Genomic DNA, 112,342 nt, shown 5'->3' on the forward strand with positions numbered 1-112,342 from the left:
AGAGGATTGTCCAAAAAGCCAAATAAATGAATTGTGATAAATTATATGTTGGACATTAGCAGTTTTCATAACTAGAATGATGAATGACCAAATGATTTATCATCCAAAGGGATGCTTCTGAGAAGGAAAGGGCACACTGCCCACAATTAACAAAAACCAGGATAAGCCAGGATATTTGGTCATCCTCCTCATGGGGACATCTAATGACAAAACTACTTTGGGGTTGTTTTTTTTTTTTTTTCAAAAGGCAAGACAAAACAAACTAGCTTGCTCAATATGCTGAACACTGGTCCTTTTTTGATTAACTGCTTTGGTACAGTAAAATTAAGGAGAAGGCAATGGCAACCCACTCCAGTACCCTTGCCTGGAAAATCCCATGGATGGAGGAGCCTCGTAGGCTATAGTCCATGGAGTCCACAAGAGTCGGACACAACTGAGAGACTTCACTTTCACTTTTCACTTTCATGCATTGGAGAAGGAAATGGCAACCCACTCCAGTGTTCTTGCCTGGAGAATCCCAGGGACGGGGGAGCCTGGTGGGCTGCCGTCTATGGGGTCGCACAGGGTCGGACACGACTGAAGCGATTTAGCAGCAGCAGCAGCACAGTAAAATTAAACTATTTAATCTGAATATAAATTATCACTGACAACTGTTAGAAGAGGAAGAGAAATTCAGTCGGTAATTGCTCAATTTTCAAATGGCTCTGATCATTAGAAAAAATTTCCCCTTGATGTAAAAATTAATCATAATAGAAAAGTCTGCTGGTTACCATTTCTCAGCTTAAAAATATGCATTTTGTGTTTTTAAGATTACCCACTTCCAATATTGACCTGGTTGGCAGAGAGCTCACCTCCAACCCCAGCCCTTATTGGCTGTGGTCATCAGGAGTCCCTTTGTTGAGAGGATTCTGAGGTCACCTTAGGGCCAGCAGCAAGGCACATGGTGATGTGTTAATGGTGTTTATAGGACACATGGACTATGGGGCAGTGACAGGTGTGGCAAGTATTGCCATCCCAGATTTGGAAATACACCTGTTTTTACAATAATTTTCTGACAGACATCCAATACAAAAGAAATAATTACACCTTGTTGATCCTGCTTCTTCTACCTCAATAAGTCTGAAAGTGAAGTGATGTCGCTCAGTCGTGTCCGACTCTTTGCGACCCCATGGACTGTATGTAGCCTACCAGGATCCTCAGTCCTTGGGATTTTCCAGGCAAGAATACTGGAGTGGGTTGCCATTTCTGTAATTAACACATCAGCTACACCACAGAAGAACAACGTCGTCACTCTTAACTAGAATGAAGACAACCACCTCATGATTTCCACACATCACTGTTTACAACTCTCTCAGTCCAAAATCAAAACAAGGAAGGTCACATTCTTAATACCTGAATAGAAAGCAGTAGAAAAAAAAAAAACACAGTAAATATGTAATTAATTGTTCCTCTGTTTCCATCCCTTACTTGTTTGGTTGTTTGTGGGCTATATTTTTATCTACTAAGTAATAAAATGAAAATTAAACTTGTTTTTCCTCTTGTAAGCAAATACTAATAGCTCGATTTTAAAAAACTATTTTCTGCATTTATTTCATTACCATATATTTTGCATTATTTATCCTTCATACAGAGAGATCTCTTTAGTGTCTTGCAATGAGGAAAATTTTTAAAAGATATAGTTGAAACATTTTTTAAAATATAGAAGTCTTCTCTAATATTTCTGCTGCTTTTGTGGCCATGAAGTATGTTTCATCTTTGGATCTTAATTCTCTAATTTAAAAAAATTGGGCAGAATTAAATTTGTGTTGAGAGAGAGCCCTCTTCAGATTGCAAGGCAGCTTTTGACTACACAAATCTACTTTTCTAAGAGTGAAATCCGATTGAAGTGGCTTTCCAAAATATTTTGTGGAAAGTAAGAATTAATAGATGGCAACTCTTTGTTCATGCTCCCCAAACAGGAGACAAATTCATCAGGCAGCAGAGTTTGTTCTGGAATAGTTTCATTCAGTAATGCATCTTCCAGAAGCATGGCAGTTTCCCCCTCTATTGAGTTTTGCATGTCCGGAGGACTGCATTCTCCTTGATTTAAAATGAGGTTTAATTCTTCAAGAAATAGTGTGTTGCTTAGTGAATTTGTACTTGAGACAGAAAAAGCAAAATCAGGATATTTTTTAAACCTGGCATTGTTTCCCAAGTTTAAGGAATCAGCTGGTGGTTCCAGAATTGAGGAAGCTGTTTCATCATCATTGCTGAGATGGTTTCCCCCAGGGAGAAAACTTGAAATCTGGGGTTTATATCCAGTGTTGAGATCAGGAATATAAACAACTGTAGTGTCGGTGAGTAGTGATTTCTCCAGGCTCTCTTTTCTCTCCAGGCATCCTGTATTGTTTTCTTTCTTGTAGCCCATGGGTTTTTCTTCTGGGAGAATGATTTCTATCTCTGTAATCACCGGATCAACATATAGGACCTGTTCGCTGGAATTGTTATTCATAAACTCATTTCTTTCCTAGGAAGGAAAGACACTTTTATTTTACAAAAGACATTTAAAGGAGCAAACTGGGTAAATGAGGACTAGAATTTTGCTTTCCCTCGACTTTCCTTTCCCCCTTGCTTTTCTTCATAGTGTTTCTCTTCCCATATGATTTCCTACTTTTGTCTTGTTACTCTGCTCCTTTCCAAAGGTTTGTTAAATTCTCCCAGGAAGGGATTGAGGAAAGGAGTAATAAAAATAATCCATGCTGTAAGCACATGTCTTTATTCATGAATTTTAAAGAGAAAGAAGCCTTCTGCTTGTTAACTTACATATTATCTCAGTGCCTTTTAAAATTTTGGAATATTTTGTAATATTATAGAGCTTTACTAGAAGAAATACTTTGTTGCTTAAATAAAAGCCACCTGATGTGAAGAACTGACTCATTTGAAAGACCCTGATGCTGGGAAAGATTGAAGGCAGGAGGAGAAGGGGACAACAGAGGATGAAATGGTTGGATGGCATCATTGACTCAATGGACATGAGTTTGAGTAAACTCTGGGAGTTGGCAATGGACAGGGAGGCCTGGCGTGCTACAGTCCATGGGGTCGCAAAGTTTTGGACAGCCTGAGCGACTAAACTGAACTGAAAAGGGCACAGAAAATCCTGTTTTGCTTCCATTTGAGAATAAAGTTGTGGTAAATGCTTTGGGTTGTGCCTCCAAAGGTGGGCAGCTGCTCACAATTCAGACATGTCTGTGGTGATCAGTCAGGAGGGTGGATGAAGATAGTTTTTATTTGTATAAAAGCCTGATGACTTTTCTGGTAAGAGAAGGGCTCATGGCCTTCCACCTAATGGGTGGCTTCCTGGGGCAAGTAACTCCCACCCAACATAGTTATAAAATTATAGCTGCCCGCTATTGTGGAATGTTTGAGTCCTTCCAAAATTCATATGTTGAAGCCTTGTGATGATATTAGGAGGTCGGACCTTTGGGAGGTAATTAGGTCATGAGAATGGAGCCCTCATAAATAGGATTAGTGTTCTCATAAGAAAAGACACAAGAAAACTGATCTCTCAGTCTGCCATCTGAGGATATAGCAAGAAGACAGCCGTCTGTAAGAGAGCTCTCACTAGGAACCACATCTGCTTGTGTCTTGATCTTGGACTTCCCACTTAAGCTGCCCAGTCTGTGGTATTCTATTGAGCGTCCTGAACTGACTAGACTACCACCTCTTAGTCTTTTGGCAGAAAGCAAAACCTCATCTGAAGGAAACCCTAAGGTTCATTTCTAATTCCAAGAGCTCAGGATGGGAAGGAAGCTTGGCAAAAGGAAGACCTTGAATAAAGCAGGGTGAAATATCATTAAATTTTTTTCAACTCAGCCTCCCCAGGGCCTTTGCTAGGTTTGTGTTGGGAAGGGCAGACATATAGTCATGGATCAGATGTAGTCAAAGGAACCAGATTTGCTATTGTAAACCAAGAGGAAGGGGGTGTTTTTCCCCTCTTCAGGTTGGCAGCTGAATGGAGAAGTACATAGGGGTCAGACCACAGTGAAGGACACAAAGCAAGGACTAGTCCAGAGTGAGGACACTGAAGGAAGAGGAGAATCTGATCACAGCGAGGTCAGGGACAATTGTCTGAACCACAGAGTGTTCCCAGTTCCCCAGGATAACTAGTGGGGGAACAAGACAGAGTGACTAAGTGGAATGAATATCAAGACCACAGGATTTATCAGCTGTAGTTTACTGACTGTGTACTTGCCCTTCAGCCAGTTGTTAACTACTTTATTCTATGTATGGGTTCAGTTATTCCAGACCACCCCTTCACTATGTACAACATTACCTCCTTAGAGTCAACCACGTCCACACTCTTTCCTTTAAGTATCCAGTGACAAGGATCCCTCCTCCTGTTCATGGTAGGCCTTTCCTCCTCAACCCTTCATAGTCTTGCTTGCTCAATCCTTGCCCTACCTCTGCCACCCCATACTAGTCCTTTCAAGCCCACCCAATTTAGTACAAATACAATTCTGAGTCCACACTGCTCTGTAGCTATTGTTACACATAGGTTGCATCAGTACCATCAGTACTGAGAGCATTTGACCATGTGTCAGCATAGCCCCTTTCTTACTTCTCTTCTAGTCTACACTCATCAAAAGATGTCTCCACGTCCATCCCCACTTCTTTATCTTCTATTCACTTCTAACTGAACCCTTGGATGGACCACTGGTGACCTGCTCCTTGTAATATTCCATAGGCACATTACACTCCTTATAAGCCCTCTACAAAGTCAGCACTGAGGACTCTTGCTTCTTGACACTTTGCCCACCCCTCACAATGCTAATTTTTCACAGTGGTTTTCAAACCCTTAACAGTGTTCTCAACACTGGCTGTATAGTGGATTCACATGGGAAAATTTGAAGATGCTGACACCTGGGTCTCCCTACATCAGCCCTCCTCCCCAAAGATCCTGGTCTCCCTCAAAAGATTGTGGCCTGGGAATCAGGATTCTAAAATGCAATCATGGCTGAGAACTGTTGCCTTAAGGACTTATCTAGGGCTCTGAAAGGAGATGATTAGCGGGCTCACTAGATCTCCAGACAGAACCACTTTTACTTGTTTTGCAATACTTGTCTACTTCAACATCATTTGAACAGAGGGTCCCTAGGCTAAAAATAAATTTAAGCTTGAAAACTGTTGGTTGGTCAAATGAAGTCTGAGTTCCATAATAAGGCCTCCTGTGCCTTGATCCACTCTACATGCAGTGCTTAGTCACTTCAGTCATGTCTGACTCTGTGCAACCACTCTGCATTCCCCCATTATTCCAGCCACTCCTCACATCAAATGTTTCCACAAAGCCACACCCAGCAAGCTCTTCTCACCTCTGCACCTTTGCTCATGTAGCCTCCCTATTTTGAATGTTCTCTGTCTCTCCTGAGCAATTCCTTCCCATCTCTTAATATATTTCCTCTACATTCGCATCAAGTTTGGTCTCATTTCTTTCACTATACTACGTTGCTGCATTTCAATGCTTAGATGATGTGTCTGTCCAATCAACTGAGTTTTGAGCCCCTTGACAGCCAGGCCAGAGAGCCAGAAAGTTAAGAGCACACATAGCAGATTCTTCCCTCTCCTCCATAACCAGCAGCTGCTCCTTCAAAACCTGCAAGATCCCCAATTGCCTCAGGAGCTTCCCAGGACAACCTTCTATTCTTTGTTGAACTGGAGACCTGATCTACCCCTGGTGACACCATCTGCCACAGTCTCCTCACATCCATCTTCTCGAATTCCACTGGGTCTCAGGAGGAAAGTAGTATCTTCCTTGGGCTCCACCTGCTTCTCCAACTCGTGTAAAACAGAAGCCCCTTTGTGTCTCTGAGGCTCCTTCTATTTAGATTTTATTCCCTGTCCCTTCGATCTCTGGGGACACCTACAATTGCTTGGCCACCAAGTAGCTCTGGCACCTGGCTTACAATCTTGTTCTTCACTTTTCTCTTTTGAATAACATTGCTTCTCTCTTCCATCTCTCTTTTCTTCCCCTAACCCATTCTCCCATCTCTCTTAAGTATGATCTGAAATATGTACAGTTTTATTTCTGCATATGTTTATACAGTTGTGCAAATATGCACACACATTTATTTATTTTAATGGAAATTCTACTTTAACTATTGGACTGTGCTCTTGGTCTCAGCTGCCATTTAGTTTGTACTTAATGGTGTTTGATTACCTGAAGTATTTTCACAACTTTACTGTTTTCCATATTAGGAATATCTTCATAGAGCCATTTTGGTATTAGCAATAAGATTCTTCTTTTAATTCTAAAAAACAAAAAATGACACATTAAGATAAGTATCTTACTGGAGGACTGGTGCAGGCAATCATCTTGGAGATTAGGAAATAAACTAGAATAGAATACATAATAAAAGTTAAAATTTCCAATGCAGGAACTAAGATTTCCATCTCTTTAAAAGTTATATGGGAAATTGATTCAGGATCTTTTCAGATGTCCCTCTTCTCCATATTGCTCTGCCTCCAAGGAGTCGGAACATTCCAAAGCACTCATGCTAGATTCAAGATAAGTGGGAGAACCACCCAGGAAGTGAAACTATACATGCGTTAAATATGGCAAAGCATTATAAGTGGAGACGTTAGTGTGGAAAAGTTTGTAAAACTTTAGGGATAAATGTAAAACTTTCCAAGGGGAGCATAACCATAAAGAAATATTAAAGAAGAGAATGTCATATAGGAAAACTATAATATTTGTGCTCCTCTAATTGTAATGATTCTAAATAAGGTTGAGAGAGAGTGGTAGCCACAAACTTCCCTTATGGGGAAGTGGTCAGAGTAGGAGCCTGGAGAAATTGTCTTTCAGTTGTATGGCACAGAGAGAACACCAGTTTTTACTTCACTTGTGTACTTATTAAGGATCTCTGGGGTTGTGTGACAGAAAGAAGAGGGAGAAGCTATGAACATCCCACTTTTCCTCCGAAGCTACCCCTTGGCACTGCCACTGTGTTGAAAGCACTTTCTACATTTATGTAAACACTGATTTGAGAAAAGAGGTTGTCTTGGGAGTTTAGGTTGGGAGCTTAGAAAAGACTACAGTGAGCTCTGGCACATTATTACATGTTAACAATGCACCACACAATCAGGCTTGCTTATCTGCTTATGCAGCTTCTGTAAGAACTTCAGCTAATTAACAATCAAAATGGCTGCACAGACTTTGCTAGCTCAACTTGACCTTGAATTGTAGCATAAAACTAGTTTCTTTACATATATTTATACAATATTTTATGGTTCAGTTTCTTTTACTATTTCATATCCTTTAGCATACCTAAAATTAGAACAAATTGGTAAATTCATGATACTGTAGTAAAGTTTTTATACAGAATACTGATACAGTGAGAAAAAAATATTCATTCAATATCACGATAATCCAAGTCATGCCCCAACCAGTAACGCTGGAGAAGCTGAAGTTGAATGGTTCTATAAAGACCTACAAGACCTTCTAGAACTAATACCCCCAAAAGATGTCTTTTTCATTATAGGGGACTGGAATGCAAAAGTAAGAAGTCAAGAAACACCTGGAGTAACAGGCAAATTTGGCCTTGGAGTACAGAATGAAGCAGGGCAAAGGCTAATAGCATTCTGCCAAGAGAATGAACTGGTCCTAGCAAACACCCTCTTCCAACAACACAAGAGAAGACTCTACACATGGACATCATCAGATGGTCGACACCAAAATCAGATTGATTATATTCTTTGCAGCCAAAGATGGAGAAGCTCTATACAGTCAGCAAAAACAAGACTGGGAGGTGACTGTGGCTCAGATCATGAACTCCTTATTGCCAAATTCAGACTGAAATTGAAGAAAGTGGGGAAAACCACTAGACTGTTCAGGTATGACCTAAATCAAATCCCTTATGACTATACAGTGGAAATGAGAAATAGATTTAAGGGACTAGATCTGATGGACAGAGTGCCTGATGAACTATGGATGGAGGTTCATGACATTGTACAGGAGACAGGAATCAAGACCATCCCCAAGAAAAAGAAATGCAAAAAGGCAAAATGGCTGTCTGGGGAGGCCTTTCAAATAGCTGTGAAAAGAAGAGAAGTGAAAAGCAAAGGAGAAAAGGAAAGATATTCCCATTTGAATGCAGAGTTCAAAGAATAGCAAGGAGAGATAAGAAAGCCGTCCTCGGCAATCAATGCAAAGAAATAGAGGAAAACAATAGAACGGGAAAGACCAGAAATCTCTTCAAGAAAATTAAAGATACCAAGGGAACATTTCTTGCAAAGATGGGCTCAATAAAGGACAGAAATGGTATGGACCTAACAGAAGCAGAAGATATTAAGAAGAGGTGGCAAGAATACACAGAAGAACTGTACAAAAAAGATCTTCACGACCCAGATAATCATGATGGTGTGATCACTCACACTCACCTTCTAGTGGGCCTTAGGAAACATCACTATGAACAAAGCTAGTGGAGATGATGGAATTCCAGTTGAGCTATTTCAAATCCTGAAAGATGATGCTATGAAAGTGCTGCACTCAATATGTCAGCAAATTTGGAAACCTCACCAGTGGCCACAGGACTGGAAAAGGTTTTCATTCCAATCCCAAAGAAAGGCAATGCCAAAGAATATGCAAACTACTGCACAATTGCACTCATCTCACACGCTAGTAAAGTAATGCTCAAAATTCACCAAGCCAGGCTTCAGCGATATATGAACCATGAAGTTCCAGATGTTCAAGCTGGCTTTAGAAAAGGCAGAGGAACCAGAGATCAAATTGCCAACATCTGCTGGATCATCAAAAAAGCAAGAGAGTTCCAGAAAAACATCTATTTCTGCTTTATTGACTATGCCAAAGCCTTTGACTGTGTGGATCACAATAAACTGTGGAAAATTCTGAAAGAGATGGGAATCCCAGACCACCTGACCTGCCTCTTGAGAAATCTGTATGCAGGTCAGGAAGCAACAGTTAGAACTGGACATAGAACAATAGACTGGTTCCAAATAGGAAAAGGAGTATGTCAAGGCTGTATATTGTCACCCTGCTTATTTAACTTACATGCACAATACATCATGAGAAATGCTGAGCTGGAGAAAGCACCAGCTGGAATCAAGATTTCTGGGATAAATATCAATAACCTCAGATATGCAGATGACACCACCCTTATGGCAGAAAGTGAAGAGGAACTAAAGAGCCTCTTGATGAAAGAAAGTGAAAATGGAGAGTGAAAAAGTTGGCTTAAAGCTCAACATTCAGAAAACTAAGATCATGGCATCCGGTCCCATCACTTCATGGCAAATAGATGGGGAAACAATGGAAACAGTGGCTGACTTTATTTTTCTGGGCTCCAAAATCACTGCAGATGGTGATTGCAGCCATGAAATTAAAAGACACTTACTCCTTGGAAGAAAAGTTATGACCAACCTAGATGGCATATTAAAAAGCAGAGACATTACTTTGCCAACAAAGGTCTGTCTAGTCAAGGGTGTGGTTTTTCCAGTGGTCATATATGGATGTGAGAGTTGGACTATAAAGAAAGCTGAGCACCAAAAAATTGATGCTTTTGAACTGTGGTGTTGGAGTAGATTCTTGAAAGTCCCTTAGACTGCAAGGAGATCCAACCAGTCCATGCTAAAGGAAATCAGTCCTGAATGTTCATTGGAAGGTCTGATGTTGAAGCTGAAACTCCAGTACTTTGGCCACCTGATGCGAAGAGCTGACTTATTTGAAAAGACCATGATGCTGGGAAAGATTGAAGGCAGGAGGAGAAGGGGATGACAGAGGATGAGATGGCTGGATGGCATCACTGACTCAATGGACATGAGTTTGATAAACTCTGGAAGTTGATGATGGACAGGGAGGCCTGGCGTGCTGCAGTCCATGGGGTTGCAAATAGTTGGACACCACTGAGTGACTGAACTGAACTGAACTGAAGGATAATGGGCAAATGGGGCTGCTAAATGGGGCTGAACTGAAGGAGAATGTGCAATGAGGCTGCTAAAACACTAACAAAATTGGTTCAAAGTGATGAATTCAGACACTGCCACACTTTTCTTCAGACTGACTCAGGGGATTTATTTGGGTAGAACTTGAATCAGTTTACAGCTTAACTACTGTGAAGAATCCAGGCACAGTAGACAGACTTGAGGCACATTGAGAAGACTGCATAGGGACAGAAAGAACATGGGCTGAGATGTCAGCTGCCTTTGGACTCCTGGCTTAGTGTTTGGTGATCTTGGTTTGAGCACTTACCCTCTCTACACTTCATCTAAATCATCTGTAAAATAGGTCACTCAGCTTTTCTGGCAGGTTGTTGCAAGGATTAAATGAATGATATTTGTAAAGAGTTTGGCATGGATAGATTCCCTGACGCTCAGTTGGTAAAGAATCCACCTGCAATGCAGGAGACCCCAGTCTGATTCCTGGGTGGGGAAGATCCCCTGGAGAAGGGATAGGCTACCCACTCCAGTATTTTCGGGTTTCTTTTGTGGCTCAGCTGGTAAAGAACCTGCCTGCAATGCAGAAGACCTGTGTTTGATCTGTGGGTTGTGAAGATCCCCTAAAGAAGGGAAAGGCTACCCACTCCAATATTCTGGCCTGGAGAATTTCATGGACTGTATAGTCCATGGGGTCCCAAAGAGTTGGACACAACTGAGCGACTTTCACTTTCACTTTTTGGCATGGATGCATACTCATTAAATACTGTTCCTTTTATTTTGCCTTTTTCTCAGGAAAAGTGTTGATGAATTTTTAAAATAAATCACATAGTTGACTACATTTTGATGGTACAAATATATGGTCTAAATGAGAAAACAAATTCAACAAAAACCTACCCAGTTCGAAGCGATCTGTTAAATATCCCAATCAAAGATAGAACTGACAGCATAACAGCAAAGAAGACCATTCCCAATAAAAGTCCAATGTCTTGTTTCCTGTTGTCTGAAAGGAAAGAAAAATAATTTTAGCTATAATTTCCATCTTGGCTACGTGATGTGAAGAACTGACTCATTGGAAAAGACCCTGATGTTAGGCAAGATTGAAGGCAGGTGGAGAAGGGGGTGACAGAGGATAAGAAGGCTGGATGGCATCATTGACTTAATGGACATGAGTTTGAGTAGACTCCTGGAGATGGTGAGGGATAGGGAGGCCTGGAATGCTACAGTCCATGGGGTCACAAAGAGTTGGACACGACTGAACAACAACATGTGATACCAGAATCACTGTTCTCTCTATTCTGCTCCAAGTGAAGGTCATTAATCTCAAAGGAAACAGGAAGAAGAAATAAAGTTAACCTTTACCTCGGGCTGTAAAGTGACTGCCATTCCAAACTGCACAGCAGTATCTTTTGTTTGAGAAGATTGGGTTGCACGGATCTGAGGTCAGCGGGTTTCTGGAATTGAGTCTCTGGCAAATGTGGTCAGTGTTAGACATTTTTTATGAGCTTGTGCTTGCATATTTTATATTTAAAAAAGTGTAGTGATGAACCTCATTTGGTTCGTCTGACACAAGTGAGAATTCCCAATTGCTTGTGACAGAGGCTAAAGCTGGCCACAATCACAACTGAGGTTTTTTTTGGTTTGTTTAACCTTTTGTACAAGACAGAAGTTATGTACAGTTTGTCACCATTCTTCAAAGTTGACTGTTCATGAATTTCTTCCTGCTGAAAAAGGGCACTCTACTTAGAGCAATATACAAGAGAGAAATTCAAATTGTCATATATTTTGCACTGATATTTTATTTTAGAAACAAGGCTTATTTTGAATTTTGAAGTAGAATTAATCACCTGAAATCTTTAAATAAATCATATATTCAACATGTATTACCTGCCAGGCCCGTCACATTTTCTCGCTGCTGCTGCTGCTGCTAAGTCGCTTCAGTTGTGTCCGACCCTGTGCGACCCCATAGACGGCAGCCCACCAGGCTCCCCCGTCCCTGGAATTCCCCAGGCAGGAACACGGGAGTGGGTTGCCATTTCCTTCTCCAATGCATGAAAGTGAAAAGTGAAAGGGGAGTCGCTCAGTCATGTCCGACTTTTAGTGACTCCATGGACTGCAGCCTACCAGGCTCCTCTGTCCATGGGATTTTCCAGGCAAGAGTACTGGAGTGGGGTGCTATTGCCTTCTCCACATTTTCTCCCTAGTACATGAAAAACCTTATTTTCTGTTTTCAAAAGTAGACTATAATTGAGACATGATTTGTCACATGGGACATCTAAGCCATGCTGTGTATTGTCTCCTTCATCCTCCTTCCTCCCTTTGACAAACATTTATCAGATATTTACTACATGACAGGCACTGAATCAGCCCTACCCTAGTTATTTCCCAGCTGCACCTAACATACACTTGGGGGTCTCCAGGCTGTCCAGCCCCTCTCCTAAAGCCAGCTGGTGGGCTGGGGTCAATGTGGCTTAGTTCACTCCTAGTCCCTGTGGGGTATGGAGTTAGTGTTTTCCTAGGAATAAAATACTAGTGCTGAGAATTTCAAGCCACTAATGGGAGGACTGACTGCCAGACATTAGAGCCTAGAAGATGATGGAGAATCCTAAGTTAACATGGGATCAGGTAAAGGGGTGTGAGGAGTAGAGCAGAGTGACCAAAAGTACAAGCCGAGATACCTGGGTTCCAATTAGATACTGCCATTTATCAGCTCTGTAACCTCGGAGCATAATAATGAACTTGCCAAAGCTCAAGTTTCCTCCTCTGTAAAATGATGTCTACCTAATAGAGCAGCCATGAGTTCCTAGCCTCCACAGTTCCCACAGCAATACCAAGGTGCTGGTCTGTGTAAGCATCTGTAATTAGGGATCTTTACGGAACCTAAGCACTTGGCTCATAATTGATTCACATAATACAAAATTTAGAGTATCCTTACATTGCTTGGTCTTTATAACGCTTACTGCCACCTTACTTTTCTTGTTTTGTTTGTTGTTTACCTCCTCCCAACACACATTCATCTATCTAGAAAAGAAACTTCATGAAGACGGGCTTTGTTCATTTTTTTCGCTGCCTATTCCCCAGTACTCAAAATAGTGACTTAGAATATGTGCCTGGCAACACAGAATGTTTTTTAATAAATAAATAAAAATCCAAAGAACATCAATATTGTCTGCAAAAGTTTTTATACTGTTCCTGCCATATTTCTGTGCAAGGAAATAAATGTTCCACAACCTGATCTCATATCTTTTTATGCCTAAAACATTTTGATATGCTTATCAATGGAAAATATCTAGTCATACTAACAAATAAAATGGCAGCTGGTTTGTGTAAGAGAAGGAGCACAATAGACTTTAGGATTTGGAAAATCAGATTTGAATTTTAGTTCAAATAAGTTCCTCAATGTCTCTGAGTTCCAGTTTTCCCATCTGTAAAATAGACTCATAACACTTACCTCAAGAAGTTATTTTGAAGATTGAAAAAGATGAAGTACATGAAACTTTTAGCACAAGGTAAACACTTAAATAATGATATTTTTTAGGAAGAATTTTTGAGGTCTTGAGCCACAGCACCAACTGAAATGAACATGTTTTTAACCCAGAGCAAAAGCCGGCAGAATCTACTTAAAACACTCCTTAAAATCAATTTTAAGCAGATTTTTGTTGGTTATTTTCCAGTGTAAATCATGTGGCATATCTTACTATCAAGAACTTATGCGTAACGTGATTTTTCAGTATGGAGCATTTAAATGAATGATTGCTAAGACTACTCAACAAACCTAAGCAGTATTTTCTTACCAGAAGTAAGGTGTTTTTTAAAGATGGAAGCAATTAGAAGTCCAGAATTCTGAGTATCATGTTGGAATGATTTCATTGTGACCTGAGGAACTTAAACAAAAAGAAAATAGTATAAGCTTTTCATTCTTTGCACTCAGGTTACCCAGTTTCCTAAGAGAGTTTTTTTACTTGTTTGGAGATGAATAAAGTAAACCACTAACTTTAATAGACTGCAAAGATGGAGTAAAAGCCTTCTGTATGTGTGTCTTTTCCTCTTTTTATTAAATTGGATAAATCTCAAAGGAGGAAACATACAAAGGACGATACCTGGAGTTTGTAAGACTTCAAGATGTGTCCACTAATTTCATGAGACTTCTAGGCAACAAATACCAAGGAGCTTTATTTCATTCACTGAGCCAGAAGAAAATGCACAACCGGTCTCTACTTGATTCCTTCCAATAGGTGATGCAATAAGGTTTAGGTTTCCTTAAGCGCCTCCAAGATGTGACACTTTTGCCTTTGCATAATCTTCAAGATGCTGTTGGCAAACAGCATCTTGGCTCCATATAAGAAGCCCAGTTTTGATTAGCAGACACTTTGAAGTTATAACATAAGGGTGGAATGCCATTAATGACTTCCCTCTGCTCCTTCCCTGCTGGCAAGGATCCTGGCCAGCCCTGTCTACTCATAAAGGCTCTCAGAACACTGCTAATGAAAGCTTCTGACCAGGGTGGGGTCATCTAGCTTTCTTGATAGCTAACTCATTTTCAGTCTGAACTCAAGAGTTCTGGAGCTTCCTCACCCAACTCCTCCCTCTTGATAATTAAAAGCTTCCAGAGGTGATTTCAAGGACACGATTCTCCCAGTTGATGGAAGATGTTCCTTAAAGTGGTTCTAAGCTCTGGATCCCCAATAGGGCCACAAACCCTGTGTATTCAGTCATTCTGATTTTAGTGTTCAAATTCTTCTTTTAAAAGAATTACAGTGGGGGTCAGGGAGAGATCACAACTTGAGATGTCCTTAACTGCTACAGGGATATTACAGGCTTTTATAACAAGCTATGTGGCTGGGGCAACTCTTTTTGACAAAAATATCAGAGTTCCGATAAAAAAGGTCCCTATGGGTCTTTGGAAATGATTATAAAAGGCTGATCTGGTTGCAAACACAGGCTCAACTGTAGAGGAGTTTTCTGAGAACCATGGGTAGGGAATTCTAGGAGATGAAAACATCAGAAAAGCCAAAAGTTCTTTCTTGTGTTTTTATCTTGCTTCTCCACAGCAAGAGGGAAATGTTTCACTCTGAACTGTGCATGCTGCATGCTCAGTCGCTTCCGTCGTGTCTGACTCTGTGCGACCCTATGGACTGTAGTCCACCAGGCTCCTGTGTCCATGGGATTCTCCAGGCAAGAATACTGGAGTAGATTGAAGTGTCCTCCTCCAGGTGATCTTCCCGACCCAGGGATCAAACTATCGTCTTTTATGTCTCCTGGGTTCTTTACCACTAGTGCCACTTGGGAAGCCCTACTCTGAATTGTGACAAATCAGAAACTCTTTCTGGCTCCTTGGTGCTTCTGTAAATCTCTTTTTTCCCCTGAGTGTGTGGTTCCATCACCAGTGGCCAACAGCCAAGATTATTCATCTAATTTTAAGAAAAATATTACATTAAAATGTAATACAGGTTTATAGCATATGTTGCTGGATTATTTTGTTCTCACTTTTATTATTTTTGAATTAGCATTTTATTTAAAAATAATATACAGTGTTGCTAGCTTTTAAACACAGGTTAATATAATTCTGTTGCATAAACTGTAGGTGGTTATTTGGCAATGAAACATCAGTTATTAATTTGCATCACATAAAAATAATTTTCATATCAGACTAGGGTTTTATTAGCCCTAATAGAGAAGAAACATAATCTTCCTTTAGAGTCTTTTGTTATCATAATTTCAAATTGACCAGGTTAGAGTAATGAAGCCATTTAAAAAATGTGCTTAATTGTGAGAAGGTGATTTCATAAAGAATCATGTATCTGAAGTAAGACAATTTATAAGCAAAATTGTCAGAGAAGAAATCAAGTCAATGATAAATTTTTAAGCATGGGACTAAAATGAAGCCATGTAGACTATATATTCTTCACAGCATACTGCCACCAAGTGGCTAGGTCATTTTTTTTTAATCACACATAATATTTTTCATTATAAAATCAATAACTGTAAAAAGAGAAAATAATTTTAAAAGAAAAATAAAAGGGAAAAAAAGTCCTAACCCTTAATCCAGCTTCCATGACTAAAACATTGTTTATATCAACTCTGATGATCAGTTTATTGCCTAAAACGCTAGAAAAAAAATCTCACAGTATTTTTGTTATTTGTTTAATGTCTGTGGTATTGTCTGTAAAGAGACAATTCTGTCTCTGCAGCAGAATATTAAATTATGCTTATTACTCTCACAGTACATATTTGAGTATACTCAGAAACCCCAAATCATCTCTAATTTGGTAAAAATTTTTATATAATTTATACACACTGACATTGGACACTAGAGTTAGTCTTAACAGAAGGGAATGTGTTTATAGGGAGTTGAGAATTTTTTTAAAAAAAGATGTAGTTTCTTATTCTTGGACAAAACTGGAAGCAAAACTGCATTCTTTGGCCCGCTGAATACCAGCTTAATTTAATCAGATCTACTCAAAAGGAATTAACTTTTGCAATAATGTATTCCATCTGTGTCTTACGGATAATGTCAAACCAGTCTCCTCAGCCTTTGCCTCCACGTCTACCATGGGGCAAAATGTGTTTTGTTATTCTTTTAAAGTGATGATTTATTGAGTACTAATTATGTTCCAGATAATGCACTAGACTTTACATGCTTTCTCTCATTTAATCCTTACAACAACCCAATCAGGTAGATAATACTGTTGTTCTCATTTAAAGACGAAGCAACAAAGGCATAATAAGGATAAATGACATGTGCAAAGTCACCTAGGCAGAGATCCAAGAGTAAAAATTCCTACCTGGTTCTGGCATGTGATTTACGCTGGTCGCTGGCCCCATTAATTAACAATCTCACCTTCTATCAGGATGGCTGCAGGTGGGGCAGCTCAGCCAGCCCAGCAAGCAGAGCTCCCTGCTGAGACTTAGCCGTTGTCCCTGGGGGCTGGCCAGTGTGCTAGAGCTGCCTGGCCTTGTAGGGCTCAGGACCCACCTCAATGGCCTGTGTTTGGACTAACCCACTGAGCACTGATTCTTAGACTCTTCCAGCCTAGAGTTATTTTCTTCTGAACACCAACTATTTTATACAAGCTACGGTGGCTCACAAAGTAAAGAATCTGCCTGCAATGCAGGAGACCCAGGTTCAATTCCTGCGTCAGGAAGATCCCCTGGAGAAGGGAATGGCCTCCAGCATTCTTGCCTAGAAAATTCCATGGACTGGGGAGCCTGGAGACCTACAGTCTACATGGTTGCAAAGAGTCAGACACGACTGAACAAGTAACACACACACATGCTAACTACAAGATGCTTGAAAAACATAGAAGAGTATGAAAAAGAAAATACAATTTTGTATTTGTTCAAAAACTAGAAACAATCATTTTTTTTATATTTGTTAACAGTCTTTGGTGTATGTCTATGCCCTAGTGGAGATTATGCTCTTTACTAAATGTTGTGTCTAGGTTTTTTTATTCAATACTACATCATGAACATTTAAAAGTTTTATTAAAACTTGTTCACAGTCATCATAGTACTGGCAATTAAATATTTCATCATGTTTGTACTGTGTTGATTCTATCACTCTCCCATTGAGAAACTGTATAGCTTGGTGATTTCAAATAACAGCTTTGGATTTAGATGAAACTGTTCAAATCTTTGCCAACAAAGGTCCGTCTAGTCAAGGCTATGGTTTTTCCTGTGGTCATGTATGGATGTGAGAGTTGGACTGTGAAGAAGGCTGAGTACCAAAGAATTGATGCTTTTGAACTGTGGTGTTGGAGAAGACTCTTGAGAGTCCCTTGGACTGCAAGGAGATCCAACCAGTCCATTCTGAAGGAGGTCAGCCCTGGGATTTCTTTGGAAGGAATGATGCTAAAGCTGAAACTCCAATACTTTGGCCACCTCATGTGAAGAGTTGACTCATTGGAAAAGACTCTGATGCTGGGAGGGATTGGGGGCAGGAGGAGAAGGGGACGACAGAGGATGAGATGGCTGGATGGCATCACTGACTCGATGGACGTGAGTCTGGGTGAGCTCCGGGAGTTGGTGATGGACAGGGAGGCCTGGCGTGCTGCGATTCATGGGGTCACAAAGAGTCAGACACGACTGAGCGACTGAACTGACTGACTGACTGTTCAAATCCTGGCTCTATCACCTGGAGTTGCATGGCCCTGGGCAAATTACTTAACTGCTTTGTGACTCTGTTTCTTCATTTGTCATATTGGATAATAATAATAATGCTTCATTGTGAGGTTTGATGAGATAGTTCATACAAAGTGCTTAGTACCATGGCTTATACAAATTAAAAGCTTAGTAAGCATTAGCTATTGCTATTATTGGACTTTTAGATTGTTTCCAAATTCTTATTTTATAATTAGCTTTTAAATAAATTTTATGCATCAGACTTCTTTTCATATCTCTACTTATTTCCTAAGGCTAGATTTCTAAAAGTGGAATTGTTAGGCCAAAGGGCATAGATATTTTTAAGACACCTTTATTTTTGTCCTTGCCAGTCTTGGTGTTAGAGCCACACTAACCAAGACCTGCATCTTAGAGCTTTGACCAGAGCTGACACAGGGCCCTTTCTAGACCTTTCCTTCTGAAGTTTCTAGGTATTTTAGAAAGAGAAGTCATACTAAAGGTGTGTTTTTCAAGTTAGTGAAAGTTTTTTTCCTGTCTTGTCTGTCTTAAAACATAAGCATCTCCTTTTGATTTATTTCTTTTTATTCTCCTTATTCTAATAATCTCAACTGTTTCACAGCATTTACATGCTATCTTCCTAGGCTAGTTTAGTTTTATGGTTGGAATTCAACATTATTTGGGCCAAGGGTAAAGATCTGACTATAGTCCATGTCAGATGGCAAAGCAAAAGACAGTAGGCAGAACTATCAAATAGTCACCAGAAGCTCTGGGCAGAGAAAAGGATACGTCAGAATAAACTCTTTACCATGCCTTGAAAAACAAGTCGAACAATGAATCATTTCATGAGTTACCATGTCATCCTCGTATATTAAGGACAGGAGGTCGTGCCTAGACATATTCAAGGGATTATCGTCATGCTTATATTCCTTACAGTTGAGGGAGAAGAAGGTAAGAAATCTGGGTATGGCAGTCATATCACTAAAGAGAAAGAATAAGAGAAGGAAAAGGTTAAAAAAAAAAAAACGGCAGCCACCCAGACATTTTCTTGAGTGTCATGGATCTCACAGAGGTGAGGATCTGATATCAAAGTGTAGCAAACTCTAGGCACAAGCATGGGCAGCTTCCAATTTTACCTCGTGGTTCAGGATTTTTCAAAGGTGCAGCCTGGCTATCAAGCCCAGCATGTACCTGTTCCTTAGTCTGAACAGTCTAGTGGACATTTGCCATTTTTCAGTTGCCCAGCTGCAGGACCTACTTCTTTGTGGGCATCCTAGAGGAGGTAGGAGGCAGGTAGGGTTTCCTACTGTGGTAGCCTCAGTGGAGCAGAGAAACCCTCTCCCTACCCCATCCCACCCGCTCCCCAGCCAGCAAGTGGCTGCAAGCAGATGACCTAAGCCTCACTCATCAGATACCCTTCTCCCCAACTCACACGTGGCTCCAGGAAATCACTTAGAATCCGATACAGATGCAGCAGCTATATCCAGAGTCTGGTGACAGCAGCACCAGTGGAGTGTCTGGGGCTCAGGGAAGCAGTGGCAGGGAGCACAGTGCCCAGTGCAGAATCCTCACAGGAGTCTTCCCCGGCTGAGATTTTGGCTGGGCTTCTGGCTGCCCCCATCCCTTGGATCCTATCTGTGACCATTTTACCAGCCTTTCTACTACTTTCCAGCTGTCGTTCCAATAATTAATTCCTTTCTGCTTCAGAAAACCAGATTTTATTTCTTTTGCTTACACCCAATCACAATGAAAAATGCTATAGTGGGTAAACATTGCAATTTTTGGTAGTGGGTGGTTAGGTGAGGAGACATGGTAGGACAAATATCGACCCCACAAAGATGTCCATGCTCCAATCCCTGGAATTTGTGGATAGATTACTTTATATGGCAAAAGGGATTTGAGATGGGGAGATTATCCTATATTCAGGAGTGAAATTTCAAGGGTCTTTATAAGGAGACAGGAGGGTCAGAGTCCGAGAAAGAGATTGGCAGATGCTATGCCTCTGATTTTGAAGATGAAAAATGGGGCTGCAAGCCAAGAAATGCAGACAGCCTCTAGAATCTGGAAAAGGCACTGAAACTGACTCTGAGTGCCTTCAGAAGGAGCATAGTCCTGCCAATACCTTGGTTTTGGTGCAGTGATGCTTATTTTGGATTACTCACCTTCAAAACTACTAGAAAACACATTAGTATTGTTTTAAGTTACTGAGTTTATTCTAACTTCTAATAGAAGTGATAGGAAACTAACACAGGAGAGTAAGACTTCCTCATGGAGAAGCATAATCTTTATTCTCTATTATTTGATTGTAGACCTCAGAGAAATTGTGAAACTCTTATGGATTGTTCTTTATTCTACAAAACCTTTGTGGTTTACTAGGGACAGGATCCAAAGAAGATTAAATAAATCCAGATGAAGGATCTAAAATCATCAGTATTTCAAAAAACCCCACTCCAGTACTTTTGACTGGAAAATCCCATGGATGGAGGAGCCTGGTAGGCTGCAGTCTGTGGGGTTGCTAGAGTTGGACACGACTGAGTGACTTCACTTTCACTTTTCATTTTCATGCATTGGAGAAGGAAATGGCAACCCGCTCCAGTGGTCTTGCCTGGAGAATCCCAGGGACGGGGAAGCCTGGTGGGCTGCCGTCTATGGGGTCGCACAGAGTCAGACACGACTGAAGCGACTTAGCAGCAGCATACATATTTAACCCAGTTTAGTAACCACAAACCTACAAATTTATAATCCATCTTAATATGAATGAATCAGAAATCTCTTAATTACAAATAACAGAATTTTTGCAAAGTACACTCTGTGTGCCACTTCTAATTTGCATTATATTTATTATCACCTATATTTGGTTCCATTGGTATAACATTTGTTTTTTCTTTTTGAGCCACTAAAATCCTGAAAAATTAATGAGAATCTTTGAGTCACTGGTAATACAACCAATGGTATTTTGTGAGAACAAAGTACAATGTGGTTTAATATCTTGCTTATACTTGCCTTCCTCTGGAGAACCTCCAAAAAACAAACAAACAAAAAAGACTATGATTTCTCTGGGAATCTTTTCTACTGCCAAGTTGTAATTCAAGCAAGTTAATTAGTCATTGTGAAATGTAACTGCCCTTCCCTCAGGCCCCTAACTTGTCATTAAATGGATTAGAGGGCCTGTACCTTTTCTTCATGACAAAAGGATCTGTATTACAACACAACTGAAAAACATTCCTGCCTAGAAGTTCTCTTCTCACATTTTTTCACATCAGTAGGAGTGAAATTAGGAAATTCATGTTCAGATTTTCAGTGTCGGTTTTCTGTGCCCACAAACTATCTTTTCCTTTTTGTGCTATTTCTGCACTGCTTAATGACTCCAGGAATTGTTGCAGTGACTATCCAGGTTGGTTGGTCTAGAAGCTCCAGTTTCAGCAGCCTCTGGAAGTTTTCAGTGCCTCTGCTGAAACCTCATATCCAGAGGCAGAGAGCGTCTAGGCCGAGGGGGTAATTTGGAACATGATGGTTCACTGGAGCCATGGTCCTGCATCCTATACTTCTTGAGATCCTGGGGTGCTCAGGGACTGAGGAAGTGGTGGGCAGGAGGAAAAGGAGGCAGAGGTGGAACCATAATACTAGAGAGAATGGCCTGAGATTCTCATGTATCCACCCTTTTTTGCCCCCCAAAACCATGTTACTAAGGCAATGGCTTGGGCAAGTAGTTCTGACCCTTTTTGTCCACACACTTCTCCCTCTTACAGGGTGTATCCAACCTCCAGAACACTGGTTTTTACACTTGATAGATGCTGCAGAAATACCACTTGATAGATGCTGCAGATATACCACTTGATAGATGCTGCAGAAATACCACTTGATAGATGCTGAGGAATTGCATTTTTAACTGGTACCCAAGCATTTCTAATGCAGATGATGATCCTCAGAGAAGCACTGCTTTCAAGACATTTACTGAACCAAGTTCCAGCTGGAAAAACACACTGTGAATTTCCCTGTGGTGCCTTGTCTCGGGCAAGGTCACCTTTTCCTCCTGTACTTTGTCCTTGTCTCTAACTGCCCTATCCTATCCCAAGGTTCCTATGGATTCATTCTCATCACTCTAACACAAACCTGCTTCCACATCTGGTATTCATGCCAAAGTGGAAACAGTTGATAGCATCTTATGGCTCCCTCTTCTCTCATGTATTTGCATTTCATAACAAACATTAAAAGAATTAAAAGAAGCTCTGTTGGCATATTAGCTAAGGTATAGAGGAGGATTTGGTTAGGTGATCCAGAGGAGGCTGACAAGGGACCCTCTGAGGTCTCTTAGGAAGGAAACCAGCAGAACTACAGGGTGAGTGCTGGAATCCTGCAGCCTGCCTCATTCCCAGGATCTACCATTTACCAGCTTTATAATGTTCAGCAAACTTCTTAATCTCCTTGAGCCTCATCCTCCTCTGTACAATTGGAATAACAGTTTTATAGGGCTGCGGTGATGAGTAAAATTCTTATCACAGTGCCCGACACATAATAAGCATCCAATAAATGTTAGCTGTATTATGTATTATCCTGAAGTCACCTGGATTCAGCCACTGAATTAGCCTCTTGTTATTATACGAGGATAGAAACATAGTAGTCTCTAATACAGGGAAATTTGTCCCATAAAGTCTGAAAGTATATTCTGAGGTTGATTTATTTTTTTCTTTTTTAGTCCCCTCTTATGATTATCCATGGTTTTGCTTTTCTCAGTCTGTTACCCTGGTCAGCTGGATTCAAAACTATTAAATGGAAAATTCCGGAAATAAAGAATTCTTAAATCTTAAACTGTGCACCATTCTGAGTAGTGTGATGAAAGTTTGCATTGTCCAGCTCCATCCTACCCTGGATATGAATGATCCACGAATTGGGCCTGTCAGTCATTTAGTAGCCATCTTGGTTATCAAAACAACTTTTCTGTATTTTGGTGCTTATCTTCAGGTGACTCTTATCTTACATAATAAGGGCCCAAAGAACAAGCATAGTGATGCTGGAAATTTGGATATGCTGAAGAGAAGCTGTAAAGTGCTTCCTTTAAGTGAAAAGATAAAAGTTCTCAACTTATTAAGGAAAGAAAAATAGTTCTACGCCAGGCTGTATGGTAAGAATAAATCTTCTGTCCTTTAAATTATGAAGAAGTAAAAAGAAATTTGTGCTAGTTTTGCTATCATACCTCAAACTGCACAAGTTACAGCCAGAGTGTGTGATGAATGCTTAGTTAAGACTCAAAAGGCATTAAATTTGCACAATAAGGTATTTTGAAGTTGAGAAAGAAACTACATTCACACAATGTATATTATGTGTACATTGCTATAGTTCTATTTTATTACTAGTTATTGTTGTTAATCTCTTGCTGTGCCTAATTTATAAATTAAACTTTATGTTTTATTTACAGGAGAAAAACATAGTATATATAAAGCTCAGCACTATCCATGGATTCAGGCCTCCACTGGGGTCTTGGAATATACTCCCCATCCATATGTGGGGGGCTACTGTGTAAGGCTTTGTTTTCCATTGAAGTCTAAATACTCTAAGGATGAAAAAGCGAGTATGTCATTTAACCCTTATTATAATTTGGTTATACTATAAAATGATTTCATTTGGTTTCTTTTGGAGACCAGGTTTTTAAAAGCCAAGGAAAGGCGCTATCCAGAGGGAAAGTGATACAGAAGGATGCTAGGGTCTGCAGGAAAGCCATACCTACTTCACGATTTGTCCTGCCGTGCCATCTGGGCAAAATTTTGAAAACGCATTGTTACAAGGATGAATCTATTTAGTGGTACACAAATAAGAATTTTAGACCACAGAAACAGGAAATTCCTCCATGAAGGGAGGATTACTGCCTGGGCTGTGTTTCTTCATACTTGATCTTAGCCAAAAGGCCAAAAAGCGATGTTTCTCCATAAATAAATAAATTGCCAGGAAAGTTTGGCCCCAAACTCCACTACTAAACAAGGTAATTAAAGTATTAAGAAACTATCTTTTTATTTTTTCCATTATGAAGCAATTCAAACTTCTGTGGTGAGGTTTAATTCTTACTGCTTTGATTTATATGTTTGTTTATAATGCTGTGTGCTTTTGGTTAGATTTGTGCTTTGTCTGTCTTCTCTAGGATTAAGGGATCTTTGTCTCCTTCTCTGACTGAAGTTAGGCGAGTATCTAGCAAGTGCCTGATGTGCAGTATAGGATAAAGGAACATTTCATGAACAACTTAAATGAATGACTGTTTTCATGGATACCTTTTTTAAAAAGCAATTGATATTAAAGATTTACTGAAAAGCAATTTGGCAACTTGCATTAAGCATCTTAAAATATGCTCAACTCTTGATCCAATAAGACCTAAAGGCAGAAGGAGAATTTATATACAAAACTATTCAAAGATGTTTATTGATAATGGAAAAATGCAATAACCTAGATATTGTTTAAATAGAGAAATGATTAAATTATATTACATCCATAAACTGAAGTGCACCCATTAAATAGGTTTTTAAACTCAACAAAGTAGATTAAGTAAGAAAATCAGGATATAAAACAGTACTTACACCACAGCACCAACCATTTTAAAAATATGTGTACAGGAAAAAACTAGTATTAAATCCCTTAAAATGTAAACAATACTTATTTCTAGGTTGCATATTACAATAGATTTGCATTGCTTCTACAAATAGAAAAAAAGAGATAATTTTTCAAAATGATTTTATGCTAGCACTTTCCCTAACACATTTTTCCTGTATCTTGTTTAATGTGTCTTAGAAAGGAATTTGTACCAAGAGAATAGTTTACAGTTCCTCTTAGCTAACATGTTAGTCCTGGATAGATGCAAGTTTTCAGAGATATTTAATTTCAGCTGGCATTTTTGCCTCTTGAGTGATTATTTTTCCCTTAGGAAATAAAGACTTTAAATTTAGAATTGTAGGACTGGAAAAGGTCAGTTTTCATTCCAATCCCAAAGAAAGGCAATGCCAAAGAATGCTCAAACTACCGCACAATTGCACTCATCTCACACGCTAGTAAAGTAATGCTCAAAACTCTCCAAGCCAGGCTTCAGCAATATGTGAACCATGAACTTCCTGATTTTAGAAAAGGCAGAGGAACCAGAGATCAAATTGCCAACATCTGCTGGATCATCAAAAAAGCAAGAGAGTTCCAGAAAAACATCTATTTCTGCTTTATTGACTATGCCAAAGCCTTTGACTGTGTGGATCACAATAAACTGTGGAAAATTCTGAAAGAGATGGGAATCCCAGACCACCTGACCTGCCTCTTGAGAAATCTGTATGCAGGTCAGGAAGCAACAGTTAGAACTGGACATGGAACAACAGACTGGTTCCAAATAGGAAAAGGAGTTCGTCAAGGCTGTATATTGTCACCCTGTTTAACTTATATGCAGAGTACATCATGAGAAACGCTGGACTGGTAGAAACACAAGCTGGAATCAAGATTGCCAGGAGAAATATCAATAACCTCAGATATGCAGATGACACCACCCTTATGGCAGAAAGTGAAAAGGAACTAAAAAGCCTCTTGATAAAAGTGAAAGTGGAGAGTGAAAAAGTGGACTTAAAGCTCAACATTCAGAAAACGAAGATCATGGCATCTGGTCCCATCACTTCATGGGAAATAGATGGGGAAACAGTGGAAACAGTGTCAGACTTTATTTTGGGGGGCTCCAAAATGACAGCAGATGGTGACTGCAGCCATGAAATTAAAAGACGCTTACTCCTTGGAAGGAAAGTTATGACCAACCTAGATAGCATATTCAAAAGCAGAGACATTATTTTGCCAACAAAGGTTTGTCTAGTCAAGGCTATGGTTTTTCCTGTGGTCATGTATGGATGTGAGAGTTGGACTGTGAAGAAGGCTGAGCGCCAAAGAATTGATGCTTTTGAACTGTGGTGTTGGAGAAGACTCTTGAGAGTCCCTTGGACTGCAAGCAGATCCAACCAGTCCATTCTGAAGGAGATCAGCCCTGGGATTTCTTTGGAAGGAATGATGCTAAAGCTGAAACTCCAGTACTTTGGCCACCTCATGGGAAGAGTTGACTCACTGGAAAAGACTCTGATGCTGGGAGGGATTGGGGGCAAGAGGAGAAGGGGACGATAGAGGATGAGATGGCTGGATGGCATCACTGACTGGATGGACGTGAGTCTGAGTGAACTCTGGGAGTTGGTGATGGACAGGGAGGCCTGGTGTGCTGCGATTCATGGGGTCGCAAAGAGTCGGACATGACTGAGCGACTGAACTGATCTGATCTGATCTGTGATGTCCCCGTTCTTTCTGTGTGTAGCTTACAACCTTTACTTTTAAAGGAGAACATCTGTGGTTTGTGGTCCTATATAGTTGTCCATTGGTATCCATGGAGGATTAGTTCCAGGACCCTCTTTGGATACCACACTCGGAGAAAGCTTGAGTCCCTTAACTAAAATGGAGTTTGTATTTGCCCTTAACCCATGCACATCCTTCCATATACTTTAAATCATCTCTAGAGTACTTAAAAAACTCAATACAATAAAATGCTATGTAAATAGTTGTAAATACAATGTAAATGCTATGGAAGTAGTTGCTGCTGTTATCAGTTGCTCAGTCGTTGGGACCCCATGGACTGCAGCATGCCAGGCTTCCCTGTCCTTCACCATCTCCCAGAGTTTACTCAAACTCATGTCCACTGAGTCCGTGATGTCATCCAACCATCTCATCCTCTGTCGTCCCTTTCTCCTCCTGCCTTCAATCTTTCCTAGCATCAGAGTCTTTTCTAAGGAGTCAGCTCTTCGCATCAGATGGTCAAAATATTGGAGCTTCAGCATCAGTCCTTCCAATGAATATTCAGGATTGATTGCCTTTAGGATATCATGACTGTTTTGATCTCCTTGCAGTCCAAGGGACTCTCAAGAGTCTTCTCCAACACCACAGTTCAAAAGCATCAATTCTTCGGCATTCAGTCTTCTTTATGGCCCAAGTCTCACATCCATATGTGACTGCTGGAAAAACCGTAGCTTTGACTATATGGACCTTTGTTGGCAAAGTAATGTCTCTACTTTTTAATATGCTGCCTAGGTTTTTCATTCCTTTCTTCCAAGGAAGTAGTTTCTGGTGTGAGGCAAATTGGTTTTGCTTTTCAAATTTTCTGGAATTTTTTTTCCAAATATTTTCTACTCTTCATTGGTTAAATCCTTGAATGTGGAACCCATGAATGTGAAGAGCTGACTGTACTTGTAGGATATTTCTGTAAGTTGTTCCACTTCGAGGTACAATTGACCCTTAACACAAGGGTTGGGGTACTGACCTTCCACACAGCCAGAACTCCTCATGTAATTTATAGTTGACCCTCTAAATTTTTTGTTCCACTTTATCCTGTTCTGCACTGTGAGTTCAATCCACCACAGATTGTGTAGTGCTATATTATTTATTGAAAAATATCTATGTATAAGTGAATCAACACAGTTCAAACCCATGTTGTTAAAGAGTCAACTGTAATTGGTTAAAGAAAGAAATCAATGAGATTGCTGAGGGCTGCTGGTAAGAAAACTTGTGTTCTTCTTTAACTGCTCTTTACTCACTAGCAAGGAAACAAATCATGCTTCAGTTTCCTCATTTGTAAAATGATGCCAATTTCACTATTAAATTTGTCTGATGTAAAGGTCAAACACTTATGTATACTATAATAAATGGTAAGAAAATGTTAATCGTCAATTTGAATAATCTTGCTAAGCAATTCTAGATTTCATTAAAATAATTGGATTATCTACTAAATTCTGACTGTTCTAAAATGGCATCAAAAGTTCTAAGAATTTTAACAATATCAGTTTAAGTTGGAATACCTTAAATTAAAAACTTACTTAAAAAAAAGAGAGAGAGAACTGATAACCCGTATTGCAAATGATTCTCTTAATGTGTTTCTAAGATTTTGACATAGAGGGCACCAAAAGAATTTTTTAACCTTATCTTTGGCTCTATGGCTCCCTCTACTTACTTGGTGGCCATTAATATTTACAATGTATGTCAAAGTGCTTTGAAAACATAAAATAATTCCAAGATGTTATATTATGTAACGATGACATTAACAGTGCTATGATTACAAATAAGTCCTTCAGTTCTGAAAAGAACATTTTAAATCTAGTGTGTAAGCTACCCACAGTAGAGAGACATCTTCAGGATAAAGACTGGGACCAGCATGGAGTATTATGACAAGTACAATAGGTTCATTTTATTATTTACTTACAATTAAAAATAAAATCTTAGCCAAATAGACTTAATTTCTTAATTTAATTTTTTTTGGGGGGGTTGTGCTTGCAGCTTGCGGGATCTTAGTTCCCCAACCAGGTGAATTTATGCCCTTGGCAATGAAAGAGCAGAGTCCTAGCCACTGGACCGACAGGGAATTCCCTGGCTAAGCTTTTACAGAATAACGTTTAAATGACTAGAAAATTAACAGAATAATATTAAGAGCAGTAAAATATCTATAAATAAACAATTGCTCAGCTACGTTATACTGAGAAGAGAATTTAAAAATCTCATGTTGAAGTGTTTTAATTTTTTTATGTTTACTTTGCATATAGTAAGTAATCAATCTTTATTGAATAATTTTGTGTCTCCTAAGGAGAATATATGTTATCAGAATGGCCTAAATAGTGTACTGTAACTCTTACTAAACTCTTTTTTAAAACAAGGGTTAGGGGGATTATATGCCTGACAATTACCCAGGATATTTGACAACCCCCATCCCCTCTACCTCAGATCATGGACTCAGACACTCTGGGAGCAGCCATAGTGAACATGCATAGTAAACAAGCACCCCCAGCTGGTTGTTATATCTTGAAATTACATAAATTGTAGTCAGCCTTAACAAAATCAAAGCAAAATAACAATTTAAATGTTATCACCTGCCCCAGTCGGTTTTGGTGATGGATAGGGAAGCCTGGCGTGCTGCAGTCCATGGGGGTTGCAAAGAGTTGGACACGACTGAGCAACTGAACTTAACTGACTTGCCCTAGAATAGTTTTGTCAATTTTGATAGAAATCAGGGAGAAAAAGAGATAAACTTAGAAGAGAGACAAAAGTCAAAAGAAAAGCCAAAGAGATTAAATATAGAAATACACTCACCTATTTCAGGAGTTTTATGAAAAAAGGGTGAACTCCAGGGCTGCCAGTACTTTTTACCTGTTTCTTGACATCTCACTTGAAATACATACATAGCATTTGGCTGCAAGTAGAATTCTGACTGTTGCTCGTATGTAAAATTGGTATCAAATTCTTTAACCTAAAATAGATGAATAACCATAGTGAAGTACCATAAAGAAATAATGCAGTAGGCTTTTAAAACAAACAATTATTAGCGGAAACATATGGGGCACATATTATGTTCCAGACCCTTCTCAACCCTGGGAAAACAGAAATATAATACTTTGTATAGAAGATAGTCATAAATAATCAAATACATGTTATTTAACCTTAAAAGTCAAATACACATTGCTTAATGTTTGACAACTCTCTCAAGCTTTTAAATCTCAAGAAATTCCAACATGTAATATACTCTTAATTTTGACCTGGCTGATTTTAATAGGATAGGAGGAGGGGAGACCTGATAGCTACTGTTTGAATTCAGTCCTTCTTCCTGCCCCCATCTGTCTGTCCCTGTCTCTCTGCAGTTGGGTATTTAGATCAATAATTCTTTCTGAACGGTGAAATAATTTCACTTGCTAATGATGACTTATAGAAAAAAATTACCTACAAACTAAGCTGTTAAATTGGTGCTTATTGCAGATCTATGCATTCTATAAGGATATATATGAAAACAAAACAAAACATTTAAGATTGTTGAACTGTGAAAATCCAATGGAAGGTAAGCAAAAACAATAGCTGAGGGATTAATTTAAAAGTCATGATTCTGGGGCACTACAACCTGCCATAAAATATAATGAAAAAGGATCCCCAGACGAGCTGGTTCAGAAGGGAGAGAGAAACCAAGGTACTTACACAGCACATTAGTGTGCTGTAATAAGTGGATCTACAGAAAAAAAGTGAGGCACAATTGAAAGGTAAACATAAAAAAATTCTAGAAAAGCATTTATTTATTAACAGCAACTGGAAGAAAGCAGTGACCATAAAAGAGAAAGTTAAAACTATCACGATTAAAACACAAACACATACACACACACACACACACACACAAAACAGGGTATTCACATCATTTAGAGATTCTTCTGTTAAAACTCACTCTTAATATGTTTTAAAACTTGCAATACATTTAAATTGTAAAAATTATATAAAGGTCTGTTTTGGGACATGTTCCCTGAAAGATATCGTTCAGAGTTTCCATAAGCCACATTTTTACCCATGGCTCCTGAAATTTTCTGCTGTTTTATTTTATTTTATTTTTTTTGCATTAAACTATATTTTTAATACAATTAAGAGTATTTTTAACCTATTTGTAATCACAAACTGAAAACATGTCTTACGCTTACCTCAGATAAATTATGTACATGAATCTCAGTAACAGGAGGCTTGTTTTATGCATATGGTATTGAATATATTAGCTTACAAATCAGAGATTTTAAGTTGAACAGTCTCTAAAAAATTTTCGTATATTCTAATGAACTCCTACCAATTCTACTAAATATAAATGAAAATCTCTGTACTATTCTCACAAATCAATACCATAAGTACATGATAACAAACCACTGGATCAAGACAGCTTGCCTTTCAAGGTCAGAGTTAACAAGTCATTTAGCCTCACCTTTTTATAGATGAGGAAACAAGTTCTGACAAGCTCAGTAACCTGACTCTAAGGACATTCAGCAGTTACAGAGGATTACAGCATCTCTTTATGGAACTTAAACCAGGCTATCTGCTACAATGCTGGCTAGAACTACTTTTCTTCTCTCCTTTATCCTAGGCACCATTCATATATTTAATAAATCATCTTTTAAATGATCATATTGGGATCACTTAAAAAGCCCTGGGAACTTAACAGTCATCTTTCACTTGATTATTTAATCTTGTACAATTCTTACAAAAGTGCTTGAAGTAATCTGAACACCTGTTTCTCCTATACACCTCAAGCAAAGAGTGCCAAACTTGGTTGAGGAGGAAAAAAAAAAAAAGAGGACCTAGGCAAGAACATTAAGACTGAAAGCAAACTGGCAAGTATTTGGAAAACAGATGCCCAGCAAGTGTCGAAGGCTAGGTAGAGCACATGTCCTAAAAAACACACACCACTGAATACCCTGAAGCTCACTCCTACGTGGCAAAATAACAACTGCTAAAAGTGGTAGGGACAGATCTGCATGCTAGAGAGTTCCTCATACAGGAGACACACAGAAGAGTGCTCTCGGGAAGCATTCCCCTCCCGCTCCCTCGGTGATCACCACCAATGCCTTCAGAGGAGGACCTCACAGAATGTCAGCCTATTTCTAGGATAAACTAAGACCAGGCTGAGAGAGTCTACTTGGTTTAGATAGTTGATCCAAATAATTTAGGCTTGACAGACAACTTTTCTCAAGAGTTGAGTTGACTTCTGTCTTCAAATCTTGACTGTACCTTGCCTACAAAGGCATCAGTTAACACCTATGGACTTTTGAAGAGAATATTCCATTATTTCTTTTCTTTCTTGAGAGTCGTTTTTTTCCCTCCTCGTTTGGAAGGTTTGCAGTACTTTGCTTCCATCTGAGCCAGAAAATTGTCCATTTCCTTTTGCCGATCCTTTTGTCTGCTCTGAATGGCTACTTTCAAGTTATCCACTCCTTCATCAAGCCCCAACTCCTTCCTGCTCATTTCTGCTTCTTTAGCCTCTTCCTGAGCCCTCCTTTTCCTTGCATTCATCTTCTGCTTCGATTCTTTGACAAAGGCATTATAGGACGGGACCTCTCCAGCATCAATGGCTTGTTGAATAATGTGCCTTATCCTGGGTTCTTCTGTGTATTGCACACACAGCACAGACTCCATAATCTGATCCATGTCACCCTTGAAGTCCAGATAGGCCTGTTTAATATCAGTCAGCTCTTCTTCAGAACCTTTTTATGTCTTCTCAAAAGCCTGAATGTCTTCCAGAGATATCTTTTTGAAGAGTAATCTCCAATAGGCCTCCCAGTCCCGGTCTTGGCTGAGCACATCAGAATCCTCGTCCACTGTTCCCTGTTCATCGTATAATGTTCTCTGTTCTTTGTCACTCAGAACGGAGTAGACCTTTCCAAGGATCTGGAAGCGGCGGGTGGCGTCTTCTTTGTCGCCCTCGCCCACCCGATCCGGGTGCACCTGCAGGGACACCTTGTGATAGCCGCGTCGGACCTCGCCGTCTGAGGCCTCGCGCCGCACGCCCAATACTTGGTAAAGGTCGGCGGTGCCGAATAGTTCTTCGCACAGTTCCAGAAGCCCCATGGCCGGCAGCGGTGCGAAGGGGGCGGCGGGCTCAGCGAAAACACCTGACCCAGCTACACTAAGTACAGCTCAAGACCGCCTACCTTTTCCCGCGCAAACTCTGCTGTTTTAAATTTGAGTGGAGGCTCCTGGATTCGCCTGAGATACAGGAGAGATTTTACTAGTGCCAAAAGTTTAGCTTCCATATGCACTATTCTCCCGTATGTCTCTTGCCATTATATTTGTAGATAAGCCCTCTAAGAAGAGAAATACCCTAAAGTTACAGCTAGAATTCTGAAATAGAAAGAATTTTATGGAGTAAGTTGTTTCTACTAAGAAGCAAACCAGGTGACTCTTTAGGGCCTTGCAAGCTCAAGATGGTACTTCAAAATAATACTTTCAGAGGCTAAAACAGGCATTGAGAGAGAGAGTTGGACCTAATTGTGTTCCTATGGAGAGGGTATGATCTCAAGTGCCAGAAATATAACTTCATTTTTATAGCAGCTAATTTCTTTTTAGAGCCTCAGTTCTCAAGGTGGGAGACCTGGGAACTTAATCTCCATCATTTTGGGGTACTGCTTTTCTTAGGGTTACACCTAAGTTTCTGGGAGCATCCTTGGATGAAGGGAAGAATCTCACCCTATTCAGCGTTCTATAACCTAACTGCCTCTGACTCCCAACCTGGAGCATGGCACAGGATGAGGGGTCCTGATCATTAAACATCTGAGTCTAAACGTTTTTTGTTCTTCCCCCTTACCCACCCATTTCCTCCTCTTTCTGCCCAGAAGCCTCTTTTTTCCCATATTTATTTATGTTCTGTTGTGCTGGGTCTTTGTTCCTGTGCAGGCTTTTCTGTCGTTGGGGTGAGTGGGTGCGACTGTCCAGTTGCAGTGTGCAGGTTTCTCATTGCAGTGGTTTCTCTTGCTGCAAAGCATGGGCTCTCGGGCATGTGGGCTTCAGTAGTTGCGACATGTGGACTCAGTAGTTGCAGTTCCTGGGTTCTAGAGCACAGGATCAGTAGTTGCGGCACATGGGCTTAGTTGCTCTGAGGCATGTGGGATCTTCTTGGACCAGGGATTGAACCCAAGTCTCCTTCATTGGCAGGTGGATTCTTGACCACTGAGCCACCAGGGAAGCCCTTGGAGCCTTTAGCTAGTGTTTGGTATGAGAGAGAAAGGGGTTGGGGATTGGGAAATCTAGTTGTGACTAATTATACGTTCTTTTTTGTTTTGGTTTTTTGAACTTTTTATTTTGTGTTGGGGTATAACTGATTAAGAGTAGTTGTGATAGTTTCAGATGAACAGCGAAGGGACTCAGGCATGCATATACATGTATCCATTCTCCCCCAGATTCCCCTCCCATCCAGACTGCCACATAACATTGAGCAGGGTTCCACGTGCTATACAATAGGTACTTGTTGGTGGCAACTCACATGTTTTTACAAGTTTTCTGTCCTATAACAGCACTTACACTTTTGAAATGTGAAGGCCAAGGATTTGACCCTTTGCTATCTGCCCGTTGTTCTATTAGCCATTCCAAGAAAACAGTGGATGCTTGGTTTTGTGCAGCCTATGACTAAGAAGTGTTTTTACATTTTTTAAATGGTTGAAAGAAAGTCCAAAGAAGACTATTTCGATGATGCATGGAAATGATACAACATTCAGTGTGCATAAGTAAATTTTACTGGTATGCAACAATGTCCATTTATTTACACATTGTCTAGGCTGCTTTCATGCTATAAATACAGAGTTGAATATCTGAGAAAGAGATCTTATGGCCTGAAAAGACTAAATTGTTTACTATTTGGCCCTTGAATAAAAAGTTTGCCAATACCCTTATCTAGCTTCATCAGAGATTTGCTGCTTCTGCTGCTAAGTTGCTTCAGTCGTGTTCGACTCTGTGCGACCCCATAGACGGCAGCCCACCAGGCTCCCCCGTCCCTGGGATTCTCCAGGCAAGAACACTGGAATGGGTTGCCATTTCCTTCTCCAATGCATGAAAGTGAAAAGTGAAAGTGAAGTCGCTTAGTCGTGTCTGATTCCTAGTGACCCCATGGACTGCAGCCCATCAGGCTCCTCCGTCCACGGGATTTTCCAGGCAAGAGTACTGGAGTGGGGTGCCATTGCCTTCTCCGATCAGAGACTTGAGTCACCATTAAGTCATTTACTTAAACTTATAGTCAAGACTTCCCTACTTTACTGTCACTGCCCTTGGAACCATTAAAGGCAAATAATCATACTAATAGTTGATGTGTCCAAATATTATCCGTGTGAAGCAGACATTATAAATATCAATGTAAAAACAAAAATGATTATGGAATAGCCCTGTCTTCCAGGGGCTCACAGTTAAAAGATGAGGAAATACACATGTAAACTGAGCAAATGCTCCTGAGATAGGGCGCATAGGAGTGTGCAAGGATTGCCATTGAGAATTGTGAGCTCAAATTTTTATGCAAATTTAAGGTGTCAGGAAGACAGCTGATGAAGATAACCAAAGCAGATATTCTCCCCATGGCATCAGCCTTGCAGGTTCACCTGAAGGACTGGCTAATACCTTGTAATATGTATGCAGCTTAGCTAAAAACAGCTGAAAACACCCTCAATGCACTGATTTTGATTTTCAAGTGGGCATCCTTGGCTCAACCACACCTGCTATGTGGCTCTTCTGGAGGTTAAGATGAAGAATAGCAGTAACAATCAGCATTAACTATATTCCAGGTTGTGGGCTAGCTTCTCTCATCATTTGATCATTCCCACAACCACATGAAGAAAAGTATGGCAATCCACTCCAATATTCTTTCAGGAGAATCCCCCCATGGACAAAGGAGACTGGTGGGCTTTAGTCCATAGGGTTGCAAAGAGCTGGATATGACTAAAGCAACTCAGCATGCATGCTTGCATAGCATGCACAACCATATGAGGTGGGTGTTTATCTTATTCTTCTTTTAAGTATGGCAGTAATGAGACTCAGAAAAGCTAAGGAACTTGCCCAAGGTTGTACATTTAGAAAATGTCATAGCCAGGCTTTGAACTCTAGAGCCTGTGCACTTAGCCACAAGGCTTTCTGTGTAACTGCCCACCACTTTGAAGTAAAGAACTTCCTTCCAACAATTATCTGATGCAGGCAGAGCTGAGGTGGAAGGGCAAATCCGTAGTCCTTTGTATCTGCCTATTCTTCATGACTCTCATTTCCCGTCTCCTTACAAGGAGGTAACAATAACATTTTATGCATGATCCAGATGAAATTGATCGGTAACACATGTGGAAAACAAAGCTTCATTCTGGCTTTTACCAACTGGACTTGGGTCATCTCTGTGAGTAGTTACATTTGGAGGAATTATGGTAAAAGGGATAGGATACAGATTTTAGATTGAAACCGGTTCCTTCATTTTCCAAAAATTTTTTGTGCCCAAAGTAATATAGGGTCTATGAGAGGTACTTAGTTACTGTACTAACACTGTAAGCTTGGAGAACCTGGCTGAAGCTCTTTCAAGCCCTATGTCTTCATTTCTGTGATGGAGCTGAGACTACCTATCACTAAAGATTGTGACAGAGATTAAATGAGGTAACAAATATTCTTTCAGCTCCTTCATTTGCCTGTTTCTGATAAAAAGAACATTTTGAGGAGTTCAAATTTACCTCTAAGTTACCAAGTTTCACAGTGGCACATGTAGCACCACCAGGGGGAGCAGAGAACAAGAGTTTCAACCAAAAAATGGTTTCTGAAAATCTATTAGGAGATACTGATACTATAGCACCTTTCTATTTCCTAAGCATTCTTATAGCTTATTACTTCCTCCTACTTGTGCCAAATAAGGGAATTTCATATTCTTAATATCATCCTATGACCATGACACTACCCATGTGTGTGTACTAAGTCACTTCCGTCATGTCCTACTCTTTGTGACCCTATGGACTGGACTGTAGCCCACCAGGCTCCTCTGTCCATGGGGATTCTCAGGCAAGAATACTGAAGTGGGTTGCCATGCCCTCCTCCAGGGGATCTTCCCAACCCAGGGATCGAACCCAGGTGTCTTTTTAGAGTAAAGCCTCACTCACTCAAAGTCTAAGATGAGAATTTCATTTGGGCTGTTTTCTAATTTACCTAAATTCCACATAAGCAAAAGATTGGCTGTGAATTTTTTTATTTTGCTCATCCCAGGCTTTACGCTTGGAGTTACTGTGAACACAAATGCCATAATTATTTAGTCAAGGAGTCCAGCAGGATCTTTATTTGGGTATTTATCAAGTGATGCAGAACATGGACTTGCATCTAAGTGTAATCTAAACAACTAAAATGTCACATTTCTCATTTAAATGAACAAGGGTAAATAAGCAAGTTGGCATTGGGGATTTAAAGAGTAGTTGTTACAGTATGTGGTAAAGTTAGTATTTTGCCCTCATTTTTTTGACACTGCCTGAACATACTGCTTTCTATAGCAAAGCAAAATTCATTCACGTTCAGAATGATGAAGGCTTTGGAGTCATGCTAGTCATCAGAGAATAAATGTGTACCATTTCACTTAACTCCCTGAAAACTGACAAATTAATACATGACACATAACTCATAATTAAGCAAAGCCATAAACTCCATTCCCTAATTATTTTGACTAAACTAGCAGCTACAGTCCATGGGGTTGCAAAGAGTCTGACACGACTGAGCATGTGCGTGCACACACACACACACACACACACACACACACACAAATGGCAGTTTATTGTACTTGGAAGTAATAAAATGGCATTTCTTTTCAAATACACCAAAATTGGTACTTTTTCCTCAGATAGTTCTTTTTCCCCTATAGTTCAAAATAGTGAGCTTTTATTACAGTGTTCACAGGTGCTGCCATGTGATATGATTTCTATTAATGAACCTTGCACCTGTGCCTCTCCTAAGATACTAACTTGCTAAATTACTGCTGGTGTTTAAGGATGGTTGATTTGCCTAGACATTCACTTTTTTTTTACCTTATGCTCATTTAAAACTAATATAGTAATAAATCTTACATTTTGAATTGTGCATTTCTTCGTTTAAAAAGAGATACCCATAAATCTGAAGCTCTTTTTGAACAAATTTTATTTTCCTGAATGCCTGGTAAATTTCAGGATAGAATACTTACGTTTATATTCATAATTACTGATATAAATTTCAACCTGAGACACTGAATTATAAGGAGCTAACTAGATGAATCCCTCCTAGTTGGACATTTGTCTATTTACTGGTTTACAAAAGGCAAGGGACCTTTTCAGGAAATTCACCTCTTTATTTGGAAGCATCATTATTACAACTAGAGTAGTTTGAATATCACACAAACAGTCAGATAAAAACATGTAAAATAGATCATTATACATCCACTGTGGTCATTGACTTGGCTGGCTTTTCTTTTACTCATTTACATGTAAAAGGAAAGTAAATTTAGCTTACGTTCCAAGTTTGGTTTGTTGTATCTTTGTATCTCATTTCACAGGAAACTTTTTCAATTGATGTTTGACTATCCCAGTGGATTACAGTCTTGGACACTGTAGTATTTATATCCTCAGCCCTGGAAATAATGGATGCAGAAGGTATCACTAGAAAAAAACATAAACAGAAATCCAGTAACTTAAAACTGCCTAGGAAGAAATTGGTATTTTTTCATCAATATTTAGACATGTTAAAACTCAAAGTGCTAAACAAAAAAACTCACGATCTAATTAATGATTAATGAAATTTTTCTTGTTTTCTAATTTATTATGTAGGAGAAAACTGCTGTTATTAATTAAAATTCCATTCCACCCATTCTCCATTTCTTTTATTTATTTATTTTTAAAATTTTATTTTATTTTTAAACTTTACATAATTGTATTAGTTTTGCCAAATATCAAAATGAATCCGCCACAGGTATACACGTGCTCCCCATCCTGAACCCTCCTCCCTCCTCCCTCCCCACACCATCCCTCTGGGTCGTCCCAGTGCACCAGCCCCAAGCATCCAGCATCGTGCATCGAACCTGGACTGGCATCTCGTTTCATACATGATATTTTACATGTTTCAATGCCATTCTCCCAAATCTTCCCACCCTCTCCCTCTCCCGCAGAGTCCATAAGACTGTTAACAGTCTTGTCTTTTCCCACCTCATGCTGCCTTATATTCCTAACTCATGAAATCTGAAGCCTGGCCTATTAACAAATGAGTATAAAAAAGAGGTAAAGAAGATATCTCTTCTTTCCTGTGTATGTTTAGGGAGAAATTATGTTTTGCATCCACAATTTAGTTCAGAGTATATGATTTGGCAAAATGTTGAGTTGAGATCTTTCACAATCATATTATTATTCTCCTGTGTCATAGGGAAACTTGTACAAATATTTGCTTACTTGTTTTGTTAGCTATTAAAGTAAATCTGTACTTGAAAGTATAACTTGAACAAAGTGTCTCACAAGACTCTATGCTATGCTATGCTAAGTCACTTCAGTCGTGTCCGAATCTGTGTGACCCCATAAACTCTAAGACTTTATAAATTATTACTGTGTTGTGTGATTATGATTTTCAAAGCAAAAGAAAGTGAAGTTGCTCAGTCATGTCCAACTCTTTGCGACCCATGGACTGCAGCCTGCCAGACTCCTCTGTCCATGGGTTTTCCAGGCAAGAATACTGGAGTGGGTTACCATTTCCTTCTCCAGAGGATCTTCCTGACCCAGGGATCAAACCCTGCATTGCAGGCAGACTCTTTACCATCTGAGCCACCAGGGAAGATCAAAAGGAAACTAAAAATTTCCTTTGATTTTCAAAAGGAAATGGAAATTCTAATTGTTAATCTTACTATTTTTCGTACTAGGCGTCATGGAATACCTGGAATCTCTATATTTCTAATCTGCAAATTATTATATATTTGTCCTGTCTGAATAGAATACAATCATTGGCATTTCTCATTTCTCCTATATGCATAATAGAACAATGAAAACCTATGACTTTGTTAGATGTATTTATTTCGGGATTGGCTAAAAATTTCATTCAGAGTTTTCTGTATGATGGTATGAACTCTTGGGCCAATCCAATATTGATTTAACAAATCGGTGTGCTTTTCGGGGCCATTATTACAACTTAATATTCTCTATGAGTTCATTTCCTTTTATTCTAAGTTATAAAGTATTCTTCGGGAAAATTATTTTTTTATTTTCAATGAATAATATTCCATAAAGTTATGTGCACAGATACATTATTTATAGAAAAACAGAAAAATTAAAGTTTTGCTTTCTAGTAACACAGACCTAAAATAAAATCCTTGGGCTTAACCTAGCATGGTGATTTGGTCACTCAGTCGTGTCTGACTCTTTGTGACCCCATGGACTGTAGCCTGCCAGGCTTCTCTATCCATGGAATTCTCCAGGCAAGAACACTGGACTTGGTTGTCATTTCCTTCTCCATAACCTAGCATAGTATATAAGTAATAGTAGTAGAATTAATCTAATTAAAGAGCTTACGGTACTAAATTTTTATCATCTGAATTCCATAGTTGATTTCCTTTTTCTATTTTAAGCTCCTTGTAATAAGAATCAGAATTCGGAGATTTCTCGAGTCAGGGAAGTGGATCTCTAGGGCTCTGAAACCATTTGCGAATACTTAAGCCCCCCTCAAGGGTATAAATTACACCCCATCTCTGAGTATAGCCTGCTACAAATATAACAATACAAGCATTGTGAGATCCTTTTCCAGAAAGAAATATTCTGGGGAGGAAGAAAAACGTTTCTTAGTCCTGTGAGAAATGCAGATAGAACAGTAAGTGTGGTTAAGATAGAGGCTTAGCACAGAGCAGATCAATACAATAGAGATCTAAGGCTTCAGGTTTGCATGAGCTTATATTTTTCGAGTAATTATATAACACGTACTTGACCATTAGTTTGTTATACAAGACTCAAAATGTTGAATTTTTTTCTCTCATTGCTTACATTTCAAACATTTCCATTGGATCTTACTTTTTTTTTTTTAAATGTCAGTTCCATCATAAATGCCATATCTTTAGTTTCCACTTAAATTGAAATAAAGAACTGTATTATAGTTGTCTGGTATCTTTCTAACAATATGTATTTACTTATAATTATTCACTGGCTAGAACTAATGTTCAAAATGGCAGCCAGAAGGCACTGCATTTTCTGTATTGAAACTCATTTCTCTATAAGAGAAGTTTAAGCATTCCTTTCACATGTCATTTTGGCCGTGTTTCTACACTGTTAATTCAGTCCTGCCTTTCAGCATACCTCCCTAATTTAATTAAAGCCCAATCCCATAGCTGTTGTGTGGAAATTACTCCCAGGAGAGTCCTCTGATTCAGTTTCGTAGAACAGTTAATTTATCTCATTTGCAGTGTCTCATTCTTAAAGTGCCATAAATCAATATAGCACATCCAGTAAGAATCTAGGGGCTTTGATGGGAGGGGCCTCCTACATTGTTAACCTGTGTTTTTCAATCTGAGTTTCTTAGAATCCATTCTGGGAGACTGAGAAAGGAGGAGGAGGGGGTGGAGGTGCAGAAACTCCAAACAAGAAGCTCCCCGGTTTAGTGTGAAAAGATTTGAAGGTGACAGTCAGAAGAGATTTTGGAAGGTGGGGGCGATGGTTAACTACAGCAAGTGAGCAAGTCTGAGATGAAATCTGGCTCTCCTCCTTACTAGCTATGTGCTTTGAGGAAATTATTTTACCTCTTTCTTTGTCTAAAAAATGGGCATAATGGGTATCATATATGATTATTTCCAGAATTAAGTGTAATGGGCATGTTAATTGCCTGGAACACCATAGGTGTTTTTTTTTTTTTTTTTTTTTTTAACTTTACAATATTGTATTGGTTTTGCCATATATCAAAATGAATCTGCCACAGGTATACATGTGTTCCCCATCCTGAACCCTCCTCCCTCCTCCCTCCCCATACCATCCCTCTGGGTCGTCCCAGTGCACCAGCCCCAAGCATTCAGTATCGTACATCGAACCTGGACTGGCGACTCATTTCATATATGATATTATACATATTTCAATGCCATTCTCCCGAAGCATCCCACTCTCTCCCTCTCCCACAGAGTCCAAAAGACTGTTCTATACATCAGTGTCTCTTTTGCTGTCTCGTATACAGGGTTATTGTTACCATCTTTCTAAATTCCATATATATGCGTTAGTAGACTGTATTGGTGTTTTTCTTTCTGGCTTACTTCACTCTGTATAATAGGCTCCAGTTTCATCCACCTCATTAGAACTGATTCAAATGTATTCTTTTTAATGGCTGAGTAATACTCCATTGTGTATATGTACCACAGCTTTCTTACCCATTCATCTGCTGATGGACATCTAGGTTGCTTCCATGTCCTGGCTATTATAAACAGTGCTGCGATGAACATTGGGGTACATGTGTCTCTTTCCCTTCTGGTTTCCTCAGTGTGTATGCCCAGCAGTGGGATTGCTGGATCATAAGGCAGTTCTATTTCCAGTTTTTTAAGGAATCTCCACACTGTTCTCCATAGTGGCTGTACTAGTTTGCATTCCCACCAACAGTGTAAGAGGGTTCCCTTTTCTCCACACCCTCTCCAGCGTTTATTGCTTATAGACTTTTGGATCGCAGCCATTCTGACTGGCGTGAAATGGTGCCTCATAGTGGTTTTGATTTGCATTTCTCTGATAATGAGTGATGTTGAGCATCTTTTCATGTGTTTGTTAGCCATCTGTATGTCTTCTTTGGAGAAATGTCTATTTAGTTCTTTGGCCCATTTTTTGATTGGGTCATTTATTTTTCTGGAATTGAGCTGTAGGAGTTGCTTGTATATTTTTGAGATTAGTTGTTTGTCAGTTGCTTCATTTGCTATTATTTTCTCCCATTCTGAAGGCTGTCTTTTCACCTTGCTTATAGTTTCCTTTGTTGTACAGAAGCTTTTAAGGTTAATTAGGTCCCATTTGTTTATTTTTGTTTTTATTTCCAATATTCTGGGAGGTGGGTCATAGAGGATCCTGCTGTGATATATGTTGGAGAGTGTTTTGCCTATGTTCTCCTCTAGGAGTTTTATAGTTTCTGGTCTTACGTTTAGATCTTTAATCCATTTTGAGTTTATTTTTGTGTATGGTGTTAGAAAGTGCTCTAGTTTCATTCTTTTACAAGTGGTTGACCAGTTTTCCCAGCACCACTTGTTAAAGAGATTGTCTTCAATCCATTGTATATTCTTGCCTCCTTTGTCAAAGATAAGGTGTCCATATGTGTGTGGATTTATCTCTGGGCTTTCTATTTTGTTCCATTGATCTATATTTCTGTCTTTGTGCCAGTACTATACTGTCTTGATTACTGTGGCTTTGTAGTAGAGCCTGAAGTCAGGAAGGTTGATTCCTCCAGTTCCATTCTTCTTTCTCAAGATAGCTTTGGCTATTCGAGGACCATAGGTGTTTAGTAAATGGATACACTAAGATTGTAATAACAATGATAATAATAGCAGTAATACTACTAATATTAATCTAGTTCTTAATAATGAATACTGCCAAAATGATACTTAACATGATAACTTTTAACCATTATTAATCCATTGAGAGGAACCTGTTTTTAGGGCTTCCCAGGTAGCTCAGCTGGTAAAGAATCCGCTTGCAATGCAGGAGATGCAAGAGATATGGGTTTGATTCCTGGGATGCAAGGATACCCTGGAGGAGGGCATGGCACTCCAGTATTCTGGCCTGGAGAATCCCATGGATGGAGGAGCCTGGCAGGCTACGGTCCATAGGGTCACAAAGAGTTGGACACAACTGAAGCAACTGAGCCCGCACATACTATGACTGTATACTACCTCAAAATGTAAACTTACAAAAGTGTGTAGATCACGATCCAGAGAACTATAACTCCAAGAATATACAATACAGTGGAGTTACTATTCAGCTCCATAGTTAGCAGTGTTTGTTTTCAAAGCCAATATTCATAGCCTAAGCACAGCTTTTCAGACCAATCCTATTGTGATAGTTGAGACATTGAGATATTAGTTCCAACAGAAGACTCCAGTAGTCCCCCAAGGATACTCATGCTGTATCCTGAGAGGTGTCACATCCCCTAAATCGTTAATCAGCAGGAAAGTTGTCACACACATTGCAATGTGCTTTTATTTTATTTTATTTATTTATTTATTTATTTTAAGAGACGGGGTCTCGCTATGTTGCCCAGGCTGGAGTACAGTGGCTATTCACAGGCGCGATCCCACTACTGATCAGCACGGGAGTTTTGACCTGCTCCGTTTCCGACCTGGGCCGGTTCACCCCTCCTTAGGCAACCTGGTGGTCCCCTGCTCCCGGGAGGTCACCATATTGATGCCGAACTTAGTGCGGACACGCGATTGGCATAGCGAACTGCAGCCCAGAACTCCTGAGCTCAAGCGATCCTCCAGCCTCAGCCTCCCGAGTAGCTGGGACTACAGGCGCGCGCCACCGCGCCCGGCTGCAATGTGCTTTTAAACAAAGACAGGTTAGGAGTTGAGGATCCTGGAACTAGAGGCTTCCTAGCTCTGAAGCCTCAACTTGCCTCATGCCAGCTCAGCTTGGTTTCCTCACGTATAAATTACATTATCTTCTACAAAATAGAGTTGTTGTAAGGATTAAACAATTGGAGAAGGAGATGGCAACCCACTCCAGCATTCTTGCCTGGAGAATCCCAGGGACCGCAGAGCCTGATGGGCTGCCATCTATGGTGTCGCACAGAGTCGGACATGACTGAAGCGACTTGGCGGCAGCAGCAGCAGCAAGGATTAAACAAGATAATGTATATAAAAGCAGTTAGTGCTGAAGAAGTGGGCCATGTGTTTGCTACTGAAATTGTCTTTAATAATAAAAACAGGGGTAATTGGCACTAGAATCTGCAACGAGAAGGGGATTCACCCTTGGTGCTCTTTGGCTGAACTCTGGCTTTAGGATTAGAATGTAAATGTAAAAGGCTAAAGGGCAGTTACTTTTTGGAATTTATCTTAAGGAGAAAAACAACTACTATGTAAAAATTCAGCCTAAAGGTTGTCCATGGCAGTATAGTTTATGATGGTGAAAAACTGAGAACAGTAATAAGGGATAATTAAAGATTTTAATTAAAAACAAGCTTGTAGATTGAATTAATAGAAATATTTATTCTATATTGTAATTTTTTAAAAAGGCAAGTTCTAAAATACCTTTCGCAAAAAATATTAACATTTTAATCTGGCTGGTATACACAGAGATGTCTACATAATTCTCCACAATTTTCTATGTTTTTTTGTAGAACTTTTCAAACAAAAACATAACTTTAAAAATAGTGTATATAGCAGTATACTGTAATTCTCACAACATAAGACTCATCACACTTTATTATAATCCTTATTCGTTTCCATCATCCCCAGTAGATTGCAAGCAAGTACCTTCCTTGTCTGTCTTTTTCTCCCCAGCCCTTAGAACTATGCTTGAACATAAGAAATTCTCAATAAATATTCTGAAAGACATACCCATGTAGAAATAAGACTGGAAGGATATATAAAACAAAGGCAGCCTCACTTATCTTTGACTTGTCTCAGGCAGCGGGTTATGGGTAATGCTTATTTTCTTTATCATGATTTTTGGGGACCTTTAGGGGAACTCCTTTCAGATCTCAACTTCATTTGATTAGGTCAGCGCAAATTAGTTGTTTATTTGTAAAGACATTACAGAATTTTTTATTCTTTACCTATATCGTCCAGATGAATTTGTAGTTGTTTCGACTTCTCCATGCCCAGAACATTTGAAGCTTGGACCCAAACCAAATACTTCTTGCCCTTTTGCAATGAATCAGTGGAGATGTTAATGTAACTTGAAGTGAGATATTCTTGCTCTTCTTCTGTCTCTAAACTTAAAAAAAAGAAAGATTATGATCACCAGTTATGTTGAATTAATAATTCCTCAATTTTTTGATGCTGTCTTTTTAGCTTGCTTGCAGAATGCACTTTCACTTAAATGAATCAAAATTTGTTTCATTTTTGAAAACATAATCAAGACCATCCAGGGTCACAGTGTGGCTTTCATGGGCACTAGGCACCTTTACCTTCATAAACCCCTTTTGCAAGTAAGATTAAAAAGTTTGTATATGTGTAGGTATGTCTTTACATATATATATATATATATATAATGTTTATGTTCATATATATATATTGTTTATATATGTATATGCAAGCTACAGCCCATGGGGTCACAAAAAGTCATGACTGAGCAACTGAGCATGCATGAGCACTTATATGAATATATATTCATATAGATTATGTTTTACAACTGTTGATATAAAAGTAAATATATTAATGTCACATGTTAAAACGCTTTCTTTGGCCTAATGGTTCATTTTTTTCTTGTGATTTCAAGTGAAATTAAACATTTTCATAGATTTCTGAAGGTATGGCAGGCCCTGGGTGTGCCTATTGTGCCTCTTTGGGGAAGTCAGCACTGGACATAGTTTAAACTAAGTGAACTCCCTCTGGGAAGGGACATTGAATAGGAGTTCCATGCCAAGGCTTTGTAATAAGGAATGCTAACTTTTGTGTTAAATAAGTATTCAAATGTGAAAATAAGAGAATGGCAACTGTGTAAGTAGTAAGTAGGGCATCTTTGAATATTTTTCAGTTAGAGAAAACCACATACATGTTCTTATTGGTTTGTGGGTAATTCTTTCATCACACATATTGAGACCACAAGTCAAAATGGAAATGTATTCTCAGACCGACATTAACTATAGCTACTAGGTAATTTAATTCTTCTTTTAAAGTCTACCCTCATATTAGCACCTAGACCACAAAGCACTATTTTAGATGAAAAATCCAATCAAAATGACTGACTAAACTTTAGGACAATTTTTGCATACAACTGTATAGTACAAAGTTTCAAAATGTCTTCTGTTTTTTTTTCCTGTGCTAATTAATATATATAACAGATTATTTGTTGAGGGGAATTAGTATGATTTATATTTTTCTGAAGTTTCCATTGCACCTAGTCCTTGTTGCAGTTAATAAATTTTCTGTAGACACTGCTGATTTATGGTAATAATGATAAATAGTATCTTTTAAAATGTAATCATTCATTCAACAGTTATTTAACATTTAACACCCACTGTATTCTAAGCACTACTTTAGACACTGGAGCTACCATAATGAACAGAAAAGGTAAAGTCTCAACCTTTGTAGAGCACACAAATACATATATTATATGTCTTGTGTTGATAAACATTCAGAAGGAAAAAGGAAGGGGGTTAGGAAATGCTAGGAGTAGGGGTGAGGGGGGATCTTTTTAGAGAGGAAGATAAGGGAAGACATGTCTGAGAATCTGAGAAGGTAGTGCTGAAGCAGTACAGAATCAAGAATTATGCCTTTCTGGAGGAAGTGCATTGTAGGTGATGCACAAAGGTCCTGAGGCAGGTCCTTGTCCGTCCTGTTCAAGAACAGTAAGGAGGTCATTAAGGTTTGGTAGACTGAAGGAGATGGGAAGGAATGAGATGAGATCAGAGAGTCCTAGATGAGAGGAGATTTATAAGGCACTGTAACATCACATAGAGCCATGGAAGGATCTCTGAGTGAAACGGGAGACTGAACAGAGGAGTAACATCTGAGATGTGTGTGTGAAAAAGATTACTCTGACTATTTGTGAATAATAGACTATAGCACTTTGACTTTTCACTTTCATGCATTGGAGGAGGAAATTGCAACCCACTCCAGTGTTCTTGCCTGGAGAATCCCATGGACAGAAGAGCCTGGTGGGCTGCCGTCTATGGGGCTGCACAGAGTCGGACACAATTGAAGTGACTTAGCAGCAGCAGCAGCAGTCTATAGCAGGGCAAAGGTGGACGCTAGAGCACCAGTTTACTAACCCAGATGAGAGATGACCTGGCTTGGACGAGGCAGTGAAAAGAAATTAGTTTTTTAAAGATAGATGCGATAAGTTTTTCTGTCAGTTAAATGGGGGCATAGTAGAAAGAAATCCAGGAGGACTCCAGTGATTTTTAACTTGAATATTGCAAAGGATGGAGTTGCCACTTACTGAGATAGGGAACATGAGTCTGAGGAGAGGGAACTAAGTATTTGGTTTTGAAAATATTAGCTTTTGGACATTAAGAGGAAACATTGAGTATGAAGTTAGGTAAAATTTGGCTGCAGCTCAAGAGATATGGAGATATGGACTGGAGGTACAGATTAGGGAGTTTTACAGCATAAATTTGGTTGAGATCTTTTAGATAATGAATGTAGATAAATATAATAAGAGGTCCTAGAACAGAGCTCTGGATCACTATTCAGTTCAGTTCAGTTACTCAGTCATGTCCAACTCTCTGCGACCCCATGAAACCCAGCACGCCAGGCCTCCCTGTCCATCACCAACTCCCGGAGTCCATCCAAACCCATGTTCCTTGAGTCGGTGATGCCATCCAACCATCTCATCCTCTGTCGTTCCCTTCTCCTACTGCCCTCAATCTTTCCCAGCATCAGGGTCTTTTCCAATGAGTCAGCTCTTCTCATCAGGTGGCCAAAGTATTGGAGTTTCAGCTTCAACATCAGTCCTTCCAATGAACACCCAGGACTGATCTCCTTTAGGATGGACTGGTTGGATCTCCTTGCAGTCCAAGGGACTCTCAAGAATCTTTTCAGTTCAAAAGAATCAATTCTTCAGTGCTCAGCTTTCTTCACAGTCCACATCCTTACATTCTCACATCCTTACATGACCACTGGAAAAACCATATCCTTGACTAGACGGACCTTTGTTGGCAAAGTAATGTCTCTGCTTTTTAATATGCTGTCTAAGTTGGTCATAACTTTCCTTCCAAGGAGTAAGCGTCTTTTAATTTCATGGCTGCAGTCACCATCTGCAGTGATTTTGGAGCCCAGAAAAATAAAGTCTGACACTGTTTCCACTGTTTCCCCATCTATTTGCCGTAAAGTGATGGGACCAGATGCCATGATCTTAGTTTTCTGAATGTTGAGCTTTAAGCCAACTTTTTCACTCTCCTCTTTCACTTTCATCAAGAGGCTCTTTAGTTCCTCTTCACTTTCTGCCATAAGGGTGGTGTCATCTGCATATCTGAGGGTTATTGATATTACTTTACTAGAATGAAGGAGAATTGACAAAAGAAACTGAGAAAAAGCATTCAGGAAGAACCAAAAGGGAGTGCTGTCCTGGAAGATCAAAGAAGGAAGTAAAAAGTTAAGTTAAATGTTCCTGATAATAAATCTACCCTTCCTGAAAAGGAAGGTAGGAACTGAGAATAAACTGTTGCATCTGCAATGGGAACGTCATTAGCAACACTGATAAGACCTGGAGGTGGAAGGCAAAGCTTGACAAGATTAAAGAGAGGATGAAAAGAGAGGAAGTAGAGGTGGAAAGTACAAACAGCTCTTTTTGAAGAGTTTGCCATATGAAGGAGCAGAGAGATAAATTAGTGGAAGGGGGTGCCTAGGGAAGGTAGATGCTACAGCATTTTGAAAGCTGATGAGGAGATCCAGTAAAGATAGAAAAGGTGATGATACAGAAGAAAGGAAGGAGTATTGTTGGAGCGATGTCCTCTAGCAGGCAGACAGAGAAAGATCTAGTCTTTAGTGGAGAGCTGGCCTCAGGGCAGTGGTAGTTCATCCACAGTAATAGAAGGGAAGACCAAGTGTGGGGTACAGATGTCAGTGTGTCATCAGATGAGGGAGGTTGTGGTATTTCTTATAACTCTTATTTTCTCAATGAAATAGGAAGTTAGTCATCAACAGAGAGTGAGAAGGGGGAGAAGATGTTGGAAACCAAAGATGAAACAGTAACAAAATAATTGCCTGGTTAGTGGGGGAGTGACTTGACCAGTGAAGTGCCACAGGACTACTGGGTACCTATCTGGGCTCAGTTGAAGTGAGTGATCATGAATATAAAGTAATATCAGTCAGTAAGTTTGTATTTGTCCCCAGCCACAATTAGCTCTCCAAGCACTGGTGTAGAACCAGTGAGAAGATGGATTTTAATATATGAACTGATTTTTAAGTCCTAAAAGAACTCAGTAGAAATATAACATCACAGCCTTAAATATATTTGGAATTATATTTAAGAACTCTGGCTATTATGAATATGAATATAGAGAGAAACATGTGGCAAAAGCAAGCAGGTCTTATGAAGTAGAAGAGTAACAATTGATTTTAAGGGTCTTATTAAAACTAAAAGACCCTATTGGTCTCTCATGGTACAAGAAAATATACTATTGGTGTTATTCTAAATAGTTTATGATCTTGTCATGCACAGAGATGTTGTCTATTTTTTAAAAGTTTTCTAGCATTTAACATAGTTCTGAGAAGACATGAAAGTCTAAATAAATATTTGTTAAATTGACTTGAATAAAATAGAATGAAGGGCCACCAGGCACTCATTTTCATTCAACAAGTATTTACTGAGTACCATGCCAGATATTGCAAGAGCTTCCATGATAAAGAAAGAACATATTTACATGAAGCTGTTGAGGGTAACAGGACAACAGTAAGTAGTGAAGGAGGAAACAGACAGAGCTGGACTCCATCTCAGGCCAGGCTGTGAACATTAGGCTACATGTATGGTCACTCTCCCAATGGACTCTGAACTTTGTGCCCAGTGTCTATAGAAATGGCATACCAATGGAAAACCAGACCCCCGATAAAAGAGCCTCAGGACTTGTACTTGGGCTCTCCATTGCCTAAAAGAATATGCTAATTATCTCTGTAACAGAACAAAGTCGTAAATTCCATTATGTTTATCGGGATATGACCACAGTCCTATTGATAAATGTCCACTGTTTATCTAGTCTTGTGACACATGAATCATGGGCTAACTTTGATTGTATCTCTCTTTTATCTTTTCCAGACTAGTTTCTAGGAATTGGGGGAGGTGGGTTTGAGCAAGTACACTTAGGGTATATAAGGTTTTCACAAAAACTGGTCGGGGTCCTTGGCTAGGAGGAGACTCGGCCTTGGACCTGCCGGTATAATAAACTGCACTCCACTATCTGCACTGTCCTTCTGAGTGAGTTTGTTTCCTGGAATGCGTGGCTACAACAGTTGATGCTTAATAGCAGAGGTTTTATTTTTGTTTGTTTGTTTGGTTTGGTTTTTTTCTATCACCACCCATTGGTGCAATACTTAGCAAAATACAAAGGGGTTGAGAAGGGTATGTGAAAGGTCATGCTGGTGGAGTCACCACAGAAGTCCTGTACAGAAAGAAGATTCTTGAAACAACATAGACACAATCCCTCTGCTTTACAACTTCAACCCCACACCATCTGGAGGCCCTAATGGCCCCACTGCTCCCATGGAGGGAATGCCATTTTCTGCCGCTGTGGAAACAAGTAGGTGGGCTGAGGTGAAATGCCTCTCTCTGTACATGATTTTACTGGAAAATAGAACCACAGGAGCTGGAAGTGAAACCTTGCAAATGCTGATATCTACGCAACTGCCAAAGTAGAAAATACCCTGAGAACTCAGGGTTCTGAGTTCTCAGGGTATTAAAAAGAAGAATCTTTTTAAATCTGATACTACCTCAACCAGAAAATTCATTATAAGTCACCTTTTTCCTAGGGGGGAAAGACCTTAATCATTAGTTAGAAATGGATTTCTGTAATTTTTCTCAGTTCATGGATGTGTTTTTAATTAATTGTGAGATGAACAGATGTCTGTTTTCTTTTCCAATTTGTCTGTGGTTACAGGAGCTCATTCTTTGAATTTGCTAGAGGAATACATTCATTTTTATGCTATCACTTCACATCCATTATGTCCTTTTTAAGATACAATAAAATTCCACTAATCTGGACTCAGTCAATTTAGAATTTGGGTTAGATTTGCCTAAGCTTGGCTATAATTTACTCTCAGTTTCAGAAAAGACATGAAAAAATACCTTTTTAATATATAGGACCTTGTATTATTATTATTCAACTTGATTGTGAAGGGAGGATACAGGAAATGTCCATTTCTAGTTGTCAGAATGATCACTCAACACATGTTTATTGAGCACTTTCTAGATGCCAGGCCTCATCCTAGGCTAAAGAAAGATAGCAGTAAACAAAGCAAGCACAAATTCTTGCCCACATTGACTTTACGTTTCTAGTTTGAATGACTTTAAAATGAGTGACTTTACTATTGATGTATGTACACCAGCTTGAAAATTAGTCTTACTTATTAGACCACATTTGACATTCTAGATAGTCATCTGTCTAAAGTTATTGTTACTTGAAAAGAAAGTAAATAAAGTTATTGCTTACAATAGCCTGTAAGTGACCATTTTTATGGCTTTACATTCATCTTCTCTCCCAAATCAGTCAGGTTTTGATTTTAGAATGAATCAAAAAAGTCTAGAGAGTCAGTCTTGAGTTTCATCATAATGTTCTAACACTCTAACATCGTCTTTTTGTCAGTTTCTAAGCATTTCCTATTTGTGAGCCTTTTCTTATAATTTGCTTTCTTATAAGTTTTATAATACTTAGTTTTGTATTACCTATACTCATTTTTCAGGAGGCTAGGGCTTAGCAAAGCTAAACAAATTTTCCAAGGTCACTCAGCTAGCAACTGTGGCAGATACTGTTAGATTACTGAACTGCACCCACTATACCCTTCTCCTGGGTTCCCGTCCAGATAGAGTAGATGTGTAATTCAATTCTGGCCAATGAGATGCAAGTAGAAGTCCATGGGACAATTTCCTTTTCCTTTCACTACTTTCCTGCCTGAAACTTGGATGCGAAGCCTGGATGTGCAGCACCCGAGGACTAGGGTCAATGTTCTAAAGACTGCAAAGAAGAAAGATAGAAAGAGCCTGGGCCCTTGGAGTACAATTGAATTAACACACTAGCTCTGCACTACCTACCGCCAATGGCTTGACATAAATAAAGCCTTGTCTGTTTGGGTCATTGCACTTGGGTTTTCAGATATTTGTACCATTAAAGTCTTCTAACTGATAAGTCTGCAAACTGGAAATCAAACATTAAAGTCTAAAGCTCATGCTCTTTCCAATGGATATTTTTGACAGTTTACTCTTTAATAAACCTAGTCTTCAGACTTTCAAAGTGACTTTTTGAGTACCGAGAACAATTTCAGTCCTCATAACTACTGTAAGTAACCCTCACTTGATAAAGTAGATATGTCCCTTAAAAACCACCATGTATAAATAATTTAGACATATATAATTGTCAATGCATTAATGGCTTTTAAAGAGATGTATAATAATCTTATAAAATTGTGAGAACATTTTAATGATATAAATAGGAAATTATGCGTGGTCGACAAGTGTTTTTTAAGAAACATATTTTTTCAAATTGTGTTATGCCTATTTCAAGTTTACAACACAGTCTCATTGCCAGGAATCCAAGAAGGCATATTAGCAAGATTTGAGAGAAGTAAACCATGCTCACTATGGTGACAATAATCAACAAGATAATAGCAAATATTGACAAGAATGTGGGGAGGTTGGAATCCTTGGTGGGAATGTAATGGTGTGGCCCTTTTTTTTAAATAATTTTTTTAATTAACTAATTTATTTTAATTGGAGTATAATTACTTTACAATGTTGTAGGGGTTTTTGCTATATGTCTACATGAATCAGCCATGGGTGCACATGTGTCCCCCTATCCTGAACTCCCCTGATGTGACTTCTTTAGAAAACAGCATGGCAGTATAAAAATGGGCAGAAGACCTGAATAGACATTTTTCCAGAGAAGATATACAGGTAATCAATAGGCACATGAATAAATGCTCAACATTCCTAGTCATTGCATGCGTGCTCAGTCGCTAAGTCATGTCTGACTCTGATCTCATGAACTGTAGCCCATCAGGCTCTTCTGCCCATTGGATTTCCCAGGCAAGAATACCAGAGTGGGTTGCCATTTCCTTCAAGGGATCTTCCCAACCCAGGGATTGAAACTGCATCTCCTACATTGGCAGGCAGATTCTTTACCACTGAGCCACCTGGGAAGCCCAATGCTAAAAATTAAAGAAATGCAAATCAAAACATTAATGAGAGGGAATGCACCGGGGTGATTCATTGGTTAGGAATCCACACTCTCTGCCAAGGGCCTGGGTTCGATCCCAGGACGGAGAACTAAGACCCCACAAGCTACATGGCAAGATCAAAGAAGCCCAACAACTCTCTCTTCCACCAAATACCAATGAGATATCAGCTCACACCTGTCAGAATGGTTATTACCAAAAACTCTACAAATAACAAATGTTGGCAAGGATATGAGTAAAAGGAAACCTTAGTATACTGTTGGTGGGATTGAAAATTGGTGCAGCCACTATAGAAAACAGTATGGAGTTTCCTCAAAAAACTAAAACTAACATATCATTCAGGAATTCCACTGCTGAATATATATTGAAAGAAAATGAAAACACTCATTCAAAAAGAGACATGCATCCTGATGTCCATATATATATATATATATACACACACAATGGAATATTACTCAGACATAAAAAAGAATGAAATATGCCATTTGTAACAGTGTGTTTGGACCTAGAGAGTATTATGCTCAGTGAAATAAGTCAGACAAAGAGAAATCTGTTTTCATTTATATGCAGAATCTAAAACAAATGTATATGACAAAAAAAGAGATAGACTCACAGATATACTAGTGGTTACTAGTAGGGAGAGGAGAGAGGGAAGGGACAAGATAGGGGTATAAGATTAAGATACAAACTATTATCTATAACATAAATAAACATCAAAAATATATTGTATAGCATAGGGAAATACAGCAATTATTTTGTAATGACTTTAAATGGAGTATGACCTATAAAAATATTGAATCATTATGTGGTACACCTGAAACTAACAAAATACTATAAAGCAGCTATACTTCAATTAAAAAAAGAGTGTGGCAGTTCCTCAAAAGTTTAAACTGACTTAGCATATGACCTCACCTTCATGGATCACAGCCTTGTTGTGGCGAAGGGGCTTGCGTAACTCAGTGAAGCAATAAGCCATGCAGTGGAGGGCCATGTAAGACAGACAGATCATAGTGAAGAGTTCTGACACAACCTGGTCCACTGGAGTAGTGAATAGCAAACCACTCCAGTATTTTTGCCTTGAGAACCCATGAACAGTATGATAAGGCAAAAAGATATGGTACAGGAAGATGAGCCTACCAGGTCAGTAGGTGCCCAATATGCTACTGAGGAAGAGCAGAAAAGTAGCTCCAAAAAGAATGAAGAGGTTCGACCAAAGCAGAAACCATGCTCAGTTGTGCACATGTCTGGTGGTGAAAGTGAAATCCGATGCTGTAAAAAATGATATTGCATAGGAGTTGAAATTTTAGACCCATGAATCAAGGTAAACTGGACATGGTTAAGCAGGAGATGGCAAGAGTAACACCGACATTTTAGGAATCAGTGAACTAAAATCGACCAGAATGGGCAAATTTAATTCAGAGGACGATTTTATCTACTACTATGAGCAAGAACACCTTAGAAGAAATGGAGTAGCCCTCATAGTCAACAAAAGAGTTCAAAATACAGTATTTGGATGCAATCTCAAAAACAACAGAATGATCTTAGTTCGTTTGCAAGGCAAATCATTCAACATCACAGTAATCCAAGTCTATGCCCCAAGCACTAATACCAAAGAAGCTGAAGTTGAATGGTTCTATGAAGGCCTACAAGACCTTCTGGAACTAACACCAAAAAAGGATGTCCTTTTCATCATAGGGGCCTGGAATGCAAAAGTAAGAAGTCAAGAGATACCTGAAGTAATAGGCAAGTTTTGCCTTGGAGTACAAAATGAAGCAGGGCAAAGGCTAGCAGAGTTTTGCCAAGAGAACGCACTGGTCATAGCAAACACCCTCGTCCAACAACACAAGAGACAACTCTACACATGGACATCACCTAATGGTCAATACTGGAATCAGACTAATTATATTATTTGTAGCTGAAGATAGAGAAACTCCATACAGTCTGTAAAAACAAGATCGGGAGCTGACTGTCATATCATCAGGCTCATATCATCAGTTCCTTATGGCAAAATTCAGGCTTAAATTGAAGAAAGTAGGGAAAACCCCTAGACCATTCAAGTATGACCTAAATCAAATCCCTTATGATTATACAGTAGACGTGATAAATAGAGTCAGGAGATTAGATATGGTAGACAGAGTGCCTGAAGAACTATGGATAGAGGTTCATGACATTGTACACAAGTTCAGTTCAGTTCAGTTCAGTCACTCAGTCGTGTCCGACTCTTTGTGACCTCATGAATCACAGCATGCCAGGCCTCCCCGTCCATCACCAACTCCTGGAGTTTACTCAAACTCTTGCCCATCAAGTTGGTGATGTCATCCAGCCATCTCATCCTCTGTCGTCCCCTTCTCCTCCTGCCCATAATCCCTTCCAGCATCAGAGTCTTTTTCAATGAGTCAACTCTTCACATCAGGTGGCCAAATTATTGGAGTTTCAGCTTTAGCATCAGTCCTTCTGAAGAACACCCAAGACTGATCTCCTTTAGGAGGGACTGGTTGGATCTCCTTGCAGTCCAAGGGACTCTCAAGAGTCTTATCCAGCACCACAATTCAAAAGCATCAATTCCTTGGCACTCAGCTTTCCTCACAGTCCAACTCTCACATCCATACATGACCACTGGAAAAAATCATAGCCTTGACTAGACGGACCTTTGTTGGCAAAGTAATGTCTCTGCTTTTGAATATGATATCTAGGTTGGTCATAACTTTCCTCCCAAGGAGTAAGCGTCTTTTAATTTCATGGCTGCAGTCACCATCTGCTGTCATTTTGGAGCCCCCAAAAATAAAGTCTGACACTGTTTCCCCATCTATTTCCCATGAAGTGATGGGACCAGATGCCATGATTTTCATTTTCTGAATGTTGAGCTTTAAGCCAACTTTTTCACTCTCCACTTTCACTTTCATCAAAAGGCTTTTGAGTTCCTCCTCACTTTCTGCCATAAGGGTGGTGTCATCTCCATATCTGAGGTTATTGATATTTCTCCCAGCAATCTTGATTCCAGCTTGTGTTTCTTCCAGTCCAGCGTTTCTCATGATGTACTCTGCATATAAGTTAAATAAGCAGGGTGACAATATACAGCCTTGACGTACTCCTTTTCCTATTTGGAAACAGTCTGTTGTTCCATGTCCAGTTCTAACTGTTGCTTCCTGACCTGCATACAGATTTCTCAAGAGGCAGGTCAGGTGGTCTGGTATTCCCATCTCTTTCAGAAATTTCCACAGTTTATTGTGATCCACACAGTCAAAGGCTTTGGCATAGTCAATAAAGCAGAAATAGATGTTTTTCTGGAACTCTCTTGCTTTTTCGATGATCCCATGGATGTTGGCGGTTCAGGAAGTTCACGGTTCATGTATTGCTTAAACCTGGCTTAGAGAATTTTGAGCATTACTTTACTAGCGTGTGAGATGAGTGCCATTGTGCAGTAGTTTGAGCATTCTTTGGCATTGCTTTTCTTTGGGATTGGAATGAAAACTGACCTTTTCCAGTCCTGTGGCCACTGCTGAGTTTTCCAAATTTGCTGGCATATTGAGTGCAGCACTTTCACAGCATCATCTTTTAGGATTTGAAATAGCTCAACTGGAATTCCATCACCTCCACTAGCTTTGTTTGTAGTGATGCTTTCTAAGGCCCACTTGACTTCACAATCCAGGATGGCTCTAGGTGAGTGATCACACCATTGTGATTATCTTGGTCGTGAAGATCTTCTCTGTACAGTTCTTCTGTGTATTCTTGCCACCTCTTTTTAGTATCTTCTGCTTCTGTTAGGTTCATACCATTGGCAGTGACCAAAATCATCCCCAAAAAAAGAAATACAAGAAGGCAAAGTGGTTGTCTGAGGAGGCTTTACAAATAGCTGAGGAAAGAAGAGAAGGCAAAAACAAGCAGGTAAGAAAAAGATACACCCAACTGAATACAGAGTTCCAGAGAATAGCAAGAAGAGATAAGAAGGTCTTCTTAAATGAATAATGCAAGAAGCAGAAGAAAACAATAGAATGGGAAAGACTGGAAATTGCTTCAAAAATCGGAGATTTCAAGGGAATATTTCATGCAAGAATGGGCATGATAAGGGACAGAAACAACAAGGATATAACAGAAGCAGAACAGATTAAGAAGCGGTAGCAAGAATACACAGAACTATACAAAAAAAAAGTCTTAATGACCTGGATAACCACAATGAAGTGAGCATTCACCTAGAGCTGGACACCGTGGAGTGTGAAGTCAAGTGAGCCTTAGAAGTATTACTGCAAACAAATAAGGGGATGGAATTCCAGCTGAACTATTTCAAATCCTAAAAGATGATGTTGTTAAAGTGCTGCACTCAGTATGCCAGCAAATTTGGAAAACTCAGCAGTGGCCACAGGAAATGGTCAGTTCTCATTCCAATCCTAAAGAAAGGAAATGCCAAAAAATGTTTACACTACTGTACAATTGCACTCATTTAACATGCTAGCAAGGTAATGCTCAAAATCCTTCAAGCTAGGCTTCAGCAGTATGTGAACTGAGAACTTCCAGATGTACAAGCTGAATTTAGAAAAGGCAGAGGAAGCAGAGATCATAGAGAAAGCAAGGGAATTCCAGCTGGATAAATACTAAACTGGAATCCAGATTCCTGGGAGAAATACCAGTTACCTCAGGTATGCAGATGATATCACTCTAATGGCAGAATTGAGGAGGAACTAAAGAGCCTCTTGATGAAGGTGAAAGAGGAGAGTGAAAAAGCTGGCTTAAAACTCAACATTAAAAAAACTAAGATCATGGCATCTAGTCCCATCAGTATATGGCAAATGAAAGGGGGGAAAAGTGGAAACACTGGCAGATTTTATTTTCTTAGGCTCCAAATCACTGCTGACAATGACTGCAGCCATGAAGTTCAAAGACACTTGCTCCTTGAAGGAAAGCTATGAAAAACCTTCATGGCATATTAAAAAGCAAAGGCATCACTTTGCTGAGAAATGTCCATAGAGTCAAAGCTATGGTTAGCTACCATCACTGATTCAATGGACATGAGTTTGAGCAAACTTCGTGAGATAGTGACAGTCAGGGAAGCCTGGTGTGCTCCTGTGCATGGGGTCACAAAGAGTCAGACATGACTTAGAAACTGAACAACAATACCATACGACCTAACCACTCCATTCCTAAGTCTATGCTCAAGAGAAATGAAAATATATGTCTACACAAAAGCTTGTACATGAATGTTAGTACAACATTATTCATAATAGCCAAAAATCTGGAAACAACCCAAAATGTCCATCACCTAGTGAATGTGAATAAGTTAAGTGTGATATATTCACACAATGGAAAATTATTTAGTCATAAAAAAGAATGAAGGACTGATACATACTACACCACAGATGAATCTTGAAAACCTTACCCTAAGTGACAGATGCTCTTCATGAAAGACTAATTTGTATGATTCCTTTTACATAAAAATGTCCACAGTAGGCAAACCACAGATGATACCTAGGGCTGGGAGAGTTGAAGGGAAATGTGGGGTGACTGCTAATGGAGATATGGTTTCTTTTGGCATGAAGAACATGTTCTAATATTATGGAGATGGTTGCTCAACTCTTTGAATATACTAAAATCTTTGAATTTTGCACTTTAAATAAGGTGCATTGTATGGAATATGACTGACCTAGAGCCAGACATCCTGGAATGTGAAGTCAAGTGGGCCTTAGAAAGCATCACTACAAACAAAGCTAGTGGAGGTGATGGAATTCCAGTTGAGCTATTCCAAATCCTGAAAGATGATGCTGTGAAAGTGCTGCACTCAATATGCCAGCAAATTTGGAAAACTCAGCAGTGGCCACAGGACTGGAAAAGGTCAGTTTTCATTCCAATCCCAAAGAAAGGCAATGCCAAAGACTGCTCAAACTACCACACAATTACCACTCATCTCACACGCTAGTAAAGTAATGCTCAAAATTCTCCAAGCCAGGCTTCAGCAATATGTGAACCGTGAACTTCCTGATGTTCAAGCTGGTTTTAGAAAAGGTAGAGGAACCAGAGATCAAATTGCCAACATCCTCTGGGTCATTGAAAAAGCAAGAGAGTTCCAGAAAAACATCTATTTCTGCTTTATTGACTATGCCAAAGCCTTTGACTGTGTGGATCACAAGAAACTGTGGAAAATTCTTAAACAGATGGGAATACCAGACCACCTGATCTGCCTCTTGAGAAATCTGTATGCAGATCGGGAAGCAACAGTTAGAACTGGACATGGAACAACAGACTGCTTCCAAATAGGAAAAGGAGTACGTCAAGGCTGTATATTGTCACCCTGTTTATTTAACTTATATGCAGAGTACATCATGAGAAACGCTGGACTGGAAGAAACACAAACTGGAATCAAGATTGGCGGGAGAAATATCAATAACCTCAGATATGGAGATGACACCACCCTTATGGCAGAAAGTGAGGAGGAACTCAAAAGCCTCTTGATGAAAGTGAAAGTGGAGAGTGAAAAAGTTGGCTTAAAGCTCAACATTCAGAAAACGAAGATCATAGCATCCAGTCCCACCACTTCATGGGAAATAGATGGGGAAACAGTGGAAACAGTGTCAGACTTTATTTTTTGGGGCTCTAAAATCACTACAGATGTTGACTGCAGCCATGAAATTAAAAGACGCTTACTCCTTGGAAGGAAAGTTATGACCAACCTAGATATCATATTCAAAAGAAGAGACATTACTTTGCCAACAAAGGTTCGTCTAGTCAAGGCTATGGTTTTTCCTGTGGTCATTTATGGATGTGAGAGTTGGACTGTGAAGAAGGCTGAGTGCTGAAAATTGATGCTTTTGAACTGTGGTGCTGGAGAAGACTCTTGAGAGTCCCTTGGACTGCAAGGAGATCCAACCAGTCCATTCTGAAGGAGATCAGCCCTGGGATTTCTTTGGAAGGAATGATGCTAAAGCTGAAACTCCAGTACTTTGGCCACCTGATGTGAAGAGTTGACTCATTGGAAAAGACTCTGATGCTGGGAGGGACTGGGGGCAGGAGGAGAAGGGGACAACAGAGGATGAGATGGCTGGATGGCATCACTGACTCGATGGACGTGAGTCTGGGTGAGCTCTGGGAGTTGGTGATGGACAGGGAGGCCTGGCGTGCTGCGATTCATGGGGTTGCAAAGAGTTGGACGTGACTGAGCAACTGATCTGATCTGATGGAATATGAAGTATACTCAATAAAGCTATTGTACTAAAAGAGTTTATTCTTTTATAATTAATATGTATTATTCAGTTTTCATTCCAATCTTAAAGACAGGCAATGCCAAAGAACGTTCAAACTACTGCACAATTGTACTCATCTCATATGCTAGCAAAGTAATACTCAAAATTCTCCAAGCCAGGCTTCAGCAGTATGTGAACTGTGAACCTGTAGATGTTCAAGCTGGATTTAGAAAAGGCAGAGGAACAAGAGCTCAAATTGCCAACATCCATTGGATCATCAAAGAAGTGAGAGAGTTCCAGGAAAACATCTATTTCTGCTTTATTGACTACGCCAAAGCTTTTACTGTGTGGATCACAACAAACTGTGTAAAATTCTGAAAGAGATAGGAATACCAGACCACCTGACCTTCCTCCTGAAAAATCTGTAAGTAGCACAAGAGACAACAGTAAGAACTGGACATGGAACAACAGACTGGTTCCAAATAGGAAAAGGAGTATGTCAAGGCTGTATATTGTCACCCTGCTTATTTAACATATATTCAGGGTACATCATGCGAAATGCTGGGCTGGATGAAGCACAAGCTGGAATCAAGATTGCTGGGAAAAATATCAATAACCTCAGATATGCAGATGACACCACCCTTATGGCAGAAAGCGAAGAAGAACTAAAAAACCTCTTGATGAAAGTGAAAAAGGAGAGTTAAAAAGTTGGCTTAAGACTCAACATTCAGAAAACTAAGATCATGGGATCCGGTCCAAAAACTTCATGGCAAATAGATGGGGAAACAATGGAAACCGTGACAGACTTTATTTTGGAGGGGCTCCAAAATCACTGCAGATGGTGACTGCAGCCATGAAATTAAAAGCCACTTGCTCCTTGGAAGGAAAGCTATGATCAACTTAGACAACATATTAAAAAACAGAGACATTACTTTTCTAACACAGGTCCATCTAGTCAAAGCTGTGGTTTTCCCAGTAATCATGTATGGATGTGAGAATTGGACTATAAAGAAAGCTGAGTGCCAAAAAATTGATGCTTTTGAACTGTGGTGTTGGAGAAGACTCTTGAGAGTCCCTTGGACTGCAAGGAGATCCAACCAGTCCATCCTAAAGGAAATCAGTCCTGAATATTCACTGGAAGGACTGATGCTGAAGTTGAAACTCCAATACTTTGGCCACCTGATGTGAAGAACTGACTCACTAGAAAAGACCCTGATGGTGGGAAAGATTCAAGGCAGGAGGATAAGGGGCCAACAGAGGATGAGATGGTTGGATGGCATCACTGACTCGATGGACATGAGTTTGAGCGAGCTCCGGGAGTTGGTGATGGCCAGGGAAGCCTGGCGTGCTGCAATTCATGGGGTCACAAAGAGTCAGACGTGACTGAGCAACTGAACTGACTGATTGACTGATTAAAAGAAAAATAAGTAATCAACTAATCAAGGTCAGTGGGTCCACGAGATAGTAAAAGTTCCAGGAGATAGACAGCAAGGACCTAGGCATTCTCTGTCAGTCTGGCACATAGAAATTTTCTGTGAGCTTCAGCTGTGGTGTTTGCTCCTATACTGCCCTTGTTTTCACATTCTTAAAGTTGCCTTTGGGCTTCCCTGATGACTCCTCTCTGTCCATGGGGCTTCTCCAGGCAAGAATACTGTAGTGGGTTGCTAGTCCCTTCTCTAGGGGATCTTCCCAACCCAGGGATCTAACTTGCATCTCCCACATTGCAGGCAGAGTCTTTACTGTCTGAGACACCATGGAAGCCTCCTGATGGCTCAGATGGTAAAGAATCTGTCTGCAATGCCAGAGACCCAGGTTTGATACTGGATTGGAAAGATGACCTGGAGAAGGGAATGGCTCCCCACTCCAGTATTCTTGCCTGGAGAATTGGACTTGACCGAGTGACTGACACACACACACACGCAGGTTGCCTTTGCAATGAGATTCTTGTCCTCATGACCTCTTTTCATCTCAAAGGCACTACTTAATCCCAGAAACAAGGAGGAGAGGGTAAGTCTTAGACACCTGTTAGAATCCTGGCTCCATGATGTCTTAGCCAAGTGACTTTGGGGAAGTAACATAAGCTCTGTAAAAGGGGACAATTATAATAGTTACTGTGCAAGGTTGAGCTGAAGATTGAGGATGTGAAGCACATGAAGTAACAGAGTGCAGTGCTTAGCAAATTGTGTACTGTTTGACATCACAATCTATCTCTGATCTGAGTGTTTCCATCATTCCTTTTGTACCCAACCATACCTCTGCTTAGTGAAAGATGTGAGCTTCTTGCCCATGGCATGTAGCCAATAACTCCAGGCTTAGTAGTGTATTCATAAAATCTGTCTAGTTTTTGTCCAGATATTTTGAGCAGAGTGGTGTTACAATTTATGTTTCACTTAGTCAAAATTATTCTGAGTATCTAGCAGATGGAGAGAGCAAGATTGGAAGCTTATTCCCTTCCATAATGATGAGACTTGGATAGCATCTCTCAAATATGCCCTTTTATCTGGGTTCCCACACCACTTTAGCAGAAAAAACTAAATTAGGAAGAAAGCAGTCAGGCCATGCCAAGTTCAAATCCCACCTCTCCCTCTCATAGCTGTGTGGTCCTAGACGCATCATGTAACCTAGCTAGGCCTCAGTCCCCTGTCTACAAAAATCAGGAAAATAATCGTATGTACCCCATAAGGTTGCATAGGGGATTAAATGACTTCCCAGCTTGTGCTAATGGTAAAGAATCCACTTGCCAGTGCAGGAGACTAAGAGACATGGGTTCAATTCCTGGGTCAGGAAGATCTCCTGGAGGAGGGCATGGCAACCCACTCCAGTATTCTTGCCTGGAGAATGCCATGGACAGAGGAACCTGGTGGGCAACAGTCCATAGGATCACAAAGAGTCAGACACAACTAAAGCAACTTAGTACAGCACAGTGCAATATCTAATACATATATATAACATACAAAATGTGTCAATGAACTATTATCAGTAAGGTTTCTGCCCAACAGTAGGCTATTAGTAGTTCAGTTTTGGAAGAGTCAAAAGTAACATGAAGGGGTCAACACCACAACCCGTGTGTTTTTCAAAAGTCAACTGTACAAAATTGAAGGCTTTCTTTGAAAAAAAAAAAATCAAATGAAACAAGAATAGGGAGACCAATCTACCCCAGTTTGCCCACAGTTTTTCCCTCCAAATTAGTGATATTATTTCCATCTTTAACACTGGCAAAGGATTCCGAAACAGACTGACATACATGGATATAGTTTAGATATAACCCAGAAACATTTGAGTTGTGTACATTAAGGAGGGAAAGATTTTTCCACATCAACCATTTCCTATTTTGCAGTTTATAAATAGTAGAAACTAACAATACTCTTCCCCTAATCTAAGTTTCCACTGTTTCCCCATCTATTTCCCATGAAGTGATGGGAAACAGTGGAAACAGTGTCAGACTTTATTTTGGGGGGCTCCAAAATCACTGCAGATGGTGACTGCAGCCATGAAATTAAAAGACGCTTACTCCTTGGAAGGAAAGTTATGACCAACCTAGATAGCATATTCAAAAGCAGAGACATTACTTTGCCAACAAAGGTTTGTCTATTCAAGGCTATGGTTTTTCCTGTGGTCATGTATGGATGTGAGAGTTGGACTGTGAAGAAGGCTGAGCACCAAAGAATTGATGCTTTTGAACTGTGGTGCTGGAGAAGACTCTTGAGAGTCCCTTGGGCTGCAAGGAGATCCAACCAGTCCATTCTGAAGGAGATCAGCCCTGGGATTTCTTTGGAAGGAATGATGCTAAAGCTGAAACTCCAGTACTTTGGCCACCTCATGCGAAGAGTTGACTCATTGGAAAAGACTCTGATGCTGGGAGGGATTGGGGGCAGGAGGAGAAGGGGACGACAGAGGATGAGATGGCTGGATGGCATCACTGACTCGATGGACGTGAGTCTGGGTGAGCTCCGGGAGTTGGTGATGGACAGGGAGGCCTGGTGTGCTACAATTCATGGGGTCGCAAAGAGTCGGACACGACTGAGCAACTGAACTGAACTGAATCTAAGTTTGTATGAAGTAATATAACATTTATGACTAGTTATTTGTCTTTAAGCATAAAACTTTTGAACTTTTGGCTGCATGGTGGTCTGGCTCCCGAAGTCTGGTTAGTGTTAGATCATAACAGAAGAGTGTTTCCACAAAGCTCTCCTCAACTCCAATTAAGAAATTATTACTTTCATTCAATTATTGCTTTCAGTTTTAAAGCTGAAAGTCCTTTGTCCTGATAGCTCCCTTATTCTTCCCTGGCTTGCCAGGGAAGATGGTTGATATATATAGACACCAAATTTGAGATTTGGGGTTCATTATTAATACTCTCTTCCATGAATTTAGTGCTAACTATGGACCTGGCATTACTTTGCTGACAAAGGTCCATCTAGTCAAAGCTATGGTTTTTCCATATGTGGAATATGGATATGAGAGTTGGACTATAAAGAAAGCTGAATGCCAAAGAATTTATGCTTTTGAACTGTGGTGTTGGAGAAGACTCTTGAGAGTCTCTTGTACTGCGAGGAGATCCAAATAGTCCATCCTAAAGGAAATCAGTCCTGAATATTCATTGGAAGGACTGATGTTGAAGCAGAAACTCCAATACTTTGGCCACCTGATGCGAAGAACTGACTCACTGGAAAAGACCCTGATGCTGGGAAAGATTGAAGGCAGGAGGAGAAGGGGAAGACAGAGGATAAGATGGTTGGATGGCATCATCAATTCAATAGACATGAGTTTGAGCAAGTTCTGGCAGTTGGTGATGGACAGGGAAGCCTGGTGTGCTGTGGTCCATGGGGTCACAGAGTCAGACACAACTGAGCAACTGAACTGTACTGATGGACCTGGCATGGTGATTCACACTTTAAAAGTCAAATTCCACTTAAACAGAATTAACCTATCCATTAGGTTCTATTTTCAAGCCTATTTTAAAGATAAAGAAATGACAATTTGGAGAGTTTAAGTGCCTAAATCCTAGAAGGAGCAGAGAGCTGAGATTCAAGGAAAGATCCTTTTAAAACTGTGCTGTATCACATTAGGTCCTTGCCCACAGTCACCTCCAATGAGTAAAAACAGCAGAAAGATTATGGAACATATTGCCTCACAGGGTGAAAATATCAATGGCCTGAAAAGTGTTTTGGTGGATTCCTTGATTGGCATTAGGGAGTTGGGGATAGTAAAGATGCATTTAACATTTGAGGCAGATTTCTTGGATCCCTGCTGGAGGCACAGCACTGGCTGAACTGGAGTGGAATTGCTCAGGATAGACTGTTGAGGAGGGAACCTACCTCTTCACGTACACCACATACTTTGTGTCTATGTAGGTGGGCCTCCCAGGGTTCCAGGTACAAGTCATGTTGCCAGAATATTCATAAATGACACAGGCTACTTTGTCAGGTACATCTGGTGGATCTGCAACAAAATGTATCACTTAGGAACCACCACAGAAACATCAAGGTTTTTTATAGTTAGTTGATAACCATTCCATTTCATTTGGAAAACCAGGTCAATCAGCACTTCCCCATTCCACCCCTTCCAGCTCACATTCCAGCCCACTTTGCCCTGAAACATTGCTGCTTTCCTTCACATACTTTACTATATTCCCTCTTTGGGGATACTAAGGTGATCAAGTTCCTCCCATCCAAATGAATTCCTCCCCAAATTATCTTCCCTCAGCTGTCAGTATATCTTTCTCTTTTTCACAATAGCTTTTTTCTTTTTTAAAGTCCATTATACTTGTCTTTTTCCTCAGTTCCCATTTACTTTTGAACCCCAAACAATCAAGATTCAGACCCACAATTCCACCAAAACCACTGTTGTTAAGGTCATCAATGACTTTCTAATCCACAAATCCCATGATTTCTTTATGGTCATCATTGAGCTTGAACTCTGCAGAATTTGCTATTTTGGTCTTTCCCACCTTGATATCCAACCAGTCCATTCTAAAGGAGATTGGTCCTGGGTGTTCTTTGGAAGGAATGATGCTAAAGCTGAAACTCCAGTACTTTGGCCACCTCATGCGAAGAGTTGACTCATTGGAAAAGACTCTGATGCTGGGAGGGATTGGGGGCAGGAGGAGAAGGGGACGACAGAGGATGAGATGGCTGGATGGCATCACTGACTCAATGGACGTGGGTTTGGGTGGACTCTGGGAGTTGGTGATGGACAGGGAGGCCTGGCGTGCTGCGATTCGTGGGATCGCAAAGAGTTGGACACGACTAAGCGACTGAACTGAACTGAACCTTGATATCTCTCTGCCTTTTGGCTGTTGTGAAAGGCTCTCCATGTTTTTCCTCTACTCTAGCATTCGAATGCAAGGGGAGCAGGTTTGATCCTGGGTCAGGGAACTAAGATCCCACATGCGTCAGGGTGAGGCCAAAAAGAAAAAAAAAGTTTGATAGTCATACATACATACTCAACCTTTAAAAGAAAGGGAATTCTGACCCATGCTATAACATAGATGAACCTCGAAGACATTATGCTAAATAAAATAAGCCAGCCACAAAAGGACAAACACTATATGATTCTATTTATAGGAGATGTCTAGAACAGTTGGACTCACAGAGACTGAAAGTAGAATGGTGGTGGCCAAGGGTTGAGGAGTTGGGAGAAATGAAGAGTTGTTGTTTATTGGGTACAGAGTTTCGGTTTTGCAAGATGAAAAGAGTACTGGAAATGGATGGGGGTGATGGTTGCACAATGATGTCAATGTGCATATTCATCACTGGCATTCATAGAACTTTGCACTTAAGAATCATTTAAAAAGTACATTTCACTACAGTAAAGAAAGATTAAAATTTTTTAGGCATTCACAGAATTCGATTTCTAGTTTCTTTTTCTCTTTTCTCCCATGCCTTCAACTCTTTCTCTGAATGGCCAAATTTTGGAGAATATTGTTAATTTCTGTCTGCCACCATCCTTCCTTTTGAGAACTGACATCTTCCTCATTCCTAACCTCATCTCCACTCCACCCCTGTGCCACGGGGTGTGCCTTGACACACAGAACTGTGCCCTTGACCTAGTCTGCCTGATGGAGTATTTCCATTGGGAATGAACCTGTGACCCAAGATGAACCAATCAGAATTATCCAAGGAACTTTTTCTGGGGCTACTGTAAAAGATGTGCTTTCTCCCTGCCGTATTTACTGTCTCTGAGTGTCATGTAAGCTATGGGCTTTTGATGGCCATCTTGCTGTCATAGTGAAACAGTCTATTTAAGAATTAAGCCAGCACAGGGGAAAACACAACCCAAGAGATGAGAAAAGATGAGAGAGTTCTGTTGGAGCCCTTGGAGCCTCTAAAGCCTATGCTGCTACTGCTGCTAAGTCGCTTCAGTCGTGTCCGACTCTGTGCGACCCCACAGACGGAAGCCCACCAGGCTCCCCCGGCCCTGGGATTCTCCAGGTAAGAACACTGGAGTGGGTTGCCATTTCCTTCTCCAATGCATGAAAATGAAAAGTGAAAGTGAAGTCGCTCAGTTGTGTCCGACTCTTAGTGACACCATGGACTGCAGCCTACCAGGCTCCTCCGTCAATGGGATTTTCCAGGCAAGAGTACTGGAGTCGGGTGCCATTGCCTTCTCCGAAAACCTATGAAACCCCAACAAATATAGAACAGCATCTGGAATTTTCAGATACATCATCCAGTAATAAATTACCAAGAATCAAGATCAAAAAAGAAGTATGGAAATACTGGGCATTTATCACATGCTCACTTTTTAGAGGTGGTTCTCTCAGCTTGTACCTACTTTTGCAATACTGCCTGGGAAACTGATTACTCAAAAAATGATATGAAAAATGAAAGGATGAAACTAATACATTGTTAACCAACTATAAAATAAATATTAAACAAAAAAATAAACCAATAATTATGTCCCATTAAGGAAAGAAGAAAAATGAAAGGATGGGGCCTCAGAACAAATAAAAATACAGACATTTATGCACCTGAAATTATACCCAAAGATTTAGCTTAAACATAGATATATTCCTGCACTTCATCTATAAATCATCTACCAAGAATACTACTTATAAAATAAGAAATACATATATGGAAAAAATTTATCTTCATTGCAAACTGAACCAATAATAGATGTCATTTAGAGCTATCAAATTGGCAAGGATTTTGAAAAATGGTAATCCATAGTGTTGAAATGGACTCAAGGAAATCCTCTAACACACTGCTTGTGGAAATGCAAATTGGAACAACTTTTATCATAATCTGTAAAAGCAGGAGTAATATCTTGCAACCCAGCAATTTTACATCTAGGACTGCATCCTTACTAAAATGTTCATAGATACACAAAAATATTTGGCTAAAAGGGTTTGCCTCTTAAAGTGTTGTTTATAATAATGGAAGAATTGGAAACCAGCTTAATTTCCCAAAATACACTCCTGAAATACAACCAAAAACAAAGTTATTGAAGACAATATAAGTATCTGGCCTTGGAAGCAACTCAAAATACATTTAATTAAATAAGTAAGGCCCATATGATAAAATGAAAAAATAAGTTACAAAATAGTACAGTATAGTATAGTGGGCTCATTTGAGAGACAGAGAGATAAAGGGGTAGTGAGAGAGATAGAAACAGAGACAGAGAAACAGAGAAAAGAGACAGAGACACACACACAGAGAAAGAGACTGAAACTAGAAAGACATATTCCAAATTATTAAAGATGGAGTCTGCTAGTAGGAAGATTATGAGATTATAGAAATGATGTGTATTTCTTTTTTGTTGGTCCAAAATGTTAAATAAAACATTCTACTTGAATGAAATTTGATTTAATGATTTAAAAACATATTTTCAAACAGTAAGAACACACTAAAGTGCTTTAAAACATTATGATGAGTTGTAGCATCAAACGGCAGTGGGGGAGAAATTGGACTCCAAGTGAGAAAAAAGAAATCTTTAAGTTTTACTTGAGCCTTAAAGGAGGTAGGGGTAGAAACATAAATTTAAATCATTTTGGATATTGATTGACTGGGGTCCTTCAGTGATTTGTGCTGAAGTTATTTTTTCCCTCTAGTTTGAGAGTATTTTTGATTCGGCCATCATAAAAGACAACTATCAGTCTTTTGGGCTATGTTATTCTACAGCATTTTCTCTGAAGTGAATGCTCAGAGTTATGTCCGGTAACTAATTAACTTTGTAAAAGATCAAATAGATTAAACACTTATGTGCAAATAAACATGCTATTTGTTAATATGAAGCTATGTAAAGATGGGAATGTGAATATAGATATAAAATAAGACCAAATTGTTTTTAGATTCCATTGTGTGTGCCTAGTCACTCAGTCATGTTGGACTCTTTGCAACCCCATTGGACTGTAGCCCTCCAGGTTCCTCTGTCTGTGGGATTCCTGGGCAAGAATACTGGATTGGGTTGTCATTTCCTTCTCCAGGTATCTTCCCAATCCAGGGACTGAACCCTCACCTCCTGTGTCTCCTGCATTGCAAGCGGATTCTTTACCTGCTGGGTTATTAAATGTCTGTGGGCAAAAACCTGCTGTACAGCCAGCTGCCAGAGAATACTCTGCTCTCTCCTACCCATCACATGTCTCCCCTCCTACTGGGTCCCTTACTATTCACAAGCCATGTTTCTTATTAATTCAAAGTTTAGCCAAGGATCATTTTCAACTGAGGGCTTCTTGATGGCAGAGTCTGTGATCTCCTCTTCTCTGAATTGCTGTCATTTAACACAGTTTTGGAGCATACTAACCACTAAGTAAAATGTATTTCATGGCTTGATTGGTTTGATTAATAAAATGATAATGAGGAGAATTTAAAATGAAAAGAAAAACAATGCTTCTGGCAAAGATCTCTCCATAATTCCTTACTCAAAGAGTGTGCAGTCTGGCCTATTGTGTCACTAGTAAGACTGAGTAGCAATGTTAAAGAGAACTTTTCAGGGCCTTTTATTGGATAATAAGTCTACTTTCATTAGATGATAAATAGAGATCAAAGATGATTAAAATTCAGCTTCAGTCGTGTCCGACTCTGTGCGACCCCATAGACGGCAGCCCACCAGGCTCCCTCGTCCCTGGGATTCTCCAGGCAAGAACACTGGAGTGGGTTGCCATTTCCTTCTCCAAAAATTCAAGTTATATATATTTAAACTTTTTAATGATTCAGTGGAAATATGACTGTTTCATGAATAGTTTAATTTGGTGTTTTTAAAGGAATAGAGAAATCTTAAAGTGTTTTATCCTGTGACTGGTGTGACTCTGATAGAATACTTTTCATGATGTGTGTACACTTACAGATAACAATCTAAGAAGTCTAAGATTATGGCTAAAAATGAAACTGTGATAATAGTTTGTGTTTCACAAATTGCACATCAAAGTATGGAACTTTTAATGTTTGGATATCTTTTTAGGAAAAGCAATGACTCCTTTATCTTCTCTTTATTTTGTATGATTTGTCTCCAGTCTAAAAAAATACACATAATCGTTTTGTTCAGAGCAGTGATGATAAGTTGACATGGTAAAGCTCACAGGAAGAGTATCCTGTAATCAAAGTGATCCAGTGAAAGCAGTGTGATTTCTAGAATACCACAAAAACCCTCAAAAACCTCTACTTGACCTACTTCAATAGGAAGTTTTGTTTACTAAGAATGTAGAGCCCACGAACACAGGGGTTCTTGAATCCAGGGCTTTGAGTAAATTCTTACATGGCAGTTACACTTTCACACTCATAACCAGAGATCTATGTAAAAAGTTCCAAAATCACAGAGTAAACAAGTGGAAAGGGTAATGTTCTTTCTAAGCAGCTGTCAGCAGAAAATACAAGTGCTTCTAATGTGTTGTCCTAGAAGGGGAGAAAAGGCCACTCCCTGGCCCTGAGCAGAGCCTGGTGGTTGTGTCTGGGAGCAGAAGGCTCAGCCAACACTGGAGAGTGGTTGGGCATCACTGGTCACTCAAACTGCAACACAGGGAAGGAGGCCACACTTCTTCTGCCTCCTTTCTTACTCTGGCTTAAAATTAAAACTGACCTTTCCCCAAAACCATGACAGTTGCTCATTTGTTCTCCAATGAAATATTCTCTCAACAACCCACCCCCCAAACATCAAAGATAAATAGGAATGTAATTAAGCAAAAGGGTTACTTTTGTTTCCTGAGGATGCGGACAAGCTAAGAAATCCTCAGACATCAGATAAGATGTCGACTTGAGGTTTCAGTTCCCACAATTTAGGGCAAGTTTAGCATGTTATTATTATTTTAAGGCCTAAATTTTTTTCTTTAACTCCAAAACCTATTAATTTCCTTCCTCAGTTCACCTCTGCTACTTCCTACAGCTCTTCTTTCTTGAAGTAAGTTGGTCAGGTGCCCAGCAGGACAATGGCCTTACTTTAAACAAAAAAGCCTCCTTCTTCTCCCTTTAGGGACAGGTAGAGGTGGCCAGGTAGACTTGGTCTGTCTAGGTGAGGACTGGAGATGAGGAAGAACTCAGATTGGATTCTCAAAAGTATGGAGAAAGGGAACATAGCAAAGATCCAAAGCCCTCTATCTTTCACTGAAAATGGGCCCAGATGCTGTAGGGAATGAAACTCTAGATTAAAACAGTACTGAACTTAACATTTTTCTTTTGTAATAGTAGAACCAAGAATTAAGTATATAATTATACAAGCCAGCCCATATTACTATAGTAACTTAAACACCTTCAGGATACTATGAACACACATTGAATTTAGCAAATATTTTTAAAATTAACAATTCATTTTTTTCTTAATAATTATAGTAACAAACAATGATTCACAATTGGGGCAGTGACATTAGGAGCAGGGAATTGTATCAAAATAATCCCATGTTTTATCAAAAGGTTCCATTTAAAAGGGCTTAGGCACATTAATATTATAGTTTAAAGTATATAATACTTTTTTAAATAAGTTATTGAAATTTGATCTTTACCCTGACCAATATAATTAGCCTCATTTTACAGACATGGAATTGAGGCATAGACTGGTTAAGCAACTTCCTGAAGTCACACAGCTGGTAAGAAATATAGCAGAGATACAAAGCTAGTATTGCAACTGTTTTTTCCTTTCGAAATCTTAGCCTCAAAATTTCTCAATGGAATCTGCTTCAAGGTTTATATTAGTTTGGAAAACAATGTTAAGTGGAAAATAGTTGAAAATAAAAACACTGAAAATCTGAGGGTGCTGCCTTTCACATACCTAAAAACCTGTGTTCGGCCAGGATAGCGTTAAAAAATTGTATTTTGAATATGTTGGCAACATTGAAAAGTTTGTAGAGTTCACACTGAAAATTTACACTTCCATCTTCTTTGGAAGAACCAAAAGATCTAAGAATACTGGATCCTCAGAGACGCTGAAGCTGGACACTGTCTGTGCTCAGTAAACTATCTATGTGTTTTCCTCTCTGCATAGATCCCACCAGCTTCTTAAAGCAACATTTCACCAACCTGGCTCCTGGAGACATTCAAATTGCAATACCTACATTAAACTAACAGAAGAAGTGAAGTACATTAATTTGCCTCCATTTTTAGACAATATTGGTAGTTACCAGTTAATCGTTAGGTTAACTTTCACTTGGCTTTTGAATGCACCCCAACACTTACATCCAGAAGAAATGTCTTTTCCACATATCAGTGTCTCTGGAAAATATCTGGAACATTCAGCAGTACAGTACACAAAGGCTTGTGGCTCCACAAAGTTGTTATACCAAAGGCGAGCTGTTGTTTTATTGATTCTTGTGATATGAAATCTTTCTTTGATGCCATTTTTATAAAAATAAAGTTTACTTGGTTGGCAGTTCTTAATTGCTGCTTGGCAATATATAGAGATATTCATACCCATCTTAAAAATTGTGGCAGGTTCTACCCAGATGTGTCCAGAGCAGTTTATATTTGTAATCCCTGGAAAACAAATAGATAAAATAATTAATTCCATGTAAAACATTAAAACCAGATATTCAGAAAAATATGCTTTGCATTTAATATTGTTTTTGACTAATGGAATAATTAGTCAAATATTTCATTCAAAATAATCCAGTCAAAAATAATTAGATTGCAGCCATGAAATTAAAAGACGCTTACTCCTTGGAAGGAAAGTTATGACCAACCTATTCCAGTGTTCTTGTCTGGAGAACCCCAGGGACGGGGGAGCCTGGTGGGCTGCCATCTATGGGGTCGCACAGAGTCGGACACGACTGAAGCAACTTAGCAGCAACAGCAGCAGACAGCATATTAAAAAGCAGAGACATTACTTTGCCAACAAAGGTCCGTCTAGTCAAGGCTTTGGTTTTTCCAGTGGTCATGTATGGATGTGAGAGTTGGACTGTGAAGAAAGCTGAGCACCAAAGAATTGATGCTTTTGAACTGTGGTGTTGGAGAAGACTCTTGAGAGTCCCTTGGACTGCAAGGAGATCCAACCAGTCCATTCTAAAGGAGATCAGTCCTGGGTGCTCATTGGAAAGACTGATGTTGAAGCTGAAACTCTAATACTTTGGCCACCTGATGCGAACAACTGACTCATTTGAAAAGACCCTGATGCTGGGAGGGATTGGGGGCAGGAGGAGAAGGGGACGACAGAGGATGAGATGGTTGGATGGCATCACTGACTCGATGGACATGGGTTTGGGTAGACCCCAGGAGTTGGTGATGGACAGGGAGGCCTGGCATGCTGCGGTTCATGGGGTCACAAAGAGTCGGACACAACTGAGCGACTGAAGTGAACTGAATGGAATAATTTCCACTGGAAAAGAGTTTTAGGACTCAGTGTATCCTTTAATTGCTTAGCTTATCAGTGTGTTTTTACCATTAGGACTCAGTGTATCATTTATTTGCTTAGCTAATCAGTGTGTTTTTACCATGTTCTGTTGATGTTCAACAGCATTACACGAGCCTAGAGTCAGCTTTCAGCTTTTCAGCTTCTCTAGCAGTCTAAAGTGCAAATATAATTAGCTCTTCTATTTTAAAGGTGAGGAATGAGGCATTTTGAGGGTACCTTATGTTTCAAAGGTAACGTTAGAAATAACAATTGGTAGTGAAGAATCCAAACCCCATTCTTCAGCTACTCAGTCTTTCTTTCTTTTACAGATAAGGGCTATTTTTATTAGAAAATTATGATCTTAATGAGTGAAATCATACTGTTACTAGTTGCAAAAATTTATTGCTTGACCACCACTTAAAATTCATCATTAATTTAAAAATATGGGGAAATGTTCAGAATATATTTTTAAGTTGAAAAGCAAGTTTCAAAACAAAATATTTAATATAGGCTGGTGGGCTATATTTAATTCATTAAATTAAAGATACACTAAGATATTATCAATGATAATCTCTGTGTGTTAATTTTTATTTTTAATTGAATATTTCTGTGTTACAAAAATTATATAATAATGTATTATTTTTATAGCCAAATAATAATAAAGGCATTTTCATAAACTCAAATGACAATGTAATGCAATATCAATTAAGTTAAATTCACATCAAGGAAAATTCATTGTAGGCTTTTCCTAAATATTCTAAACTCTAAGCATTAGAATATCTTAAAACCTTATCAAAGTGATAATTAAAGGCCAGTATTTAATTTTAAAAGTCCTTATCTTTAGAATTCAAAGCTTAAAAATTAACTTTTATAATATAAATGTAATTGAGTATGTCCATTTATGTAGTTTGCATTCACATATAAATTATAAATATTTCAATGTTGAAGTAGTGATAAAAATAATTCCATCATTATCAATAGGAATTTGAAGCCAAAGACATGAAAAGAAGTTTTAAGAAAGCATCTGACTGCTTTGCCATGCTGAGTCACTGTCCAACTCTTTGTGACCCCATGGACTGTAGCCTGCCAGGCTCCTCTGTCCATAGATATCTCCAGGCAAGAATACTGGCGTAGTTTGCCTTGCTCTCCTCTGGGGGATCTTCCCAACCCAGGAATCAAACCCTGGATACATCTCTTATGTATCCTGCATTGGCAGGCGTTCTTTACCATTAGCACCACCTGGGAAGCCCCTGTTTTAAAGAAGGTCAACAATTCAAGTTCAGAGAAACTGTTTCTTCAGCACCTTAAAAAATATCTGAATACTATCATGAAACGTGAGTAGTGTTTAAGAATACACAGAAAATATTAAAAATGTCAGAAGACTTCAAATTCGGATAAATGTTATCTTGGTTTTAAAAAATAGAATAAAAAAGAACCCCAGAAACACTGGACTGCTGAGCTTCACAACATTTGGGAATGAATTAATAAGTCGATGATTTTTCAGAAAAAGAAATCAGTAATCGGCAGGAGTTAACTTGGATTATGTAAGAATAAGTCATACAAAAGTATGTTAATTTCTCTTTTTAATATGTTAAAATAAGTGGATGTTGGTCAGAAAAATGCTAAACGTAGTGTTTATTTTTTTTATTTCAGCAAAGCTATTTAAAAGGGGTAAAATATCATTCTAGTAGAAAATTTGGAAAAGATAGTAAAAATATTACAGCAGATTGAATAATTTCTAATGAACATCTGGAAAGTCTCTAGTACCATATCATATGGACTTGTCTAATTTCTCTATGCTTCATATTAATCACTCAGATGTATAAACGGGTTTCCCTGGTGGCTCAGACGGTGAAGGATCTGCCTGCAATGCAGGAGACCTGAGTTTGAACCCTGGAGCGGGAAGATCCCCTTGAGAAGGGAATGACTACTCACTACAGTATTCTTGCCTGGAGAATTCCATGTATAAACAGAAGTCTGACTTATCATTCACATATTTCCAGAAGCTGGAAAAAGTAAATGATGTCTTATTTCTACGAAACCTTCTTGGATACTGTTGGTCTGACTCTGGAAGGGTCTGATATCCTGCTGGAGGGATTCTAGTTCTCATGGTGGGACTACTTCTATATGTCTAATATAAGTTTGTCCCAACCTACAGAAGATAGTTTTGCTTTTGTCACTCTTCTGAGTAAGTTGCATGATTTACAAAACTTCCTTCAAGATCTAAAACCCTGCCTTGATGTTGCTTGTGTGTGTGTGCATGCTCAGTCACTCAGTCGTGTACGACTCTTTGCAACCGTATGGACTGTAGCTTGCCAGGCTCCTCTGTCCATGGGATTCTCCAGGCAAGAATACTGGAGTGGGTTGTCATGGCCTCCTCCGGGGAATCTTCCCTACCTAGGGATTGAACCAGCATCTCCTGCATTGACAGGCGAATTCTTTCACCACTGAGCCACATGGGAAGCCTTTGGTGTTGCTTATCTCATAGTAAATGAGTCCCTCTCGCCTGTCCAGGATGCAATGCCCTCAGTAGAAACTCTCAAGAGCCAATGGCTGTCCTGCCTGAACTTCTGATGATCTCCCACCTCCCACTCTTAAAAGCTGTGTATGCCTTTGTCATAATGCCAGCTGTTTGTGTGAACTACAAAATAAGAATAATAATAGCACATAATACTACTGCACAAAGTTGTTGTGAGGAAGACAAGGCTTAGCACAGCACCTAACACAGAGTAATGATCAATAAATTGTTTGTGGAATTGAATAAAATTCAAATGTTTGATAAGTTATATAAGTTAAAAATGTTCAAAGACAGATTATGCCAAACCAAAATAATAAACTGCTTTGTGGAAATGTTGATATTGGAATTAGACTGCTTCATGGAAATTTTGATATAAGAATTAGACCTCTGTCAGGATGCTTGATAAAGGAATCTTGCATTAGGAGGGAGGTTGGACTCACATTTCATTCCACATAATTTTATGTGCATATAATTTTTCCCAGTATAATAATTTTTATTCTTCAGAGATTCGAGCACAATGTCATGAACCTAATAAACACTCAGTATTTTATTTGAATAAAAAATAGCAATAGGTACTCAAAAATACTGTACCTCCATGACACCAACTGAAGAATATGTAGAGAGCTATTACCACGTCCCAATGAATTGTGACCTGATTCATGCCTGAAAGCAGAAAAAACTCTTTGTTGCTCTCTAGAAAAATATGAAAAATGTTTAAACTGTAATATTTTAATAAAATACTAAAAGGCATAACATTTTTTCTAGCAGTTGTTTTTGATGAGAAACTTTAATTAGGAAGAAAGGAATGAAGGGAGGAAGGATGGGAAGGGAGAAGGAAACAGGGCAAAGAAGAGTCACTGGGGTGTGAGGAGGTATAATAAGGTGGAGGAGTAAAGCAAAAGAATGGGATTTTATACCCTTCAAAAATCAGTGTGAATTACCTTCATAAGACATTTTGACCCTTGATGAAATATAATTCCTCCTGATCTTGTCTCTCTCATCAGAACTCTCTTTCTGCTCTAACTCATGATCCTCAATCCTTCTGACCAGGTTCACATGTCTATCAAGCTCCAGAAATATTAGTCTTTCAGGAAAAGCCAAAAAGATCAGAACTTCCAGAAAAGAAAAGCATTAAAAATGAAGAAAGAGTAAGTGAGACAAAACCTTACACATTATCACCAGTTAGATTTACAGAAATCCCCTTTATCTGCAGAGAGTTCAAAAGAAGCACATTATAGAAATTCCAAACAATATTGCCATTAGTTTACATCTGGAGTTACATTATTCAGTTAAACAGTTACATGCATTATTAAATAATTAAATTATTCAATAATCAGCATTATTCAGTTATTTAATTAAACCTGAGCCTTTCATATAAAACAACAAAAACTCATAACTCATCAAATGGCACACAATATTTCATTTTTAAAAACTGAGGTCCCCAGTGACTTATGAATATAAAGATCCCTTTCATGATTTGTTAATAATAGTAGATCTTCTCTTTGTAAATAATAGACAAAAGAAACTGTGAAATATTCCTAGTTAGGAGTTAACTACTCACCTAATAGAGTATACACAATAATATAATTTAAAGCGATATGATGTTAGATAATATTACAGATTCAGCTTCTATCATAACTCTGTATGAAATATCATACAGACTCATAAGACAACTTGGCCCATGGATTTCCAAAAGGAAATGTAGCTGTTTTTGAGTATTCAGAGGTCATTATCTCTTTACCTTACAGCCTGTTTGAAGCACATAATTCCACCTCAGAGCCAGGCTGCTACCCTCGTATCTGCGTCATGTCTTCTTTCCTCACTGCCTGCCTGTCAACGATCACTTCAGGTTTTCAGTGATGAGGCAAATGGAAATATCTACAAAGCCCCGACCTACATTTCAGATTCTTGAAGAGGAACTCAAAACTGCCCAACTCAAAATGACTGGCTCTTATGTCACTATTTGGGAAAACCCAGATTACTGAAAGTGAACTGCTTTGTCAGTACTCTTTTTTTGTCCCTCACCTTAATTTGAAATAATCTCATCCAAGAAGTAGAACACATATTTATGCTTAATCTATCAAAATCTTTGACACTAAAGATACAATGCTTAGTTTTAATTTGCAACCAACATTGATATCCATTATAAATCCATTTCTTAAGAAAAGAAAGTTTAAAGCCAGCCGCGGTAGAAAAAAAAAAGAAAAGAAAGTTTAAAAGCTACTATTGACCATTCATTTAGTTAACAAGCATTTTTGAGCATCTCATATGTGCCAGGTATTGTTTGGGGCATTAAAGATACAAAGGTGATTAACTACAGAACAGCTGCTTTATATATTGCATTGTTTAAAATGATAAAAGTATACATCAGTGGCTTTAAACTATTTGTTCATGGTTTAACAGGATCCTAAAGTGAAAGTCTTTCAGTCATGTCCGACTGTTTGCAACCTCAGGGACTATACAGTCCATGGAATTCTCCAGGCCAGAATACTGGAGTGGGTAGCCTTTCCCTTCTCCAGGAGATCTTCCCAACCCGGGGATCAAACCCAAGTCTCCCATGCTGCAGGCAGATTCTATACCAGCTGAGCCACCAGGAAAGCCCTAACAGGATCCTAAGACCAAATTTTAAGAAAATTATCAATTATTTGGTTGGTTTCTAGCAAGCATCACCAGGAGACCTTGTGGCACACCTTTTCTTCTCACCTCCTTATTTGTTCTACATGAGTATCTTTTCACTCTTCATTCAGCTTTCTATTGTAAATGACAGTTAATTTACTCATTTCCTCCACAGTGAATTTCTTAAAGTCAGAAACTCCATATTGTCTTTTTAGTTTTTGTATCTTTAGTACCTAGCACATTATAACATTATGGGGGAACATTTAAACATTCCTGTGCTCAAAATTATTGTACCCAGTGAAATCAGAATTTCTGTAAGTGGAAGTTGAGCATCAATATTTTTTAAAAGCCTCTCCTGGTGATTATAATGAGCAGTCAGAGCTGGGGATCACCAGAATACACGAATAAGAGTGTCTTTGACTGTCAACTGGGTTTTAATGACTAGTAACAATTTTCTCAACTATGAAGAAGGGTATGGGAAAATATTTCACATACCAAGAACAATGGTTTGGGACTGGCAAATTGTTTCTGTAGGCTGAAGGATTTGAGCTGGAAAATTAGATCAATGGCAGAATATAGTGGGCTATATTCCTGTCTGTCATCCATGCACTCAGGAGCACACCACCACCTGACTGTTGCTGGTCAGGCTGTTGTTCAGTTGCTCAGTTGTGTCCAAATCTTTGTGACCTCATGGACTGCAGCATACCAGGCCTTCCTGTCCTTCACTATCTCCAGGAGTTTTGCTCAAACTTATGTCCATTGAGTTGATGATGCCATCCAACCACTTCATCCTCTGTCGCCCCTTTCTCCTCCTGCCCTCAATCTTTCCCAGCATCAGGGTCTTTTCCAGTGAGTTGACTGTTTGCATCAGGTGGCCAAAATATTGGAGCTTCAACTTCAACATCAGTCCTTCTAATGAATATTCAATGTTGATTTCCTTTAGGGTTGACTAGTTTGATCTCCTTGCAGTCCAAGGGACTCTCAAGAATCTTCTCCAGCACCACAGTTCAAAAGCATCCATTTTTCAGTGCTCAGCCTTCTTTATGATCCAACTCTCACATCCATACTTGACTGCTGGAAAAAACATAGCTTTGACTCTATGGACCTTTGTCGGCAAAGTAATATCTCTGCTTTGTAATATGCTGTCTAGGTTTGTCATAGCTTTCTTCTAAGAAGCAAGCATCTTTTAATTTCATGGCTGCAGTCACCATCCACAGTGGTTTTGGAGCCCAAGAAAATAAAGTCTGACACTGTTTCCATTATTGCCCCATCTATTTGTCATGCTCGTCAGCTACACAGCCGAAAGAAATCAAACAACAACAACAACAAAACCCCAACTTCCTTTATCTGAAAGTGTCAGAGATAACAAAGATTGTTAGGCAGAGAAATACATAATCAAGTTGGATCTTAGAAAGACATTTCTAATTACTGCATGGAGAATTGGAAGAGGATAAAGAATCCAGTTAGGAGGCTATGGAAGAGCAAAGGCTGCTGAAGACCTAAGGCAAAGCAAAGGCAGTGAGAACTGAGAGGAGGAAACACATGAGAGCGCTCTGGGGAGTCCCACTGAATAGGAGTTGTGCAATGAACAACCTGTGTGTGGGGCTAAGAATTCAGGAGCACAAGGCTTGACTCTGGTGGCCATTTTGCTGACTCAGTAAATAACAGCATTAACTGAGCACACAAAAGTGAGAGTGGGGAAGTAATGAATCTGGTTCTGATCATGTTGATTTGAAGGGGCTTCCAGCATGTTTGGAGAAGACTGTCTAGTAGGCTGTTGGAGACACTGGTAAACTTGAGACAGAAGTCTGAGCTGCAGATCTAAATTTAGAAGATTTCAGCATGTCAGTAGTATTAAAAGCAAAATTAGAAAAAGAGAATTCAGAGAGAACATCCAGAGAGATAAGGGAAAGGAGTAGGAGGCCAGAACCAGAAAATCTTGACCAAAGGACAAAAGAGATACAGGAAGAAGTGCATGACGAGTGTCAAATGGTCAGAGATTAAATATGACAGGAACTAAAAGGCAGTGTTGAATTTGACAATAGTCAGTACCTCCTAAGAATAGTTTCAGAAAAGAAATGAAGGTAGAAAGAAGATTGAAGTGAGTTAGAATAGAAAATAAAGGAGAGGACATCATCTAGTATTTCAGGAATTTGGACAGTGGAGATGAGATTGATGGATGTTCACTGCAAATCAGTATCCACTTATTTATTTTAATGGGGGCTGGTGGTGGTTCTCAACTCACTTTTCAGATATTTTCCATGCATATCTTTGGTGAACAATCCATTCAAATCTCTCTTGTTTTTGTTGTTTAGTCACTAAGTTGTGTCTGACCTTCTGTGACTTCATAGACTGTAGCCTGCCAGGCTCCTTTGTCTATGGGATTTCCCCAGGCAAGAATATTGGAGTGTGTTGTGATTTCCTACTCCAGGTTCAAATCTTCAGTCCATTTATATTGCTTTATTGTTTTTCTTATTATTGAGTTCTGAGAATTCTTTACGTGGTTTGAAAACTAGCCCTTTATTGGACATGTGTTTTGTCCTAGTCTATGGCTTATTTTTTTCATTTTCTTACCAATATCTTTTGAAAGAAGTTTTTTATTTTAGTGAAATCCAATTCATTAATTGCTTGAATAATTTTTTCTTTTTTTGTCTTGTTAGCCTCTGCTTATATTTTCATCAGTGGATCCATATATAGTCTTGCCTTATGTGTGTTTCTGTTTAAAGACAATCTATATTGTTGACTAGCTAACATTGAACTCAGGGTCAGCAGCCCTATAATTCAAACCTGAACAAAGCTTACCTAACACAGATGTTCTTTATAATGTACATTGCAGACTTCTTGCATTTCGGAGCACTGGACAGTACTTTAGGACTGTATTTGGGGGCCATGTTAAATAGTGAAATCATCAAAAAAGAAAATCACAAAATGTGAAAAATATAGTACTAAATAGACTTGGGGCTTCCCAGGTGGCTCAGTGGTAAAGAATCCACCTGCAAATGCAGGAGATGCCAGTATGATCCCTGGGCCAGGAAGATCCCCTGGCCCAGGAATGGCAAAGGAATGGCAAACCCACTCCAGTATTCTTGCCTGGAAAATTGCATGGACAGAGGAGCCTGGCAGGCTAACATCTATGGGTTTCAAAGAATCAGACACAACTGAACACACACACCCACACACATAGGTAATTATACACAATATTTCATTTTCAAAATTTTTCTATTTCCGAAGGTGTCTTTTAACTGTCTTATAAGCCCACAAGTAATAAATCTGGTTTATTTCCTAAAAATCACACAATTTCAAGTTTTTCTCTAGCATTGGTAAAAGTTTGGAATGGTTGTTGGATAAGGGAATGAAAAGGATGATTGAGTGCAAAATGCATGATCTTGAAAACAGCATATTAAATTAGTAAGTATATTTTGAGTTACATCACAGGGTAAATACATTATACAACATTTAGATTTTTTCCAACTTAAAAAAGTATACTTTAGGGAATTTCAAAATGGAAGGAAACAATGTAGTCCTTATGCAGTTGTGCTTTTCTATAAATTTACCTGCCTATTGTGGATTGAAAATATCTCCAGTTTCTCTGTGCATTGGCAACAAACATTGTCATAAACTAACTGGCCACTATTAATAGAAGGAACTCCTTGAAGTGGATTGCTTAGAATCTTTCAGTTTAAGAAGTACATCTAGACCAAGACCTGAAATGTTAAGCTGTTGCCTAGCAACACTGACCCAATAAGGAAGAGGCCTAGGGGAATCTATCTTGCCTCAGAACTCAGATGCCATATATGGGGGAATGAGAAGAACGACGAATGGACTACTGATCCTTGAAATGGGAACTTAGTGACTCTCTAACTCTGATTAGAGGTGGAAAACCTACCACCTCTATATAGGGAAGTGATTTGGCAGTCCCAGCATTTTTAAATGGGCCTGGCTTAGAGCGGATAATCTCATTAGAGAGGAAGACTAGGGAACTCTTGAATCTGTGCTTGCATAGCAGGTGCACTATTTCTACTTTGATTATCACATTTCTTTGAAGTGGCTTTAGTAGGGAAGAACCTCTGAATATTATCATGTGTAAAGCTCCTAAGCCATCCCTTTGAAGGTACCACTAAATATGCAAATCTCATTAGGTAGACCTGATTTCAGTTCAGTTCAGTTGCTCAGTCGTGTCCGACTCTTTGTGACCCCATGAACCGCAGCACGCCAAGCCTCCCTGTCCATCACCAACTCCTGGAGTCCACCCAAACCCATGTCCATTGAGTCGGTGATGCCATCCAACTGTCTCATCCTCTGTCATCCTCTTCTCCTCCTCCCCTCAATCTTTCGCAACATCAGGGTCTTTTCAAATGAGTCAGCTCTTCGCATCAGGTGGCCAAAGTATTGGAGTTTCAGCTTCACATCAGTCCTTCCAATGAGCACCCAGGACTGATCTCCTTTAGGATGGACTGGTTGGATCTCCTAGCAGTCCAAGGGACTCTCAAGAGTCTTCTCCAACACCACAGTTCAAAAGCATCAATTCATCGGTGCTCAGCTTTCTTTATAGTCCACTCTCACATCCATACATGACCACTGGAAAAACCATATCCTTGACTAGACGGACCTTTGTTGGCAAAGTAATGTCTCTGCTTTTTAGTATGCTGTCTAGGTTGGTCATAACTTTTCTTCCAAGGAGTAAGCATCTTTTAATTTCATGGCTTCCATCACCATCTGCAGTGATTTTGGAGCCCAGAAAAATAAAGTCTGACACTGTTTCCACTGTTTTCCCATCTATTTGCCATGAAGTGATGGGACCGGATGCCATGATCTTAGTTTTCTGAATGTTGACCTTTAAGCCGACGTTTTCACTCTCCTCTTTCACTTTCATCAAGAGGCTCTTTAGTTCTTCACTTTCTGCCATAGGGTGGTGTCATCTGCATATCTGAGGTTATTGATACTTCTCCTGGCAATCTTGATTCCAGCTTGTGCTTCTTCCAGCCCAGCGTTTCTCCTGATGTACTCTGCATATAAGTTAAATAAGCAGGGTGACAATATACAGCCTTGACGGACTCCTTTTCCTATTTGGAACCAGTCCTTTGTTCCATGTCCAGTTCTTACTGTTGTCTCTTGACCTGCATATAGGTTTCTCAAGAGGCAGGTCAGGTGGTCTGGTATTACCATCTGTTTAAGAATTTTCCACAGTTTCTTGTGATCCACACAGTCAAAGGCTTTGGCATAGTCAATAAAGCAGAAATAGATGTTTTTCTGGAACTCCCTTGCTTTGGGAGGCTTAAAATTTGTGCCATAAAAATCTAGCAGTTCTGTATTGAATAAGGAAATCAATATAATGAAAGGATGGGGAGACTGATGGTTGTTGGGATGAACTGTTTTTGAAGGAGAGAAGATGACAACAGCTACCCAATGAAGTAGGGATCCCTCCTCACTGTCTGTCTGGGGCAAGACACATATCCACCCTCCTCCTTGGGCAGTCACCAGGTAATCCAAGATGACAGAAGAGGGCCTGTAGAAACCGCAATACAAATATAAAATAAAACAGGAGGGCTTCTTTTTCCTTAAGCAAATTACAAGGGTTATGCTTAGAAACAGGCTTCCCTCATTAGAACTGATTCAAATGTATTCTTTTTAATGGCTGAGTAATACTCCATTGTGTATATGTACCACAGCTTTCTTATCCATTCATCTGATGATGGACATGTAGGTTGCTTCCATGTCCTGGCTATTATAAACAGTGCTGCGATGAACATTGGGGTACACGTGTCTCTTTCAATTCTGGTTTCCTCGGTGTGTATGCCCAGCAGTGGGATTGCTGGATCATAAGGCAGTTCTATTTCCAGTTTTTTAAGGAATTTCCACACTGTTCTCCATAGTGGCTGTACTAGTTTGCATTCCCACCAACAGTGTAAGAGGGTTCCCTTTTCTCCACATCCTCTCCAGCATTTATTGCTTGTAGACTTTTAGATTGCAGCCATTCTGACTGGCGTGAAATGGTGCCTCATAGTGGTTTTGATTTGCATTTCTCTGATAATGAGTGATGTTGAGCATCTTTTCATGTGTTTGTTAGCCATCTGTGCCATCTGTATGTCTTCTTTGGAGAAATGTCTATTTAGTTCTTTGGCCCATTTTTTGATTGGGTCGTTTATTTTTTTGGAATTGAATTGCAGGAGTTGCTTGTATATTTTTGAGATTAGTTGTTTGTCAGTTGCTTCATTTGCTATTATTTTCTCCCATTCTGAAGGCTGTCTTTTCACCTTGTTTATAGTTTCCTTTGTTGTGCAGAAGCTTTTAAGGTTAATTAGGTCCCATTTGTTTATTTTTGTTTTTATTTCCAATATTCTGGGAGGTGGGTCATAGAGGATCCTGCTGTGATGTATGTCAGAGAGTGTTTTGCCTATGTTCTCCTCTAGGAGTTTTATAGTTTCTGGTCTTACGTTTAGATCTTTAATCCATTTTGAGTTTATTTTTGTGTATGGTGTTAGAAAGTGTTCTATTTTCATTCTTTTACAAGTGGTTGACCAGTTTTCCCAGCACCACTTGTTAAAGAGATTGTCTTTAATCCATTGTATATTCTTGCCTCTTTTGTCAAAGATAAGATGTCCATGGGTGCGTGGGAGAGGGAGAGGGTGGGCTGATTTGGGAGAATGGCATTGAAACATGTATAATATCATATATGAAACGAGTTGCCAGTCCAGGTTCGATGCACGATACTGGATGCTTGGGGCTGGTGCTCTGGGACGACCCAGAGGGATGGTACGGGGAGGGAGGAGGGAGGAGGGTTCAGGATGGGGAACACGTGTATACCTGTGGCGGATGCATGTTGATATATGGCAAAATCAATACAATATTGTAAAGTTAAAAAAATAAAATTAAACTAAATTTAAAAAAAAGAAAGAAGCAGGCTTCCTCAGTGGCTCAGACGATAATGAATCTGCCTGCAATGCAGGAGACCTGGGTTCTATCCCTGGGTCAACAAGATGCCTTGAAGAATGGAATGGCAATCCACTTCAGTATTCTTGCCTGGAGAATCCCATGGACAGACGAGCCTGGCAGGCTACGGTCCATAGGGTCTCAAAGAGTTGGACACGACCAAACGACTAACATTTATTTATTACTTACACTTTGAAACAATTTATCAATTCATGGTAGAATGAAAGTCTAATTGTTTAATAGATGTTTGGTTAGGTAAGTGACTTCCTCCTCTAAACTCCTTCTCTAGACAACCAAAAAGGAGGCAACCGCATGGGTTGACCCCCTGACATTAAGGGTGAGACAAGAAAAACCCACTGGGACTATGGACAAAGCTGTTCAGTAAGCCAATCCTCAGGCCTCTTTAAGGTTGTTTCTGCATTAAGGGGCTTGAGGTTGGGGTAAAGATCCCTTTTGTGTTCACCAATGTACTGATATTTGTATGTGCAACTGAAGTGAAAAACTTATTTGCATATTTGACAGTGTTACCCTGCCCTTCTGTTGTTACAGGCCTAATAAAGGGGCTACGTGTTCCTTAAGTGCTTCTATGTAACATCATAGACTGGCTAGGGGTTGTGACTACAGAAGAGGATATTAATGGCTTTCAAGGACCCTGAAGTAGGAAAGAAGATTGTGTTTAAAAGTCACAATAGCAAAGGATAAAATGGTAATAGAAAGATATAAAAGCAGGGGAGCAGAGAGGAATACACAGGAGCCTCAGGTTCACACTTCTGCAAGCTTCTGCCCTGAATGCCAACTCTTATAGGGCAAAGTTTACCTGATCTGGGTCAATGACTCAGGCCTGGTTTCTCACCTGTCCCCTCCAGTTCGATCTTACACTTGTGACTCTCAACTAGATTTTATGGTACCAAATAACTCTGGTTTCCCTGCAGATCATTAAGTTTTTTGCCTTTTTATGGCACCAGCATGCCTCTTTCAACTGCCCTTACTGCTACCCCATCACTGTCCAGTGGGTTTGGACCATACCATATCACTTTGCTCCACCAGCAGTGCCCAGCTCACTCTCTGGGTATGCTCTACTTTTTAACATTCACAACTGAGTAATTACAAAAAGTACAATTTTAGGCCCGCAGTTTTAATTTAAGAAGGTAACAGAAAATATTATTCATTTCAGAAAACTTTTTATCAAAAATGTTGAACTTGTTTTTCTAACTTCGTGGTCTTGAAATTATGTTTTAATTATCTTGACAATACTTTTACCTGGAAAAACTCATTCTTTAAATATGCCAGAGAAAGAAGGTGTTATCACTTTATTAATTTTCTCAACTACTGAATTAATAGTGCCATTATTCATAAAGAGTTATATAGATTCTTTGAAAAGAAATAAATACCATAAATCTTTTGACTCATCCAAAGGACAGTACCTACATGCAACTGCTCGACATTTCTCAGTATTAAGCACCTTATGGTTCATTCAGCTCTGTCAGAGGAATGGGTGCTACTGGCTGAATCATCACCATTTCCTGTGAGGTGTGCATTGAATGTCAACTCGACCTTATTTCCTATAAACTTTTCAGAGACTTAAGAATGCTCAGAAATGGAGGTGAACTCAAAACCTTCAAAGTACACACTGCTATATTCAAAATGGATAAGCAACAAGGACCTACTGTATCACACATGGAACTCTACTCAATGTTTTATGCCAGCCTGGATGGGGGAGGGGCATGGAATTTGGGGTAGAATGGATACACATATATGTATGGCTGAGCCCTTTGCTGTTCACCTGAAACTATCACAACACTGTTACTCGGCTATTCCCCAATACAAAATAAGAAGTTTAAAATTTGTGGGGGAAAAAACCCACCTTCAATGTACAACTGTAGCTCTTGGAAACTTCACGCATACTTTTAAGGAGATCAGTTTCAGGATTTTTAACTTCCTAATGTGCCCTTTCCTAAATCTGATTTCTCTGAGAATGAGCTGGATTCATAGTAGTCATTCTTTCACTTCATAGAATGGTACCCTGTATGCAAGACAGCAAAAGAGACACAGATGTATACAACAGTCTTTTGGACTCTGTGGGAGAGGGAGAGGGAGAGGGTGGGATGATTTGGGAGAATGGCATTGAAACATGTATAATATCATATAAGAATGAATCGCCAGTCCAGGTTCAATGCAGGATACAGGATTCTTGGGGCTGGTGCACTGGGATGACCCAGAGGGATGGTACGGGGAGGGAGGTGGGAGTGGGGGGTTCAGGATGGGGAACACGTGTACACCCATGGCGGATGCATGTTGATGTATAACAAAACCAATACAATATTGTAAAGTAACTAGCCTCCAATTAAAATAAATAAATTTATATTTTAAAAAATAAAATAAAGCGAGAGGAAAAAAAGAAGAATGGTAGCCCTCCATCCCAAATCTCAGCATTGTGCATGACCCTGGGTATTATCAACGCCAGGGTATCAAACAGAGAAATGCGAGTACTGGTTTCAGGGAGAACTCTTCGAATAACTAATCAAGGCACTTTAAGTTCATAAGGTTTCTGATCTTTTGCTACATTGCATACATATTTTATAAAAGTGAAGCTTATTAAAATACTGGTATTTCAGCACATGTTGACTTACTCTGAATTTCAGCCAATTTGAGATATTTGGGCCCATTTTGGAATAGTCTGAATGCTGAACACCATGAGCAATATGGGAAACATGATTATCCTCTTAAATGTAAAAAAAGGTGCTTAATGGACTATGATTTTTTTTTTCTAGATACATTGGATAAAATTCATGTGTAAAATTTTACTTGATTTATTTCAGATTTGCTGTACTTTATTGAATAAGGTAAAGAAGACTGATCACCAAAGAATTGATGCTTTCAAATTGTGGTGCTAGAGAAGACTCCTGAGAGTCCCTTGGACTGCAAGAGTATCAAACCAGTCAATCCTAAAGGAAGTCAAGCCTGAATATTCAGTGGAAGAACTAAAGCTGAAGCTGAAGCTCCAATACTTTGGCCACTTGATGAGAAGAGTCAACTCATTGGAAAAGGCCTTGATGCTGGGAAAAATTGAAGGCAAAAGGAGAAGAGGGCAGCAGAGGATTATTAGATGGTTAGATAGCATGACCAACTCAATGCACATGAGTTTGAGCAAACTACTGGAGATAGTGAAGAAGAGGGAAGCCTGGTGCACTGAGGTCCTTGGAGTCGCAAAGGATCAGATATGACTTAGCAACTGAACAACAACAATTGAATAAGGTAGCTAAAGGTCATGTTACCAAGCTATATCATGGCATATTTGTTCCTACTCAGCCTTGTCTTGCTTATTTCATCTTATAATATGTTCAATAATTTCTATTGTCTATTTAAAAGGAAGCAAACTCTAATTTTAGACTTGTGTTTAATATTTCAGAGGTTCATTTAAAAATATGCAAAAAGGTACATAATTTTTAAAGTTTATTTTAAGGGTATTTAAGGAAAACATTTGGAAGACTACTATACTAGTGTTCACCTATACTCAGTTCAGTTCAGTTCACTCACTCAGTCATGTCTGACTCTTTGCAACCCCATGGACTGCAGCACGCCAGGTTTCCCTGTCCATCACATCTCCCAGAGCTTGCTCAAACTCATGCCATTGAGTCGGTGATGCCATCCAACCATCTCATCCTCTGTTATCCCCTTCCTCTCATATCTTCAATCTTTCCCAGCATCAGAGTCTTTTCCAAGGCGTCAGTTCTTCACATAGGTCACCAAAGTATTGGAATTTCAGCTTCAGCATCAGTCCTTCCAATGAATATTCAGAACTGATTTCCTTTAGGATTGACTTGTTTGATCTCCTTGCTGTCCAAGGGACTCTCAAGAGTCTTCTTTAACACTGCCATTCAAAATCATCAATTCTTGAGTGCTCAGCTTTCTTTATAGTCCAACTCTCGCATCCATACATGACTACTGGAAAAACTATTGCTTTAACTAGATGGACCTTTGTTGGCAAAGTAATGTCTCTGCTTTTTAATATGTTGTCTAGGTTGGGCATAGCTTTTCTTCCAAGAAGCAAGCATCTTTTAATTTCATGGCTGCAGTCATCATCTGCAGTGTTTTGGAGCCCCCAAAATTAAAGTCTCTCACTGTTTCTATTGTTTTCCCATCTATTTTCCATGAAGTGATACTATACTAGCCAAACAAAATCCATATGTGGAAAAATACACCAAAAAGTAGTTTCTTTGGATTATGAAATTATGGATACTTTTTCTTCCATTTGCTTTCCTATAACTTTCTATTTTTTAGGATGAGCATATTATATATGATAATTTTTAAACATTAAAAAAAATACTAAACACATTAAGAACTAGGAAGTCTTTAAAGGGAAGAATATAAAGAGGAGATTCTTTCCTGGTCAATTCTTAAAATATGAGGTAACTGGAGGGAATTATATGCCTACTTATAGGTACATTTTATTTATATAAATCCAACTAAAGTGGAGGGGGAAGAGTTTTTATCCCATTAAATTCTCCTTCATTCTTCTATCATCTTCTTTAAGAGAGATCTTGAGACTTTAGTGACTCAAAGGAAAGAAGGCTGTACCAGAAATGAAATAACAGTAAATATTTTCAAAATTGGGGTATAACTGACAAAATTGCATATAAAGTGTACAATGTGATGATTTAGTATATATATAATATGTTAAATGATTGTCATAATCAAGCAAATCTGCACATTCATCACCTCACATAGTTATTCTTTTATCCTTCTTCTTTGTGTGTGTGTGTGCACACATGAGAACACTTCAGATCTAGTCTCTTAGCAAGTATGCAATATGGTATTATAAATATATTCACCATGCTGTACATTGATCCTCAGAAACTCTTCATCTTATAAATAAACGTTTGCATCCTTGGATCAATATCTCCCCATTTCCTCCACCCCACAGCACCTGGGGGACTTCCCTGGTAGCTCAGTTGGTAAAGAATCTGCCTGAAATGCAGGAGACCCTGGTTCCATTCTTGAGCTGGTAAGATCTGCTGGAGAAGATGTAGGCTACCCACTCCAGTATTCTTGGGCTTCTCTTGTAGCTCGGCTGGTAAAGAATCTGTTTACAATGCTGGAGACCTGGGTTCGATCCCTGGATTGAGAAGATCCCCTGGAGTAGAGAAAGGCTACCCACTCCAATATTCTGGCCTGGAGAATTCCATGGACTCTATAGTCCGTGGGGTTGCAGAGTTGGACATGACTGAGCAACTTTCACTTTCACAGCCCCTGGGAACTACCATTCCACTCTCTGTTTTATGAGTTTCATTTTTTTTTTTTTGATGCCTCATATAAGAGATACCCAACAGTATTTGTCTTCCTCTGTCTGGTTTATTTCATTTTGCATAATGTCCTCCAGATTCATCCGTGTTGTTGCAAATGGCAGGATTCTGTTCTTTCTCATGGCTGAATAATATTCCATTGTATATACACATCACATCTTTTTTATCCATTCATCTTGTCAGACACGTAGGTTGTTTTCACATCTTGGTTATTGTATACATTGTGTATAAAGGCAATGAACATGGGGGTACAGGTATCTCTTCAAGATACTGATTTCAGTTCCTTCAGATATATACCCAGGAATGGAATAGCTGGATCATATGGTAGTTCAATTTTTAATTTCTTAAGGAACCTCTATACTGTCTTCCCATTGTGCATTCCATCATCAGCAAGATGATCATTAACAATGAGTTGATGGTCTTCCTGGACCAGCCGATGCAGACAGCGGTGATGCACCACATCGAGCCCACCACTCAGCAGAACCTGGCCCTGCAGCTGGCTGAGAAGCTGGTCAGCCTGGTGGAAAACAATGAGTGGTGTTTGACCACAAGCATGGTGGGTACTTATGGTGGCTACTTCTGAGACCAGAAAGACGACTACTGCAAAAACGTGGGCTACATGCACCAGGATGGCTACCGCCAGCAGCAATCTCTGACAGCCTACTGATAGCTTAACTTCTGTCTACAATGCCCTAGACCATTCAATCTTTAGGTCCAGCTGCACCCCAGCCATTAAAGATCTATTTAGAGTTGCTACAGTTCCTGCTTGGGCTGCATATCCCCAGAGATGATGAGTTTATTTACTAATCATGTTCCTAATTTTCTACCATGTGACAGTCACAAGGCTCAGGATACAGGGATGGCTTGAGCATATCCCTGACTTCAAAGAGCTTGCTGTTCTTTGACATTTGACAAAAAGTTGTAATAACCTGTGATAAGTTATAACAGTGTTGTTTTAAGGTAGTAGAGATATTGAATAGGACTTCACTGGTGGCTCAGCCTGCAATGCAGGAGACCCAGGTTCAATCCCTGGAAATCCCCTGGGGGAAAGGAATGGCAACCCACTCCAGTATTCTTGCCTGCAGAATTCCATGGACAGAGGAGCCTGACAGACTACAGGTCATGGGATCACAAAGAGTTGGACACAACTCACACACACACACACACACACACACACACACACTGTCTTCCATAAAGGCTGTACCATTTTACATTACTACCAACAGTATTTAAGGTTTCTTTTTTCTTCACATCCTCCCTAATATTTGTTATTGTTTGTTTTTTTGCTAAAAGTCATTCAACAAGTATAAGGTAATATCTCACTGTGGTTTTGATGTACATTTCTCTCATGATTAGTGATGTTTACCAGTTGGCCATTTGTGTATATTTTTTCAGAAATATGTCTATTCAATTTCTCTGCCCATTTTTAAATCAGATTGTTTTTCTGCTATTGAGTTATATGAGTTCTTTATACATTTTAGATATTAGCCCCTTATCAGATATATAGTTTGCAATTATTTTCTCTCATTCCACATTTCTGCCTTTCCTTTGTGTTGATCATTTTCTTTGCTGTGCAGAAGCTTTTCAGTTTAATGTAGTCCCACTTGATTGTTTTTTTAATTTTATTTTATTTTTAAACTTTACAATATTGTATTAGTTTTGCCAAATATCGAAATGAATCCACCACAGGTCCACTTGATTATTTTTGATTTTGTTTGTATTTATGGTGTCATATCAAAAAATCATTACAAAGACCAATGTCAAGGTTTTCTTTGAGAAATTTTATGGTTTCATGTCCTATATTTAAGTCTTTAAAAAATTTCAGTTAATTTTTTGAATAATGTAAGATAGAAGTCTAATGTCATTATTTTCCATGTGGATATCCAGATTTCTCAGCACCATTTATTGAAGAGACTTTACTTTCCCTATTGTGTGTTCTTTGTCAAAGACTACTTGATTGTATATGCATGAGTTTATTTCTGGGATATTTCTTCTATTCCATTGGTCTATTTTTATGCCAGTGGCACCACATTGTTCTTTTTTAATATTTAGTTATTTTTAATTTAAAAGGCATCATTTAAATACTCCTCTTCAATTTTTATGTTTATGTGCTCAGGGGGGATTTGCTGGTACATCCAAACAATGACTGTTGTTGTTCAATCACTGATTCATGTTCTACTAAATTATGCTTTTAGGACAACCATTTTAATACTCCAGTACTCAACATTCATCAGTTTCTCAAAGTGACATTTCAACTTAGTGCTGGAAGGAATGCAGGAATGGACTTGAAAATTCAGTGTATAAGAAAACATACTATGTTCTATTGTCTAGTCTTCATGAAGCTTATATTCTAGCATGGGGAGACAGACAGTAAGTAAAATAAATAAGTGAATTATAGTTTTAGATCGTGTTACCATTTGGAGAGAAATAAAGTGGGAAATGCAGACAGAATTCAATGTGCTCAGAGAAGGTCTTGCAGGAATGTGATGTTTGAGCAAAGATCTGGTGGGCTTGAGTGAGGGGCTGTGGGTTTAATTTGAAGAAGTGTGCTTCAGACAGGAAGAACAGTGGAGGGGACAGATAGGGTAAGAAAAGAAGCTCTGGGCTGCTTTTGAGTACAGGTAAGGAAGCCAGTGTAGAAGGAGCTTAGTAAGCAAGGGGAGATGAAAGTGGGAGATAAAATCGGAAGGAAATGAGGTTGGAGAAGAAACTGTCATGAAGGGGGGCGGTGGGTGATAGAGTCAAGCTGCGTGGGCTTTCAGCTCTTCTGTCAGTTGAGATGAGAAGCTATTAGAGTGTTTTAAAGAGAAGAATGACCATGATTTGACTTCAAGGATTCTGGCCTAAGCAACTGGAAAGGTTGGGTGAAGTGGCCATTAGTTCCAATGGGATAAAATATCTTCTTCAAGAGGAAGATATTTTGCAGAGGAATGGGGTAGGGAATTTGGAGTTTATTCTAGGACATGGTAGCTTTAGAATGTCTATTAAGCATCCAGACAGGGATGTTGAATAGCCAGTTTGGTCATATCAGTCTGAAATTCAGAGGAGGGATACAGATGAGATACAAAAATTTAAGTGTCTTCTGCACATACACGGAATTTAAAGCCACAGGCATGAGTGAGATTACCAAGAAAGTATATATAAACTAGGGATAGAAAAGGGAAGGAGTCCTAGGACTGAGCCCAGAACATTCCTATGTAAAGATATAAGGAAAAATAAACCAAGGCAAATTTTCTATCTTTAAGAAAGTTACCTGAAAATTCATTTACTTGTGATTGTAAAAAACTGTATATATCATAAAGCTAAAGAACTGTAAAACTAAAATAGATCTTAATCCAAAGGATGATCAGATTCAACCTGTTGGCCTTTTGGCAACAAATATTTTGACCTTTAAAAAACTAGCTGACTCATTTCCTCAATTTAATTTAGGAGTTTAATTTCAGTCAAATGATGGAAAATGATCGAACTATGAACCTCCAGCATAAAGTAGGTGGATTAGAGTAAACAGGGGCTAATTTGGATGAAAGAGGGGATCTAGTTTTAACTCAGGAGTTTGGGTGAAGTACCACTTAATTCCACACATATTTACTGAGTGCCAATTATGTGTGAGACTTGTGAAAGAATTATTGAGGAAATACAAATTTGATTAAGAGACTGTGTTTTGGGACTTCCCTGGTGTTGCAGTAGATAAGAATCTGTCTACCAGTGCAGGGGACATGGGTTCGATCCCAGGTCTGAGAAGACTCCACATTCCTGGAACAACTGAGCCCGTGGGCCTTAACTACTGAGCCCAAGCTCTAGGCCTGAGAGCTGTACCTATTGAAGCCTGTGCACCTAGAGCCCGTGCCCTGCAACTAGAGAAGCTGCCGCAATAAGAAGCCCACACACCACAACCCAGAGTAGCCCCCACTCGCCACGACTAGAGGAAGTCCGTGTGCAGCAATGAAGACCCAGTGCAGCCAAAAATAAATGAATAAACACAAATTTTAAAAGGAGAGAGACTGTCTTTTTCTTCAGAAAGATTACAACATAAAAATGGAGAGTGAAGCAAGTACAATGAGATAAGAGGCACAGAGAGGCAGAAATACTTTACGGAGGTTCAAGTTAAAGAAAGTGATTCTCCATTAGGCTCCATAGAGAACATGGCATTTCAGATAGCCCCTGAATTATGGGAAGGATGAGATTTGACAGAAGATATAAAATAGGCAAGGACCTGGGGGTGGGAAAGTTCAGGAGTATGTTTCACTGGTGGGTATTTATGTCCTCAAACCATTGTTATTACATCCATATTTCTTTCATTTTTTTTTCTCCCAAATGGAGAAGCAGAGATTACACATGTAAGTATGTTTGATTGCTTTAAGAAAATCTGTGTATATTTGCACACCTATCTTCATGGCAGTATTATTCACAATAACCATGAGGTGGAAGCAATCTAAATGTCCATCAGAGGAAGAATGGATAAAGAAAATGTGGTAAATATATATAATGGAATATTATGCAGCCCTAAAAGAAGGAAATTCTCTCATATAGTCCAAGGTGGATTAACTTTGAGGACATAATGCTGAGTAAAATAAGCCTGCCACAAAAAGACAATACTTCATAATTCCACATGTTTGTTGTTCAGTCACTAAGTTGTGTCCCCACTCTTTGCCAGCCCATAGACTGCAGCATGCCAGGCTTCCCTGTCCTTCACTATCTCCAGGAGTTTGCTCAAACTCATGTCCATTGCGTCACTCCTGCTATCTAACCATTGTATCCTCTGCTGCCCTCTTCACCTTTTGCCTTCAGTCTTCCTCAGCATCAGGGTCTTTTCCGATGAGTCAGTTCTACACATTAGATAGCCAAAGTATTGGAGTTTAAGCTTCAGCATCAGTCCTTCCAGTGAATATTTAGGGTTGATTTCCTTTAGGATTGACTGGTTTGATCTCCTTGCTGTCCAGGGGACTCTCAAGAGTCTTCTCCAGCACCGCAATTCGAAAGCAACAATTCTTTGGTGCTCAGTCTTCCTTATGCTCCAGCTCTCACATCCCTACATGACTACTGGAAAAACCATAGCTTTGAATATACAGATCTTTGTTGGCAAAGTGGTTTCTGCCTTATAATATGCTATTTAGGTTTGTCATAGCTTTTCTTCCAAGGAGCTAGCATTTTTAAATTTTGTGTCTGCAGTCACCATCTGCAGTAATTTTGAAGCCCAAGAAAATAAATCAGTAACTGTTTCCACTTTTTTCCCTTCTAGTTGCCATGAAGTAATTGGACTGGATACCATGATTTTCCTTTTTTGAATGTTGAGTTTTAAGCCAGTTTTTCATTCTCCTTTTTCACCTTCATAAGGAGGCTATTTAGTTCCTGTTCACTTTCTGCCATTGTTGTCCTCTTGTTCAGTCATTCATTCATGTCTGACTCTTTGCAACCCAATAGATTACAGGATTCCAGGATTCCCTGTCCTTTACCATCTCCAAGAGCTTGCTCAAACTCATGTCTATTGAGCTGGTGATGCTATCCAGCCATCTCATCCTCTGTCATCCCCTTCTCTTCCTGACTTCAATCTTTCCCAGCATCAGGGTCTTTTCTAATGAGTCAGCTCTTCTCATCAGGTGGCCAAAATATTGGAGCTTCAGGTTCAGCATCAGTCCTTCCAATGAGTAGTCAAGCTTGATTTCTTTTAGGACTGGGTTGATCTCCTTGCAGTCCAATGGATTCTCAAGAGTCTTCTCCAACACCACAGTTCAAAAGCATCAATTCTTCTCTGCTCAGCCTTCTTTATAGTACACCTCTCACATCCATACATGACTACTGGAAAAACCATAGCTTTGATTCTATGGATCTTTGCTGGCAAAGTAATGTCTCTGCTTTCTAATACACTGTCTAGGTTTGTCATAGCTTTTCTTCAAGGAGCAAGCACATTTTAATTTCATGGCTGCAGTCATCATCTGCAGTGATTTTGAAGCCCAAGAAAATAAAGTCTGTCACTGTTTCCATTGTTTCCCCATCTATTTGTCATGAAGTGATGGGACCGGACACCATGAGCTTCATTTTTTGAATGTTGAGTTTTCAGCCAATGTTTTCACTCTCCTCTTTCACTGTCATCAGGAGGCTCTTCAGTTCCTCTTCACTTTCTGCCATAAGGGTGGTGTCATCTGCATATCTGAGGTTATTGATATTTCTCCCGGAAATCTTGATTCCAGCTTGTGCTTCATTCAGCCTGGCATTTCGCATATAAGTTAAATAAGCAGGGTAACAATATACAGCCTTGACGTACTCCTTTCCCAATTTGGAACCAGTCCTTTATTCCATGTCCAGAACTGTTGCTTCTTGACCTGCATACAGGTTTCTCAGGAGGCACATCAGGTGGCCTGGTATTCCCATCTCTTTAAGAATTTTCCACACAGTTTGTTGTGATCCACACAATCAAAGGCTTTAGCATAATCAGTGATGCAGAAGTAGATGTTTTTCTGGAACTCTCTTGCTTTTTCTATGATCCAAAGGATGTTGGCAATTTGATCTCTGGTTCCTTTGCCTTTTCTAAGTCCATCTTGAACATCTCAAAGTTCTCAGTTCATGTACTGTTGAAGCCTGGCTTGAAAAATTTTGAGCATTACTTTGCTAGCATGTGAAATGAATGCAATTGTGCCATAGTTTGAACACTCTTCAGCATTGCCTTTCTTTGGGACTGGAATGAAAACTGACCTTTTCCAGTCCTGTGGCCACTGCTCAGTTTTCCAAATTTGCCAGCATATTGAGTGCAGCACTTTTAACAGCATCATCTTTTAGGATTTGAAATAGTTCAGCTGGAATTCCATCACCTCCACTAGCTTTGTTCTTAGTGATGCTTCCTAAGGCCCACTTAACTTTGTGCTCCAAGATGTCTGGTTCTAGGTGAGTGATCACACCATTGTGGTTATCTGGGTCATGAAGATCTTTCTTGTATAGTTCTTCTGTGTATTCTTGCCACCTCTTCTTAACATCCTCTGCTTCTGTAGGCCCACACCATTTCTGTCCTTTATTGTGTCCATATTTGCACAAAATGTTCCCTTGGTATCTCTAATTTTCTTGAAGACATCTTTAGTCTCTCCCATTCTGTCGTTTTCCTCTATTTCTTTGCATTGATCACTTAGGAAGATTTTCTTACCTCTCTTAGCTATTCTTTGGAACTCTGCATTCAGATGGGTATATCTTTCCTTTTCTCCTTTGCCTTTCACTTCTATTCTTTTCTCAGCTATTTGTAAGACCTCCTCAGACAACCATTTTGCCTTTTTGCATTTCTTTTTCTTTGGAATGGTTTTGATCACTGCCTCCTGTACATTGCCATGAACCTCCATCCATAGTCCTTCAGGCACTCTGTCAGATCTAATCCCTTGAATCTGTTTGTCACCTCTACTCTATAATCATAAGGGATTTGATTGAGTTCATACCTGAGTGACTGAGTGATTTTTCCTAGTTTCTTAAATTTAATTCTGAATTTTTCATGAAGGAGTTTATGATCTGAGCCACAGTCAGCTCCTGGTCTCGTTTTTTGCTGACTGTATAGAGCTTCTCCATCTTTGGCTGCAAAGAATACAATCAATCTGATCAGTATTGATCATCTGGTGATGTCCATGTGTAGAGTCATCTCTTGTGTTGTTGGAAGAGGGTGCTTTCTATGACCAGTGATTCCCTTTGCCAAATTCTAACAGAATAACAGTTAACAACTTTTGCTCTTCTTCATTTTGTACTCCAAGGCCAAACTTGCCTGTTACTCCAAATGTATTTAACTTCCTACTTTGGCATTTGTCCCCTATGATGACATCTTTTTTGGGTGTTAGTTCTGGAAGGTCTTGTAGGTCTTCATAGAACCATTCAGCTTCTTCAGAATTAGTGGTTGGGCATAGACTTGGATTACTGTGGTAATTAGATACATTAGAGTGTATCATCTGAATATCTGAGGTTGTTGCTATTTCTCCCAGCAATCTGGATTCCAGTTTGTGAGTCTTCCAGTCCAGATTTTGTATGCCATACTCTGCATATAATTTAAATAAGAGGGTGACAGTATACAGCCTTGATGTACTCCTTTCCCAGTTTTGAACCAGTCTGTTTTTCTGTGTACAGCTCTAAGTGTTCTTTCTTGACCTACATACTAATTAAACTCAAAGAAACAGAAAGTAGAATAGTGGTTGTCAGAGGAAGGGACAGTTGAAAAAGAATTGTTGGTCAGTGGATATAGAGTTTTGGTCTCAAAAGGCTGAAAAGTTCTAGAGATCTGTTGCACAACAGTGTGCAAATAGTTAACACTGCTGTACTGGGTGAGCTTCCCTAGTGGCTCAGGGATAAAGAACCCCCTGCAATGCAGGAGATGCCGGTTCAGTCCCTGGGTTGGGAAGATCCCCTGGAGAAGGAAATGGCAACCCACTCCAGTATTCTTGCCTGAAGATTCCCCACGGACAGAGGAGCCTGGAGGGTTACAGTCCATGGGGTTGCAAAAAGTCAGACATGACTGAGTGACTAAGCATGCACGCATTGTACTGCATACTTTGAAATGGTTAAGATGATAACTTTTATGTAATACGATTTTCACCACAATTTTTTTAAAAAAGGAAAAGAAAATATGTGTATGACCAATACTCATTCAATTGCAAGCCACTAAACTCAGCCAAAACAGCTTAGTTGAACAAAGGAGAATTACCCGTTCAGACAGCCAAAGAATGCAGCAAGGCCTTAATAACTGCGACCAGAAATTCTAAAGAGCCCCTAGGTGTCACTCTTCACCTCCTGACTCATCTTTCTCACTGCAAACCTGATTTCTCTACAGGGTGGCCAACAATAGCCAAGGATAATTCCTAGGTTTTACACCTTGGACTTTCTGCCAGAGTGCCCCCCCCCAACCTGCCCCACCCGCTGCATGTTCTCTTCCACGTTCAAAACACTGAGAAAAGCTATAAGTAGCCCATTTGGCCTCTGGACCAACTTTTGACAGGATCTTGTACAAAGATATTACAAGGGGTCAGATCTTATAAGAAGAACCTGGTAAGTTCTGTGGGAACAGTGTGCTTGGGAGTGGGAGGTAATTTGCTAGCTAATTTAATGCTATATAACAAAGCACTGAAACAACCATCATTTATTTCCTCAGATCTGCAGACTGGTTGAGGCAGCTCTACTTCAGGTAGTGATGACTAGGGTGGCTACACCTTGGTCATCTACTTCCTGCGACAAGTAAGAGAGCCAGAGCACGTGGAAGGCCTCTGAGGTTTAGTCTTTTAACCATCCTAACACTGCCACTCCCACTCACATGCCACTGATCAGTGCCAGCCACACGGTTAAAAACTAAGTCAAGCACAGAGAAAAACTTTCTGCCCAAGTGAAGCTATAGTCAGAGTTTGATGCAGAGAAGGGGAAAGGATGGGGCTAAATCATTTAATCTATCACAAGGGGTGAATATGAAAAACAGTTTCCAGAGGAAGTTTGGGTGATTGGCAAACAAGACAACAGGAGTCCTGTATAGTGTTATTGTTGTTGTCTTGTTATTTAGTTGCTAAGTTGTGTCCCACTCTTTTGCAATCTCATGGACTGTAGTCCATCAGTCTCTTCTATCCATGGGATTCTTCAGGCAAGAATAGAATAGAGTACATTGCCATTTCCTTCTCCAGGGAATCTTTCCAACTCAGGGACTGAACCCGGGTCTCCTGCACTGCAGGCAGATTCTTTACCATCTGAGCAATCAGGGAAGCCCAGCAAATAAAGTGATATTAAATAGTAGATTTTATCAACCCCAAAATGCTAAAATAGAGAACATGGGAAGAGAACTAATTAGCCCTGACAATGTAACAAGGACTATACTAAGAATTTTATAGATGTCATCTAAAAGCAAAACAGTACAAGATGTTATTAACCTGAAACAATGTCATTTTGCCCATGAACTCTCTTAGGTTGCAAAGAAAGTGTCCTTGAGAATTCCAGGTTAATAACCACTTTTCCAGTTGGTGCTTCTTTAAGAGTAGGTCACACCTTATTAAATTGTCTATGAAAGCACCAGTATGGATGGATGGAAAAGAGAAATATTCTGGAGCCAGAGAAATCTAAGTTTAAATTCGAGTTTGGCCACTCACTAGTTGAATGACCTTAGACAAGTCACAAGACCATTTTCTGTTAGTTTTTTTCACTGTAAAATGTGAGTAATAATATATACCATATAGGATTTGGAGGACAATTGAGTAAGATTGGATCTATAAATGTATATCGCAGTGTCTGCCACATAATTATCTGATCAATATTGGTTTCTTGGTTACAGTGATAACAAGTAGAATAAGGCAAGATTTCTATCTTGAGTTCAACGCTGTGCTCCTTTCCACACTAAAATCAAATCAAATAGAATGGAAGAAGTCTCAAATAAAATGGAGCACAAGTTTACATAGGAAAAAACAAATAAAACATTGAGATCATTAGTGCTATACTTGAAACCAGAATTCAATTAAAAAAAAAAAGCAGTTTGTTTTGTTAACTATTTTTGCCAAGAGAGTCTTCTGGCAATCTAACAGTGAGAGTTTCATTTCATATCTCAGTCAGTAATGGGGCACATATAGCTTATTGTTTGTTTTTTAGCCATGAGACATGTGGGATCTTACTTCCCTGACCAGGGATCAAACGCACAATCCATACATTGGAATCCCATAGTCTTAACCACTGGACCAACAAGAAAGTCATTATTGTTAAATTGTTAGAGTACAGTGGCTTAAACACTGGAGAGTTTAGCACATCTTTCAACCAATACAAGTTACAGGTGTGATTCAATTTTTTTTAACTTAGGAGAAATACTAACTTTGGCTTTAGTAGCTAACTGGCTTTCTCTTTTAGGATATTTCTTCCTTGTGCTTCCTTTTCTTTACAGTATTAGGAAATCAAAGTGTTCATACTGATAAATACATTGTGAAAAGGCAATTTATAGTATAAATTAGGTTGTCAGTTTTCTACTTTCCTATTTGATAGAGTATATCGTGGATGGTTAATTTAATTAGCTTGTCTTCTTTAGATATCTTTATACTTCCAGTTGCTGCAGCTTTGTTTACATGAACCTTTATATTTTGCTGAGATTTCCTTTTAAGTTAATACTAATCAGTTGTTAAATAAAAGTATGATTTACTATGTTAGCATTAAACATTTGTGCATGTTTCATACTAGAAACCAGTAGAAAACTTCATTAATCCAGAGCACAGCATTACTCAATAGAAAAGAATTCTCAGAGTTTTATTACTTCATATTGCATAATGTGTCTTCTTTTCTGGATGGCAAAATTACAGAGATATTCTTTAAAAAAAATTTTTCAAATTGGAGTTGCAAGAAAAAATGGTAAAACAGAGTAACTTTTAAAATGGTCATTTTACTCCAAGGAAGTGTTTATTTTCCATAAATTTTTCCCATTACAAAAAACTCTGCAAGTCTAATTTTCATTTCTTGAACAATTTGTTAACCTCATTAGATCAGATTGTAGCAACCACAAATTATATACTATAGCACATTAATTTATTATTAGATAACTATTTTAAAATGCTGCAACTTCAGCTCTTTTTACTATAAGTCATTTTCCCACTGTGAATATAAGGCAGATAAAAACAAGAAAAATATTTTGTATCATTTTGGTTTGTTTATATGTGCAACAGTCAGAAAAATTTTTTTAACTGTAACTGCTAGGAATCCAATTCAAACTATTTAAATAAAGATGGGAATTAATGGGAAAAGAATACAGCCTACTTGTAGAACTGATGGAATTTCTGTGAGGAGCAGTTAACTTCAGGTATCTCAAGGAGAGAAACTTCCAACTTAACACAACCAGGACTTTCTCTCTTTCATGCCATTCATCTCTCATATGCTTAATTCTTCTCGGCTTTAGTTTCTCAAAACATTTTCCACATAGAATCCCCAGACTACAACTTTCTTATTCTGTACCTCAAGAAAGGAGTCTTTTCTTGAAGAAAATCTCTGAGAGGAACTCTGTCTGCCCTATCTTGGAGCCTATACTTAATCCTTTAGTCTCTTTTCCTAGAGAAAGGAGATGCTGTGATTGACTAGAACAAGATCACATTCTCATCCCTCTAGGCTAGAGTGGAATGATGTACTATAATTGATGATCCAATCACAACTCACTGGAAAAGGGTAAGGGCAGTTTCCCCAAGGAAAATGGTAGCTGTTGGCATCTGGTCCCATCACTTCATGGGAAATAGATGGGGAAACAGTGGAAACAGTGTCAGACTTTATTTTGGGGGGCTCCAAAATCATTGCAGATGGTGACTGCAGCCATGAAATTAAAAGACACTTACTCCTTGGAAGGAAAGTTATGACCAACTTAGATAGCATATTCAAAAGCAGAGACATTACTTTGCCAACAAAGGTCCATCTAGTCAAGGCTATGGTTTTTCCAGTGGTCATGTATGGATGTGAGAGTTGGACTGTGAAGAAAGCTGAGCACTGAAGAACTGCTGCTTTTGAACTGTGGTGTTGGAGAAGACTCTTGAGAGTCCCTTGGACTGCAAGGAGATCCAACCAGTCCATTCTGAAGGAGATCAGCCCTGGGATTTCTTTGGAAGGAATGATGCTAAGGCTGAAACTCCAGTACTTTGGCCACCTCATGTGAAGAGTTGACTCATTGGAAAAGACTCTGATGCTGGGAGGGATTGGGGGCAGGAGGAGAAGGGGACGACAGAGGATGAGATGGCTGGATGGCATCACTGACTCAATAGACGTGAGTCTGAGTGAACTCTGGGAGTTGGTGATGGACAGGGAGGCCTAGTGTGCTATGATTCATGGGGTCGCAAAGAGTCGGACACGACTGAGCAACTGAACTGAACTGAGCAAATGGAAGTGGGAAGAGAAGAGTATTCTACACTTAAATAAATATATGAATGAATAGCTTTAGTCTTAATTCCACTAGAATCTGAGCATGTCATACCTCTTTGATTTCAGTCTTCTCTGGTCATGTCTGAAGGTCTGGTGGGGTTCACATTTTAGGCCCTGTATACATCAAGCATCTTAATGCCTCTTCAGATAAATTTTAATCCAAGAGAAGGGAATGTCATGGCACAGAAGTATGACTTAAGGACAATGGACCAAGGATAAAGGAGGAGAAATGAATATGAATTTGGCACTATTTCTATCTATCACTCAGATTATTTAGTGGCCCAGCCCCAACGGATGTTTGGGGTGATCATTGTTTGACAGTGATCTTTGTGGGATAATAAAGTGCAGGAGATCAGCAGCATTCATGACAACTTCTACAGGGACCTGAGATTGCACCCCAGTGTAGACATCTGCACTCTCAACATCTAGTAGCAGCAACATTTATATTTTATATTAAAAGGGTCAACCCAGCTGCACAGTAGAGTGTGGATTGAAGGTGGTTGAAGATGGAGGCAAGAAGATGAGTTATTTAGAAGGCTATAGGCGCTGTCCCAGTTAAAAAAACAATGAGAGTTTAGCCTAAGGCACTAAAGAAAGAACTGAGAGGAAGAAGAACTAAGGAGGAATGAAACAATTTGGTAATTGATCCGTCAGATGTGGACAGTGAAAGAGGCATTTATTGGCATATGGCTTGTATCAGTCAGGATAGGCTAGGATCCACAGTGATAACAGCAAACTCTGAAATCTCTGGAACTTACCACATTTTCCCTTAATGATATGGATTATGTAGCTATGCCATCTGGAATTCATGGCCACAACTGAGGGGAAAGAAAAGATTGAGAAGAACACGATTTCTTTAAGTGCCTTGTCTTGGAAGAGACATACATAATTTTCATTCCCATTTCATTGTCCAGAACTGGATAAATGATCCCAACCTAGTTGCAAGGGAAGTAAGAAAATGTTTAGAAACATGTATATTTGGTGCTTCTCCTGTTAAGTGTGAGTTAGTGGTATGGACTCTGAAAATGCACTGCCTGGGTTTATGTCTCAGTTCTACTTACTAGCCACGTAGCTGTAGGAAAGTCTGTTTCCTCACTTGTAAAATGGTTTTGTGATAGTACTCACCTCATAGGCTTGTTTTGAATATTAAATAAGGTTGATGCATATAAATGGGCTTCCCAGGTGACACTAGTGGTAAAGTGTGACCTACCAATGCATGAGACATAAGAGACGTGGGTTCAAGCCCTGGGTTGGGAAGATTCCCTGGAAGAGGACATGGCAACCCACTCCAGTATTCTTGTCTGGAGAATCCCATGGACAGAGGAGCCTGGCGGGCTACATATAGTCCATGGCATTGCAAAGAGTCAGACACGACTGAAGTGACCTAGCACACATGCATGCATATAAAAGACTCAGAACTTAATTAATAACTTTAATTATTATTATTATTCATGTTAAAATTACTCTAATATTCCATTTTCACTGACCAAGTGAAAGGGCGGAAAGGTGTGAGAGAACAAATTTAGGAAGGGACATAATTAACAAGTAGACATGTTGAATTTGCAATGTTTGTGGGGCCTCCAGTGGAAATGTTTAATAATAGGCCATCACAAAATGAATGGAGTTTCAGAGAGAGATGGGGCTGGGGAGATAAACCTAGGAGTCATCGGTAAATAAGAGATGACTTAAACTTTGGATATGAGCGAGATGCTTAGGAGAAGTGACTGGGGTGAGAGAAAAGAGCAGTGTGAAGACAGAACCCTGGATAACACCAACATTTAAGAAGTGAGAGGGAAAAGAAGAGCTTGTACAGGAATGATCAAATCAGCAGGAGGAAGCCAAGAGGAAATAGAAGGGAGTTTGAGAGAGTGTTCGTTCTTTTAGAATTATAACAATTTGTCAATGTTTAACTTAACACTTAGTTCAAAGAATAAAATGGTATTTGATATAAACTATTAAATTTAATTTTTAGAGTTTTAAGTAAATCATTATAAGTAGCTTAAGAGGAAATGTAAGTATAACACAAGAAGTAAATATATAAGAATTTTCATAATTATCAACTTTTATAATGACTTTTTGGTCAGCATTTTGATTAGAAAGACAGCTCTTAATAAAAGGAAAATCTTCCTGTTTCAATAAGGAATGCCAATGTAAGGAGACAAATCAGAACTCAGTGGCAGCAAAAAGTAAAGAGAAAGTGATTGAAACATTAATTCAATAGTTTCACTGCTTTATAATGGTAATTTCTTTTCTCTATATTAGGTATAAAAATGGGCAGAGGCTGAGGGAGAAGGGACACATTGCAGAAAGAATCTTTCTCAAAAACCTACAGTGTAGTCACAGTAGCTTAATCTCCAACTGGAAAACAGCACATTTGGGGGAAACTGTTGTGCAGCCCTTATCATGAGATATTTAGTGTCATTTCAAGTCATTATAACTGTTTGTTGTTGTTGTTGTTTAAAAAAAAAAAAAAACTTTGGTATACTGCCATCAAGTGGTAAAAGGGTATGTGACGTAAGGGAATATCATATTTCTCTTCATTTTATTCTTTTGAATCAATGGCTCAACAGGTAAAGAATCCTCCTGCAATGCAGGAGACACAGGAGATGCAGGTTCGATTCCTGGGTCAGGAAGATCCCTTGGAGGAGGACATGAAAACCCACTCCAGTATTCTTGCCTGGGAAATCCCATGGAGAGAGGGGCCTGGTGGGCTACAGTCCATAGGGTCTCAAAGAGTTGGACACGGCTGAGCTCATGGCCAGGAACCTACTTTATTATTTACGGGTCCCTGTGGCTGACTCTGGTGATGTCCTGCCAGTGTGCATGCTAAACCATTTCAGTTGTGTCCAACTCTTTGCAACCTCATGGACCGTAGCCCGCCAGGCTCCTCCGTCCATGGGATTCTCCAGGCAAGAATACTAGAGTGGGTTGCCATGCCCTCCTCCAGGGGATCTTTCTGACCCAGGGATCACACCCAAGTCTTTTATGTCTCCTACACTGGCAGGCGGGTTCTTTACCACTAGTGCCACCTGGATACCATTATCCTATTTTTAATTTTTCATACCATTATAAAGAATGTTATACTAACAACATGGTTCCTAATTATTTGTGCGTTTCTATGATTACTTTCTAAATATAAATTCTTACAAATGAAATTGCTGAATCAAAGTTTACATATATTTTGAAAGATTTCCTACAAATTGTAAAGCACCATTCTAACAAGTCATACTTCCACTGGTAGAGCATAGGTGTGCATGTTTCTCTTTCTTTCCCCAGATTGCCAATGTGATAAGGGGAAAGTTATATTTTGTAGGCTTAATGCATATGGCTCTGAATATTTTGATAATTAAAAATATAATTAATAGTCATTTGTAGGTATTTTTCAAATGAACTGTTTAAACACTGTTAAATGAACTGTTAAACACATTTTCTTCTCCATTATTGTGTTTGTCCTTTTCTTAATGATGCCTAAGATTTTTGAGATACGTTTTGTTTATACACGATGGGTAATTTTCCAAGTTTAAAATGTTTTGATGGTTTTGGACATGCAGAAATTTTAAATATTTATAAAGTCAGATTTTACAATCTTTTACTTTAAATACTGTGTTTTTACATGTAAATCAAGCAAAATGTTTTAAGATATTATAAAATAGAATATGTTTAAAGTTGTGTTTTTTAATAGGAAGAAAAGATTATAGGGAAAAATAATTTAAATATTTGAGAATATGTGCTTTCTTAGTACTATAAAATCAAGTTCAGGTAGCAATTTTTAATTGTGTTGTATGGACTTTGTGGGGATAGGGAGAGGGCTGGGGGAAAGAAACATAATGAAAGTTTTGAATATCTGTTTTTGTTTGGTATCAGGCCTCATGCTTCAGATTGGTAAATGATTTAATTCTCAGACCAGCCCTATGAGATCATTAATCTACCTATTTTACAGTTTCCATTCATTTGACAAATATTTGTAGAGCTCAGTATCAATTTTTAGATATCCTTTCATAGGAAGTGAAAAAAATAAATCCAAACTACTCTGTGCACAAAGAGGATTTATTTTATTATGAAAAAGTCTGACAGTAGTTGTAACTTCCGTGGTAGCTTAACTGGGGTCCCTAACTGGTCTCTCTCATGCCTCTCCCTAAACCAATCACTGTGGTCAGGGGGTTGGGGTCATTAGTCTCATTGCCATAGCATAGACAACATGTTTTCCCTTTGGAAACCCGGAGTTGAGTGAGTTCTCCACAAGTGCTGAGGGAGCAGCATGAACCCCAAGGCACAAAGATATTGAGAGAGTCAGTTCCTAGGCAGGTTGATAGGGAGTCTAGGGGTCCCCAAGGAGAGAGGGGTCTGGAATTCTCAAGGAGGATGAAAGGACAAACTTGTTTTCTTTCTCCACATTCCTTAGGATTATATAACAATAATGTATCCTGCCTGAGGACAGTCTTCGGATTAAACCTTCTGGCTAATTCTATTATCTTAAAATGTAAATTATGGGAGTAGGTCTGATGAGGTCTTTACAACCTCCAGACATTCTTTGGAATATATAACTTCATTGTTAACACTAGCAAGTGGGTACTCTTTCTGCCCGCTTCTGATGCCTATGTCAGAAGCTTTCTCTATCTCCTTTATACTTTAATAAAACTTTATTACACAAAAGCTCTGAGCGATCAAGCCTTGTCTCTGGCCCCGGATTGAATTCTTCTCCTCCGGGGGCCAAGAATCCCGGTGTCTTCGCGTGATTCAACAACAACTTTTCAATATGAAAACCTGAAACATCTGAAAAATTTACATGAACTGATAAGGTTGTCATTTTGTGTGCCAGGGGTTGGCCCAAATTTTATTTTTTATTTTTTTTTTTTTTTATTTATTTATTTTTTTATTCTTCCAATTTTATTTTATTTTTAAACTTTACATAATTGTATTAGTTTTGCCAAATATCAAAATGAATCCGCCACAGGTATACATGTGTTCCCCATCCCGAACCCTCCTTCCTCCTCCCTCCCCAAATTTTAAAAAAAATCACAACTGTATTCAGCATAAACTGGACTCAGATGGTAGATATTTCCATATCCATATCCTATACTGTGTAACTTGGACTATGTTCTGAGGGCAATATCAAGGCCAGGAAGGGAATTGAAACTGCACAGATGAGGCACTAACCCAGCCAAAACTCAGACTGGGACTTGCGCCCACAAGTTGGGACTTGAACTTACTGTCTCTTGATTGAGATTGCACACCAGGTTCCAAGACTTAATGACGCGCTGGTTCTTTATGTCAGTGCAGAAGGAATTTGGTGAGAGGCAAAGTGATAGGTAAGAAGTGGATTTATTTAGAGAGATACACATTCTATAGACAGAATGCAGTTCATCTCAAAAGGTGAGAGCTGCCATTTAAAATATGGCGGGTTAGTTTTTATGAGCTGCGTAATTTCATAGGCTAAACAATTGTTCCAACTGTTTTGGGAAAGGAGGGGATTTCCAGAAATTGAACCATTACCATCTTTGGGGGCTTTATGGTCAGCCTTGGAACTGTCTTGGCACCAGCTGTGGTGTCATTTGAGCATATTACAATGAGCATACAATGATGGGTAAACATCTACTGAAAGTCAAATCTTCTGCCGTCTTGGGCCTAATTGGTTCTAACCAGTTATGTTGTCTCCTCAATGGCTATGCCATTCTTGTAAAAGTTGTGCCCTGTCTCCTTCCCTATTGTTGTAGGACAAAAGGCGATTAAAAACAGGAAAGAATCTCAGGGTAGAATAATACTTGAGAGAGCAGAGGAATGGGAGTTCACAAAAGAGGGTAATAAGAATATTCTCAGTGAGGCAACGGAAGTAGGAAAGAGTAGCATCCCTTGAGGCCAAGAGAAGGGAATATTTCAAGGAGCCAGAAGTCAACAATGTCAAATTCAGAACTGAGGTCAAATAACGTAGGGTCTGAAAGATGTCCATTGGATTTGCAAATGAGAGAGATGAAACTAAGGCATCACTAAGGGGCCAAAGAGTTTATCTAGAAGTAAGAGAGGTGATGGGCTAAAGAAACGAGAGTTTGTGATCTAGGACAAACTGGTAAAGCTCAAGATTTCAGTTACAGTTTTATTGGACAATGAAGTAAAAAAGCTTTAATCTAGGAGGTGAATGAGGGTCAAGGTGAGACACTGACTTCATAAATTTAATATGAAGACTGAGAAAGATCTCAAATCCATAAAGGTGAGAGATGGCTGGGGATTTGTTAATAAGTTGGTGTGGAAAGATAGTTGAACCTCATAAAAGAAGGCCCTTCCTAAAGAAGAAGAAAAATAAAGGCGTGAGGGGGATGATAGGCAAGTTGAAGAATATTAACACTTCTCTCAGGCCTCGTGGTTTGTGTGGAGCAAGAAAAGAGATGCTCCCATTCCAGAGAGGAAAGAAGGTGGGGATGGGAAAGCAAAGGATTTCACCATTTCTGAATGGCTAAATAAATATCTGGATATTATTTAAACCAAATATAGTCAATATGTAGTAAAGACTATATAATAAAGAATCTCTTGCCCAAAGAGAAGCTCTGGACTTTGTTCTTGGCTTCTGGGAGGTTATCTCTGGGTCCTATTATTGTTGTGCCTGATAGAGTGTCTGGGGGCTTGTGTCACACTGGATAATCCAACAATGTGACTTAGGGTGGAGGGCTATCTACTCCTGCATAGTCTTGGGGGGGCTGACCACTTAGTCTAGCGGGGGATGACCACTCTAGAAAGAACAATGTGACTTAAAGTAGGGTCTCTGGATCAGTCAACCCATTGAGATTAACTATGGGGGAAATGAGTCAATCATGCTTATATGATGAACCTCTAAAAGCTAAAAACTCTGGACACAAAGCTCAGGTGAGCTTCCCTGGTTGGCCGTGCTCCTTATGTATTGTCATACATCAGTGCTGGAAAACCAACCTCTTTCTGACCCAGGAGAACAAACATGTGGCACTTCTCCTGGACTCTGTCCTGTATGCTTTGCCTTTGGTTGATTTTAACCTGTATCCTTTCCCTATAATCAACCCTAATCCTGACAATAATGGCTTTCAGTGAGTTCTTTGAGTCCTTCTGCTAATTATTGAAGCTGAGGGTTCAAACTTGGTGTCAGAAGTGAGGGTGGTCTTGGAGAAGATGCCCTCTAACTTTATGGATGGCCTAAACACCTTGCAGTAGGAAAAAGTCTGCAGATATCACTTTCTTTGCTTTCTTATAGAATACAGTTTATGTTCTAAGACATTGCGTACTTTTAAAATAATGCATTTATTAGATTCCTTTACCCAATATTTATCTATAATAGGTTCATGAACTCATTTGGTAAATACCTGTTGAATTTAACTGAGAGTAATTAAGGAAGTAATTAAGAAAGTTAGGAAAGAATCCATTTAAATTGTTTGTGAAAAAAAATAAATTGTTTCTGGTGTACATTTTACCAAATTTTTTTTATCAAAGAAAATACTTTATGCTATATTATTAATACTTAGTTCAGTTCAGTCAGTCTTGTCCGATTCCTTGCGACCCCATGGACTGCAGCACGCCAGGCCTCCCTGTCCATTGCCAACTCCCGGAATCTACCTAAACTTATGTCCATTGAGCCAGTGACGCCATCCAACCATCTCATCCTCTGTCGTCCCCTTCTTCTCCTGCCTTCAATCTTTCCCAGCATCAGGGTTTTCTCAAATGAGTCAGCTCTTTGCATCAGGTGGCCAAAGTATTGGAGTTTCAGCTTCAACATCAGTCCTTCCAATGACCACTCAGGACTGATCTCCTTTAGGATGGACTGGTTGGATCTTCTTGCAGTCAAAGGGATTCTCAAGAGTCTTCTCCAACACCACACTTCAAA

General features: G+C 39.3%; 2 protein-coding genes across 4 annotated transcripts; both read right to left on the reverse strand.

The window, feature by feature from the left end:
- Window positions 1–1,410: 1,410 nt before the first annotated feature.
- IL23R (interleukin 23 receptor) lies at window positions 1,411–78,698 on the reverse strand. Of its 3 annotated transcripts, none has more exons than XM_061411657.1 (11): window positions 78,531–78,698; window positions 77,381–77,452; window positions 73,122–73,418; window positions 65,838–65,961; window positions 45,079–45,239; window positions 37,837–37,982; window positions 29,161–29,317; window positions 13,716–13,805; window positions 10,819–10,924; window positions 6,194–6,284; window positions 1,411–2,506 (listed from the first exon to the last, which is right to left on the reverse strand). In XM_061411657.1, exons 2-11 carry the CDS (start codon window positions 77,448–77,450, stop codon window positions 1,856–1,858), a joined length of 1,893 nt encoding a protein of 630 aa, XP_061267641.1. In that variant the 5' UTR covers window positions 77,451–77,452; window positions 78,531–78,698; the 3' UTR covers window positions 1,411–1,855. The 3 variants fall into 3 exon arrangements, with proteins under 3 accessions (XP_061267641.1, XP_061267643.1, XP_061267640.1); XM_061411659.1 differs by lacking the exon at window positions 78,531–78,698 and adding an exon at window positions 77,731–78,521 and having other exon boundaries at window positions 65,859–65,961; XM_061411656.1 differs by lacking the exon at window positions 78,531–78,698 and adding an exon at window positions 77,731–78,521.
- LOC133244448 (dnaJ homolog subfamily C member 9-like) lies at window positions 30,456–32,514 on the reverse strand. Its single transcript, XM_061411655.1, is given in 1 exon segment — window positions 30,456–32,514. A coding segment is annotated over 1 exon segment (783 nt). The 5' UTR covers window positions 32,434–32,514; the 3' UTR covers window positions 30,456–31,650.
- Window positions 78,699–112,342: the final 33,644 nt, after the last annotated feature.

The sequence above is a fragment of the Bos javanicus genome, chromosome 3 (assembly GCF_032452875.1).
Source record: "Bos javanicus breed banteng chromosome 3, ARS-OSU_banteng_1.0, whole genome shotgun sequence".
Classification (NCBI taxonomy): domain Eukaryota; kingdom Metazoa; phylum Chordata; class Mammalia; order Artiodactyla; family Bovidae; genus Bos; species Bos javanicus.

Coding starts and splice junctions, on each gene's coding strand:
- IL23R (XM_061411656.1), bottom strand. Junction 37,983..45,078: donor AATTCATCTGGACGATATAG/GTAAAGAATAAA, acceptor GTTTTTTTCTAG/TGATACCTTCTGCATCCATT. Junction 13,806..29,160: donor TCATAAAACTCCTGAAATAG/GTGAGTGTATTT, acceptor TTTTTGTTTAAG/TTCCTCAGGTCACAATGAAA.